This window comes from Equus caballus, chromosome 15 (genome assembly GCF_041296265.1).
Source record: "Equus caballus isolate H_3958 breed thoroughbred chromosome 15, TB-T2T, whole genome shotgun sequence".
NCBI lineage: Eukaryota > Metazoa > Chordata > Mammalia > Perissodactyla > Equidae > Equus > Equus caballus.
The window spans coordinates 75,180,255-75,324,433 of NC_091698.1; the positions used below are offsets into that span (position 1 = coordinate 75,180,255).

Genomic DNA, 144,179 nt, shown 5'->3' on the forward strand with positions numbered 1-144,179 from the left:
TAATACTACAAGGGTGTTGTGAAGATGAAATGAAATGATGTAGAGTACCTGATACATTTACTGGCCTGTACTTAGTAGACACTCAATTTGTGGGAGTTAGAATTATTTTTCATAATCCTTGATTGGGGTAATATCAAGGGAATCAGTTAGAGTCAGGTCAGATTCACACTTAATTAGAATATATGATAGTTAAAGCATGCTAATAAATAGAAACTAAATTTCAGAGCTTTGGGTGTAAAAAAATACATATTCTGCATTCAAAAAGCAATGTATACAGCAGTCATAACATCACCTAGGTCAATGTGATAATACTATTTGAGATTTCTCAGAAGTTTTCATAATATAATCTATCTAGTTCAGATAAGCCTGGGTATATCCACAGGGGCATATAGGCAGGACAATATATAGGGTGATACACACTTGGTAGATTTTGCTGCTCCTGTGGGCTACAGATCAGGCCACAGAATTGTCTAATATAATTTCTAGTAGACTGGAAATACAGGACACAGCACAATGTTCACACCAACTTCAAAGCCACCAGAAGAGCAGTAACAGCATAAAATTGGAGAATATAGAGGCCTGTTTCCTGGGCATGGTTTTCTCCTTTTCCTTTGTGCTTGAACACTTAGGCTCAGATCCATGCTCAGAGAGCTCTGACAAGTGCTTGCATAGGGTACCTAGAACTGGCTCCCTGACCTTTGCCTTCCAGCACATTGACCGGAAGGAATTGCTCCAACCTTCAGTCCCCAGTAAGACAGTATATGTTTCAGCTCCTCAGGTTCCCTGCTCCAAGGTACCCGGACTCAGCCAGCTGAGCAAGGCCAGCTTTTGGTTGGCCTGTTTGCTAACAGAGCACATGCCATGATCAGCTCATTTGTGCTACAAGGTCTGTGGAGAATGAGGGCATGAGGGCTTGAGACTTGTCTTGCTCCTATTTATGTCATGGGCCTACTCATCTTGCATGAGTAGAAATTACTAGTGGCATGCTATTTCTCCAGCATCTCCTAGCCTTTCTTGGTTTTCATACAATAAGGACATTTCTTTTAAGTGTCTCTCAGCTCCTGGGGGGTGGGGCATGTGGGTATTCCCTCTCACAACTTTGTTTATAGAGCTTCTCTTTATTTGCTCTTGGAGAAAGTTCTTCAGGGCCACGATGGTGTAGGAAGGGATGGAGGAATGGGTGTGGCTGGGGGCCTAATAAGTACAACGAAGCAAAGAAGATCAGGAAACCGGGTTTCCAAAATCCTGGGATTTTAGGATCTTATTGATTTGAAATGTGATTTTCATTGCCCAGATTGTACATTGAAGATCAATCCCTTGAAATAGAAGTGGGTCATTCACTGAGGCTGAGTTGTAGCCAAAGAGGGAACCACGTCTTTGGAACTTTCTTAACTTTCCTTTTGGTGCATCCCAGAATTCTGGGCCCAGGGCTGCAACCAACAGTCATTTAGATGTTACATTTAATGAAGCATTTGACTAGGAACTTTAGAGAAGCAATAACCCTAAAGTCAGTTGCAAGGCACTCCAAAATTAGAATGTGTGTTGTTTAGACCTTTGTCCGTAGCATGTGACACTGCTTGCTACTGCCAAAAAGGAACAAAGAAAAAGCAAATTGATTTCCTCTTTTCTTCAAAACAAATAACACACAAACATGGGGTATGAGTTAGTTAGATGGTCTGACCTTTCTATCTGTGCTAGCTCTAACATTGGCTGAGATCAGGAAAATGAAGACCGCTCACATCAGCAAAATGGAAGCGACTATGGGAGTTATCTTCTTACCTAAAAAGAGGGGTGCATATGGAGATTGCGATTAGAAATTATTGAAGTGCAGGCTGGCCCCGTGGCTGAGTGATTGAGTTCGCGCACTCCACTTTGGCGGCTCAGGGTTTCGCCAGTTCGAATCCTGGGCATGAACATAGCACTGCTCATCAAGCCGTGCTGAGGCGGCATCCCACATGCCACAACTAGAGGGACACACAACTAAAAATGCACAACTATGTACAGGGGGCTTTGGGAGAAAAAGGAAAAATTTTTAAAAATCTGAAAAAAAAAGAAAAGAAAAGAAAAAAGAAATTATTGAAGTGTGAGAGAAAAAATAGTTTCTATTGGAAATAATAGGCTTTGGGTGACATCTTGGGTGTGACCCCTACAGAATGCACTCTGCTTTCTCCCCACGTTTCCATTTCTAACACTGATTGGACTGAAACAGATCATGTAGCCAAAATACTCATGTCAAGAGCCCTTCTCCTCTCAGCACTCCTTGGGTATAACAACAGAAATAGTAGGAGCCAGTGTTTATTGAGCACATTCATGAGCTTTATCAATATGTGTTAAGAGCTTAATCAATATTATCCCACTTATTTCTTACTGTAAGTTTTTGTGGTATCTTCATATTTTAGTTTATTTTTACTTTTTTCTTCTTTTCCCCAAAGCCCCGCCATACATAGTTGTGTATTCTAGTTGTAGATCCTTCTGGTTCTGCTATGTGGGACACTGCCTCAACATGGCTTGATGAGTGGTGCTAGATCCACGCCCAGGATCCGAACCAGGGAAACCCTGGGCCACAGAAGTAGAGCATGCAAACTTAACCACTGCCACGGGCCTGGCCCCTATCTTCATATTTTAGATGTGGAAACTGAGACTCAGAGGTTAAGTCATTTGCCCAAGATTTCACAGCTAACAGAAATATAATTGTTTCACTTTCTCTAAGTGTCCTTCTTGTTCACTCTGGCTCGTATCAGCTCTTTTTTTTATTGTTGTTATTTGGTCCTCTGGTCTTTTTATGAGATTTCCACCTTAGCTGCATGTTAATTTCATTGGCATATATACAAATACAAGCGGATCCAGTAGGGTAAATCTACTGGATTGCAAACACTGTGAGAATAGGGAATTTGCCTGTCATGTTCATGGCCACATCCTTTGACACATAGTAGGTGCTTCATATGTATTTATCATATGAACTATTTGTTATTGAATGAATGATATGTCCAAAGAAACTTAAGTCCAGGGATTTGCTTTTGGGTTGAGGTCAGGCTTCTTGAAGTTCTGGGACTGGGTTGGCTGTCCATGGGAGGTGTCCTGTGGGACTTGAGGGCCTGGGCAGGCAGTTCCCCCAAGGCAGCCCTGATGGAACCCCAGATGCAGAATCCATCCAGAATATATGGCTGGGTTCTGAAGACTGCTTGTAAGAATGCACATAATCCCATAAGGTAGCTTAATGTTTCAAGTGATGTATGTCTATCCTTGATATTAGGACCACAATGAAACTTCTCCTGAGGGTCCCCATAAAGAGAGTCTTGCATGATGAAGAAGCAACGACTTCAATAATATCTATGCAGGAGATGCCATGGAGATATTCTGTGGTTCTTTCCTATGGCTACACTTAGTAGAGGTGGATGGTACTTTCTGGAAATTCCATCAGAAGTAATCAGGCACAGCCCATGGATGCCACTAAAGTGGCAGCCCCTCCCCAGCTTTGTCTCTTCTCCCTGGCTGACTCATCATAGGGCTCGCCCTCTGGGAGCACTCGTGCACTCTGGGGAGACTTCATTCATGGGTCATTCTGAAAGTAGCACTAGAAATTTAAATACACACTCTCGTACCCCCTGTGCCTTCTCTGTGACCCATTCCTTATCCTGAAATATGCTGGATGTAAACGACCATTCCACTTGTAGAGAGCCAAAAGGAATGAAAAAGGTCTTATTGCTTTCTAAATAAGATGATGGAAAAATGCAAAACAACGCAGCAACAGCCACCCAGTTTGATGCTGGTGCCCTTTATTTTGATGCAAATTTAAAACAACCACTGCTCACCAAAGACAAAGGGGCAGTGCAGGACCTGGTCCCCCGGAGATGCAAGTTTTCATCCTCTCTGGTGTGCTTTGCTGATGTGGCAGGATTTTGGAAAAGCCACTTATTCAAAACTAACACTTCTAAAATTCTGGAGCCCATGAGGAGTCTTACAATTTTCTTTGGAGAAGTGAAATAAATTTCAGACCTATCATTTTGTTATTTAAAGTCCCCAAATCTAGAGCCAGAATGATTAGGGATGCTGGCAGAGTTGCAGGGAAAAAGCTTTCTCCCAAGGCCTCGTTCTGTTCCAGTGAGCCTGCCAGCTCTGCCTGTCCGTCCAGTGAGAGATTGTGTAATCCCACCCCCCCGCCCTCGCCCTCGGGAGCCTATGAAACCTGCGAGAGCCAGCCACCTACTTTAACCTGGCCCGGCAGGTCCCCCAAACAAAGAACCACTTCATTGTCCTGGAACCGGCTTGGACCAAATTCTGCTGGATTTAAAGCTATAAGCCGCCCAGCTACTGGCACAGGTGGCTCAGAAGTAGCCCTTTTCTCATTTGTGTGAGTCAGGATTTCTGAGCTGCCTTTGGGTTTTACCTTTTTCTTCCCCCTTGTCTATAACAAAGGCGAGGACACAGAAGATATGACTAGTGTTGTATGTCCCCAAAGAGGATAGTTCCAGAAGGTATGGTCTCAGCCTACAGCTCGGGAAATGGAGATTCCAGTAAAGGAAGAGTCCCCGGCCAGGGCAGGTGATGCCACAAGGAACGGACTGCTGCTCCCTGGAGGAAGTGGTGTGGGCAGCTGGGCGGCTCTGATTCACCTTTGAGCAGCAGGACATGGACTGGCCTGCCTCTCAGTTACTCTAAGGGGGGGCAGGAAGGCCCTGTCTTCAGGCGTTTACCTTTTAGATATTCCCACTGTTAGGATTCTGTTTTTGTTGGAAGCTGTTGGGCATTAAAGAGCGCCCTGTGAAAATGCGGTTAGCTTGTGGAGGGTTCTGCCTTAAACCTGACCAGTTTTCTGGTAGCTACAATTCCACACAGGGAGGAAAAGGATCCAGGGGAAGGCCCACCAGGTGGGGCAAGGCCTAGGCTGGAAGAGAGGAAGAAGAGGAGGTTGAAAGAAAAAGAAACATTTTTGTTTCCAGACGTCACTGCCTCCCAGTGCCACTAGCAAGACAAAACAATGTTTTAAAGGTTCCTCTGTGCCACCAATGGGTTTAGACCAATAGCCAGGCTGAGGAAGGAAAGGGAGAGAAGGCAGAGGGGAGGAGAAGAGAAAAGAAGGAAGAAAGGAGAAGATGGTGGGGGGTTGGCCTCAGCGAGTTGGCAGGGGCCCAGTTGCCCCCCAGCTATCGGCCAGTCTGTGGATGGGTTTAAAGGTTCAGGCAGTGTGGTGAAGTGGAAGTGGTGCTGGCTTGGACATCAGAGGTTCTGCTGGAACAGGCTGCATGACCTCTGGGGTTTCTTATCCAGAACAGGAGGGGTTTGGTCGGATGGTCTCAAACGTTGCTTTCCACTGGAACAGTTCTCGCATTGTGAAATGGTACTGATTTTGAAAGCCCCACAAATTCCACCACCAGTAGAGATCCACACCTTGCCCAGAAGACATCCTAATGAGCGCGAGGGAATGGCCGGCCAGCTTAGAGCCCCGTGTCACCCTTGGTTCCCAACACTGAGCCTCATTGTTGGCAGAAAGTTTATAGGAAAAGTGCTGGGAGACTGCAGCTAGTCGTAATTCTTTTCTTTAACCTTGAGATAAGAACGCCTTTGTTTGAGTCTCATGCAAGTCTCAAGTTATGTAACTCACTTTTATTAAAACTCTCCCTGACTGTTTTATATTCAGCCTTTTAGCTGCCCTGGTTTGCGGCTTTAATTGAATAGGTGGCCTTGTATTTATGCTACTTTTTTTGTCTTTCCCTTTCAGATCTTGACAGGATAATCACATCGGTTTGTTTAGTAAACACTGAGGCCAGCTCTACAATCCAGCGGCCTGACGAACGGGACTGCTCTGGGAAAGCTTTGCTCCTCTTGCAGGATGTCAGGAAGAGTTTTCAGGGGAACAAGCCCCAGCCAAGCCAGATCCGCCTCCCCTGCAAACCCAGACCCTTTAGAGAATCAGACAGTTTTGTTCTTGTTTATTGAGCAGCCCCTGGGGACAAGATTCCTTCATCATTTCCTCCTTGGAGTGGTTGTCCCTGATGCCATATCCAAAGTGGCTCCCTTCCCCCATCCTTTTAAAATGGTCTTCACAACACTTACTACTATTGGAAATTATCTTATTATTTTTGTTTATAGTAATTGTGGTGCTCCACCTTGCACTGGAGGGTGAGTTCCCCTGACAAGCAGAGGAGCTGACCAACAGTGCCCACAACCGTGCCTTGCACAAGCATGCAGTCAACAACTACTTACTGAGTACCTAGTACATACTAGGCATTAGGCTTGCTGGGACAAATGCATCTGCAAAAATAAATGAATAAGTAAATGTGTTACATGCTTGGAGGTATGTTGGCAAAACTAGAAGTTTTTTCAAACCTCCTGTTCTCTCCTGCTAAGTACTTGGGAGGTTGCATCCATGGATTTACTCCTTGATGTTGTGCTAGCTACTGGGATAGGGCAAGAGGATGCAGGAGATGAAGAGGACACGTTCTGAAGGAATTCACCGGTCCAGGGTGGGGTGGGTGGCATGGGGAGGACAGACATGTACATGAAAACTCTAATATGTAAGGTTGGTGCCTTAATTGAGTGATGCACAGTGTCGTGGAGCAGTAAGCAAAGGAGGAGGACAAGAAGACTTCAGCTTTATAGAGCGTGAGGTTCAGTGAGAGTCTGACAGGAGAAGGGGGGAAGGGCATTCAAAGCACAGGGAACAGCATGTGCAAAAATATGCAGCTGAGAGGGGATCTATGTGTTGCCAGAAGAGGTACCGTTGGTGGAGTTTTGCACAGATGCTGGAAAGCAGTGGGGGTGGAGAAGGGAGCAGGCTTGGAGAAGCCATGGGGAATGAGGCTGGTAAGGTTAACTGGGGCTCCAGGGCATAGTAAGGAAAAAAGAAGTGAGTAGGGCAGCCCATAGAAATGTCTATCTCTCAGACTTTCTGGGCTGGACAGGAGGACCCAGAGGTAATCAAAGGGAGGCATATTTACAGACCTGTAGGTCCTGACTTTTCGCTAAAGCTCTGAGTCTAGACATTTGCAGTGATATTTAGATACATTCAGGGGTAGGGGCAGATTTGGGGAGATCTTTTAAAGAAAAAGAATACCGAATTTGATTACAAGAATGCTGGGGTGCCTCCCAGGGCCTCGGAAGGGCCTTGTACAAGGAGCTCTGGAGCTTATACTGCATTAGCTCCACAGTGAAGCCACCCCTGGAACCTGTGTGCTGTTGGTCCAAAATATTGCAAGTCAGAAGTAAGGCCTGATTTTATGATTTCATAGCTATTTCCCTGGGAGAAAAGTCTGCTGCCAGTTCTTCCTCTGCTATAAACTAGTCTTAGTCCTCTACCCTCTTTTCTACCTACACCCTTTCCCTAGGTGACCCTGCCCCTAGCATCACCCATGACGTCTTTTGTGGTCTAGGCTCTGCCTGCCTTTCTGGCCACCTCTCTTGCTTCTCCCCCTGCTCCAACAACACTGACTCTCTGTCTGGTCCTCATACTTGTCAAACTCCCTCCCAACTCAGCACTTTTGCACCTGCTGTTCCCTCTGCGTGGAGCATTCTTTCCCCAGAACTTCATTGTCACATTCAAGACACAGCTCAAATGCTACCATCTCAGAGAGGCCTTCCCTGATCACTCAAGCTAAACAAAGCTCCTAGTCACTCTCTATGGCACTGCTTTGCTTTGTTTTCTCCATAGCACTTTTTTTTACTAACCAAAGTCATCTTATTTTTTGTTGGCCTTTTTACTATCTGTAAAGATATCTCCCATCACATAAGCTGCTTGAGCGTGGGGACCCTGTTTATCTTGCTCACTGTGTTATATCCTCAGCACCTGGAGTGGTTCACGCAGACACTCATTTTTAAAAGAACCCAGCAGAGTTTACTCATAGCATTTTTACATAATTATAATGCTTTGTATCTGTATAGCACTTTCTAGTTCCCAAAAAACTTTTACATACATAATCTCACTTCCACCTTAAAACCCAATAAGGTAAGTAGGAGAGGGATTGTTACAACCCCATTTTAAAGATGAGTAAATTGAAATTTACAGGGGCTGGCCCCGTGGCCGAGTGGTTAAGTTTGCGCGCTCTGCTGTGGTGGCCCAGGGTTTCGTCGGTTCAAATCCGGGGCGTGGACATGGCACCGCTCATCAAGTCACACTGAGGCGGCATCCCACATGCCACAACTAGAAGGACCCACAATTAAGAATATACAACTATGTACCGGGGGGCTTTTTGGGGAGAAAAAGGAAAAAAATAAAATCTTTTAAAAAAAATTATTTAAAAAAAAAGAAAGGCAGAAATTTAGAGAGGTGGGATGGTTTTCTAAAATTTTCCAGCTAATAAGTGACAGCACCAGGTCTCCTTCCATCTGGATCAACTCTCTTTCCATTCTGGCTTATATGCCTAAGACTTCTTACTTTTCCTGGCTCCTCAGAGCAACGGAATCATCCACGTAAGGTTTGAGAAAGCGCCTCTCCCCAATCCTCTGAGAGGGAAGGAAAAGGGAGCCTGGCTTCCACATAAATGTCCATGGCAGACAGCCTAACCTTCACCTGTGGGCTCAGCAGAGGATCAGGCTATTATCATATAGTGATGATGAGTAAGTTTGGACAGTACACGTTTCCTACGTGCAGTAGAATTTTATTACCTATCATGAAAACGGTGAGGAATTTGAATTTGAATTTTGATTTAATGTCAAAAGCACCAACTTCTGGGCAGTTTCACATATTTTACCCTTAAAGGCAAATCTATTAGATAGAAAATGAGGCATGAGAGCCAACCTTGCTATTTTTCTTAAAAATTAGAGGTATTGGAAGCAATACTTTTCTAAAATTATCTGGAGAATCAGTGACAGAACAGGGAGTTCATAAACCTGGAATTCTTGGTCCTACTCAAAGCCCATTGAAAGTCAATTTCTACAACTCTTCTGGGCTTCAATTCTCCGTTAATAGAACTATTTAGGAAATGTTGATGCTTTCATAATACTTGAATGTGACTCTTGTATGGACTTTTTTTTTTACTGACAAATTACATAGAATTCGTATGCAACTCACATAAAGTTCAATGGATTTTCACAAAGTGAACACGCTCGTGCAATCAGCTCCCAGACCAAGAAATAGATCATTACCAGCCCCAGAGTCCTCCTCTTGCCCCTCATCCCAATAATTATCCCCCTCCCCCAAAAAAGTTAATCAGTCTGAGTTTGGGTAAGGTAATCTATCACGAATTCGACCACAAGAGATTAGTTTTACCTGCTTTTGAACTTTATACGAATGGAATCATATATGATGTATGTAGTCATCTTTATGTTTCTGGCTTCTTTTGCTCCACAGTATGTTGGTGAGACTCATCCATATTGTTGCATATAATTGTAGTTTGTTTATTCTCACTGCTCTATAGTAGCTTATTGCCTGAATATGCTACATACCTATTCCACTATTGATGGTCATTTGGGTTGTTTCCCGTTTGGGGCTTTGATGAATAGTGCTGCTATGACTATTCTTATATATGTCTTTTGGTGAAAATATACATGGATTTCAGTTGGGCATAAACCAAGGAGCAGGATTGCTGGATCATAGGATATTCATAGATACTGCCAAAGAATTTTCCGAAGTGATTTTACCACTTTATTCTCCCATCACTGAGGTATGAGAGGTCCGATAGCTCCACATTCTTGTCAAAACTTGGCATTATCTACCTTCTCATGTTAGCCATGCTTGTTGTGACTCATGATGGGTTTTAATACATTTAATTTATAATTAATTTGTTATAAGTTAGTGAATATATTTGTAGAATGACACCTAAGGAACCCGAGATTAGATAGAGATTAGGTCAATTTTAATGCTCAGTTGTATTCTTGTCTTGTATTATTCTCTAATTCCTTCATATGTATAGGTTCAGCCCACCCAACATGATGGCAAGCTTGTTGAGGTCAAGGGCTTTGTCATAGGCTTCTTTCATAGTTATTATAGCCCTGAGTACAGTGCTGGGCACAGGGTTGTTGCTCAGTAAATTCCACTTGAATTGGGCTGGACTAAATGATGGAGGCAAACCCACCAAGGTCTATGGAGTATCTCTCTGTTCAACGTTTCCTGCCTCATCACTCTGTTTTCAGGCACTTCCTAGGGTGATGAAAGGACCAGGAGAGAAGAATTCCAGAAAATGTCCAATTCCTTCACCTTCCTCTAGAGCCTACATTCCAAGTGCTAAAACTTTTTAGGTAGAATGAGCCCTTCTATTTTCTTTTTTTTCTAGGCTATAGTTTTTATTTCTTTGCTTCTTTTTTTTTCAAGATTGGCACCTGAGCTAACACCTGTTGCCGATCTTCTTTTTTTTTTCCTCCCCAAGGCCCCGCAGTACATAGTTATATATTCTAGTTGTAGGTCCTTCTGGTTGTTCTATGTGGGATGCCACCTCAGCATGGCCTGATGAATGGTGCCCAGGATCCGAACTGGCGAAACCCTGGGCTGACAGAGCAGAGCATGCAAACTTAATCACTCAGCCCAGGGGCTGGCCCCGAGCCCTTCTATTTTCAACAGGATTTTCCTGAAGTATGTACCTTAGGCCACAGAAAGTGGAACAGACAGAAGACTGTCTTACCCTGGGTTGTCAGGAGAGAGCATTGTTTGTGTCCTTTCATGCTTGAAGGGGTGCTTTGCACTCAAAATGTCTGGTCTTGTTACACTAACCTGATTTCCCTATGGCTGCATCCACTTTGATAGATATTTCTCCAAAGACCACAGTAATCTGTAGGATAGTTAGTTCCCTTTTCTGCTGATTTTTTTTATCTGTCCTAATTTTTAAGAACTATTTCTGTTATCTCATCAGCTAAAGGATCTGTACTCAGTTGCCCGTTTCAACATTCAGCATTGTGTCATGCTATGCACATTTTTGTTCATATTGAATATTGGCTATTTCTGAACTGAGATCCTGAGATGTTAAGTTAGTACATTTTAACAGTTCTGATTTAGTTTGGAATTAGGCACTTACTGAAAATAATTGGTGGAAATATCCATCCCCCACCTTCCCTTTCTTTCAGTTTTAGACTCTGACATTCAGCAAGGAAGATGGGTTTTAATGGGTGTGTTCATGAAGTGGGGATTAAAGAAGGAAGAAAATGTGGACCTTGAGAAACAAGTATAGAGTGCTGACAAAACTGAGCAGTTTCCAGACTCCATTTGGGCCACCTGTTGTCAGGGATATCAGGGTAGAGTGTGTGTGTGTTTGTGCGTGTGTGTTTGTGTGTATGTGTGTAGGGGACGGTAGAAGAAATGAGAAATCCCTGAAAAGAATATTGTGGTGAGATTCCAAAAGCATGTTGTATAGTAGTTGTTTGCAGTCACTAATGGGAACAGACTTGTTCTGCAAGCTGAAATTGTGATCAGCAAGTAATCAGATCTAGTGCTCTGGGGCCTTCCACGACACAGTGATTGTTGCACGCTAGACTGAAATCAGCAGTGGGACGTTTGATTCTCCTCTTTCTCTCCTATTAGGGCTGGCCAGCTTCCCAAGATGTGTGGGGAGAGGGAGGAGGGCTGTGAGTTTCAGAACATTTTCCTCTGGGGATGAGCCTCATGTCTCAGATCTCCTGATAAGAGGTCATATGTCACATACATATATGTCTCTCCCTTCATTTAGGTATTTGCTTTTCAATCTCAGGTTGAACTGGCTCTGACTCTTGGGTTTATTAAATTCAGGTCCATTAGTTAACTCCATGGGTATTTTTGATTAGCCAGGGGCCATAAACTCAAATGCTTGGAGTGGATGGAGCAGGCAGCATAGATATGAAATAGGGTCTGTGGCAAGGTGGAGAATCTATTTCGCTTCCAAAGGGGAATCCATTAGTCAACTTCAGACAATGGTCACGGTGTAGTTAGATTGGCCCAGGTGGTCAGATCTTCTGATTTTTCAAGACAATCCAGAAATCCAGATTTAAAAAAGAATGCCTGTAATGTTCTGATTTTTAAATATTTGTAATTAATTTAAAATGTAAAAAATCACATTTCAAGCCAACTGTGTAAGGTCCAACAAAGCAAATCTGCATGTCTCATTCAGCTCCAAATCCTGGGCCTCTAGGTAAAACCGATTTTCTGGTGGGGAAAAACCCAACTTATTTAAGTCACTTCAAGTTTTAGAGGACTATATTATAAGGATTTGTGTGACAATAAGACAAACAAGATTTTCAACCATGCAACAAGGCCTGATAGAAACATCCAGGTCAAGGGATGAACAGGAGCAGCACATGACAGGTTCCTACTGAGAAGTGGAAGGTCCTTTATCACCAGCCATGGCGTAACTTTGCTTCTTAATTGGAGGCTTGTTTCAACATAAGCTGCCTGCGACCCACATTAATTTCTGGTGTAGAATTCTTAACTGGGTCTCAGGGTTTCCAGGTTGCTCCTAGCCTGTTGTAGAAGGGCCTTCATTACTTCAGTTATGCCCAAATTCTGGGTGGAAGGGGGGTCATTTTCCTCGTGGCAGGTGGATTGTTGGAGCAGAATAAGTGGAACTGGTAGGTCAGGGTGCATTTGGAGGTCATGCCCTGCCTTCTTCTCTGTTACAGACAATACGGGCTGACTGTCCATCAGCCATTCCTCCCTTCTTCCTTGCTAACAATATCTCAACTTTGCAGTTCTCAAGCAACTTATGTGCTTCAGTGAAAGCTGGTCCCAGCCTAAAGCAGAGTGGATCTTGCTTACATCAAACCAGTCGTACAAGTCCATTTTCTTTGTCAGAGATTAGTTTAGTAATTGGCACGTGTAGCAATTCTGAGCAATGAGACTGAGGGAAAGTCTAAGGGAAATTTTCCTCCTGATGAGAAGAGATCCAAGGCAGGAAATATACCCTCTTTTGTCACCTTGTTGCATTTTTATGAAGCACTTATATCTTTGGCAACTAGTTTGCCACTATGGAGGATAAATGTGTGGACAAAAGTCAACCTATAGAGAAAGGAAATGTAGAAAATTGGAACCCCCGACCCCCGACAAACTCAGACGTCTTAGTGATGTCTGAACAGTGAATTAACCAACACTTTGAACTTACTGTTACATGAGATACTGCATTCTTCTTTTTGTTGCTGATGTTCCTGGTTGAGTTTTCTGTTATTTTAAGCCTACAGCATCCTAATATATTATCAATTATTATTCCACTTGGAATATTGAAAGAACCTAGCTTTCCCCTCAGAATTAGACTGTGTCCTCGAAGGATTTACTAGAAGCAGCCTGTCAGTCTTAACATGGCCTTTTACGCTCAAAGAAGAAGCCTCTGCAGGTTACAACTGTCTACGTGTGGAGGAACCTGTTGAAGGCTTGCAGGTGTGATCAGGGTCTCACTGGCAGGAGAAGAGAGCTATCCTGAGCATCGGTGGTAGATCTGTAGCTTGTGCCCAATACCATATCCTTAGGTCAGGCAGTCTTAGATTTTAATCATGTATGCTTATTGAACTGCAAATGATCTAAATTATCAAAAGATCTATGAATTGCGTTTTGGCTGTGACCACTATTTGCAAATCCAGGGCCGACCCCTGAGTCTCAATCTACCAGATCCCCAGGTCACTGTAGATGCCCTGTACTCATCTCTTGGTGTTTCCCCAGCAGCACCTCTCAAGTCTCTCCTCTATGAAAATATTTGCTGCTATTGTCCTTTGCATTTCCCTCCTGTCTTTGTTGTCTGCATCCTTCTCTGCTGTCCAAGAGGAGAGCGCTGGCCAGATTGCTTTAGTGGATGTTGAAGAGGATAGACTAGAACCCAAGATCTTATTCTTCAGTTCCTTGCTGTGGGGCTTGTGAACGCCATCATTTAGAGAGTAGATGCTGATTCCCCAGAATCGTATGGGACTCTAATATATTTATTCTCTTTTTTGAGGGTTCCTGAGTTTTTTGTTGCCAAATTTCTCTTTCCTCCTTTTTGACCCACAATAGGCATTTTCTCACCTTCATAAGTCTATCTTCTTCTTAGTCTCTCTTTCCCATTCTTGACTGCTCACAACTACTCCTTTATCCCATAATATCCCTTTTCCTGTGTTTTCACCAGAGACCTGTTATTTTTCTTCCAACCTCCCCAGAGCATCTGTGTGTGCTCCTGGAATTTTAGTGATTCCCTGGAGCTTTCCTGACTTCATTTTAGGAAATTGCCGTGTAGCAGTCTTCCGCATGTACTGCTTAACCCCTCCCACGGAATGGCTACCAGCTCCTCAGTTCTCACATAAGCATAATGAAAGATATTAAAAACACTCTAGAAATAGTTTTCCTAGTTAAAATATTACACTGAAAGATTTTGTTTTCTTTTATACAACTGTAACTTTTATGGTGAGAAAAAACCTGCTTATCTTGTAAATAACAAGAACACGACCCACTGTCATGGTGAACTTCCCATAGTTTTTCTTTGTTGACTTGAATTTGATAAATTCTATCACTCACCATCAATTCAAGATGAAATAAAAGAAAACATGGATGTATGTGAGGACAGAATCCCAATATGGGTTACAGGGTGCTGTTGGTCATGACCTTCAGATTTAAATATGCTCATGAACTAAAATCTAAAAATGCCATTTTCCAGAGGGACATGCATATTTTTGGCTCTACATACTCAAAATAAGAACAAGAAGAAAATATTTAATCCATGCTGAAATTCCTAAGTATTTTTATTTTTGACATCTGTTACAGGGCAACGATTTTGCGCTACTGAGCTGGGGCCAAAATACAGCTAGCGAGCTCAATATTTCTCCTTCAAGTCCCCTTTGGCTTTGCATCCATTTTTATTACTAATGTGCATCGTTTCGTGCTGGGTTGGTCAAACATCCAGTGCCCTTGGGCAGAGGACAGTTAGCATTAGGTAAGAGTAGAGCCAGAGGTGAGAGGTAGAGGAGAGACAGAGCTTCTGTTCCCTGTCTGTCCTCTTGGAAGGTGCTGGAGACCCCTCGTTAGAGAAGTGAGACCACAAACAGAGGAATTGACTTCATGAGACTTTGAGGCCTTCGCAGCAAGAGATGAGAGGAAGAAACTACAAAGTCTCTATTCACAAGAGACTGGGAATCTTTATGCACAAGCAGAACTGCTTAGAACAAAGCCATGGCAGGGCTGGTTGGAGGCTGATCTCACTGTCTCTGTGTGGAATCTTCTCGGCTGTGCTACTCAGTGGACCAGAGGCTCTAGGAGCATCAGCAGTCTGCATGCTTGGCACAGCTCCTAACTCTCTCCATAGGCGCTGTCAGCACCAGCAAGGATATGGCTCTGTCCTCAAGAGCTCTGAGGGAAGCAGATGCTGATGGGAGGGGGGTGTTGGAGGAGATGGCAAGGCTGGGCAGAGAAATACGTTGAACAGGAATACTTGCTCAAGAAAAAACAAACCAACCAGCCTATAGTGGTAGGCTGGATAGTGGTATGTTGTACTGCCTTTGGTTTTGTGGAAATGAAAGTACATAAAGGTTAAATACATTTTTAAGGGTTCTTATTACAGAGTCAGAATTACAATCTGGAGCTTTACTGCTCCCGTTTCCGAGTTATCCATAGCAAGTGCAGTTATTTCTAAGGATGAATTTCCATGGATTAAAATATGCAACACATGGTTGTGCTGAGAGAGAACATGCCTTTAAGAAGTTCCAGAGGCTTCTGGAATGGAGCAGAGAATGGGTACAAGATAGAAGGTATAGTTGGCTACTGCCAGCATGGCCCAGTGTGGTATCCAGAGTAGTGATGGCTGATGCGTAGTGCTTCTCCAGCAACAGGTGACCCTCCCTGCAAGCAATGTGGGCTCTGGATTTGAGAAGCAGACTACACTTAATACACTGGAGCAGCAATTACTTTATCTTCTGAGAGCTGCCATTGATGACACATCATGACAAGGAAGGAACTTGTGTTGTGGGATAGTCAGGCCAACCCTAAGGAGCTATTGGTATCATACACCCGGAGTTCCTCAGGCTGCTCCAGGAAAACAGAACTTAGTAGTTCCAAGTGTGAACTCCGAGGTCTACCTGTGGGTTCAAAGCCTAGCTCTATTATTTTATAAGCTGGGTGGCCTTGGGCAAATTGTTTAATTTCTCTTGGCTTCAAGCTTCTTGGTTTAAAATGGAGATAGTGATAGATAGAGTTATTGTGAAGCTTAACTGAAAAAGTGTGTACATAATATAAATATATTATCTTATGGTAATAGGAATTACCAGACACACGTAAGTACCTGGTAAATGTTAGATCTTATTATAAGTCTTAGTAGAGGATTCCAAGGATCTTCTCCTGTGACTTGAAAATCTGATTCTGGTATCTTAGGCTCCGTTGTTTCTCTTCCCTCCTAGAACGAGAGCTAAAGGGACAGCGTTGCAGCCAGAGTAGAAAGCTTACTCAAGTGACCACCTGGCAAGGGGAGGGGGCCCGGGATACATGTCTGGATCCCAGGGCTCTTGTGGGGGGCCTCACTGGGTTCTGCTGTGAGGTGGTTTGGCTAGTCTGGTCCCTGGGCACCTTGCACTCATCCATGGAGTCAGAGCTGACCTGCCTTTGCTTTGTTCTTTGGCGTGTCTAGGACCCAGCACTCTTTTTTTGCTGATTCAGGTCACCTTGGTGTGGCATACCTGTCTGAGTCTTGCCTACAACGTCCATCTGATTCCTGGCTTATGTTGAACACTCTGTACTCACAGTGATGACCTGTGGTTCCCAACTGAGTTAACTTCCTAGTCCCAGGGTATATGTGGTGACTTCCAGGCCCCAGCCAACGGAAGCTCAGAAAGGATGACTAAGGCCCATACATCTAATCCCCTGCACTGTTGTTCCTATTCTGCTATGACCATTTCTTGAAGGAGCAAGGTCACTTTGTGGAGCCGGTCCCTCTCAGAGTTCCAGATGGTGGAGAGGGGCACAAACGCTCTCTGCTTTCTGCTTTCACTTCAGTCTAGCTAACATTGACTTCCTGCATCTAAGCCCTAAAGGGGCAGACCAGGACATACATACCCTTTGTCTCTGTATTCCTGTGTCCTCAGACCCAAAGGTGATAGGAACATGTGCAAGGTCAGAAGTAAAAGTGTCCCACAGTGCCCAGCACCAACAGAATGTGTGTGAAGAGTCGAAGGAAAATAGTATTTGAAAACTATGGAGCCAGAAACTAGTCTATGAAAAATTCTTCTAATCCCTAGATGAGTAAAACTGTAAAAAGAGGATTTTGTCCTCATCAACAATGATTAAAAATGGAATTTCTATCCTGTTAAGGATCTATTGCAAAATGCAGCATATACAATTATAAATGCCTCATACATTTTCAATTCAGAGAGTATTTGAGATTAGTCACTGAAAAGAAAACTTGATATGCCCTGAAATCCGAAGCTCCTCCACAAAGGAGACCTGATAGGGATTTTCCCAAATCTGACAACAATCCTGAAAATTTACAAGACATCAACAATACAATGTTATGAAGCTGAAAGAGACTTTTCTAAGCTATCAATAAATAAAAACTTTATTAACTATGCTAGAGTAAAAACTAAATTGTCTTTCTATTTTCTCTTCAGAAAATAATATCCCCATGGGGGCTGGCCCGGTGGCATAGTTGTTGGGTTCACACGCTCTGCTCTGGTGGCCCGGGGTTCGCAGGTTTGGATCCGGGACACAGACCTACACACCACTCATTAAGCCATGCTGCGGTGGTGTCCCACATATGGAATGGAGGACGATTGGCACAGATGTTAGCTCAAAAAAAACCAAAAAAACAAAAAAAAACCCAACCAATGGTCATTAAGAAAAAAAAGAAAATAATATTCCCAAATTGGTATAATACAAAGAGCCAATCAAAAACTATGCAGTCAAAAGAGTCAGAAAAAAAGTATTAGAAAGGTATGCTAAGAAGTTAATCAATAAAAATATAATCTTTCTGTATGTTTGTGGTATGTTAGCATCATAAAATCTCTGATTTCTTTTCTCATTCTAAATACTTTCACATCTAATTTTGATTCGTAATTTCTTTTCTTAAATAAGTCCCCCAAATTTATAGATGCTTTAAGGCCCCACAAATCCTGGATCTGCTCCTGATGGAAGCTGCATGGCCAGTAGTCTCATTTACAGTGGCCTCCAGTGGATATTTGGGCATACCTATGGGAACACATCCTGCAAGTGAATGCCATTTATTGTTTGTATTACTGTCAAATAAAGCAAAACAACCACAAAAAAAATTAAGAGCCACTGCCTCTAGACAGCAGAAGCAAACATGTAACTTTACCAAAGAGTGACAACCACTCTCCTGAATTCAGTGTTTATTATTGCTATGTATTTGTTTACACTTTTACTCCATGTGTATGTTTATGCATTGGTATTATACTATGTGCATGTGTTCTGGTTATCTATTGCTGTATAACAAATTACTCGAAAACATATCTTCAAACAACAATCATTTCATTATGTCTTATGATGGCTCACCTTCTTGGAGGGTGATCAGGACAAGCTTGAAAGATAAATATTTGCCAGGCAGATCAGGTGGCAGTGGCATTACCTGCTGATATCTCAGCTTGAGCAAAGAATTGTTATGGGAACTAGAAAGAAGGAACTCACATTTTGAGCATTACACTTGAAGACTGTCTCCAAGAAAATTGAGGGAGGGGAGAAATGGCGTGGGTCTAGGGGGAAGTGTTTGAGATGAGGTGCAGATTTAACAGCCGAAATATAATAATGAAACTACTCTAGTGTTTGTGAATCCAAGGATTAAATAGGTTACAACAAGGACAACTAATTCTAAGGGCATTGTCAAGGTGGAGTGTTTTGCCTGCCAACTAGCCAGCCAGGTTTTGAGAGTTTAGAATTAAGCTTGGGTGTGAGATAGAAAAACGATTTGGCTGCTCTCCAGTTACAAATAAAATGGTTGTAATAAGGCCAATGTAGATATTGTCTTAATCTTAAAAGAAGCTAAGATATGCAGTTCCTTCTGTGAAGCACAGATTTCCCACTGACTTCAAAGGCATTCCTGAGGGCAGGGGAGTGATGGTGAGGCCTTCAGGTGTGTCTGGATAAGCTCTCTGAGGTCGATGTCATTCACTGCCCTGTTGTCAGAGGAGTTGAAAGCACACAGCAGTGTTTGCTTCAAGCTACAGGCGCATTTTCTGTATCTTGATGGCTACGTTCACTCCCTCCTCATTATTTTTGAAAAAGTGTTATAGAATACAATATAGTTCCTAAAGCGTTCCTGCCAGTGTCCTTTTGTATGCTGATCGTAATTTAAAAACCGGTTTCTATCTACTTTTCAAAATGTACTTAAGCAAGCCCAGTCCACGGATCTGGATTTTTGTTGCTCCCGTGACTAATCTATTTTAGTGACAACAAGATACCTGTGAATTCCACAGAAGTTGATCATTGAAGTAGATGCTCACATTGCATCTGGGAGTGAGCTTGTCATGGTGCTCATGGGTGTCCTTGTCCTGGACTTTGAGTGGTGTTTCCTTCCCCTCCAGCTACCTGAAACAGTCTCCCGGCCATTCAGAAGCTGGTTCTAGCTACACAATGGTCTGTACAAATGGTGCTTATGATTATAGAGTTTTCAGTGCCTAGCCTGAAGACCAGTGTGTTATCTGGAGATACACAGTGAAGGTGATAGACTCTGGAGGCAGACAGAACTGCATTTAAATCTCAGCTCCTCAGTTCACTAGTCATGTGGCCTTGAACAAATTATGTAACCTTTTAGAGCCCCAGTTTCTCTTTCTGTAAAAGGGTAATGATGCCAATAACCCTTGCCTCATAGAGGTATTTTGTAGATTAAAGGAAATGATGAGTAGGTATTAGTGTTATTAATTATGCTCCTGCTCTTCAGTCTCTTCTTAGAATAATCATCATGGCTATCACTTATTGTCATGTGCCATCTTCTGGTCTAAATACTTTACATTATTTGTAATCATCATGACAAAAATGCTGGGAAGAGACCTTTACTTTACAGCAGAGGAACCTGAGGGTCAGAGAGGTTAATTAACTTTTGCAAGGTCATAAAACCCAGTGGCAGAGCTGGGGTCTGAACTCCAAAGTTGGTGCTCCTTTTACTAAGTGACACTGATGCTCACATATCCCATTTCAAGTCATTACCTCTGAGGATGAATATGGTCATTATGGAAGGGTCATTATTTCCCTCTTGCATTCATGAGGGTCAGCTGACCCTTGCTCTAGAGAAAAATGAACACAATATTAAGCAGCAAGCCCAGGGGGAAACCCATCTGCCCACTGTGTTCCATATGGAGCAACTACCTTTCCAAATGCCCACAATTCTCAAAATGAGACAAACGTGGTTGTGTCAGAGGCATGCACCCATGTCCAGGCTCCTACAAATACTAGCCTCAAGGAACCCTTGATGTTCCTTTATTTTTTTTCTTCTCCTCCCCAAAGCCCCCCAGTACATAGTTGTATATTCTAGTTGTAGGTCCTTCTGGCTCTGCTATGTGGGATGACGCCTCAGCATGGCTGGTTGAGCAGTGCCATGTCTGCACCCAGAATCTGAACCAGCAAAACCCTGGGCCACCAAAGTGGAGGGAGTGCACTTAACCGCTCGGCTATGGGCCAGTCCTCTTGTTCTTGATTTGATCTTCTTTAGAGGATATAACCCAATGACCCTGGCTTAACAGCTTTGGATATAAATACAATTTCCCTGCCAATCAATAACCCAGGGCTCCTGGTCTTGTCCACATCTACTCCAGCAGGAACTTTGATTTCCCTGCAAAAACTTTCCTCTCTGGCCCCTTCCTCAAAATGTTTAACCCCAAAGAAAGCCCCAGATGTGGCAAATCAGTTTGTTAGCCATAGTCACCACGCAACTTCTGGGATTAATCAGTGGCCACTTCCCCTGCGAGGAGAGGAGCCTGCAGAGTCCACCAAGAGATGCCAGTGACTGGTTCGAGCTCACTGGTGCTCCAACAACTGCCAGACCCCAGGGCCAATTCCCAGTCTTGTTCTTCTTTTTTGTCAACTGGGCCCCGAAGCAACTCTGCCTGTGCCTGGAACTCCACGTAGTCTCAAGGAAATGGCTCATTCCTCTCCTGTCAGCCATTCTTGTACAAGAAAGCACATAACCTTCACCCAAAAAGCAACAGTTTGCAAATATGGTATGGCTTAAATTATACTTCTAGCAAACCCATCACTGAGAAGATAAGGTCTACAGAGATGCAGTTTGCTCCTAACACAAACTTTTTCTCATTTTAGCCACAGCAGTCTCCACCACCTTTTCTACTGTGGTCACTACTTTACATGTGTTTACCTGTTCCCTATCCTAACCCTGCCCCATCCATCTGATGTCCCCAAAATCAAGGGGCAGTTTCCGCTAGTGGATATCCAAATCCCTACCTCTTAAGGGGAAGAACATTCCTTCTATCTTACACCATTTCCATGAAGGTAAAAAGATTGTAGGGTCAGTTACTGTCAGTTCTTATACTCTTGGTACCCTGTGCTTTCCTTCCACAGAAGTCTCAGAAAGAAAGACTGGGCTCCCTGAGGTATGACAGCAGAAGGTTTTCTTTAGGGATCACTGGCTTTTCTCTTCTTTTAAATAAGCGTTTGACTCATGTTGATTCAGATGGAATAACCACAGACTAGGGTGGGCATGGGTGTGGGGGCCAAGATGCCCAGAACACCAAAAGGAGAAAGGTATATTGAAGGAAAGGAGAGGAAAGGAAAAGAAAGCACATGGGGGAGTAGACTAGATTGACAAGTAGAACTGGATTCCTTGAAATTGAAGGCAAAGAGAGGAAAACCATAAAGGTCTATTACCTACAAGATGTTTTTGATCTTCCGAAAGAATGCCTGCACTAAACAGTGTAGGGTGAAATGACTTCTTAGGTGAACTTTACAGGTTGGTAAGGACTCAGGTAGCTTTCTTTGTTGACTATATCAACTTTAGTTTAGCAAATGGTCTATGCCATCCTGTTTGTAAACTGTTTATTTTTATGTGCCTCGGCAATTTTTTTCTTTTGTGAGAAGATTGGCCCTGAGCTAACCTCTGTGGCAATCTTCCTCTATTTTGTATGTGGGACACTGCAACAGTGCGGCATGATGCGTGATGTGTAAGTCCACACTTGGGATCTGAACCTGCAAACCCCGGGCCGCTGAAGCAGAGCTCGTGAACTTAACCACTAGGCCACTGGGCTGGCCCCACCTTGGCAATTTTTTAGTGAGTAAATGATGGTGTATAAATCTTTATGGAATAATCCTTTTACAGCTTTTTTTCTTTTTTTGTCTTCTTTTTAAAATGCTGTATTCTTCAGGCCAATAATAAAACAGAAAATGTCCTGACAAAGTGAGCTTTCCAAACTGTACGTCCCAAAGACATAAGGAGGATGCAATTAACCAGTTGATGAAGAATCTGCCACTAATATGAAGGAGGAGGGAGGGTAATCATTCTTGGGATTGTGGTGGTAGTTCAGGTCCCAGAACTAGAAGCTTAGTTACCCAAAGAATATTGCCAATAACGTGGAAATGGTTATTCTCTTAGGTTTATGTGACAACTGGAATAAACTCCTGTTTCTGTTTAAATATATTCGGATTGAGTCTGTGGTTTTTCTGTAAATCAGCTTAATTCTTTCTTTCTGACTTTGCAGGGAAATCAGGCAATTTCCAGAGCTCCTGTGAGGAGAAAGGAAAAGGGAGTGAGTAATTACTAGGAGGAGGAGGGGAAATGGGGAGGCAAGTTCTTCAATTCTCCTGTGGTAGAGAGACCTAAAGCATAGTGATGACACTTTCACAACCACACATCTGAACGCATGATTTCATACATCATGGGAGATGATGTATGAAATCAGAATCACCTGGAAAATTTAGACTGTATGGTTGGAGAATATGCTGAGGGTTTTCATTCTAACCCGTGCTAATATTTTCTAAGATTTCTTCCAGGAAGGAAGTCATAGACATTAGAATGTCTAACTTGAATCTTTCCTCCTGAAATCCAGGCCTCCTTTATCACAGAAATTTGTTAAAAATCCAAATGAGTCACTTGCCAAGTAATTTTTAAAAATAATATAGGCGATGTAGCAGCACTACAGAAAATTTGTAAAATTAGAGAATAAATATAACCCCATATCATCCTACCACCTTCCTTTGACGCATCTCCTTCCAGTTTTTTCCATGACCACACATGTTTTTACATGGTTGTACTCTACTTTTTTCCTACTTGACATTATAAAAATTTTCTTCTCTTGCTAAATTGTTACAGATGGTTATTTTTAATAACTGCACAGAAACACATGGAATGTAAGTTTTGATTGATCTTTGATCTAATCAAAGAGATATGATGTTTTGTCCTTTAAAAAAAAGTTTGTTTTTAAAATTAAAAACAAACCAACCAACCCTCATTTTGGAAATAATTTCAGACTTACGGAAAAGTTTCGAGAATAAGAATAAAACATAGATCACCTACAGATTCTTTCTCCAGATTCGCTATTAACATTTTGCCCCATTTGCTTATCATTTGGGTTCTCTCTCTCTCTCTCTCCCTTCTGTTTCTTTCTCTCTCTCTATATATAACATTTTCCTAAACAATTTGAGGGGAAGTTTCATGCTTCCTGGTCCTGTACCCTAAAATGCTCCAGTATGTATTTTATATAAATAAGAACCTGCTCTTACGTAACCATAGTACAGTTATCGACTTCATATAATCTAATACTGATGGGATACTTTTATCTACAGTCCAGACTCCAATTTTGTCAGTTGACTCAGTAGTGTCCTTTATGGCATTTTCCCCTCCAGTACAGGATCCAGTCTAGAACCTGTCTTAGTCATCGTGTCTCTTGAGCCTCCTTTGGTCTAGAACATTTCCACAGCCTTTCTTTGTCTTTTACCACATTGATGTTTCTGAAGACTATGTCTCTCTCCTTTTTTTTTTTAATAGAATGTTTCTTGTTTTAGGTTTGTCTTAGGTTCCCTCTTGGTTAGGTTCATTCCAGACTGAAATACTACATATGTGATGTTGTGTCCCTCTCGGGTCATCACATCTAGAGGCATATGATGTCCATCTGCTTCCTCATTGGTGATGTTAATTAGAATCACCTGGTCAAGGTGTTGTCTGATTTCTACATGGCATGGTTTCTATTTTTCCCTTGCAGTTAATAAGCAAATGTGGGGAGAAACTTTAATACATGCACAGATTCTGCTCTTCATCAAATTTCCCCCCCTAGATTTAACATCCATTGGTGATTCTTGTCTGAACCAATATTTGTTATCATGGTTGCAAATTGATGAATTTCCAAGTCTAGCACTGCCTCCACATTTACCAGTCAACCTTTGGCATTCTACTGTAAACAAGAGTCCTCCCTTCCATCTGTATCTATCTATCTATCTATCTACCTACCTATCTATCATCTATCGATCTATCATCTATTGATCTATTTATCTATCTAATTTATCATTGATATAGACTCATAGTTTCTTTTTTCCCAAAGATCTATAATTTATTATTCTTCTTAATTGTTTTGGTGCTCAAATTGTTCCAGATTTGGCCCGTGGGAGTCCTTCAAGCTGACTTCTGTATCTTTGTGACATACTTTATCATATTGAGTATCTCCTTAATTTCGGCTACAAAAATGATAATTATGGTTCAGCTTATATCCACCTTGCCCCGGCTCTGGAATCAGCCATTTCTCCAAGGATTCCTGCTTTCCTTCAGTAGGGAATGGTATTAGAGACCAAGACTGGGTACTAGGTATGATCATTGCTACCTGGCTGTCTCTGCTTTGGACAGAGCTAGAAAATATATGCACGTGTATACATATAAATGCATCTGGACCTATGCATACACATATACATGCATATTTACACTTGCATATACACACACACACATATTTTAGAAATCTTCCATCCATATCAATGCCTCCAATTTAATCAATCCCGTAGGGTTTGACTTGCCTTCCTCCTTTCCTTATTTGTATGTTCCTTCTTCCCCATTGAGAACCCTGGCCCTCAACAATACTAAGACATTTTCTCATGAGTTCAATTCTATAACACATAGAAAGTAGGCTCAGAATTGCTTTGCTCATACCTTTACTAAAACAAACCTACTAAAAAGAGTTCAAGGCTTGTTTGCTGTTCTCCTCCCACCCTGACCAAGACTGAGAAATATTTATAGTCCCATGCTATGTTTGTTAATTACTTGGATTAGTTGCCTCCCTTTTTTTCCTTCTTCAGTGTGGTCATGTTATTCATTTAAATACTATTATGATTTTCTTTTTTACTATTGGCACCTGAGCTAACATCTGTTACCAATTTTTGCTTCTTCTTCTTCTTCTCCCCAAAGCCCCCAGTACATGGTTGTATATTCTAGTTGTAGGTCATTCTGGTTGTGCTATGTGGGACACTGCCTCAGCATGGCCTGATGAGTGGTGCTGTGTCCGCGCCCAGAATCAGAACCAGCAAAACCCCAGGCCATTGAAGTGGAGCGCGTGAACTTAACCACTCAGCCATGGGGCCGGCCCCTGTTATGATTATTTACTTGGTTTGCTTTCAGTTTTGGTACGCCCTTCCAATCCTTGTTGTTAATTTTATTTTTTGATCTCGTAAACCAAAAGTCAATACTATACAAAAAGGTATACTCAGGGAAGTGTCATTCCATTCTGTATTTCTTCTACATTGTTCCTCCCCAGCTCCCACTCCTTGAAGAGCACTAAATTTGCTGTTTTCTGTTTAACCTATCTGAGTTTCTGTTTTGGACAGATAAGTGGATATATGCACGTTTTCTTAGTTTTCCCTCTCACACAAAAGTCAGCATATTACACATGCTCAGTTCATAGAGATCTTCCTCCTCTTCTTGTATAGCTACAAAGTGCTGCATCATGACTATTATCAGTTTATTTCACCGATCACCTAAGCTTGGATATTTAGATAGTTTCCAAGATTTTGTAACTGTAAATAATGCTGCAGTGAATAACCTTGTGATAATGTATTTTTTTGGTATTATTGGAGTTGCACCTTCAGGGTTAATGCCCAGAAGTGAGATTGACAGGTCGAAGTGTAAATGCAAATGAAGTTTGTTGGATGTTGCCAAATTCCTCTCCATAGGAGTTATATCATTTTGCCATCTCGGTCAGACTGCAGTGTGTGAGAGTTCCTGTTTTCCCCCACATCCTTGCCAACAGAGTGTAATCGTAAGCTTTTGAAGTTTTGCCAACCTGATGGGTGAGAAATGGTGTCTCGGTGTTGTTTTAATTTACATTTCTCTTATTATGAGTGAAACGACATTTTTCTGTATGTTTAAGGTCCATATTTATGACTCTTTTTTGTGGATGAATTTTGCCTACTTACTAATAGGATTTAAAATTTTTTTAAAGTTGTTTAATTGGCAGGAATAGCTTTTAATACAATTTACACCAACTAAAGGCAGAATCCCAAAGTACTGCTGTGGACAAGCTGTGGATTCTGCCCTCCAAGAATTCACAGTCTCTAAACTGAGCACTATCACAGTGGCTATGAGCATATGGACCCAGATCGCCTGCTTTCAAATGCTAGCCCTGCCACTTAGGCAAGTTTTTAACATCTTGGTGCCTCAGTTTCTCCATCTATAAGACGAGAATAGCAATAACATTTACCTTTTAGGATTGTTTTAAGGATTAAATGACTTAACATATGTAAAGTACTTTGAACAGTGCCTGAAACACGGAACAATCCATAAATGGCTATTTTCCAGTCAAGAAAATGGCCTCAGTACATTGTTTGATTCGATCCTATAAGAATCTTGTTGTATAGTTAGTTATAAAAAATGAGGACCTGGAAGTTTAGAAACATTAGGTGAATCAGTGGTAGCATAAGAATTGTAAGCCATTCATTCATGCATTTATTCATTCGTTTATTCCACAGATATTTTTTGAGGCCCTGTTATGTACTAGGCACTGGTCCAGGTATTTGAGATATACCTTGAACAAGACAGATCTTTGTTTCTTGTTGTGGAGAGATCTGCATGGGGTGTGGAAAGAGACAAAAACCAAGGAAACTAATCTTGTCTGCTTTGTCCATTACTTGTCTGTTCAGCACACACCAAAGTCTCAAAATTCATTTGTTACATGAAAGAATGAAGGAATAAATGGCAGAGTAGTGACAGATAAGTCTCGATACATAAGTAGGACCCAAATCATGAAAGGCATTGTCAACTATTCTGAAGAGTTTGGACTTTATCCTGAGCAGGGAAATCACATGAACAGATTTGCATCTAAGAAAACTCAAGCCAGAGGCTGGCTGGAGGACCCACAGGAGAAGGGTGAACAGCAGGGAGGTTGTTACAATAAATCTAGTGGGAGTTGATGGGGCCTGAATCAAGAGGGAGGCTGAGGAAATGGACCGGAGGTGAGCTGCAGAGAGATTTAGAAGTCAGAACTGACTCCACATTGGACTTGCCAGGTGTAGCTGGCAGTTTACTCTTTGATAGCCAAAATACTCATCTTTGCATGTTTCCTCATGCCCAGGACACCTTGCATAAAGCGGACTGTGGGCAGTATTAAATAGACGCGGCATAGGGAGATTATGAAAGGAAATCCATCATCAAGCAAGGCTTATGGCTTGGGGCTTAGGCTGCCCAAGGGCAGTGAACCAAGATGCAGGGAGTTAGGAAGTCCAGGAGGAGCTCCAAATCCCTTTCCATAAAGACAGAAAACAGATGAATAAATAGACAGCCCAACAAAACCCCTCTAGAATGGTGCCCTACAAGCTTCCATGACACCAATGCTTTTCTAGAGATCATGCAGGATGAAAGGCTGTGAATTTTAGACTTGAAACAAGACCTGAACAAGACAGCGATTTGGACACCTGGACACCTGCCTTGACCAGAGAAAAGGAATTTCTAATTGCAGCTCATAATACGGCAAAAATCCAAAAGAATAGGGACCATGTTTCACAGAAGTCTCCACAGGCTGATACTTATTTTTATAAGTGACCTAAACTTTCTACAGGATGTCACTGAATCCCCACAAGAAGGTTTATCACGTCAGGAAAGGTCCCACTACAATTCATTTTCTGATTAGGGTGCTTTCCAGCTTGCCCCTGCAAGGTGCTAGAAGCAGGAGGGTAAGGGAATGCACAGTTAAGAAGATTGGGGGAGGGTCTCATAAGTAGACGGGAGCTGTTGCAATCAACCATAGGATGGTCTCCGGAGGGTAAGCAACATTAGGGACTTGTGCGAGGAAAGATCGAGAGGAAAAGCAGGGCACAAGCAATAGCTTGGTAGGAGGGTAGAGAAGGAGGAGAATAGCTGTGGAGGAGGAAGTGGTGATAAAAAGGCGAGAAGGAAAGGAGAGCGAAAGCAACCTCGCGTGCAGGGCACGAGTCAACGATTATGGAAAAGAGCTGTCAAGAGAAGTGGGTTACTGAATTGGCAAGGAGGGACTTGGTTCTCTGGAGATCCCTTCTGCGTTTACGCAGCACAGCCCAGTGCTAAGGGGGTGTGGTACTGAGCTCAGGGCGGAGGGTTGTGAGACGGTAGCGGTTGGGGATGCGCCCCATTGCTCCCCGAAGAGGAAGGCCAGAAAACCCACGCGGCAGACAGGCAGGCACGCCGGCAGGGCGGAGGCGGAGCGAGAGGGCTGATGGGCGGGGCGGGGGAGGGCGCGGGGAGGACGAGGAGGTGCAGGCTGCGGGCGGCGCTAGGACCCACCGGCGCTCTGCCGGCTCCCGGGAGGTTGATAAAGCGGCGGCGGCGTTTGACGTCAGCGGGGAGTTAATTTTAAATCGGTACAAGATGGCGGAGGGGGACGAGGCAGCGCCGAGGCAGCCGCCGCACCAGGGGTTGCGGCGCCGGCGGCGGACCAGCGACCCAAGCACCGGGGTTAACCACGTCTCGTCCACGACCTTCCTAGGTACGGGCCGGCGGGGCGGAGGCCGCAGGGCCCTGGCGAGGAGAGGGCGCGGGCCGCTTGCGCTCGCGGGCACCGGCCGCAGGCGGCGGGGTCGTCGTCCGCGCCTGGCTCGGCTCTCCCCCTGCCGCCGCGGCCGGCCGCCGGGCCTAGCCCCCGCCGCTCCCGTGCTGCCGCGGCGCGCGGCCTGAAAGGGCGGCCCCGGGGCCCCGGCTCCCGCAGCTGTCGGTGAACAGGCGGCACGCGCGTCTGCGCCCGGTCCGGCCCCCCGCCCGTCGCGTGGCTGCCGCCGCGTCCGCCCCGACCTGAGGGGGCGGCCTTGAGCTGGGGCCGCAGACCCGGGGCGCCCGGAGGTCGGCGGCGGCGCGACTCGGTCCTGGAGAGCTCCGGAGGCGGCAGGGCGACCTGTCACCAGGCGGGCACTCCCTGCCCTCTGTCCCCTCGCGGAAAGGGAGAAAGGGGTAACTTGGGCGTGATGGGCCCCGCGGAGGAGGAGGACGCGGAGCTCGCGGTGGGAGCAGCCACCTCGCTGCCAGGTCGGAAAGCTCTGCAGACACCCTTCCAGGCGGGAGCCGCAGTCCGCAGGCCGGGGCTGTGCGCGAGGGCTCGCGGTGCGGGGCCCCTCGGTCCTCTAGTCCATTCGCCCGGGTTGCGCGTGGTTAGCATGCAAGTCCAGGTTGAGTTGTCAAACTGGAGTTATGAGCCGTTTGCTAGTCACTCCGACGATAGTAAGGCCCGATCAGACTGAAAGTGTCTATGGTGGCAAGTGACCTGATCCCTCGCTCCCCGGTTTTGCTGAATGTAGGCTCTTACTGTACTTGCTCGAAAAGCACCACTGCCCCCTCAAAGACGCGTTTGCGTTGGCGGTGGAGTGTTGTGTGTCCCTTTCACTCATAACACCCCTATTTTTAGGAGTTTAGCATTTGGTCTTTCATTGTGGTGTGAATTGAACGCATGAAATCTTGATTGAAAATTTTGATGGTACTTAAAGGTATAGAGTTTTTCAAAGGCTTCTGAATAGTGAAAGTTTACAGTTAGGTAAGTACAGCCATGCCATAGATAAAAGTTTACGCTAAATACCAAGTTGTGTTTTTCAGATTTCTCTTTCCATAATCTGGTAAAGGTTTTCTGAGACGAAATGTAAAATAATTTGATAAAATATTAATCATGAAGACTCACTTTAATAGAAGAGTTTGTGAAATATGCTTTGTCGTTCATGGTAACCCTTGGACGTGTTGAACATATGTCAGAGGTGATGACAGACTGGAGTTTTGCTAAGGGAAAAAGAGCAGGAAATGAAGCTTATTTTATTATTGTCTGCCAGCCAAAGCACTTGACAGAACTGTTTACATAGAAAAAATACTACCAGAGGAGAGAAGAGAGGTTTTGCTTTAGTCAGCTCTCTTCTTGTTGGAATTCTCAAGTAATTAGTTGTTTTGGAATGCTGATGGATGGATTAATTTAGCTCTTTTGGACCCTAGGGGTGTATGTACTTTTTGATTTATATTTATATTTTAAGGTGACTCTTTTACATTAAGCCTTTTATGTACTTGCCTTATTAGGAGAAGCGTAACTTTTATGACTCAGTCATGGTTGTGAACAAGACTTTTATGCTGTGGCACGTTGAGAAGAGATGCGGTTCTTAAAACTTGGTGAATAGGGCTTACCATTTATTAAATGCTCTGTCTGCTACGCACAGGTTTTTGTCTTTTTTTTTCTTCTGGGGTTAGCCCTTCACTTGATAGCCATTTCCTATCCAATGATTACCTAAAATAGCCGCTCTCTCTGCTAATTTGCTCTGAGTCACTGATTAGTACATTAAAAACCAAATAAACTTGTTAAGATTTGTGTTTAAAGTAAGAACAAACAGACTGAATGAGTAGGGACTCGTCTGTTTTGGCTGTGGAGAAACTAGTCTCCCTCTCCTGTCGAGATGAGTGGAGTTGAAGAGCTGAGTGGGGGTGAGTCAGCTGCCACTCTAGTAGTTTAGTCTTAGTACGATGCTTTGTGTCACCTTTAAGAGAAATGCTTACTCTTTTTAGGAATGTAGGATCTTTATAAAACACTTTTGCATTCTTATATTTTAATGGCTTTGTAGGACGATAAGAATCCGTGCATGTGATTAAATCTATTTAGTAAAGTGTTTTCGGATCCTTTGAAGTTCTTTGGGAAAGAAGGAGCTGCCTTAGAGTAAAGAGGTATTTATTTTAGGGAAAATAAACCATAAGTTATAATAGGATTCTGGCCTTAAATCGAGTGCATATATTTTGGGATTCGTTTTTAGTTTGCAACTGTTTTAACTTTGCGATAAAGTTTTTGAATATTCACGAGTGAAAGTGACTTTCTTGAAATTGTTAGACCTTTTCCAAAATTGTGTCTTTTCCATCCGTCTGATATTAAGCAGCTGCTAAGAGCGCCTGGAAGACTGTCACTAGTTTGATGCTGTAGTTCAAGACATATATATATTATTTTTTCCAAGACATATTTTTAAAATCGCGAGACTTAGCAGCAAGATGCATTTTACAAAATTGTTTATGCTCAATTGGAAGACCTATTTGATACACACTATTGTAACCAAAGCCGTTTGGCAGGTTCTCAAACTCAAGAGCCAGAAGTGTAAAGGATGGGAATAGAAGTTCAACTTTTTTGTAATGGTGATTTACAGCCCTACCGGAGGAGGTTTTCTCCAGAGTGGGTGCAGGAAAACAGCTTTCTTTTTTTTTCCTTTTTAAAAGTGGAATGGTATTCTGATTGCATAGCCATTTTGGGTTTTCAGAGTCCAGGTGTGTTATTTATTTTCTTGGGCATTATTTAGCTTAAGAAAGATAGATGTGAACGTAGAATAACCGAACTTGATCCTCCAGTGAATTCATTCTTAGGTTTGTTCCTTCTATCCTTTACTCTTCCTCACCACCCATGATACAGAAGAATGGTCGAGGGTTTCCTCTATAGCTTTAAAAATGGGTAGCCAGAAAAAACACCAACCTGAAAATATGATGGCAATAGGATAATACTTGACACTTTATAAAGCACTTTAAATATCTTGCTTTGATTTTATTTCTTAAAACCTTCCTGTGAGGGAATTAAGTTATTCCCATTGGAGGGAGTGATTGTGACTTGTCTAGAGGCACAGAAACTGCAGAGAGGCACTCTTACTGCTCCTTACCAGACTTGGAGGAGGGTAGGGGTCTTTCTTCATTGAAAATTATCACATATAATTAGAGATGACTGGGTAAAACTTTGTGGAATGAATAAAGTCTGAAATCATACTAATGAGAAGATGGACCAGTTAAAAAGTAAAGATGGGGCAAGTCAGCGAGTGGGAAATTTTAAAGTAGTAAGGGAAGAGGTAGATATTGTAGAAAGAACTAGGAGAATTAATGAAGTAGAACAATTTTGCTTGTTATGGACATTGAGAAGCATAAAGTGTTCAGAAGTGCAAAGCCAAGATAACTATTTTACAGATGATTTTTCAAATTATTGGTAAACATATCTCTTTGTGTTTACATGTACATCTATTTGCTAAACTTTTTTTTCTTCTTTTAAAGATTTTATTTTTCCTTTTTCTCCCAAAGCCCCCTGGTATATAGTTGTGTATTTTTAGTGGTGGGTCCTTCTAGTTGTGGCATGTGGGAGGCCCCCTCAGCGTGGCTTGATGAGCTGTGCCATGTCCGTGTCTAGGATTCGAACTGGCGAGACCCTGGGCCACAGAAGCGGAGCGTGCGAACTTAACCACTCGGCCACGGGGCCAGTCCCCTATTTGCTAAACTTTTGTAGATTTTGTAAAAATGGGTATATTTAAGTAGCCACTCTGACTACTTACTCTGGGGCAAACAGCTATAAGGTAGTTGGTTTTATGGGCAGACGATATTTATTAGAAACAACTGTTAAGTCATGAAAGACTAATTTATGCATTCTCTATTTTCCCAGGGAGATAGTAGGCATTTCTGACTGACTTTGGGTTTAGCCTTCTGGCCAGTACAAGTAGAATCTAGGGGATTCTTTTGCTAAGTACCAGCTTAATAAAAATTATTCATACAACTTGTATTTCTATGATTGGCATCAAAATAACGGGTAACTCTTAATAACTTGGTGAAACGTGTAACTGATGAAGATGCTTATCTAGGATCTCTAGTACATTTCATCTTTTTATCGCATGATACTTTGATTATGGGGGCAGTGTTTCTTTAATCATAGAGAAGCAAGATAGTGTAGTGGAAAAAGAACGAGAAATCAAAAGCTAAGTGACTTCTCTTAAACTCTGAGCCTGAAGCCCCTCACATACAGTAGTGATAATAATCCCATAACAGGGCTCTTGTGGGAAACAGATGATAGGGTACAAACGTTCTGTAAATTGTAAAACTGTGTTTAAGACACAGTAATATACATGTAAGAATATGTCAGTTTGACTGCTTGTACTAGTAGACATATATTTGCAATCAGGAAGTCTCTTCTAATGTTTTTTCCTGTAATGTGGACAAAGGTTTAGTTTGGGCAAGGGTGGTGAGTAGATTTTTAACTTTATCTGTAAAATGCTCGTAATGTGTTCATGATTTAAGTTGTGAGTACTAAATGTGATAAAAGTGCTTAAGGCAGTTGCAAACATTCTGTTGATGGTAGTTATTACTATAGTGTGTGGTTATTTAAGATGAGTCTTTGAACTAAGATTTATTATTTTTTTTTTTTGAGGAAGATTAGCCCTGAGCTAACATCAGCTGCCAATCCTCCTCTTTTTGCTGAGGAAGACTGGCCCTGAGCTAACATCCGTGCCCATCTTCCTCCACTTTATATGTGGGATGCCTGCCACACCATGGCTTGACAAGCGGTGCTATGTCTGCACCCATGATCCAAAGCGGTGAACCCTGGGCTGCCGAAGTGGAACATGCGAACTTAACTGCTGTGCCACCGAGCTGGCCCTAAGATTAATTTTTAACATAAGTCTCTTGAAAGCTTTCATTCAGTTTTTATAAGGTAAAATATGTTCATGCTTCTCAGCTATCTTCATTTTAATAAACTCGTATTTTAGAGAATCAGTCGTGGCAAAATCATCTTCTGAAATTATTTTCATTACAGGATTCAATATGGATTAATTTCTTAGTTAAGGCCATGGCAGTTTACAAGTAGGGTGCATTGGCTTTTCAAACAGTAGATGTGCAAAATCTCACTTGGGTCTCTTATGCACAAGAATGCCTACGGGGCCAGCCTGGTGGCGTCGTGGTTGGGTTCATGTGCTGGGCTTAGCGGCCCCAGGGTTCATGGTGTTTGGGTCCTGGGTGTGGACCTACACACCACTCATCAAGCCATGCTGTGATGGCATCTCACATACAAAAAATAGAGGAAGATTGGCATGGATGTTAGCTTAGGGCCAAACTTCCTCACCAACAATAGGGAAAAAAAATGCCTAAAAAACGATTGACTTGAAACCATACTAATTGTGAATCCCATAAAAAGCTTTTTTCTCCCTTAATGTAATCATTTATGGGCCACCGAAGTGGAATGTGTGAACTTAACCACTGCGCCACCGGGCCGGCCCCAAGGAACTCTTTAAAGGAGGTGAAATTAGCGCATTAAACAAGCTGCTCTTTTCATATTTGAATAAATGGGTTTATGAGCTATTAGAAGTTGGATTAAGTTCACTTTTATCAGAATACGAGGAGGAGTTGATTTTGAATAAGTCGGAGAGATTTTGACATGAAAATGGCGAGATTCATAGATTTTTTTGAAGACAGTTATTAATCACATCTTCAGAAATCACTCTTTTGTTTTCATCAGCACTTTAATTTTTAAAAAGATATGACAATACGAACTGGCTATCTGAAGTTTTTGTTTAGAATTGAGAGGCTTTTTACCGCAGGAAAATGGCAGTGCACTTGGATATTGTTTCTCAAAAAATTCTGAAGTAGGCTAGAAGTTCTCAGGAAGGTTGAGCAATGTGCCTGATGCCAAATGTCTTACAACTCGATATTAAGGTAGAAATTTACTGTCTTTAAGTTATGGCTAAACTTGTGATTGAACAGAGCTTGTCATCACAGCTCTTAACCTAATACGAGTGATATGGTAATTCATAGTTTGTCATAAAAGTTTTAATTTTTTTAAATTTCAAAAGCAATAAATCTTTGTAGATGCTTTGGAAAATACAAATGAAATAAAAAAGAAGAAAGTAAAAATCATACCAATAGTGGTAACCACTGTGAACATTTTAATATACATCTTTTAATACATATCCTTTTTTTTTTTTTTAAAGATTTTGTTTTTTCCTTTTTCTCCCCAAAGCCCCCTGGTACATAGTTGTATATTCTTAGTTGTGGGTTCTTCTAGTTTTGGCATGTGGGACGCTGCCTCAGCGTGGTTTGATGAGCAGTGCCATGTCCGCGCCCAGGATTCAAACTAATGAAACACTGGGCCGCCTGCGGCGGAGCCCGCGAACTTAACCACTCGGCCACGGGGCCAGCCCCCCATACATATCCTTTTTTAAATGCATAATTTAATTTTTCCTAAATTAAGAGCTTAGTGTAATTTTATAATTTCCTTTTTCATTTCATATTGTATTTCACTATGTGATTAAATAATCTCTACAAATGATTTTTAAATTGACATCGTAGTACTATTTAACTAACCCTCCTTTTGGATATGTGGTTATTTCTTGTGAGTAATGCTGGCCAACTGTCTTTTTAGATAAATCTTGACCTTCAGGATAAGGTCTCAAATTTCTGGGTCAAACGACTCCTACATTTTCAAGACTGAAGACACACAGCCAATCTGTTCAGGAAGATTGTATCCATTTATTCTGTCTCTGTAAGGTTAGGTTTGTGTTAGTTTACAAATACCTTTGTTCACAAGTGGATGTTGTTATTTAAAAAATAAATGCCAACGCTTAGGTGAAAATGGAGATCTTACTGTTTCATTTGCATTTCTTTGATTACAGTTGATGTTGAAATTTTGGTGCAGTAACTGAGTGTGATGACCATCTCTCAGTGTTTCTTACTGTTTTGTAAAAGCTGTTTTGCATACTAAACATTTTTTCATATTCGCTTTTTAATTTGTGGGGTTTTTTTAGAATAGTATGTTTTAAAAAAACATTTAAAATGGTTCCATGTGAGTGTTTTTCTTAAATAAACTGGCAACTTTTCAACTTAACTTAGTGCTAGTTTCTCCTGAATCTTTAGGTACACTAGTGGAATATTCTTTTTGGTTTTTTTTGCTGTTTGAAATTGTTCGTGAGACTTTGGTCATTTATTCCTGTCTCTTTCTAATGCCAGAGTGTGGGCATCTGCTTCAGTGCACTGAAACTCCAAGAAGCTCCAAGCCTAGGAGCTGGGTTCACATCCCTACCACCACCAAGCTTCAGCTTCCTGAACTAAAAAAAAACCTACTTTAGAAGCTTAAGGTTAAAAGATAATGTGTTAAAAACACTTGGCTTATACTGAGTGTACAAAGAAAGTTATCGTTCTCTTCAGGGCGAAGGAGAACCTAAAGGGGCTGGGATTAGTTTTCTTTCAGGAGTAAAGAGGTGGAGTAGGGTAGGCAGAGAGAGGACCATACTTAGAAAAAGAACTAGCTTTTTCCCTTGATATTATCCATTGTCATTTTGAGCATCTCCCTTATAAAGGGCTTTTCAGTTGCTTGTAATGAATACCTACACAAAAAAGTGTAGAACAGATCCCTGTTCTAAGCTTTCATGTAGATGGGAGATCAGATAGACTCTCTGCATATTTGTGAGTGAAATTTATCATTAAGTTTATAATTTCAGAAGTAGAAATTGCTTTGTACTGTCCTTGAGGAAGACTTCATGGAGGAGGATGGTCTTTGTCAGGCCTTGAGGAATGGGTGGGTCTTAGAGAGCAGAGTGAAGGATATACCACTTCGTTGGAGATAAAAAGATAGGCAGTATGTGGATGAGCTTTTTACAAAGTAGTTTAAGCACTTGTCCCTGCTTTCCAAGAATTTTTCTAAAAGGGGTGCTTAAAAGGTATTTTAAAAGCAATTAGATAGTGACAACTGAAAGATCAAATGGTGTTAGAGCATGTTTAATAAAAAAGGATTATGGGAGGCTGGCCTAATGGTGTAGTGGTTAAGTTTGTGCACTCTGTTTCGGCGCCCAGGGTTCGCAGGTTGGGATCTTGGGCATGAATCTACATGGTTCATCAAGCCATGCTGAGGTGGTGTCCCACGTACAAGATAAAGGAAGATTGGCACAGATGTTGACTCAGGGACAATCTTCCTCAAGCAAAAAAGAGGATGATTGGCAACAGATGTTAGCTCCAGGCCAGTCTTCCTCACCAAAAAAAAAAAGGGGGGGGGTTGGAATATGGGCTCTTTTTCTGTAGCCAAGTAGAGCAAAGAATTGATTTAAATAACTGGATAATTCCTGGAAAAACCATCTGAATAACCCCAAATATGACTTCTTAAAAACTTTGGAGATGTGTCTCCCTTTCCCCTATTTTTGAGCATGTGTATTATCTAGCACAAGGAATCTTGATGTATACTCTAAAATTGCCAAACTAGAGAAAGGATGAAAGGAGAGTAGAGTGAGAACCTCTGACTTATTGTCTCTTTTGTCTTTTCAAATTAGTCACATTTTATCTAACTGGAAGGATGTTTATTTGTCTGTTTTTGGCGCTATTCCCTTCTTTTTACGGCTGCTGTCTTAGTAGGAATTTTGCCTGTATTGAGCTAAGTTTGAGTGTATACTTTTTTAAAACTGCTACTATAACGAGTCATCTAAGGTAAAGAGTTGTGGCAACATGGAACTTAATGTCTTATTGCCAGAGTCTCGGTAGATTTGTATTTGAGATTTGTCATGAAAACCCTATTCTAAATTTAAGCTTGGGTCCCTGTGTGTGTGTTTTTTTTAAATGACTCCTTTGCTAACTGGCTATCTCAAATTCCAGTAGCTCTTCTATAGGTTTAATATCTTTTAGCCTTCTTTTAGCTTTAATTGTTGGGCCAAAAAGGGAATGAAACCTACTCTGGTTTTGATGGATTCCTGATTCCTGTGTTACAAAATCTTGGAGTCACTGTACCAAAAATACCTTCAGAAATGGAAATTTAGGGGCCAGCCCCAGTGGCCTAGTGGTTAAGTTCAGCATGCCCTGCTTTGACAGCCCCAGTTCAGTTCCCACACCACAAGTCTATCAGTGGCTGTGCTGTGGTGGCAGCTCACATACAAAATAGAAGATTGACAACAGATGTTAGCTCAGGGTGAATCTTGCTCAGCAAAAAAAAAAAATAAAGGAACAAAGAGGAAAGTTGAAATTTAGCTCATTGTCACTTTATAAAGACTTAAAAGAGAATATTTTTTATAAGAAATATGGCATAGTTTAGTGTTATTGGTTGCCTAAACCAAAGAAGGGTGTTAAAGAACTAGCTAGCTCTTGCATGCATTGCTTTTCAGTTTTGCTGTTACCTCCAGACTTTAGGTTTCTCATCTTAGGCTCTTCCAGTTGCCTTATATCTGATTTCCCTGTTTTTAGGCTCTCATTACACTTCCTACTCACTCATCACTTTCAGTTTATCTCTGCAACACAGCTTTGATCCTATCACTCTTTTGCTTCAAAATCGTTTGTGACTCTCCTTAGGATAATGCCCAGATTCTTAGCCTAACTTTTAGTTAGCCTTGATGTGATTTTCAGGGCTCAGAGAGATGCAGCCTTCTCCAGGTGTCTTCATTGATAACCCTAGTTTGAAAAATCCAGTATAGCACTTTCTTTATACTGTGTTCTTGTACTTGTTTGTGTTAGAACCTTGAGAGTAAGGACTATTAGCAAATTGTACTTCTCTAGTATCTAGCGTAGTGTCTTGCTCTCTACTAGCTTGAAGTAGGTAGGGTGGGGGACCTTCCTCAGTTATTCATGACACATTCTGTAGATGTCCTGAACATTGTTGGAGTCAGTGAATATGAAACAAGAGATGCACATTTATTTACATATAAATATATGTGCATATCTTACCAAAGATGCATTTTTATTGCATCTTATATTTTATTTTATTGCATCTTATATTTTAAAAGTCTGTAGTTTGCTCTTCTAGAAAGTTTATGCAGAAAAACAGTTGCTTCCCAAATGCTGGGGGACTGTGTAGATGACTTGCTGAGTGCTGTATAGATGATTAAGTTTTGATGGAAATTTTTGGAAAAAGTAAAAGGAAAAATAGCTGTATGCCATGATTTGTTATAAAGATGAGGAAACCCCTCTGCTTTTTTAAAAAGCAATTTGTATCCTTGGTAACTTTCTCTCACCTTTCTAGAAATCTTGAGCACATAAGAATTCAGCTCTAAGTTTATTCAACAAACATGCTTATTTGGTATAGTTGGAAGATGATGGATTTGACAGTTACAAAGGCCTAGGTGTGCATCCTGATTTGATTACTTATGAAATGTGTGTCCTTGCAGATTGCTTAATCTGAGCCTCCGTGTCCTCCTTTATACAGTCAGGGAAGCTCATAGCTACCCCACACAGTGATTTTTGAGGATTAGAGATATTGTATAGTATTAACATAGACACTGTAAATAAGTGTTTTTCCCTCTTCTATAGTAAAAGGTAGAACACTTAAAATTACTTCAAACAGTAAATTATTTCCAGGAATGAGAAGTTACCAGTAATGTTTTCACCTTGTCTTCCAGATAGCCACCATTGTGAGTTCTCTTCTCAAATGTCTCATTAGAAAAGCCCTGCCTGACCGTTCTTTTTTCTCTTTCTTTTGTGAGGAAGGTTGGCCCTGAGCTAACGTCTGTGCCAATCTTCCTCTATTTTATGTGGGATGCCACCACAGTGTGGCAGTGTGGCTTGACGAGCAGTGCTAGCTCTGCGTCTGGGCTCCACACCTGTGAACCCTGGGCTGCTGAAGCAGAGTGTGCAAACTTAACCACTGTGCCACCGGGCTGGCCCCCAAGAAACCCTGCCTGACTGTTGTTTTATAAAATGGCAACCCCTGCTTCCATTTCCCTTAAGCTGCTTTATTTTTCTCCATAGCACTTAACACCAGCTGATGTCATGTGTTTTCTATTTCCTCACCTTTAGGATGTAATAAACTCCTAAAGGTGGGATTTTTTGTTGTTGTCGTTTAATTTGTTCACTACTGAATCTGCTGTTCTTAGAACCTTGTTGTAGGTGTTCGGTGAATATTTATTGAAGGAATAAAGGATTAAGCGCCCTCACTTCTACTCCTTTCACTTTCTGCATTAGAATAACCTTGGTAGTTGTTAGTGGGGTGCTTGTTTCAAATGTAGATTCCTGGACCTCATACCTGATTAGCTGAGTCCACTCTGGAGGTGAAGTCCAAGAATATGTATTCCAAACAAGCCACTCAAGTGGTTCTTAAGCTTTAGTGGGCATGAGACTCACTGTTTTATGGTGTGGCTGTGGCTAATTAAATATTGACAGTATAACTCAGTTGTAGACCCATGTATAATTAAATGACAGATGGAGTGACCATTCTGTAGCAGAGTTTTTTTTCTATTGATCTGTCAAGGAAGAGTTATGTGTGTCTGTAGGTTTGATTATTTTGGTTACTCTAGTTTTTGTCCAAAAACCCAGTTTAGTCCAGAACTTTTAGGATCTAGAAGTCTCAAATACTAGATGTTTATCAGTCTACCTCTCAAACAAGATCAAACCCTTTTTACTCACATATAATCTGTACTTGTCATTTTTTACTCATAAGAATAGATGAGCTGATATCAGGGATTTATTTTAAGCAATAAGCATCATTCAAGTATATGGACTGATTTGAGTCTCCTTTCTGTGGGTATACCACTGGGGAACAATGATTGATCTTTATAAGAATTCCCCTGTAACACTGAAAGGCAGTTTGGTATAGAAGAAGCAGCACGGGATACGGGCTTAATATAAACACCTAGGTAGAAATCTTGATGCTTATACTACTTTTTACCTGTAGAATCTTGAAGAATTTTTTTTTTTTAAAACTTCTTTAAATGTCCACATTTCCTCTCTCGGAAATAGGGATAATTGCTAAGTCACTCGTTTGTTGAGAGGATTCCTATCACAGTGCCTGGCATAAAGTCATAGAGTCATTCAATCAATATAAATTCCTTTCCTTGTGGAAGTAAATTCTGAAGCAACTTAAAATGCTTCAGTAAAAACAATTGTAACATATTTGGAACTTACAAAAAGAATAGAGAAAAATATAATGGTTGCCCAAGTGTCCATTTCATAGATCTGATACATAATATTTGCCATGTTTGTTTTGAATCCTTTTTTTTTAGGACATAGAATGTTACTGTACAGTCGAAGGTTCACCCAGTGTCTTTCTCTTCCTGTCATCTTTCCTCCACAGTTATATACCTGTCTTACAGTTGGTGAAATGTTTCCTGTTTTTTTTTGTTAAAGACTTTATTTTTCTTTTTCTCCCCAAATTCCCCTGGTACATAGTTGTGTATTTTTAGTTGTGGGTCCTTCTAGTTGTGTCATGTGGGACGCCACCTCAGCATGGCCTGATGAGTGGTACCATGTCTGCGCCCAGGATTCGAACTGGTAAAACCCCAGGCCGCCAAAGCAGAGTGTGCGAACTTAACCATTTGGCCAGCAGCTGGCCCCATCCTGGTTTTTTAATCATCCTATAATATATATGTATGTTTTTCATAAACAATATGTAGTATTGTGCTGTATTTAAAAATTTTTAGTAAGTGGCTCAAACCATGTATTTGTGGCTTGATTTTGTTTTTTTAATTTGACATTAATTTTTAGGTTTATCCATGTGTACAAATTTAGGTCTTATTCATTAATTTCAGTTCTCTATTTCATGGTTTATTTATCCATGGATATTTAGATTGTTCTAAGTTTTTTTGCTGTTATAAACAGTACCTCAGTGAACAAGGAACCTTCTCTCTCTCTTCCTGTGTATATGTGTAAGAATTCCTGTAGCATATAAACAAATTACCTAAAAATTAGATTAAAAAATTTCTGTATTGTGTACTCTAATTTTTAAAAATTTGGACCACTGACCAAAAGTATATCCCCCTGCCCCCCAAAAAAGTGCTTAAGAGCAGATACAAGACCTTTGGGGTGACTTGGGTGAGATTTTCTGCAAGCCTTCTGTTTAGAAGAAAATAGAGAAGAACCTCAGTGAGGACTCTAAGTTGCAGAACCTAAACAGAATTTTTCTGAATTTCTGTCTTGTTGCTTAGAGTCCCCTGAGCCGTTATTTATTCTAGCATCTCTTAACGAGCCAACAAAGTTGTTTTCATAAACTGCAACCTCATGTAAAATATCTAATTTAAATTAACTCCAATTGAATGTTTTTTCTTAGAGTACACTTACATTCAAGTTTGTCTTTTAAGAACTGGTTAATATTTGACGATAAGCTTTGGGAAAAATAATTTGTAATCTATTTTACAGTTTTCATATATTTAGATAAATGCATGAAAGTATTTTTATGCCTCAGTATTCTTTAAATGGGAACAGAAAAAATTCTATGACATCAGTGCTGGTTACTATGGAAACAGTAGATTTAAAGTGGAAAATAACATGTGAATCTTACAGGAAAACAACGTTTTGTTTATTCTTGATTTGATAGTAATGAAGGAAGGAGATGAAGTACATTTTATACTCTTCAAAAGCATTTTTAAAGCTTGGTGGTTGAGGATGGTCTTTTTGACCAAAGGGGCAAAGCTAATGGGGGAAAGTATCTGATATCTGACATCGTTGGCTCCTCTTCTGGTGTCTTTAAAGTTTCTTTTTTTGAAATTTGCATTGTAGTTCCAGTTTTCTATAAGAGAAATTTAACTTTATGTAAGTTCTTAATAACGTTATTTCATAGGAGCAAATAGTTAAAACCTTTTCTTTTAGTACCTGATTGGCTAATAGCTGCTTCTCTACTTCAAAAAAGTATTTTATTGAAGTCCAAGTTCATGTGTCTGTCAGTATTCTTATTCCGGGCTGCATCTCTCTGGGGCTGGGGAGGGAAGCCCAGCATTGCTATAAAGCTCACCCAGGTGACTGATGACGACTCTAGACCAATAATTCTCAACCCTGGCTGTATATCATGTCAACATATTAAAGTATTTTCTACATTTATATTTTTAAAGTAGGGAGGTCTATATACGCTGCCTCTTTCCACTTTATACAGAATCCTCAGTAGCGAGGCTGGACTGGTTAGTTGTATCAGAGTATTAGCAGTCTCCCAGGAAGAATGGAGGATTCTAGTTTAGCTGTAAGACTATTTTCATTCTGTGAAAACTTGAACATCACTAGAAACTACATGAAATAAAATGAACGATATATACATGCTAAACACCTGTAGAATCGTATGATCCTTGGTACTCCATTATGTTCCGAGGGCCAAAGTGTTTGTATCACAGTTGAAGTTAGTTAGAAATGTGAAGTTTCAGGTTCCACCCCAGATTTACTGAATCACAATATGCATTTTAACAAGATCCCCAGGTGATTCATATACCTGTTAAAAATTTGAGAAGCACTGCTATAGAGAACATAACACTAAATTAATGAGAAGACTTGGCCCACTTCTTCCGCCAAACAGTGGTCTGGTCATGTGTTTTCCTTACTTTTAAAATGAGTGAATATGGCTGCATAATCTCTAAAGCCCCTGTGAGTGATATAATAGATTTAATTTTAAGTATTGAGGCTAATTTTTAAGCATATGTACTAGAACTTGAATGTCCTCATGTGTCTTGAAGTATGTATGCATATTCCATTGATGCTTAAATCACTTGCAGGAGTAAAAAAAAAATGCCTCCTCCCGAATATAAAAAGGTGTCTCTTGAGTTCTATAAGAAAAAAGTATTAGTAACTTCATAATACCTTTTTATTTTTTAACCAAAATATCTTGGCATGATGAGATAGTGGATTCACAGGAATTCATTCACAAAGAAGTAAATTTGTCACCATTGGAGACACTCAAAATTATGTTTTTCAGGTCCTAAATTCAGGTCAAGAGAAAATATTTTGAATTAAGTTTGAGCAGTGTCAGAATTGATGGACAGCCCCAGTTTTTCAGCACATTGGACCTTCATGGACAATTATCTTTGAAGGGGACAATACTAATTAGAAAATTTTAATTTTTGAAAATGATTAATAAGTTGATTGCATCACTTTGTCTCATTTAATAAGTGAAAGTGCTAAGGGAAATAGGCTGAATTTGATTTTTTCAAAATCTGCCTTACTGAAATAATTCACATAAAATTCATTTATTTTTGAGTGGTTTGATGGGTTTTGACGAAAGTATAGTTTTGTAAGCACCACTATTACAATAATGATATAGAACATTTTCATCATTTCACTAAGTTCTCTTCTACCCCTTTATAGTTGTCTTAGCTTGGGCTGCTATGACAAATTACCATATTCTGGGTGACTTGAACAGCAGACACTTATTTGTCAGTTATGTAGACTGGGAAGTCCAAGATAAAGGTGCCAGCAGATGTGATGTCTGGTGAGAGCCGGCTTTCTGGTTTGTGGATGGCTGTCTTCTTGCTGTAGCCTCACAGGTGGAGAGAGAGAGTTTCTCTCAAGTCTCTTATTAATCCCATACAGGAGAGCTCCACCCTCAGGATCTAATTATCCCCCAAAGGCCCCACCTCCAAATACCATCACATTGGGGGTTAAGGCTTCAACATACGAATTTGGGGGAACACACAAACATTCAGTCCATAGCAGTAGTTAATTTTCTTCCTTTACTGTCTGCACCTGGCAACCACTGATCTCCTTTGTGTTACTGTAGTTTTTCTAGAATATCATATAAATGGAATTATACAGTGCAGTATTTCGTGTGTGGCTTCTTTCACTAAATTTAGTGCTTTTTAGATGTGTCTGTGTTGTGTATTTCAGTAATTCTTTTCATTGCCATGTAGTAGTCCATTGTATGGATTTAACACAGTTTATTCATTTTCCAGTAAGTGAACATTTGGGTGGTTTCCAGTTTATAACTGCTATGAATAAGCTATGAATATTTGCATTCATCTTTTTTTTGTCATGTTTTTATTTCTCTTTTAACTACCTAGGAGTGTGATTGCTAGTTGTATGTTGAGGTTATGTTTAACTTTATATAAAGGTATTGCCAAAAAAGTTTTTCAAAGTGGTTGTATTATTTTACACTCTCACCAGAAATATTTGTGAGTGCCAGTTGCTCCCCACCAATTCTTTTGTCAGTCTTGTAAATTTTAGCTCTTCTGGTGAGTGTGTAGTGGTACCTCATTGTGGTCTTACTTTATATTTCCCTAACATCTAATGGTGTTGAGTATATTTTCATGTGCTTATTGACCATTCATCTATCCTCTTTTGAAGTGTTTGTTAAAATCTCTTGCCCATTTTACAATGGAATTGTTTTTATTGAGTTGTAAGAGTTCTTTATATATTTTGAATTTTGATTAAGGATTTTTGTGTCTGTTTGTGAGGGATGTTGGTTGGTAGTTTTGTTTTCTTGTAATGTCTTCATCTAGATTTGGTATTAGGATAATAATACTGGCTGCATGAAGTGAGCTGGGAAATATTCCCTTCTCTCTTTTTCTGTAAGAGTCTTAGAATTGGTTTAATTTCCTCCTTAAATGTTTGGTAGAATTCACCAGTGAAGCCATCTGGGCCTAAAGTTTTCTTTGTTGAGTGTTTAATGGGTTTGATTTTGAACTTGATTCTTTTGCGTTTTTCCTACTAAAGAGTGAGTACCTTCTTTTAGTTAACCAACTGAAGATGAGTTTCTTAGGGTAGAGTTCTTGCTTCCAGATTTTAGGAGGCAAGAATTGATGTGTGTTTAGAACTATATTTCTGGGGAAGTGAGTTGAGGGGAATGGTGGGGTAGGTGCAGAATTTTGCAGTCATTTCACATTGTTTTGTATATTTTGAAACATTTTTTTTTGATCCCCCATGGCACCCTCCTGCCCCTCCCAAGCACTAAAATGCTGTGGAAGTAGAAGAAAGGTTGAGAAGCAGTGTTCTAGAATATTTGAGAGATGTTCTCTTGTTTCTAATAGCACTAGCCTGTTTCTCTGTCTTTTGTACTTAGATCTGCTTCATCTCCTAATAAAGCCTTTGTTAGCCTCACTACTTACAAAGAACACTTTCTATTATGGAAATTTTCAAATATGTACAGAAGTGAAGAGATCAACTTGAGGAACCCAAGTATACATGTCTCCTAGATTCAACCATTATCAGCATGATGGCCACTTTGTTTATGTATTCTCCCATAGCCAGCCTCCCCACCAGATTATTTTGAAGCACATAGCAGATTGTATGAATGTTTTATGTCTTTAAAAGATTGAAGATTTTTAAAAACATAGCTATGGTACCATTATCACACTAGAAAAATAATTCCTTAATATCAGATATTGAGAGTTCATATTTCTCTGATTGTTTCAGGTTTTTTATAGTTGATTTGCTTGAGCAAGGCCCACACATTGCATTTGGTTGATATGCCTCTTAGGTCTGTTTTCTGTAGGTTCCCCCTTTTTCTCCTTTGCTTTTGCAATTTATTTGTCCTAGCTTGCTTGTCCAGTGGAATTTCTCATTTTCAGGAGGTTTCTGACTCCCATCTCTGTGGTGGTAGTGAACTCTCCTGTAGTTCCTTCCCCAAAGTTAGATGTAGAGGCTCGATCAGATTCATGTTTTTAAAAAATTTTCCCCAGAAGTACATCATTGGTGGTGTCTTGTGCCTTCTGATGCATTACGTCAGGGGCCACAAAATATCTGATTGTCTCTTCGTAATGTTAAGATTGATTCTGGGGCTTAAGGGTTGATCTGTCCATTGTAATCTACCCCATCAGCATTTCACCCAGTAGTTTTAGTAGTCCACTGTGCATTGCTGCCTTTTTGAACTCCCCATTTCTAGGGAGTGAAGACTAACTGGATTCTATTTGTGCAGGACCTTAGACCTTACTGCTTAATTGGTTCCTGGGTAAATTGTCTTAAGTCAGATCATTAGTTCCTGTAAGTTTACATTATTTCTCATTGGGATTCTGTTTTAGGAAATCTGTTTCATTCTATATCATACCAGCCATGCTTTATTTCTAGTGACATTTTTTTTTACTTTTTAAAAATTTGACATTTGGTGATTTACCTTTTTTTTGAGATCATAGTTAAAGCAAAAAAGTTCAGACTTTGAAGAAACTTGACCAGAAGTAGAGAGCAGAGTACATATTTGTGTTCAGCACAACTCCAGATTTTTAGCTGGATTATTAACCTCAGCTGATTTAGCCATCCTTAGTTTTGAAACTCGTCTTTAGTTTTGAGTTGGTTATACAGTTGAATTTTGATCCTTATTGTGGAAATCTTAATAAAGGTCATGAAAACAGTGTAGGGTTATTGAAAGTAAAGCCATTTCAATTTGAGGCTTTCCCCATTTGTGCTTATAGAGAGGCAGCGATGGAGCCTTACCAATTTTCCTGTCTGTAGTCTGCATTTATAGCCAGTTCCAGCTTTTTACTCCCATTCAGTTGAGAGAACCACATTGTTCTTATGGGGGAAACACAGTTTCCTTTATAATGTTACGTTGAAAATCGCATTCTTCTCCGAGTGTTCTGTAAGAAGTAAATCATAGATATACAGTATTATATAAACAAATATATAGTAACTACAAACCTTTTTGGTTAGTATTCAGCGTTAAATGATGTAGTGTATACAAGGTACCCCAGTGTACTCTTAAACATGCAAGCAGTACGGAAATTTTTTGGATTGAAAAACTATCTGCAAAATACTGTTTAAGCATTTAATAATTTGCTACTGTAGGCTTAAAGGAACTTCTGGGTTGTACTTTACACTTTGTTTTCTTAAAGCTATTTAGATTATTAGTAGATAGTTCATACAAGAGAAGACAAATATACATAGAAAAATGGTCAGCCTCAGTCAAGGATATACATATTAAAGCAATGTGGACAGTGTGCTAAAGAACTGAACTTAGAATTTTATTTTAGTTAATTTATATTTGAAAAACTGAAGTAGTTTTGTCATGTATGCAAACATGAATGGAAAAAGATCTTTTGGTATTTGATTCAGTTATTGGAAAATTTTAATTATGTTTGGAACAGTTTGTAAATTTTGTGAAATCTAAGTGATCATGTATTTTTGATAAACTTTTAGTGTCTGAATTGAAATGTGCTGTAAGTGTAAAATACACAGTGGATTTCAAAGACAATGTGAAAGGAGAATGTAAATATCTTAATTTTAAAATATTGATTATTAGTCGAAATGGCAATATGTTGGATATATTGCGTTAAATAAAATATTAAAATTATTTATTTTTACTTTTTAATGTGATTACAGAAAACTTAAAATTACACATGTGGCTTGTGTATCTTGTGGACAGAACTGTCTATTCTGTATTCGTATTGGTAATTTTTTGTTTCCTTATATCAGTTACTCAGAGAGGGTTGTTAAAATCTTTAAGTATGATTCTGAATTTGTCTGTTTTTCCCTTTAGTTCTCTGAACTTTTAATCTCTTATTTAGAGTTGTTACATCTCTCTGATGATTACCCATTTATATCTGGTAATACTTCTAATCTTGATGTCTACTTTGATGCTAGATCAGCTTTCCTATGATTATTTGCATGGTATATCTTTTTTCCTACCTTTTACTTTCAACCTATCTCTGTTTTTCTATTAAAAGGACAGCTACTATATACACTACATACAGTATATCTACTATGTACTTCTGATGAGTAGTTATTTGTATTCTCTCTCCCCACCCCCCAACCACTTCTTTAAAGATTTTCTCTTTATCTTTGGTTTTTAGCAGTCTGACTAATGTGGTTTTCTTTGTATTTACCCTAGTTGAGGTTTGCTGAGCTTCTTGGATCTGTAAGTCTCTGTCATCAAATTTGGTAACATTTTGACTATTATATCTTCAAATATTTTTTCAACTCCATCCTCACTTTGTTCTCCTTCTGGTAGTCTAACTACACGTTGGCTGTTGCTCCACAGGTCCCTGAGACTCTGTTAGTGTTTCTTCATTATTTTTTCTCTTTGTTGTTCTGATTAGAGAATTTTGGTCTGTCTGCAAGTTCACTGACCCTTTGTTCTGCTATTTCCAGTCTATTGTTAAGTCCATCCTATGAATATTTCATTTTAATTATTGTACTTTTCAGTTCTGGAATTTTCATTTTTTTTTTAATAGTCTGTTTCTTGGCTGAGACTCCCTGTCTATTCACTTATTAAACCTTATTTTTTTTTTTTAAAGATTTTATTTTTTTCCTTTTTCTCCCCAAAGCCCCCCAGTACATAGTTGTATATTCTTCGTTGTGGGTCCTCCTAGTTGTGGCATGTGGGACGCTGCCTCAGCGTGGTTTGATGAGCAGTGCCATGTCCGCGCCCAGGATTCGAACCAACGAAACACTGGGCCGCCTGCAGCGGAGTGCGTGAACTTAACCACTCGGCCACGGGGCCAGCCCCATTATTAAACCTTATTTTTAAGTCTCTGAACATATTTACAATATCTTCTTAAAAGCTTTTATCCATTAAGTCTAACATCTGGGCCATTGCAGGATTGATTTCTATTAATTGCTTTTGTTTCGTGACTGTGGGCCACATTTCCCTCTTTCTTTGTATGTCAAATGATTTCTGATCATATAATTTATGTTGTATGTTTTGCATGGTAGAGATTCTGGATTCTGTTAAATTGTTTTTCTTGTGGCGAGCAGTTCAATTACTAGTTGGTCTTGACCTTTTGTAGGCTTGGCTTTATACTTTTTTAGTGTGGATCTCTGGAAAGCTTAGAGGAAACATTCCTGACTTGGTGGGACTAAATGTCCAAACTGTTTCCATTGTAGATATTTTTAAATCTTAGTATTAGGCTTTGTTTGGGTAGATCTTCAGTAGATCTTACTCCAGAACATGATCTTTAATTCTAAGATGTGGCCTTTCTGTTGTCTTAGTTTGATGCCCTAGGTGTTCATAAGATCTCTCCACCACGGCTGGCCCAGAATGCCCAAGTGTCCTAATGCTGTTTGACTTCTGGTGTTCTCTACCTCATTCAACCCTGTAGTAGCTATTTTCTGGTAAGCTTTGCATAGTGTTGTGTTCCCTTGCACCCGTGTTGCTCTTGGCCAAAGACTTCTGGGCTCCACCTCTGCATGGCTTCTTTTTCTCTGTTTCCTGCCTCACAGGTTCCCGCTGCTTTCGCAGTCCTGAACTCAGATCTTTGCTTGTGCTTTGGTTCCCCATGCTGTGTTTAGGAAATTGTTCCTAGGCAGAGAGTGGAGGTGAGTGGGAGGTGGGAGGCAGGTGATCATGGGACTCACTTGTGAGTTTTCTTCTCTCAGAGATTACTGTCTTCTGCCTGTTCAATGCTTGAGAAAAGATGCCTCATGTATTTTGTCTAGTTTTACATTTTGTGGCAGAGGGCCAGTCTGGTACCAGTTACTCTAATGACTGGAAGAGGGTGTCCCAAATGTTGTTTCGTTTTTGTTTTTCCTAAGTGAACCTATGTTTTTAAAGACAAATCAAAACAGAATTGAGGATGATTTGTAGTATTTTGTGATTTGCATTTTTCCTGCTTATTTTATCCTGATACTTTTAATATCCTTAATTTCTTAAGTAGATGTGTGTGTTGTTAAGCTGCATAGTATGTCAACATGTGGTTAAAATGACTATTAGGCTACTTTCCAATTTTGAGACACTCAACATTAGTTTTCACTACCATAAATGACACTGGTAAATAAACTTGTATATCTTTGTTAGCATCTTTGTTTATTTATTTATTTTTTTCCATTTCTCCCCAAAGCCCCAGTACATAGTTGTATATCCTAATTGTAGGTCATCCTAGTTCTTTTACGTGGGATACTGCCACAGTGTGGCTTGATGAGTGGTGTGTAGGTATGAACCGGTGAACCCCAGGCTGCCAAAGGGGAGTCTCGCAAATTTAACCACTCGGCCACGGGGCTGGTCCCCAGTGTTTATTTTCTTATAATAAATTCCTAGAAATAAGTTTACCATGGGATAACCTCTTTAAGGCTTTTAAAAATATGTGCTCGGATAAACTTTTGAATACTTAGATACTGTTTTCATTTGGTTGTAGAGTATAAATGTTGAGGTTCAAGTACCAGATACCAAAGTACATTATTTTGTACAAATAATAAATAGTATAATGTACAAAGTACATTATTTTGCTTTTGTAGAATAGCTAATTTTTGTAAATAGATTGAGTAGACTGAATGCAGGCTACTTTCCATAAAAATTTGTTTCATGTTTTTATTTGGAATGTGAATAATAATTTTTATTGCTTTGGAAAAGTGAACTACTCTTTACTTGGTTCTCTTTCTACAAGTTTAGTTTGAATCTAACGTTAGTAACATTTTATTGTAATGCAGATTTGTGGCACCTGTTTATTGTCTTAGCTTATAATGATGCTTGAAATTTGCAGATGGATCTAGGTCAGTCCTGACATGTAAATTTTGCTTTTGGAATACATGCTGAATGTATGAATTTGGCAAATTTAAGATAAAGTATGATTAAACAGCAATCAAAAAGACAGGTCTTTTAAAACTTTTGCTAGGCTTTTATTTTTTAGAGCAGGTTTAGGTTCACAGCAAAATTGAGCAGAAAGTATAGTCATCCCTCAGTAACCAAGTGGGGTTGATTCCAGGACCCCTGAGGATACCAAAATCTGCAGATGCTCAAGTGTGTTATAGAAAATGGCATAGTATTTGCAAATAACCTACACACATCCTCCCATATACTTTAAATCATCTCAAGATTACTTATAATACCTAATACAATGTAAATGCTATGTAAATAGTTGTTATACTGTATTATTTAGGGAATAATGACAAGAAAAGAAAACCTGTACATGTTCGGTATCTTATGGAGGGCCGGCTGTACAGAGTTCCTGTATAACCCGTATCCTCTCACACCCATAGCCTACCCCAGAATCAGTATTCCACATCAGTGTGTCATATTTGTTAGAATTAATGAACCTTCATTGACACATCATTATCATTGAAAATTCATTGTTTACATGACGGTTCACTTTTGGAGTTGTATATTTTATGGGTTTTGACAAATATGTAATGACATGTATATACCATTATAGCATCATAGGGAATAGTTTCACCGCCTTAAAAGTCCTCTCTGCTCCACCTGGTCATCTCTCCTTCCCCCCTTAACCTCTGGCAACTACTGATCTTTTTAACTAAGACAGGTATCTTTTTGTAGGCCTTGTGGCAAATAGGTTAAGTACACCTAGTGTTAGGGTATGGAGAAATTTTTGAGGAACAGTTGATCATCTGTAGTTGTCTTTCAGCTTTGACTTTGAAAGATCCATTTGGGGGCTGGAGTGGGGGAGAACTAACTTGAAACAGTGAATGAGGAAAATCTGTTGGGATGGCTGAAATCTAGTTTCCCAGTAATTTCTTGGCATTGAAGAATGGAAATAAAATCACTATTTTCTACATAGGGTTTAACTCCAGTTTAAAATCTTGGAGTAGTACTAAATTTAAAAAGACCTCCAATTGTGCGTAATCACTGAATGTTATATTTGCAGGTATTCTAATGAAATTTACATATAATTGTCTTTTATTGGGTCGCCTATACCAGTATTTGGTGAACGAAGTACTTTATCTGTAGTTAGTCCAAATTTGGTAGAGAAATCATGATGGGGGTAGTAGACTTAGGTGAATCGTGTTGTTGTGGGCCATTGTACCTTTGAAACATATTTCCTATACTTTGGAAGTCTGTAGACTAGAAATGGTGACAAATATGTAGACACAGGCTGCCTGTATATCTGAGGTACATATCTTTATCCATGCTAATGAGAAAAAACTGGCCACATGGTAACTATAGTCAGCTAATCTAGGTGAGATTTCAAGTTAACAAAGATTTCCTGCCAAGTGGTTTGTTTGTTTTTGTTATTTACCAACTAATGCTTTCTTTATAACGGTAAACAAGACTGTTGGTCTTAACAAAATCAACAATGTCCAAATTTGGTCACTGTGATATTTTAGCACTTACTAATTTTGAATTCTTTCTAATTAAAGTGTATTACTTGGTGGGGCTTCATACTTTTAATAGTAACTTTGTGATAAATATACTACTCTTGAGTTGCTAGAAGTATTTCCCCAAAATAATTACATGATTGTCAAATTTGCTTATAAAATAGATAGGGGCAGGTATAAAACTCCTGAGTAAAATCTGTACATTTTTCATTCAGGAAATATTTATTAAGCACCTGCTAGGTGCCAAGCAGTGTTCTAGGTGCTGGGAGATAGAGTGGTCAACAGGATGATTGGGATCCTTATTTTTGTGGTGGATACATTCTGTGGAGGGGGAGATATAAAGTACTCACGCAAACAAATGAAAAGAGGTTATTTTAGATATTGAAAAGGGCTATGAAAAAAACCTGTCTCGTTAAAGTGATGAGGAGGGGCCTGTAATTTGGACTGTGAGTGGTTGAGGAAGGCCACAATGAGGAGATAACATCTGAGCTGAGACCTAGATGATGGAGAAGTAAGCCATGTGAATTTCTAGGGACAGAGCATTCTAGACAGGGGAGAACACAGGACAAAGATTCTAATGGGGGGAACGGGTTTGGCCTGTTCAGGGAACAGCAAGAGAGCCAGATTGCAGGGGCCAGATCACATGACTTCAGAGGCCCTCGTAAGGAACTTGGAATTTTCATTTTTTTCCCCTCTATATTTTTGGTTACAGTGGGAAACTGATTAAGGGTTTTAAGCAGAGGATTGGCAATCTAGGAGGGGAGACATATAATAAATACATAAATATTCAAATGATGGGTGGATTAAGATTGGGGGAGTATAGAAGGACTATTTGGTTAGAAGCCTTAGGGAAGATATTCCTGAGGAAATGACATTTAAACTGAGACTTACGGAATAAGTATGAATTGATTAGGGGAACAACGTGGGAAAGAGTAGTCCAGGCAGAGGAATATCATGAGTCAAATATGAGTCTAAAAAGAGTTTAATAGCATAAGAACCTGAAAAAAGGCTAGCTTGTCTATTTTAGTTTACAAAGGGGAGAGTAGCACCAAATGGGATAGGAGAGATTTGACAGTACGGGATCTGGTAAAACAATATGTGGGATTTTATTTGTTAATTCTCTGTAATAATGATTTTTAGAAGGAGAGAGACTTAATCACATTTATATTTAACTACATTACTTAGTTGCTACTCTGTGGAGATTGGATTGAATTGGAGTGGGGGGGGCAAGAAGGGAGACCCATTAGGTACCACTCTAAGTGAGATAAGATGGTGATGATGGGAACAGGGATGGTATCATTTGAAATTTTGAATGAAGACAAATTTAAAAACTCGGTTGTTGATTAGATTTAGGGGTAAGGAAAAGGAGAGATGAATCAAGGACAGCCCCCAGATTTGTGCCTGAACAAATGGGTGGATAATGATGTCATTACATAGCTACACTGGTCAATTGAACTTCAGTGTAGAGTTGTAGCCTTTCAAGGTGTAAATAAAAGCTTCTCCTGTGGGATTGAGTGTTTAAAAATTACTGTTGCCTTAATAACAAGCACCTATAGTGCTTACTATGTACCATGCATATTTCAGCTCATTTAATCCTGGTGACAACTCTGGGGTAGGTACTGTGATTATCCACGTTACTGATGAGAAAGAAGGCACAGAGAAGTTAAGTGACATGCACCTAGGCGGTTTTGCTCCCTAGTTCTTGGTCTTAACTACTAATTAAGCTTGGAAGCTTTTAATCACACAATTTGCATACTGTTTTGTCATTTATCTGGCCCACTAAGTATACATTAAATTGGAATTTAACTGTGTTGACCTTTCCTGGAAAATTTACTTTTCGTGCATTCAGATAGCATGTCTGGCTATATCTGTATATCATTGAAGCAGGCAATGATACTGCCTTTTTAAATTAAATATTGATTGCTTTTACTTTCAAAGATTCTCTTTTGATATTGCTTGCTCTTTGTGTTGTATTGTCAGTGTTTGCAGCATATTTTGAAATTGTGTTGTTGATTTTCCTGTGTACAGTTAAAGGTGCCTTGTGATGTGGAGGTAAAGGCTCTAATAGTCTTTGCAAATCAAGTAGGCTAGATGTTTCTCTGTGTAAAGACATTAAAAATCCATTAATATAGGTATATAATCTTTGCTCTGAGAATAGTGGTTATGTGGATAAGGTATTGTCTCACTGTTGACTAATAATGCACCGTTCTTTAGCGGACTATCTCCTAGGAGAGGAGGAAGTGTCATTGCATTGAGTATGGTAGATACTGTATGTCTCCTTAGATTGGAAACTGACACTTAGTACACAGGCTCAAGGGGAGAGTTTCCTAAAAATGTTGATGTGAGAGAGGATAATGTCCCCAGGAGTAACTTCTTGCTACTTGGGATCAAGCAGTTGATCAAGCCAAACAAGGTAGATACCCTCTGAAACTTAACTATTATGTTTTTGTTTTTGAAGAACAGAAACCTAAACCTTAGACATTTATCTCTGTTGTTACATGTTCTATAGTTATTTCTTTGCTGTTAAGCCTCCTCTGCAAAGATTGCCTTCTTTTGGTGTGCTGGATGAACAAAGGGAGAGCTATGTAAACTCTCCCTTTGTTTTGGGGGGCTGCGTAATTTTGAAGTGGTGGCTGTGTTGTTTAGTGAAGAAGAGCCCTAGAGGCAGATGAAACTCAGTTATGCCTCTGCACCTCACTGACCGTTCTTCTTGTCTTCCACTAAAACATTAATTCTGTGTTTTGCTTTAATAAGGGAAGCTTGTACTATTAGGTTACTCTTACTAAATTAGGGATTTGTTTGCTTTATCATGAGTGTCATTTTTGGAAACTTCTTAGGACCTTAGCCTTTTAAGTTTCAGAATGAAAAATAATGTTTACAATTCATATATATGTTTTAATCTTTGTAACTTGGAGTAATTTCCAAGGTGATTCCTACAGGGAAAATCGAAATCTGAATTATTAGGTGAAATTTATTGCCCTCCTTCAAATCTAGCTTCTAGCTTCTGTGTGCATATGTAGCAAAAATTGTTTATAAAATAATGCAGTGCTCAAGAACAACTACTGCTTACATTTAGCTCTTATGACCTAATTGAGATAGAGGCCATACTTAGTATTGTTGCTTTTCTGTATATATAGTGAGAAATGTTACCAGTATTCTTGGTCCTGTTATAGAGGGAGTGAGAAATCCAAATGTACCTGAACATCACTTTTTCTAACTATTTTCAAATGACCTATAATAGGGGGAAGTTATTTGGAATTTGCTTTAGTTGTGATCCTTTAGGAAAAGTTTGTAATGCATGAATTAACCTGTTTCTTTTTTTTTAATTCTAGGTGAGAATTATGAAGATGATGACCTAGTAAACTCTGATGAGGTTATGAAGAAACCATGTCCAGTACAGATTGTTCTTGCACATGAAGATGACCATAATTTTGAGCTTGATGAAGAAGCTTTGGAGCAGATATTGCTACAGGAGCACATACGAGATCTTAACATAGTAGTGGTATCCGTGGCAGGAGCTTTTCGTAAAGGGAAATCATTTCTGCTGGACTTCATGCTTAGATATATGTATAACAAGGTGAATAGTGTCTTTTAAATTGAACCCAGTTAAAAACAAAAGCTAGCAACCAATCAACCTTGCTTAGAAAGACAAAAAACAGTAAGAACTATATCTTTAATATTACAAAAATACAGTTCTTGATAAGACCTCTCAGTTAAGATGGTTTGTGTGAGCTCTTGATTCTTATTCATATCCTTAATTCCCTTTTGTGTATAGTGTATATTGATGTATATGATTGAGCATCTATGTTCCAGGCATTGTAGCCCCTACCCAGGATGTCTGAATCTCTGAAGTACTGTTCATCTCTGCCTTTTTGCTGTTTCCTACACCTTCCCCTTCTTGATCACCTTTACAACAACGGGTGAAGTAGGCTTAAGAAACTTTTGTAAAAGTACACCTATGCTCCTCAAATAAGTCACCTTCAGATTATTACTTTTTAAGATCAAGTCCAGTTCCTTAGAGTGGCTTCCATGATCTCTGAGCCACATCTCTTGCCTCTGTGTGTCAGGTATACTATAGTTTTTGCGTTTCCTTGAGTGTGTCGTGTTATTTCTCATATGTTGCTATACCCTTGGCTAATCTTTTTATAGGAGGCCACCTCTGGTTTTTGAGACTATGTTGTATCCTCTTCCCAACTTTCATAGCACAGGTCATGTGTTTCGTTGATACTATTTGAGTTTTTCCTTATTTTTCCTGGCTGGTTTAACCTCTGTCAGGAGTGGGCCTCATCTTGATTACCATGTCTCCCAAGCCTAGCACAATAACTGGCCCATGGTAAGCACTTATTTTCTATTTGATCAATGATTCTCCCTCTCTCTACCCATTTCACTTTTTGATGTTACTAGACAATTGTTACTTCCCTCCCCTTCCCTGACTTTGACTTTCTCCCCTGAAAAAAAGCAAAAAAAAAGCAAAAAAATTTCACTTGAATCAGAATGTTTTTCTAACAGTTGAAGATTGGACTGAGGGAATGAGAGTTTGATAGGGACCAAGAAGGACTGGAAATTTGGAGTGGAACATTTAGGGGGAAGGCCTTTGCAGGGGGCTTTTGACATTCAGAAGCCACATGAAGATGGTGGCAGTAACACTTTGACAGCATTTTGTCGTTGTCTAAGCACCAGTCAAGGTGCTTACCCTTTACGAGTTCTATATAATCTGTAACTGGGTATGCATCTTGAGATGAGTAATAAGGTAAACATTCTCAGTTGATGTTTCTAGGAAGCTTGTCAGTAAATTCTTTTCCTAGGTATCTCGTTAGGCATGTTCAAGTATGCCTGAGTATCAAGAATGTAGTTCATATAAAAGAACACTATTTTACAGTGTACTACAGAGAAAGATATAGTATTTTAAAGTTTTTCCATTTAGACTTTATTATTTCCCAGAGTTTTACATCTGAAATAGAAAAATGTATAAATAGTGGCATATTCTTTTAAAAAGAAACTATACATTTAAAGATGATAAACAATTCCTGTACTTTGAGTTTCTAACTCCTTAAGTTAGCTTGTGTATATCGTATCTGTGTGTGTCTGAGCTGTTCACTGCAGCTGTATTTGATTCCAATTAGGTCACAGACAGTAGAATGTTAGAAGGGAAAAGAAGCTTAGATCTCTGGTCAAGCAATGACGGATAAGTTTCACCTCAGGTGCTATTTCTGATTCCATCTCTGATCAATTAGTAGTAGCTGTTGGCGGGGGCGGGGGGGGGGGTAGGGAGGGAGTAGCAGCCCACACATGTGTCATGTGTTTACAGTCTCTGAACTAATAGAATTCCCCCTTTCCTGGGGGAGACACTGAAGCCTCTGAAAGGTTATGAGGCCTTGAGTGAATACACACCTGCTTGTTGGCTTGTAAGCTGAAATATCTTTTTAAATTTTCATTTGTAAGGTTTCCATGTAGAATTCCTGATATAAATAATCTTATTCTGTTAATTGAAAATTGCATTAAACAGTGTCTAATTTTTGGGATAACATGCCTCTACTTATACTGATTTAGTGGTGGGTCATGTTTTTTCTAGGAGATGAAAGTAAGGGAGACATAACAATGGGATAGTTTTGGATTTAATTCATTATATGCCTGCAAAGGTGGGATGCTAGCTGAAGAAGGTAGGAGACAAGCATTGGCTTATACTGACTTTATATGTCTTCTGTATTGACCTGAGTCACTTTTTGTAAGGGTGCAGTTCACTAAAGGAACTAAAGGTAAATATTTTACTTTATGATTTAAGAATAGATGAGTGTTATCATTTTGAGTAGTTAGTAAAGGAATCATACATAACACAAGGCTGAATGTAAGCTCTTTATATTGGCTAAAAACAAAAACTTTAGTAACTAAGTCCTTAAAACTAAGAATATTCTGAGGTTTTTACCAAACATTTCCAAATTATAAGGGAAATTCTGACTTTTAGGTCTCACTTTCTTGTGAAGTAAATAGCTTCTTGTACAGTTTGTTTTTTGAGCTATACTGCTTGTATTATGAAAAGTTAGGCTGTTTTTACTTGACGTATAGGAGGAAAGTTTAAATTAGTTTTTTGTAAACTTGAGAGGTAAACTAAAAGTTCCTCTAGGATAAATTTCCTCATGTCAGAATTAATCAGTTATTATAGTTAAGCTTTTACCATGAAATGTGTAACATGAGAGTGTTACTAGAATTGCTGATTTATTGAATTCGTAATACAGGAAACATTTTGAACTTAGAAGGGTATCACATATGACATTCACTGTGAATGTCATATATGAGGAATATCACAGAAATTCAAGTATTGTTGATATACCTAATAATTTGTAAGTAAAATGTGTATTACTTGTAAAAGTAACTCTCAAAGTTACGGAATAAAATAGTTAAAATAATTTACATGGAACTATTAGGTCTATTATATCAGTATTTTAAAAAAAATCACCATATTATTTCATGTGCAAAAGTAGGGAGTTACACAAGAGGAGATTAAAATCTGTAATGAGAGACGGAATTGGTGATGGTGGTGGGAGGGAGGTTGACTTTTCGAAATTTTTGTGTATACTACTCGAGAGTACTCTTTCCCTTTCAAATGCTGATTTGGTTGTTTAGGAGTGAAGTTTGGGTAAATGTGTTTTATCTTTTTAAAAATTTTTCTTCTTTTTTTTTGAAGTATAATTTACATAAAGAAAAGTGTGCACAAATCTTAAGTGTATATAGCTTGATGAAATTTTACATATGTATACACCCATATTACCACTACGTAGGTGAAGATATAGAACCCTCACTTTGTTTTCTCTCTCTCAGTTAATATCCACCCCCCAAAAGGTAACCACTATTCTGAACTCTCTCACCACAGACTAGTTTTGCCTGTTTTTGAACTTGACATGAATGAAATCATACCATAGGGGTTTGTATTTGGTTTATTTCATTAAGGTATCTGTGAAATGTACCCATGTTTTTGCATGTAGTGATAGTTCGTTATTTTTGTTACTTTAGTATTCCACTATATGATTATACCACATTTTATTTATCCATTTAACTGTCAATGGATATTTGCTTTGATTTACAAGTTTTAGTAAGCTGATTTTTGTGAATCACATGCTTCCAAAGTGAAGTAAATTACTCCCGTGTCAATAGAAATTGTTAGAAATATGCTGATCAAATTGTCATGTAAAAGTAATTTCACTTCTAAGAATCAGTTTAGGAAGGTCAAAACTTAATTTTGATAGAGTTAAATTATATAATGTATGTAAAACTTAATACTTGGGATATATTAAACACTAAGTAGTGGAGATAACTGTTACTGAACCCTTCTAGATAAGGATTCTTACTTCCGTGCAGAGTTGCTTCCATTTTTATATCATTTCCTGTTTTTTTCTCGTTTTATCTGTACCCCAACTCATTTCTCACTTTATATATTTTCTGAAGTATGTTGATATATCATTTCATTTGTAAATATTTCAGTATGTATCTCTTGGACATTACAGTAATATTGTTATCATACATAAAAATCAATTAATTCCTTAAGTTATGTAATATTTTATAAGTGATCACTTTTCCAGTTGCCTCAGATGCTTTACTTTTTAAGTTTGTTTGAATCAAGATCCAACCAATTGAGGTCCACATTGTGATTGGTTGTCTTTAAAGTGTTTTAACTCTTTGTAGGTTTCCCTCCATCTCTTTTTCTTGGCAGTTTGTTTGTTCTTGAAGAAACTGACTGTTGGTCTTATAGTTTCCTAATTGGGGTTTGCTGATTTATATCCTGTTGGTGTAGTTTTAGATGTTCCTTTGTCCTATGAATTTCCTGTAAATTGTCAGTTGAATCTAGAGACTTGATCAGACTCAGGTTCGACTTTTGGCAAGACCACTTCATAGGTGGTGTATTCTTCCATGAGCAGGCACATATATCTTTTAAGGTAACAGTTTTTGAATCTTTACTGAGTTCTAGGTACTCTGATTACTAAACATTTAACAGATTATCTACTCAATATTCACAATAACCCTAGACAGAAATATTAGTATTTCAACTTGGTAATTGAAGAAATGAGGCCCAAAGTAAGTGGCAAGGCTGAGATTCTGGACCAGGCAATTTGATGCCAAAGCCTTTATTCTCAAGACTGCTATGTAAAATGATGTTTGGTCCTTTTTCATAACTACACTGAATTATTCTTTTGTAAATGTGCATTTTTCAGTCTTTACTTCAAAAGTTGAAATAGACTGACAAGAGTACATGCAAGGTAACTTTTCTTGCTGCCCACTGATATCTATGCTTAATGAGTAAAGAGTTTTGACTCCAATTTTTAACTTATTGCTGAAGCATTTTAAGGGTAACTATATATAGTTTTTATTCTTTACTATTTAAAGAGCTGCTCCCAGAACTGCTTCCAGAGATAAGGGGTAAGAACTGTCTTTAAGGATCATATGTGCTGCTACATATAATTTGCCAGAAGCATACATGTCTCAGAATAAACTGTATGGGATGCTGAACTCGATCTCACCTTTTTCTCTAAGCCTAATAGTGTCTGAGATGTAAGACTTGTGGGAAATGTGTGGAATCCATGAAGAATAACTTGGTTTGTTTCATGTTCTTTTCCAGGAAAGAATTGTATTTAGAGGAAGAACAATATTTTTAAAAGTTTCTTCCTAGGTTCATTTTATTGTTTATTGTTTTTCTGGTATAACTTACGTACAATAAAGTGCATAAATTTTAGTATAACCAGTGAATTTTTATGTACTTATGCTTTTCTAACCACTGCCACTCAGATCAAGAAAGAGACTAGCATTCCAGAAGGCTCTCTCATTCCCCCTCCCGGTTATTACTATCTCCAGCTCTCAGGGTCCACCACTATTCTGACTTATATCACCATAGATTAGTTTTGCCTACATTTGAAATTCACATAAATGTAATCGTAAAGTATGCACTCTTGTGTCTGTTTTTTCCCCCCACTAAACATTGTCTAAAATGTTTATCCATGTTGTTATCATGTTGTATCGATAATTGTTATTTTTTATTGCTGAGTGGTATTTCATTGGATGAAGATATCACAATTTTTACCCCTTCTTTTGTTGATAGACATATGGGTTGTTTGTAATTTTTGTCTATTATGAATAAAGATACCATGAACATTCTTGTACAAGTCTTGGTGACGTAAGCACTTATTTCTGTTGAGTTTATACTCAGGAGTAGAAATGCTGGGTCAGAGAGTAAATACCTATTGAACTTTAGTAAGGGACTGCCAAATTTTTTTTCCAAAGTGGTTTTACTAATTTACACCTCCACCAGCAATGTAAGAGGCTTATAGTTACTTTTCGTCTTATAAACAGTACTGTTAGTCTTTTTAGTTTTAGCCATTCTGATAAGTTTGCATTTTGTTATTTTAAGTCATCATATGCTATACAGGTTCATATGCTCATAAAACTGTTGCCAGATTTAATGTAGAAGTTTAGCTTATTCATTTAATTATTACTTTAACTGAATTTGCTTTTGAATACTTCACTTATTACAAGTGAAACACTGTATGTAACTTTTGTAACAAGCTGATGAAATTTTAAATTTTATGTTGTTACTATTTTTGCCTGTGCAAGAAGGAGGCAAAATTTGATTCGAATTTTAAGCGTCAATAAGGAAAATAAAAATCGGTGGACTTATTTTTTCCCCTGAATATAAGCTAAGGGGTTGGATATAGAAGTGATGTGGACTGTGGACTACTTTCTTTCCATTGGCACATTGGATTTTTTTCCCCCCTAGATTTTGATTTCTGAATTGAAACTAATTTTCTGTTCTTTCATATGTAGGTTTAAAATTAGTGTGAGTAATTTCCTTTAGAAAAACTTCACCAAATTTTGCCAAAGCTAGAGGAATCAGAAACAGATGAGATGGAGGAGTCTACAATATATTGTTCAGAGTCCTTATTGTGTTGTCGTAGGAGAGACTTTCTTGGTTGCATTCGTGTATATTCCCTGAAAATGTTCTGTCATTTGTAGCCTTTGAAATAGCTTTCCAGTTTTCAGCCGCAATGTATGTACTGCCTATTTTGTAATATCATTAAAATTATGCTACCTGTGTCATCACATATTTTGATTTTGGACTTGAGAGAACATAAATTATTTGTTCCAGAAGATCTTTTCCCGTTCTGGAATCTTTGTTTCCTGTAAGTTAAAATTACTATTTCTAAAGTAATTGGTTTTATTTAGGTCATTTATTGAGGAATATCTTAAGTAATGTACTGTTAGGCATAGGCACTGACAATTACCAGTTTTAAGACATTTAGGGAGTTTAACAGTCTTGTATAATTTAGGTTCCTTTTATATTAACATTAACTGTTTTGAGAGGAGAAATTTTCTTTTAAGTAATTATCCTCATCTCTTCTTCCCCTATTGCCCCACAACAATTTTGCTATTCAACTCGTGACTTTTAGTTCAGGATTTCTTTGTTCTCACTCTTTGAAACTTTTTTAAAAAATAACTAATGGGATGCATTTTCTATAGATGCTTTGGAGAATGTTCACTGTAATTCTTTCATCAAGGAGCAAGTTTATGGGACCGGCCTGGTGACATAGTGGTTAAGTTCGTGCTCTTCGCTTTGGTGGCCTGGGGTTTGCATGTTCGGATTCCAGGTGTGGACCTACACACCACTCATCAAGTTATGCTGTGGCTGCATCCTACGTACAAGATGGAGGAAGATTGGCACGGATGTTAGCTCAGCGAGAATCTTCCTCACACAAAAAAAAGCTTGCATGGGATTTATGCCACGTAGCAGTAGTATATAGACATTTAACAGAATCTCCAGTAGACTATTCATTTTTCTCCTAAACTTCTGTAATATTATATGGGGTGGATTTTGTATGACTGGGAGTCTTGGTTAAGTTTGTATACTGAGTGTATTTGATTTTTTGTTTTTCTTTTGACAGTTCTATTGAGATATAATTCACATATCATAGAATTCATCCACTTAAAGTGCATAGTTCTATGGCTTTTAGTATATTCACAGTTGCATAACCATTACCACAATCAATTTTAGAGCATTTTATCACCTCAAAATGAAAAAAATGAACCTCTGTATCCTTTAGCTACCATCTCCCTGTCTCCCCAGGGCCTGCTGCCAAACCCCCCCCCCCCCCCCGCAAGGAACCACTAATCTATTTTCTGTCTCTATAGATTTGCCTCTTCTGGACATACATATAAATGAAATCATCTAATATGTTGTCTTTTGTGACTGGCTTCTTTCACTTAGAGTCATGTTTTAAAGATTCATTTATGTTGTAGCATTATTGGTACTTCATTCCTTTTTAAGACTGAATAATATTCTATTGTATAGATATACCACATTTTATTTATCCATTCATCAGTTAATGGACATTTGGGTTGTTTCCACCTTTTGGCTTATGAATAATACTATACTCATATGAATAAATATTAATATATAATATATCTACTAATTATATGTAATAATACATTAATATATAATAATGAATAGTAATTGTATGAGGTAAGGGTCCAGTTTCATTCTTTTGTATATGCCTCTCCATTTGTCCCAGCACCATCTGTTGGAAAGACTCTTCTTTCCCTGTTGAATGGTCTTGGCACCCTTGTTGAAAATTAGTTTATCATAGACATATGAATTTATTTCTGGACTTTCACTTCTATTTTGTTGATCTATATATCTAATGTGAGTACCAGGCTGTCTTGATTACTGTTGCTTTTTAGTAAGTTTTCAAATCAGGAAATGAGAGTCTTCGTACTTTGTTCTTTTTCAAGATTGTTTGTCTATTCTAGGTCCCTTGCAATTCTCTATAAATTTAGACTTGTCAATTTCTGTGGGAGGTGAGCTGGAATTCTGTTGCTGATTGGGTTGAATCTGAAAGATCAGTTTGGGGAATTGCCATCTTAATATGAAGTGTTCCTACCCATGAACATGGGATGTTTTTCCATTTATTTAGAGCTTTTTAAATTTCTTTCAAAAATGTTTTGTAGTTTTCAGAGTATATTTTACACTTCTTTTGTTAAATTTATTCCCTTTTTTGATGCTATTATAAATGATATTTTCCTAATTTCATTTTCAGATTGTTCATTGCAAGTTTACAGAAATACGATTGATTTTTGGATATTGATCTTGTATCCTACAGCCTTGCTTAACTCATTTATTAGTTCCAATAGCTTTTTAGTGGATTCTTTAGAGTTTTCTGTATACAAGATCATGTCATCTGTAAACACAGGCTTACCTTATTTTCTTGCATTTTGCAGATAATTGCATTTTTTTTAACAAATTGGAGATTTGTGGCAACCCTGCATTGAGCAAGTCTGTCGGCACTATTTTTCCAGCAGCATTTGCTCACTTTGTGTCTCTGTGTCACATTTTGGTAATTCTCACGGTATTTCAGACTTTTTCATTATTATATTTGTTATGGTGATCTGTGATCAGTGATCTTTGATGTTACTAATGTAATTGTTTTAGGGTGCCACAAACTGCGCCCATATAAGACAATGAACTTAATAAGTGTTGTGTGTGTTCTGACTGCTCCACTGATCCGTCATTCCCCGTCTCTCTCCCTCGCTTTGGGCCTCCGTACTCCCTGAGACACAACAATATTGAAATTAGGCTAATTAATAACCCTACAATTGCTTCTAAGTGTTCAGGTGAAAGGAAGAGCCTCGCGTCTCTCACTTTAAGTCAAAAGCTAGAAATGATTAAGCTTAGTGAGGAAGCCATATCAGAAAGCCCAGATAGGCTGAAAGCTAGGCCTCTTGTGTCAAAAGTTAGCCAAGTTGTGAATGCAAAGGAAAAGTTCTTGAAGGAAATGAAAAGCGATACTCCAGTGAACACACAAATGATAAGAAAGCAAGACATCCTTATTGCTGAGATGAAGGAAGTTTTAGTGGTCTGGATAGAAGATCAAACAAGTCACAGCATTCCCTTAAGCCAAAGCCTGATCTAGAGCAACGCCCTAACTCTCTTCAATTCTATGAAGGTTGAAAGAGGTGAGGAAGCTGCAGAAGAAAAGTTTGAAGCTAGCAGAGGTTGGTTCACAAAGTTTAAGGAAAGAAGTCATCTCCATAAGTTCAAAGTGTGAGGTGAAGCAGCAAGTGCTGATGTAGAAGCTGCAGCAAGTTATCCAGAAGATCTAGCTCAGATAATTAATGAAAGTAGCTACGCTAAACAACAGATTTTCAGTGTAGACGAAACAGCCTCATATTGTAAGAAGATGCCATCTAGGACTTTAATAGCTGGAGAGGAAAAGTCAGTGCCTGGCTTCAAAGGACAGGCTGACTTGTTAGGGACTAATGCAGCTGATGACTTTTAAGTTGAAGCCAGCGCTCATTTACCATTCCAAAAATCCTAAGACTCTTAAGAATTATGCTAAATCTACTCTGCCTGTGCTCTATAGATGGAACAACAAAGCCTAGATGACAGCACATCTGTTTATAACATGGTTTACTGAATATTTTAAGCCTACTGTTGAGACCTAGTGTTCAGAGAGAAAGATTCCTTTCAAAACATTACTGCTCGTTGACAATATACCTGGTCACCCAAGAGCTCTGATGGAGACATTCAACGAGATGAACATTGCTTTCATTCCTGCTAACTCAGCATCCATTCTGCAGCCCATGGATCAAGGAGTAATTTCAACTTTCAAGTCTTAATATTTAAGAAATATATTTTGTAAGGCTATAGCTGCCATAATAGTGATTCTTCTGATGGACCTGAGCAAAGTAAATTGAAAACCTTCTGAAAGGATTCGCCATTCTAAATGCCATTAAAAACATTTGTGATTCTTGAGACGAGGTCAAAATATCAACATTAACAGGAGTTTGGTAGAAGTTGATCCCAACCCACATGGATGACTTTGAGGGGTTCAAGACTTCAGTGGAGGAAATAACTGCCATGTGGTGGAAATAGCAAGAGAGCTAGAATTAGAAGTGGAGCCTGAAGATGTGACTGAATTGCTGCGATCTCATGATAAAACTTTAATGGATGAGTTGATCTTATGGATGAGCAAACAAAGTGGTTTCTTGAGATAGAATCTACTCCTGGTGAAGATGCTGTGAAGATTGTTGAAATGATAACAAAGGACTTAGAATATTAATAAACTTAGTTGATAAAGCAGTGGCAGGGTGTTGAGAGGATTGACACCAATTTTGAGAGAAGTTCTACTGTGGGTAAAATGTTTTCAAACAGCGGTCGCATGCTTCAGAGAAATTGTTTGTGAAAGGAAGAGGCAATTGATGTATCAAACTTCATTGTTGTCTTATTTTAAGAACTTGCTACAGCTACCCCAAGCTTCAGCAGCCATGATCAGTCAGAAGCCATCAACATTGAGGCAAGACCCTTCACCAGCAAGAAGATTACGACTCCTGAAGGCTTGGTTGATGGTTAGCAATTTTTAGCAATAAAGTATTTTCTAATTAAGGTATGTATGTTGTTTTTTAGACATAATGCTGTTGTTCACATAATAGACTGCATTATAGTATAAACATAACTTTTATATGCACTGGGAAGCCAAGCAACTTGTATGACTTGCTTTATTGTGATATTTGCTTTATTGCAGTGGTCTGGAACCGAATCTGCATATCTGTGAGACGTGCCTGTGGAAATAGTTTTACTGCTTTTCCAATATGAATACCTTTTATCTCTTTCTTGGCTAATTGTTGTGGCTAGAACCTCCAGTACAATATTAAGTGCAAGTGATAAAAGTGGACATCCTTATCTTTTTCCTAATCTTTAGGGAGAAAGCATCTAGGTTCTCACCACTATGTATGATATTAGCTATAGGAGTTTTTGTAGGTTTTCTTTTTTTTAATCAAGTTCAGGAAATTCCTCTCTATTCCTAGTCTGCTTCTTGGAGTTTTATTTTTGATCGTGAATGGACATTAGATTTTGTCAAATGCTTTTTCTCTATCTGTTGATATCATGTGACTTGTTTAGCCTGTTGATGTGATGGATTACATTATTAATTTTTTGAATCTTGAGTCTACCTTGCATCCTTGGAATAAATCCCACTTAAGTTGTGGTATATAATTCTTTGTATACATTGTTGGATTCAATTTGCCAGTATTTTGTTGAGTATTTTTCCATCTATATTCATGAGACGTATGGGTCTCTAGTGTTTCTTTCTTGTAATGTCTTTATCTGGTTTTGGTATTAGGATACTGCTGGTCTCATAGAATGAGTTTTGAAGTCTTCTGCTGTTTTCTGGAAGAGCTTATAAAGAACTGGTATCATTTCTTACTCAAATGTTTGGTAGAATTAACCAATGAAACTCTCTGGGCTTGGTTCATTCTTTTTCAGAATGTTATTAATTATTGATTAAATTTCTTTAGTAGATATAGGCTTAGGCTTATTCAGATAATCTATTTTTTTTCTTGTGTGAGTTTGGTAGTTTGTGCCTTTCAAAGAATTGGTCCATTCCAACTAGCAAAATTGTGAGCATGGAGTTGTTCTTAATATTCCCTTATCATCTTTTTATTGTCCATGGAATTATTAGTTTTGACTCCTCTTTGATTTCTATATTTTTTATTTGTCTTTTCTCTCTCTCAAATTTTATTGGTCTTTTCAAAGGGCCACCTTTTTGTTTCATTGATTTTTTTTTCCCTTATTGATAGCCTGTTTTCTTGTTTTCACTTTTATTTGTTTCTAATTTTATTCTGCTTGCTTTAGTTATATTACTCTTCTAGTTTCCTAAGGTGGAAGTTTAGACCGTTAGTTTTAGATCTTCTTCCCTAATGTGTGCACCCGATGCTATAAATTCTCTAAGCACTGCTTTTGCTGCATTTCACACATTTTCATAAGTTGTATTTTTGTTTTCCTTTAGTTCAAAATATTTTTTAAAATCTATTGAGGCTTCTTTTACCCATGTGTTATTTAGAAATGTGTTCTTTAAGTGCTACTATTTTGGGATTTTGCAACTATGTTTCTATTATTGGTTTCTAGTTTAATTCCGCTGTGGTCTGAGAGCATAATTTGTATAATCTATTCCTTTAAATTTCTTTTAAGGCCCAGAATGTAGTCTGTTTTGGTGAATGTACTGTGTGAGTTTGAGAGGAATGTGTGTTCTGCCGTTATTGGATGTAGTTTTCTGTAATGTCAGTTAGATCCGTTTGATTGTGGGTACTATTCACTTTGTCTATATCCTTACTGATTTTCTGTCTTCTGGATCTGTTAATTACTGGTGGAGGGGTATTGAAATCTCCAAGTATAATAGTGGATATGTCTGTTTCTCCTTGCAGTTCAGTTTTTACCTCACATATTTTGATACTTTGTTGTTAGGTGCATACACATTAAAGATTGTTAAGTTTTCTTGGAGAATTGACTCCTTTATCGTTATTTAATACCGTTCTTCATCCTGATAACTTTCTTGTTCTGAAGTCTGCTGTGTCTGAAATTATTATAGCTGCTCCAGCTTTTGTTGTATCTTCCTCCATTCCTTTACTTTTAACCTGTCTCTGTCTTTATATTTAAACTGGGTTTTTGTAGACAAAAAATAGTTGGGACTGTTTTTTAATCTACTGTTAGTCTGTCTTTAAATTGGTTTATTTAGATCATGCACATCTAAAGTGATTATTGATACAGTTGGATTAATATCTCATGTTTGTAACTATTTTCTGTTTGTTGTACTTGTTCCTTGTTTCTTTTTTTAAACTATTACTTTCTGCCTTCTCTAGCTTTAATTGAGCATTTTATATGATTGCATTTTATATCCTTTCTTAGTATATCTATTATACTTAAGAAAAATTCTTTTAGTGGTTGCCTGGAGTTTACAATATAGATTTACAACTAATCTAAGTCCACTTCAGAATAGTATTATGTGTTGATGGGTAGTGCAGGTACCTTATCACAGAGTATTTCCAATGCCTCACTCCTGTCCCTTGTAACATTGCTGTCGTTCCTTTCCTTTATCTATATATCATAATCACCCAATACATTGTTGCTATTAGTACTTTGAATACACAGATGTCTGTTAGATCAATTTAAGAATAAGAAGAATAAAAGCTTGTACCTTCTAGTCCTTCTCTGACAGTCTTTCTATATATATGTCTGAGTTTCTGAACTATATTATTTCCTTTTTCTCTGAACGTCTTTTAACATTTCGTGCAAGGCAAGTGTGCTGGTGACAACTTCCCTCAGTTTTTGTTTGAGGAAGTCTTTATTTCTCCTTCATTTTTTTTAAGGATAACTTCACTGGATACAGAATTCTAGGTTGGTGGCCTTTTTCTTTCAGCACTTTGAATATTTCACTGTACTCTGTGTGGTTTCTGATGAGAAGTCCGAAGTAGTTGTTATCCTTGTTCCTTTATAGGTAAAGTATTTTTTTGTCTTTGGCTTCTTTCAGGATTTCTTTTTTGTGTTTGTTATTTTGCAGTGAGAATGTGATGTGTCTGGTGTAGGTTTTTTAGTATTTATCCTGTCTGTGTTCTCTGACCTTCTTAGATCTTTTGTTTGGTATCTGTCATTAATTTCAGTAAATTCTCTGATTATTGATTCTTATGTTTCTTTTTCTCTTCTCTTTCAGATTTTTCTATTACTCCTTTATTATGCCTTTTGTAATTGTCCCACAGTTCTTAGATGGTCTGTTACATTAGTTTTATTTTTTTTCTCTGTGCATTTCAGGTTGGGAAGTTTCTATTGACATGTCCTTAAGTTCATTGACTCTTTTCTTGGCCATGTCCAGTCTGTGGATAAGTGCATCAAACACATTCTTTGTTTTGAGGAAGATTATCCCCGAGCTAACATCTGCCGCCAATCCTCCTCTTTTTGCTGAAGAAAATTGGCCCAGAGCTAACATCTGTGCCCATCTTCCTCTACTTTTTATGTGGGACGCCTGCCACAGTATGGCTTGATAAGTGGTGGGTAGGTCCATGCTCAGGATCCAAACTGGCGAAACCCAGGCCGTCAAAGCAGGGCATGTGAACTTAACCGCTGTGCTACCAGGTTGGCTCCTCAAACACCTTCTTTATTTCTATTACAGTGTTTTTGATATCTAGCATTTTCTTTTGATTCTTCAGAGTTTCTGTCTCTCTGCTTATGTTACCTGTTTTTGCATGTAGTCTACTTTTTCCATTAGAGCCCTTAACATATTAATCCTAGTTATTTAAAATTTACTGTCATATATTCCAAAATCTATATCTTATCTGAGTCTGGTTCTGTTGCTTGCTTTGTCTTGTCAGTCTGTTTTTTCTTTCCTTTTGGCATGGCTTGTAACTTTTCTGTTGAAAGTTGTTGAAAGCCAGACATAAACTATCAGGTAATAGGAACTGAAGATTTAGGCTTTTAGTGTGAAGTTTTATGTTAATCTAGTTAGGAGATGAACTGTGTTTAATGCTTTTTGTAGCTGTAGGTCCAGGAGACTTCTGTTTCTTCTTCCTCCTGCATTGTCCTTGGGTTTCCCTAAGAACTCCTTAAATAGAATCTGTGTCTTGCAGTTTTCTCAGTTGTAATCCACTGTCATCATATTGGAGCCCTATTGATGTGGTGGTAAATTGTGGGGGAGGGGAAACATTATATTGTTTTATGGATAACTCTCAGTTTTTAAGTGGGCCTGAGTCTCTAGGCTATGACTTTCAGAAGTGTTTCTTAGCTTTTTTTTTTTCTCTCCTTATGTGAGACAGAAAGGCTAGGGGATCTCCAGTGGGCAAATTGCCCTTTTCTAGTGTCAGATAAAGCTCTGGTAAGGTAGTTTGCCTTGGAGGGTAGGCCTTTGTTATGGAGACTGCTCTGGGTGTGTGTAATTCAAAGTGGGTACTTTCTCCTGAGTGTATTTAAAAGTGGTTACTGTTCCCCTCCACCTGCCACAGTCCTGAGGGAAGTTTTCTCCTATCTTTTTTAAAAAAATTATTTTATTGAGGTCATATTAGCTTATAACACGGTGTACATTATTATATTTCAGTTTCTGTGTTTCACTCATATGTGGAAGATAAACACATAGATAAGGAAAACAGATTGATGATTACCAGAGAAGAAGGGAGTTGAAGGAGGGCAAAGGGAGTAAAGGGGCACATGTGTATGGTGATGGATAAAAACTAGTTTTCTCATATCTTTACCCTAAGAACCTCAGGGAACTGAGGAAAGTGGGGGCCTGCTAAGACAGCCTGCAGGAGTTCCCAGCTCTCAAGGTAGTCCACTCTCGTTGCCAGCAGTTGGTCTAGATGACCATTCCTCCCAGTTGCTCCAGCAGTTTCTGCTCCTGGTAAACTGACCTCAGCCTGTGATTGTTTATATTCACCTGTCCCTCCAGATTTCTGGGTGATGGTTTGCCCTGTGACCTCAATTCTCTGATTGAAGAAAGAAAAGTCTAGTGATTTTCAGTTTGTTCAGCTTTTTTCTTCTTGTGAAGATAGTTGTGGTGACTTATTAGCTTTTTACATGGGAGAGCTGAAACTGGAAGTCCAGTGGAAGACTGTAAAGTGAGATCTCCATGTCACACCTCAGTTTAATAACTAGAGGTGTTTCCCCTTTTCTGTTCCGGTAGCAGTCAAGTACATGTTTTTAAAAAAATTCTGGTTAAAAAATGCATAACAAAATTTACCACCTTAACCATTTCTAAGTGTGCGGTTTAGTGGCATTAAGTACATTCGTATTACTATGAAATCATCACTACCTACCCATCTCCAGAACTTTTTCATCTTCCCAAACTGAAGCTTTGTACCCGTTAAACTCCCCATTCTCCCTCTTTCCCCAGTGTCTGGTAACCACGATTCTACTTTCTGTCTCTATGAGTTTGACTACTCTAGGTACCTCATATAAGTAGAATCATAAAATATTTGTTATTTTGTGTCTGGCATATTTCAGTTAGCATAATGTTTAGAAGGTCAAGGACACTTTTTAACCAGAACATTTTATTAAAAAGAGTATTCTCTTCTGTGTGCCTAAGTTGATAGAATTGTCCTTTGTCTGAGCTTGTGACTTGAGTCAGTCATAATGTCATCTGTTTGTCCAGCTGCAAGAGGATGGGGTCAGACGTGGGGTTGTTAAGATGTTAGTTTTAAACTGTTTTAAGAGTCTAATGTTTCTTAATTTGTTCCAGGACTTGCAGTGTATTCTTACATATTCAAATGAAAAGACTAAATTATGCTTGTTGGTCAGAATGTGTATACTACTCATTTTAGCTAGTAATTTGGGTGTTGAGTGTTAATAACCTACCTCCTGAATTAAGCACGCATTTTATACAGGTTAAGATTTTCTTTCATCTATGGTGTTTTTGTGGGGAATGCCTTGCAGCTAGGAAGGATCTCTTCTTTTATTGTAGTGTTTCTTGGATCTTTAATTTCATCCTTTCCGTCTCTTTTCCTTGTTGCTGTAATGAGTTGTTAAGGCTTCTGGATGGGCTCTTATTCTTCCAGCCTGCTTGTTGTTGGAGTCAGTAGGCCTGCAAACAGGGAGCTGTGTGTGCTGTGATACGATGGACCACCAACTCTGTGTTTAAAGTTTACCTAGCTAGTGTTTCACTTTGTTGCTAGGAAATGTTATCTTTCCTGTGGTAGAATAAGAATGTGTTTATTATTATTTAGAGTAGGTAGGAGTTCTTCACTGTTGATCACTATATTATATTGGTAAGTCTTTTTGGCAAGGGCTTATGTTTATTCACTAGTATTTGACTACATTTAAAGCTCAGATGTTTTCAGATTTCCTTTTGCAAATGACATTTATTCTTTAAGATCTTCTCTTTTCCTTTTTATTTTACTGGAGGAATAAGATTGTTTTTGGAATTTTGAATTTGAAGGCTTTTTTTGGTCCCCACAGTTGTAAATGGTAGCAGCTTACTGTTTTTTAAGTTCTTAGGTTTGCTTTTAGTAACTTATGATAGCAAATAGTATTTGTTATCAGTGAGGCTGCTTCTAGAACTCACTAGAATGCTCCTTGAGGGCAGGAACGTTTGTTCTTGTTCACTGCTGTAGGCCCAGAACCTAGAACAATGGCTGCCACCTGGTTAAGGGTTCTGTAAATACTTGTTGAATGAATGTGTTTTATGAAAGTTATCAGTATTTAGTATGTTAGAGAAATAGCAGACTTCTTAACTTCAAGTTTTAAAATATCAAAATTTACTAGTTTTGATTAGTTAGGTTCTCTAATTTATGTTTTCTTTCATCATTTTATTGACTAATCAATTTACTATTTCTTAAACGTTTCCATTACAGGCTAAACTAAGAAGAGATGATATATAATCAGTAGATTTTTTTTTTTAATGAGACTAAATTTTTTTTTAAAGTTTCTTTTGGAGAGGGTAAAGTTAACAAACATGTTAGGCTATGATTTCAGTCATCCATAATTTAAAAAATTTATTTTTACTGTCTTGTCCCTGTTATTGTATTGTTTCTAGGAATAATATAAAGGATCATATTTCTTCTGTATCTCTTAGCCATGCTCAAAAGGGAGCACGTTGTCTAGGCGTACTGTTAATTGTAATCTCTGCAAAGGGTGCCTCCTGAAGCACAAATCCATAGTATATAGTGTGAATGGAGTTGTGTCCTGTGGCAGCCTTGTGACCGACAGAGAGATGAGGGTCCTCAAGTTGAAGATTGAAAAGTGAAGAAGAGAGTCCAAGAGAATTTCGTAATCATAGGACTGGTAACCCACTGGGAACGGCAGTTATGTTGAAGAATAGTAATTATAGATGGTTTGAAGTTTAAGGGTGATCTTCACATTAGATGATGGTCGGGACAACACTTTTTTCTCACCTTATATCTACTTTTCATAAATTGCTTTATCCCTCATTGAGCCTACCTTAAACATGTTTTCTCTACCCTTAGTTTGGACTTTGTTGTCTGTCTTTTACTATATATATTTCTCCAAGCCTATTAGAAGTATTTCTGAAACAAAGGAATTTTTCCTCTGGGTACTTTGAGTAAAGGGTATGTGGGCTTTAAGTATACTAAAGTATAGGGATCTGATATCTGTCAAAGTTACTCATTTATTGTGTTCCAGATTTAATTTTCTAGATAAATTACCTTGTGTTGTGGTATATTAACTTTTATGTTATTTCATAATATTTCATTTTAGCAGTTTAGCCCTGTGATTTTAGTTATAACATTTTATTATGGAAAATTTTAAACATACCCCAAAATAGAGTGTTATAATGAACCCCAGTGTACCTAGCAATATTGTGCTTGTCTTGCTTCATTTGTTTTCTTCCCTGTCTTTTTGTTCTTTTTTGGCTGGAATATTTAAAAGCAAATGCCAGCATATCCTTTCATCATAAATACTTGAGTATTTAACAGAGGACTCTATTATTATTATTATTTTTTAACACAACCACAATACCGTTATCATACCAAACAATCATCTTTACCCCAATTTAACACCATCTAATATAATACCCATTCTGGGTTCAGATGTCCTTTTGATTTCGAAAAAGACTTTTTTTTTGGTTTGCTTTTTACAGTTGGATTGTTTGAATCAGGTTCCAGACAAGTGTCGTAGTTATTTTTAAAGTTGATATTTTTTAAAGAGAAAATTAAGACAGTATGAAAATATTTTAGTATAAGCTATTCTAAGAAAGCAGTGCTGTTTTGACAGCCATTCTGTCTGAAGCTTAGTTTTGCTTATCTGTAAAGGAGATGTCAAAATAGCTGGTATGTATATTTTACGATTTTTTTAAATTATGGGAAATTTCTCCAAAATGGAGAATAGTGAATGTGACCCTACTTATCTAGAAACCTGGAGAGTGAAAATGTGAGCAGATCTGAGAAGGTTTGGAGGAGATCACACTCTAAGACAAGGCACCTCAGACGGGATTTGGGACTGCTTTGTAACTACTTGTGTAATGTTACAGTGTATTTTATCTCGCTGGACTTACCTTCCTCATCTGTAAAATAAGGAACGGTGATTTCTTACATTCTTTTTTAGTTCTTAATTTTTTGTGTTTTATTTTACATTTATGCTTGACTTTAACAGGATTCTCAAAGTTGGATTGGTGGAAACAATGAACCATTGACTGGCTTTACATGGCGAGGTGGTTGCGAAAGAGAAACAACAGGCATACAAGTCTGGAATGAAGTATTTGTGATCGACAGACCTAATGGAACAAAAGTAAAATTCTGTTTATGCTTTTTTTACTATTTTTTTCTCCCATATTCTTTCTTGAGCTATTTTCTGATATAAAAGAGCAAAACAACACAAAACTGTTAAGTCTGATAACTTTAACATATATGGATTATTATGTCAAAATATGTGAGGTATTTAACTTAGAATACTTTTCTTGGCTTAATTACTGATTTTGACATTTATCATTTTATATTTCATTTTTATAGTCACTATTAGTGAGTATTTTACTTAGTATTTTAAACTTTTAAATTCCTAGGTGGCTGTGCTGCTAATGGATACCCAGGGTGCCTTTGATAGCCAGTCAACTATCAAAGACTGTGCAACAGTGTTTGCTCTGAGCACTATGACTAGCTCTGTCCAGGTGAGACACGAGATGCTGTGGTATGATCAGTTCAGATAATCCTAATAACTTTTCAAAATGCCTTTGATTGAAGAAAAAAAGGATTAAAATTAGAAAGAGTTATTTACATTTCTTATTAGTAGTTTACATTTCCATGCTTGCTGTTCTGCGTCACAATGTGAAATTTCATACTTTGAGTGGTTACCAAGGCAGCAGTAAACCAATAGCCAGTCCCTTTGGTTTTTCGTCATAGCATCTCTGCTTTTTCTTTTAAGGAAAAGATGATATTGCATGTTATCCTTACTTGATTTCAGTCATATAGCTGCAGATAAAGTAAGATGTAGGGTATATCTTTATTTTTTTGGCTAAACCAACCAACCAGCCAAAGAAACCAAGTAATTAAACTTAATTTTGTATTTGCTTTGTAGGACAACTAGTACTCGATTGTTTGAACTAATGGAGGCAGAGGCATGAGAATTAATTCATATTTAATTTAGGAAACTTAAGTGATGTTATATAATAAACTGAGGACTTTTACCACTTGTTGCATTTGAAAAGGAATAAAATCCATTTTGTTTTTCATTTATCCTATACCCTAATTGTGTTTGGTGTTCTATCAAGTTCAAGTCTCTTCAAGCTAGGCCATCTCTTTTCTGTCATCTATGGTTGATACTTCTCTGGCTGAAAGATGAATTATTGAAGTATAGTGGTTAGGCCCAGCTGGTGAAGATGTATCAAGAAGTATATTCGCAAATGTTAAAAAAAAGTATGTGCTCCTCCTGAGATAAGAAATGTTTCTTATCGATAATAGATCATAGGTGATACTGTCACAGTGTCTTGGAATTTTTGTAATGGTTTCTGATAACATCTGGAACATTTGACCAGTCTCCCTTAAGTTCCCATTTCTTTCTTTCCTCAATGTGAAGTATCCAGCTGTGAGAGTAGAAAAAAGTTTTGCATATTATTATGAGGAGTACTTTTCAGCATGGCTTCTGTTTATTTTAGGGCTGGAGATATCTATCACTACCAATTAAATGATGGTATTGGGGACCCTCGAAGTCTCTCTTTTCCATTTTGTCTACCTCTTTTTCTCTGATCTTGCAAGGTGGCACAACTGCCATTCTTTTGAGACAAGCAGAGCCACATTTTTGTATTTATATTATCACATTATAGCCCTTCAGATTAGCTGGCTCTATGGCTTACCTTAAATTATAATGAGGGAATTTTCTGTCCTAAAACTTGTGCCTTGGTGTTCTCTTGTTTATTTATTCAACTTTATGGCAATAGGAGGCCTGGTTTTGGACAGCCACTTAAGCTACTTTCTTATCTGTAAAACGAGGATTTTACCCATCTTGCCTATCTCATGAGGAATTGTGTGCAGTCACAAATGAGATCTGAATGAGATGATACATAAGAAAGTGTTCTGTAAACAATAATCAAGAATATTAAAATTATTTTTTGTTATTCCTTTCTTCCTGATCTTTGAGGCTAGGTTTTTCCTCTTCCTTACATAAGCTTCCTGGCTAATAGATCAATGACAGATTGATCCTCTTGTCATTTAGTCTTTCAACAAATAATTATTGAGCATGTGTTAAGTACAGTGCAGTATAATACGTACTAATGATCTAAGATAAACAAATCCTGTTCTGTCTTTGCTGTTTGCAACCTGCCCTTGACAATGAAAGGATCTAGACCTATTTGCTAAATGCCAAGGCTCATGTGGGTATGAATAGGTTGATCATGCTTTCAGTTTTTAAGGTTAAATCTAGAGTTTAATCACCTCAGTCATTTTAAGTTCCCTTTTTGGAATTAGCTGAGAATATAATTTTAGGTTTGCTGACCTATATTGGCTGTTTATATTTTTGACCTCCAAGTGGTTGTCAGCTAGATTATTACTTATTTGCTATTTGAACAAATTGTTCTATCTTTGGAGTAACCTTATTTTGTTTTTTTAAAAAATTGTTTTATTGAAGTCATATTGGCTTATGACACTGTGTAAATTTCAGGTGTACATTATTATATATCAGTTTCTGTATAGACTGCATTGTGTTTGTCACCAATCATCTAGTTTTTATCTGTCACCTTACATATATGCCACTTCACCCCTTTTGCCTTCCTCGGAACTCCTTCTGCTCTGATAACCACTAATCTTTTCTCCTTATCCGTGTGTTTATTTATGTTCTACATATAGGTGAAATCATATGGTGTTTGTCTTTCTCTGTCTGGCTTATTAGCATAATACTCCTAAGGTCCATCTATGTTGTCGCAAATGTCACGATTTTGTCTTTTTTTATGGCTGAGTAGTATATATATACCACATCATCTTATCCATTTATCCATTGATGGGCACTTGCTTCCACATCTTGGCTATTGTGAATACTGTGATGAACATAGGGATGCATCAATCTCTTTGAATTGTTGATTTCATGTTCTTTGGGTAAATACCCAGTAGTGGGATAGCTGGATCATATGGTATTTATACTTTTAATTTTTTGAGAAATCTCCATACTGTTTTCAATAGTGTGTGCACCAGTTTGCATTCCCACCAGCAGTGTGTGAGGGTTCCCTTTTCTCCACATCCTCTCCAACGTTTGTTATTTTTTGTCTTATTAATTATAGCCTTTCTGACAGTTGTAAAGTAAAATCTCATTGTAGTTTTGATTTGCATTTCTCTAATAATTAGTGATGTTGAACATCTTTTCATATGCCTGTTGGCCATTTTTATATCTTCTTTGAAAAAAAGTCTATTCATATCCTCTGCCCATTTTTTGATTGGATTGTTTGTTTTCTAGTTGTTGAATTGTATGAGTTCTTTATATGTTTTGGTTTTTAACCCCTTGTCAGATATATGATTGGCAAATATTTTCTCCCAGTTGGTGGATTTTCTTTTCATTTTGTTCGTAGTTTCCTTTGCCTTGCAGAAGCTTTTTAGTCTAATGTTGTCCCTTTTGTTTCCGTTGCCTTAGTAGACATGGTGTTTGAAAAGATACTGCTAAGACCAATGTCAAAGAGTATACTATCTATGTTTTCTTCTAGGAGTTTTATGGTTTCAAATCTTACATTCATCTTTAATCCATTTTGAGTTAATTTTTGTGTATGGTGTAAGATAATGGTCTACTTTCATTCTTTTGCACATGACTGTCCAGTTTTCCCAACATCACTTATTGAAGAGACTTTCCTTTCTACACTGTATGGTCTTGGCTCCTTTATCAAAGATTAGCTGTCCATAGATGTGTGGTTTTATTTCTGGGCTTTCAGTCTGTTCTGTTGATTTGTCTGTCTGTTTTTCTGCCAGTCCCATGCTGTTTTGATTACTGTAGCTTTGTAGTATATTGGTGTAATCCTATCTTCTTAGACAAAAGTTATTTCTTATAACCTTTGTCACAGAGGTGACATCTGTGGATACCTACTTTTCTCCTGTGGTGGCCTAGGTCACCTTTTAAAGACCTGACTCAGAAGGACTGGACCTAGTGAGTCTTTTCTCCCAGTTCCCTTCTTTGAGAGTACTTAGATCTTCCATTATCAGCTCTGGTCTAAGTGCATTCAAAAGCTGCCTAAAAAATTCTTGATAGGGCATGAGTGCCACCTACTGTTATTTTTTTTAACTACTACAGGCTTATAAAATTTTCATGTTAAGTTGTTTATACTGATAAGTTTATTTAAGTAAAAAGAGAACCATATTAGGGTCGATGATATTAGAGGTGTCTGCCAAATAACCATAAGCAAATATTATGATTTATGGTATTATGATTGTGCCAGGGAGGAATTTATCTTTGTAGAACTATGCCCCTCACATTCCTTGACTTAGAAAAATAATTGTGGAAACAATCTTCACCTTTTTTTAAAAAAGAGATCATAACATTAAAGAAACTTTGAGAAGGAGAAAAAGAAACCACATGATACACTTTTTTTTTTATGTCTTCTACTTTCTAGGCCCCATATGCATATACTCATGATTTTTACATGGTTCACCACCACTGCTTCTGCCTTAATGTTTTATCCTGACTGTTAGGAAAAAAGAGAAACTCCTTTCCGTATGCCACTAGATAAGATAGTGGCTAAGTGATTTCATTTGTGCTGAGGTATAAAATAGCCTTCATTTCCACAAGTAAAGTTATTACACAGCTGAGTATTCAAAATAAAACACTAATAAAAACAAAATTTTGTTTTAACAGGTATATAATTTGTCTCAGAATATTCAAGAAGATGATCTTCAACACTTGCAAGTACGTATGTCTCGAAGAATGTATTCCAAAGTATTAAAAATTTAATTCCCACTTTATTGTGACTTTACACCTAGAAGCCTATAATATTGTAAGAAGATTGAATATTATATGATTTTTAAACTGTCGTAGGACTTCTTTACTAAAAGAATTTAATATATATCCAGTCTGTTAGGAAATTAAATGTTTGGCTTTCAAATGATTTTAAAGGCTCTGATATCTAGTGGTCTGATATATATAGAACAGCTTTACAAATATCTCAGTTTCTTTGGGGGCATTATTTTAAATAACTTGATTTGATAGTTATTTACAGAGTACGGCAGACTGGCAATGGAAGAAATCTACCAGAAACCATTTCAGGTAAGTAAGTATTTTATCATTTTTTAAAATTTACCTATGAAAAGCTGTCAATCCACCTCATCTCGTAACTCTGAAGACATGAATATATTACAGCAAACTCATTTTTAACAACAGATTCAGTGGAGTTTAAACTAATTTATAGTCTTCACCAACTTATCAGTAGTAGGTTGTTGGGATAGGAAATAGAACAAATGAATATAGATTGATTAATAGTTTTACTTAGATTAAGAGGCTAATATTGTTTGTCTTAATTAGATATTATTTAATTCCAAAGCTTAAGACAGTCATGAAAATGTCTTAAACGTGTTTCTATACCACAAGATATTGTAGGTTTGTTTTTTGTGGTGTTTTACAGGTTGAGGTTGGTCTTGTTATTCTTTGTTTTGGTTTCATATAGAAAAATTCCAGAATTTATTATATCCCTCACCCTCCTGCACCTCTTCTATCCCCATGGTTTTTTTTTTCCTTTTAAATGCCAGGTACAGAATATTAAGTCAGAAATTAACCCAGGTGGAGTTATTTGAGAAGCATATGCTCTGCTTGCTTCTGTGGAGTCCTATCAATTTCAGATAGTTTCTTTTTTGAAGTAAGTGTAATTTATAAGTTGACATTAGTACAGTTTCGTCAGTTGTGTTATAGTAGGTGAGAATGACTCCACCCTGTTTGCTTGTCAGTGTGTGGAATCCTTCCAGTGTGACGGCATTGCTGGTTATTCTCAGTGTCAGTGGGTTTACATTGATTCTGCCTCAGTCTTGTCTGGCTCGAGTGATCACTTTTATGAAATATTTGGGCAGGTTATGGCTTCATTTTGTGTATATGAATGAAATGTACTCTACTTGGTGTACATCAGTTTTTCTGAACTGGGGCATTTTTTCCACCTAGGGGACATTTGCCAACGTGTGGAGACATTTTTGGTTGTCACATTTTTGCAGGGGAGATTAATGCTGTTGACATCTAGTGCCTAAAGGCGAGAAATGCTGTTCAACATCCTGCAATGCACAGGACAGTCACATACCACTAAGGATTACCTGGCCCCAGATGTTAACAATGCTGAGGTTGAGAAACCTAAGCATATACAAATAAAAAATTCTTTGAAAAGAATTAGTTGGTCTAGAATTAGGTTAGTTGATCTTCTTGTTATATAACCTTGACTTAAAATTATCATCTATATGCCCTGATATGCCTTTTGTTCGTTTTTTAAAATACTGTGTTACTGCCTGTCGTGACTCTTTATACGCAGTGAGGTTCTCAATTGAAGGCAATTGCTCGGTATAGGGTCTGGGAGTGTTGTTGGTTTAGGTAGGCTCTTGATGTAATTATGAGCAGTATTAACCATTTGGTTACTATAACTTTTGATAAAGATTGTTTAGGGGAGTAAGGGAGGCTTCAGTTGTTACAGTGATTTTTTGTAAAATTTTGTAAGAAATGATTTCTAACTTTTTTCTGTCTGTAGACATTAATGTTTTTAATTCGAGATTGGAGTTATCCTTATGAACATTCATATGGTTTGGAAGGTGGAAAACAATTCCTTGAAAAGAGGTTGCAGGTAAGCTCCTATTTCTTAGAGAGGAAAGCGTAAGCACCACGCCAGGTGAAGGAGTGGGCTGCCTGCACTGCTGCTTAGACTACAGTCTCCAAATGTCGTGGAGTAAATTGAGTATCCCATGTTACCCAGATGACTCCATCCTTTATGGATGAAAGTAAATTGGTAACACCCTGCCAGAGGGCAGTGCCCTCAAATACAAATTAAGGAACAAATATTTGTCTCTAGAATCAACTGTCCCCTCAGTAAATCAATATTCAAAGGACAAAAGTTTGAAGGAGACTAACTTTTTGATCTACTTAGATTGCATGCCTATCTCTTTCTGGCCCAGCTGAGCTTCTGAACATTTGGGGCAGGCTGGATAATACGTGTATGGATTGAACACAGATGATGTGAGACCCTCTCTCCAAAGAATACTCTCTCATAATTGTTGTTAGTGCCATTGAGTCAATTCCAACTCCTAGTGACCCTGTACACAAAGCAGAACCCTGCCCAGTCTTTTCATGCCATCCTTTCACTTTCTGGTGCTGTATCAGACTATGCGCTGCTGCTGTTCGTAGAGTTTTCAGGGCACCTTCTTTGGAAATGGGTGGCCAGGTCTTTCTTCCTAGTCTGTCTTAGTGTGAAAGCTCTGCTGAAATCTGTCCACCGTGCTGATACACCCTGCTAGTATTTGAAATACTCGTAGCATAGCTGTCAGCATCACAGCGACATGCAGCCACCACAGTATGACAACCAATAGATGGGTGGTATGGTTCCCTGACCAGGAAATGAACCTAGGCTTCACTGGTGAGAGAGCCCAATCTGAACCACCAGACCACCAGAGCTGGCTATTATCTCACAGTGACAGCATGTAGAGCTGGAAAAGGGATCTTAAACATCATCTAGTTCAGCCTTCCTTTTATATATATATATATATTTAATATATATATCTATATAAATATATATGTAATATATTTAGTTATATATTATATATAAATGTATAATTAATATATAAATATAATGTATTTACTATATATATAAAAATATATATATCATATATATAATGAAACTGGAACCCAGAAAAGTCTCTTGCCTTTGGTTACTTAACTAATTATTAACTGGAGCTAGGACCCAAACATCCAGACTCCTGGCCCATGCAATATGCCACACCAAGTCTTTCCTGGAAAAGTACTTCACCAACATGATCCTTTATTCCTAAAGGGACCCTCCCACAGAAGTGTTTGGGAAACCCTCAGGTCAGATACTAGCCATCTACTTATATACACAAAAGATACGTAAAAGTCCCTTTATTCCTAAGTAGGAGGATTCTCTTCTTTGGTCGGTGAAATTTTGTTTGCCTGTGGGATGATGTATTTAGTTTCTCAACCATGTTCAAAAACTTGGGGTACAATATAATTTTCTTATTTCTAACATGAGAGTAAAATCAATTCCTCATTCTTGGATCATTTGAAAGTCATTTCCAGACCCTACTGTCAGAGATAATTTCAGTCATCAGAATTTTCTCTGGTTTGTTTAGAAGAAATTAACACAAAGCACATTAGGCATACTAAGTAAACTCAATTATGTACTTCAAAGAAAAGAAGGTTTTTTTTAATGTCTTGTTGAAGTGATACAGAAAGGCGCTCAAATCATAAGTGTGCAGCTTGATGAATTTGTACAAATTGAGAAAGCCATGTAACCAGCACCCAGAAGCACCCACCTCCATCCGCTAACCCCCCATACCCTCCGCTACTATCCTGACCTCTGATAGGCTTTGTTTGTTTTTGGACTTTTTAATGAAAGAAGTCATGTACAGTATGCATTCTTTTGTGTCTAGCTTCTTTTCCTCAATTGTATATTTCTGAGATTAATCCATATTGTTGCATGTAGTTTAGTTCATTTATTCTCATTCCTATGCAGTATTCCACTGTATAACTAGATAACAATTTTTCCATTCTACTCTTGATGGAGATTTAGGTAGTTTCCTAAATCTGATTGCTGATTACAAATGGTGCATGTTTTTTTCAAATGGCTTTTGAGAAGAGTCTTTGGGGGAGAGTATATGAGTTATATTGGGATAAGTAGTCATTAAAAATCTAAGTTTAAGATTTTTGTCCAGAAAGTACATAGTAATCTCTTTTCTCAAAACACTGGTAACTAGCATAAATCATCAGTAATCATTTGTGCTGAAATCCTAACAAATTTCTGAGGTTGTTTGGACTGCACTGGAGCTTCTCACCTTAGCTGTTACTTTGCTCAGGGGCTGACCTTTTTATTTGTATGCAAATTAGTACTTTGTTTTTTTCTTTGCCATTATAAATACTTTAAAGGGAACTTCATTTACTGGTTTGTAAATCACAACCACAACTAGTTATTCTGGTGTCAGATATTATGATTAATTAGTATTTGTGTGTTTTCGGATCCTTGGCAGCTAACATGGGAAAAAACATCTTTTCTGGTTTAAGACAAAGTGGGGTTTTACCAAAGTGGTCAGAAATGAATTTTTAGTAAAAAATTTTACATTGTCAAAAAACACCCATCTGGAGTAGCATCTGAGTTAAGTGTGCATACGTGTGATTATTTGTGGGTTTTCTTTAAAAACTTTTTTTTCTCCTGTTTGCACCTTCATCCTGTCTCCTTCTGCCCTCAGGTAAAACAAAATCAACATGAAGAGTTACAGAATGTAAGGAAGCATATTCACAATTGTTTCTCAAATCTCGGTTGCTTCCTTTTGCCACATCCTGGTCTTAAAGTTGCAACTAATCCTAGTTTTGATGGGAGATTGAAAGGTGGGAATTCTCATTCTTGCTAAAATCAGAACTTATTTTTTAGAGGCTGAATGGTTTTTTAAATACACCGTTCCTTAAATTGTCTTATACTGGAGGACATTTTGATGCATTGTTAATGATGTGATTGTAATGCTCTGTGTGGTCTTTCTAGCTTTCCACTGGTTTGTTGCAAACACCTAGCATGTTGATTAACATATGTGGTCTGTTGCTCAATGTATTAGGTCTGTTGTCCTAAAAATTCTGAAGACTGGGAACATTTCAGTTTTTCGTCTGATGGCAGTCTGCTAAAAAGCTTTACTAATATATTGTATTGATGTAATCAAATTTAAGTTTCTCTGTTTCAGGGGTGATAGTATAATTTTTTTGTATGTTGTAGAATTATTTTGAGCATGATGGCAAAAGGCTTGCGGATTGATGAAACTTTTATAGTATGGCTGGAAAAACAAAATCTAGTATTAAAATTTAATACAATTTCATGAATTGTTTGCCTTTTGAAAGGGATAGTTTAGTTAATACTTAATGTGGAATTTATTTTGGTACTTCACAATTTGTTTTATTTATTATTTTAACTGAAAGAGTCATTGGGGGATGAGGGAAATGGACTAGTAGAGTGGGGGGTGGATTGTGTTTTTCCCTAGGGGATATGACGTGTTTGGATGAGTTTTTTAAAATGAATCTACTTAGGTAATAGGTACCGTGTATTCTTATTTCATGAAACAGAATTTTATGAACTCTTAGCAATGGGGACTTCTTTACCTTTTTTTTTTTTTTTGACTAATACGTTCACTAATTTTATGTCCACTAGATATTGGTGAAGATTTTAAACGAGAGCTTCGAAATCTAGTTCCATTACTTCTTGCCCCTGAAAATTTGGTAGAAAAAGAGATAAGTGGATCTAAGGTCACTTGTAGAGATCTTGTAGAATACTTTAAGGTAGGAAAACTCTTACATTAAATGATTTTGTCTAAGTTAGAAATATAGCTGACTTAGAACTCATCTGTATGTACAAGAAATTTCTTACCTTTATTTTAAAATAAAATGTATTTTTCTGCCTTGAATTGGGTGAATCAATATATAAGGATATTTAAGATTCTAGCAGACAACTTGTATTTTCTAGACAGTAGTTTTATTTATTTACAGAATTATTCTACTTTTTCTCTGGCTCTGATATGGAGAGAAGAATCATTGACGATATTATTGTAATACCATCACTTGTGAATGATAACATTGGGAGTGTAATTCTGCATCTTGAGTTCTCACAGAAACCTTCTCTCAGAGTTCTGAGGACTTGATAAGAGCTGAAAGTATCAAAACTAGTTTCTGAGTTCAAGTAAATTATTCATAGATTTTTTTTCCCTCTGTTCTTCTCTAGTTTTTATCGCTTGCTTGCCAGAGCAAGACCATTGTAGAGGGTTGTATTTATTCGTAGTAGTTATAGAGATGTGGAAGGGAAAATATGTTTAACTAAGAGTGTATTTTTTTGTCATTTAATGGACACTTGATAACTTTCATACTACCTTTGTTTAGTTATAAATTAATTTAGAGTCAGTAGAAAGTTGAGATGAAAGATTCCTATATGGACTTACTGAAAATTCCCATCTTTCCTTCTTACTTTTAAATTGAAAATTAGGTGATATTTTTTCTTGAACTGAATTTCAGCTAGTCAAAGTAAAATACTGAGTTAAAATGTTTTCTAACATTTATTTGAAACATTGGCAGGGGGGAATTAATGGATTTCTTTTCATAAAGTGGATGGCATTTTATATATAACTTTTAAATATGAGATACAACTTTTATGGAAGATGGAATTATATTTAGAAACATTTCTCTAGGGTATTATTTAGCAACATACACATTTAATAATGTTGAGAATAAGGTTAACTTAGTTGAACTGAGAGTATATGACTTAAAACCTAGACTTTCCTTTTAATAGTGTGAATTGTTATATTTAATGATTTTTCTTTCTTTGGGTATGTAGAGCCAAATTGCATAAGCTACCTATATAATGAGTCTTTGTATTTTTAGGCTTACATTAAAATTTATCAAGGAGAAGAACTTCCACATCCAAAGTCCATGCTTCAGGTAGTGTGTGCATTGTACCCATATTTATTTATGAAGGAGAAAAAAATCTTTGCTTTAGCGATACATGCTGGAAATGGAGTGGTGCTTCTTTATGTGCAAATAAATTTTACATGTTTAAGGCAATATATGTCATGGGTCCTGAAGTTTTTATATTTATATCATTTTTTTTCTAACTACAGATAGCAGACCTTGCACACATATAGGCCACCAGAAATGAATCCTTAGTACCTTCTTTTCAGTTGCTTGAAAAGTGTAGGAAAATTTCTGTTGCAGAAGATAGCTTAATATGGCCCTCTCTGAACCAAGCTTCTTCTGAGTCTGACAATGAATGTTGGTTGAAATAAGGCTTATTTTTCTCTTGGTATTAATGGTTTAGAGCTTCTACTAGTGAATTTAGGTTTTTCTTTTTTCTTTTTTTTAATAAGTGTTCTTTTGGGACAATGTTATTTAACCTAGTTCATATTGTTTAAGATTTGCTCCTTTGGGCAGTTTCTCAGTCTGATAGTGGATTAAACAGTGTTTTCTCATGAAACTCATGCAGTAAGCAGTTCTGTGTATTTAAGAAAGAGAACCATATGTGTAATTCTTGATTCTTTACGTCTGGAGATTTGACACATTTTAGGGTGTATCTATTTAATTCTCTGTAATTTCCTGAAAATATGTGGTGTTTTCTACAAACCCATTTTAACAAACCTAAGCAAAACAACATTAGGCAGGGATTCCTATTAGAAGCAATTACTATATCCTTTATACTGGTGTTTCCTTCCATTAGAAGGGAAAACTGAAAGTTGATAATATTTTCTCTGGTTCATTTTCAGACTTGTTCATTGTACATAACTTACTGTGTTAATCAGAATTTACAGAGTCATCAGGTATTTTTTGCATAAAATTGGCACATTTTATTTTACTTTTTAGGCAACAGCTGAAGCTAATAATCTTGCTGCAGTAGCAGGAGCAAGAGAGATCTATTGCAAAAGTATGGAACAGGTCTGTAACTGAAATTTAAATTTGACACTAGAATGAGAGAGAAGATTTTTATATTTAAAATAATTGAACTTATTTGTGCTCCTTATGCATTGTCATGTTACGTCATTCCCTAATTCCCCTTTATTGTCTCTGCTAGAAATAAACTAAGAAAATAATTCACATAGTTAAAGATACAGGTGGTAAGTTATTACATAAACTGTACTGAAATATTTTCTGACATATGATTCAGAGTGCTGTTATTAGTAGCTTCTGATGTAAGTAACATTACCTTAAGGCCAGTAGCAATTTCTATGCCAAGCTTGCTAGATTGAACATTAAAGTACCTTTTTTATGTGTATCTGTTACCCGCTCTCTTGCCAGCAGTCTTTTGTACCCTTATGGTAGGTCAAGTGAGGTCAGGTACAGATTGCAGTAAAATATTTTTTGTCTTCATTGGTATTAGTCATGTTTGAAAAATTTATTTTGCCTGAGTCAGTTAAACATATAAGAAATAAGTAGGTTATGATTGTGTGAGGTGTTATGAACAAGTTTCAAACTGAACCGTGTAGGTGGTTTGACTTTTTGAGACTGAAAGCTATGAGCAAGGAACTTCTTTCAAGAGTGACTTACTTCTAGCATGTAATCTGTCCTGCTGTAATCCTGCCTCTACAGGTATGTGGCGGGGACAAGCCTTACATTGCACCCTCAGATCTGGAGCGAAAACACCTGGATCTCAAGGAAGTGGCGATTAAACAGTTCCGTTCAGTAAAAAAAATGGGTGGAGATGAATTCTGCCGTCGTTATCAGGACCAGCTTGAGGCTGAAATTGAAGAAACCTATGCAAATTTTATAAAGCACAATGATGGCAAAAACATCTTCTATGCTGCTCGCACCCCTGCCACACTGTTTGCAGTTATGTTTGCTATGTATATAATCTCAGGACTGACTGGCTTTATTGGCCTAAACTCTATAGCCGTCTTGTGTAACCTTGTCATGGGGTTAGCACTGACGTCTCTTTGTACTTGGGCGTATGTTAAATACTCTGGGGAGTTCAGAGAAATTGGAACAATGATTGATCAGATTGCTGAAACACTATGGGAACAGGTTGGTATCTATCTTTCTATTTTTTGGTTTTTCAATGACTAATCTCCTCCCTATCATCCTTGTTCCCCCAGCCCCCCTATATTTGCATACCTGCTTTCCCTTTATATGAGGAATATCAAAAGGATGTTTTCTGTGTTGTTTGGATGTATAATCTTTATTTAAAGTATGAACTGAAGAGTTCTTATTTTCTTTAAAGTCATGATTATAGTGTACTTTAGTTGGCTTAAATCTGTAATATCCTTTGGATAGAGTCTTAGTCGTAAGCATGATTATACCAGGCAGTGGGCAGGGCCAGAATCTCTGAAGATTTTTTTCTTTGAGAGAAAAGAAAATATAATCAATGAAAGAGTTACAAAGGTAAGGAAAATAAGTTCGGAAGTGCAGTGCTTTAGGAAAGCAAAAGAAGTTTCTTACTAATATTGGCAAGAAGCAATGCATGCTTATATTCCAGGAAAAATATTGAATTGTGTTCAGGTCTACGTTGCCTTCCATGAAGATAGTGGCTATTTACTGATGTACTACAAGGAACGATCCTATAGCTATTTCTTATACCAAAGAAACTGTGTTTGACCTCTGTGCTATGGAAACACTAGTGAACAAAGCAAAGTTCCACAAACAGAACCAGCTTCTCTTAATCATAATCATTTACCTCACCCAGAATCCAAACCATAATGTTACGTCAGACCAGAATTCAAAGTCGGGCCTGACAAGTATCTTCTAAGGGAAGCCATGTTGTGTATCAGCCAACTGTGTGCTGGAATTGCCTGTGTTCGGAAAATACCCATTTAAGAATGTTGTCATTAAAATGATCGTCGGGAAGTACTTGAGCATCATGTCAAGAACCAGAATGAGAGCTACAGTAATTACTGATGGACAGTATAATGGCATTTTCAGATAGCCTTTCTGGGCTGATGAAGTATTGGGCTTATTTGAAGATGCTAGGATATGTAGGTCCGTGTTGGTTTGGGCTTTAAATTCAAAGACTGAAGAAGTAAAGCATTTTTTGAAGAAAGTTGATTGGATATTGACTTTTCTTGTAATAATGTCCTTATTATTTTATAAAGTGACCCACTATATTAATTTGGAGCTTGTATTTATTTTTTAAACAAATGCTCTATTTATTCAGATCTGATTTGGAAGCTTCTGTTTGGATATTTGTTAAATTTAAATTTTTATCTCTTAAAAAATCTCACTGTTCATATGCCTTTGGTATCTTCTAGTAGAAGATGGATTGATTAAAAGTTGGTACCACTTCACTTTTTAAGAATAAACTTTTGGACCATTACTAATCTTCTACAACATGAATTTCAATAGTTGTACAATGTCTTTTGAAAATCAGTCATCTCCTGTATACACTGATTCTAGGATTTTAGAGGTACCATTATTACAAAACAATTAAATCGAAAAGTCTAAAGTATGTAAAATTATTTTCAGCATGTTGAGGTAAGGTGATCAGTAGTGAGAGAAGATCTGTGCTGCGTCAACATTGTCTAAATTGTCTTGCATTTCTCTTTTTTTTGCTTCAGAGGAGTCCCAGGAAGGTGAGAAACCTACAAAGTCTCAAATTCTTGTAGTCTTAAACGCTTTAACTTCAAGGCACTCTGAGTCATTCTCCTAACGAATCACTCCATGTTTTAGGTGTTTTCCAAACTGTTTGAAGTTACTAGACGTCGAATGGTTCATCGTGCTCTTTCATCAGCACAGCGACAGAGACTGTCATCCAACAATAACAAGAAGAAAAATTAGACAGTATTTTTAACTTTTTTCTCTATCTGAAGTGTTCACACTTATACATGTAGGACAATAAGCAGGACCGTCTGGGCCGGTCTGCATAAATGCTGTATACATACCAGATTTGATGCTGCATATAGGGTATGGAATTGCACATCCATCTCATAGGAATTGTAAATGGTTTGAGTAGGAGGAAAGTAATTTTTGTTGCATTATAAAATGTCTAACTGCATTATTTGTAGGATCATAACTTTTTTTGGGAGAAGCATCTTTTTGTTTCCCACATTCCTGGTTATTTTCTTCATTGCTTTGAATTGAATTTTTATATCTATTTTTATATGTAACTCTTTTTTTACCTCATGTTTTTATTTGTTTTGCACATTTCTCATATCACAGGTATTGAAGCCCCTGGGTGATAATTTGATGGAGGAAAACATAAGGCAGTCTGTAACAAACTCTATCAAAGCAGGCCTGACTGACCAGGTGTCTCATCATGCCAGATTAAAGACAGACTGACAGTTCATCTCCTCATGGACTCCACTCTCCCTTTTTTTCATGCTTGCTGTACAATGAGAACTCAAATAAAGAAAAAATAAACCAAAGTTTACAATCAACTGTAGAAGTAGTTTAGTATAACTGGCTTCACAGATGGCTGCCACAGAGTGTGAAAATTGTTCGTTGGTTTTAAGCATTCTGTTCATGGCTCCTAAGACATGGAGATTGGCTGAGGAGCATTAGTTTATCATGCACAGTTGTGCCATGTTTAATTCTTCTTTTTCGTTTTTACTTAATCTAATGTTAGTGAAATTTGTCTTATGTAAAAGGATATTTCAGGGAAATATTTTAAGAAATGTATTTAGAGTCTCTTCAACATAGTGTCCCATTGAAATTTTAATTTTTAGAGAAGTTAATGAATCACTGTATCAAGAATCAGATTGAAATGACAATGAAGCCTTTATTGAGCCACTACATTAAAAGTATATATTGCTTTACTGCCTTCAATACCAGTATTACATAAATGCATGTATCAGAAACTTCACAGAAATTACATGACAACTCTCGTAGCTAAGAAAGTGATTCTGAGGTGTACATTTGTCTTGCCTTTTTAAATTTATAAATCTGCCCTAAAAGGAGATGCATATCTGGGAAACTGAGCTGTTTTTATGCAGTTTAGCCTTCATGTACATAAAATATGCCATTAATTTTATTGGGGGAGAAATTCCATCCAAAAATGTTGCCTACAGCTATGAGTTAAGAGTGTCTGTACAGTGTGTAGCTTTTATTTTCTAAAATCACAGATAGGGCATGTATATGAATTATAAATATATAAATACAATTTTGTATTAAAAGTTTTGTAGTTTATGGCAAAATCTGGTTCTGTGGTAGGCTAATAAGTACAGTCCCTGTGAAGGAATGTTTGTGGCTCATGTCAGTGTGTGAATGCATAGACAATTTGAAGTTTTTGATATATTTGTGATATTTATCTTCCTTGAGCACTGCAATCTCACCCCCCAAGGGAATTCAATGGGAATGTTTATCGTGACTTTGTCTTCTGTTGCATTTTAAAGTTATTTCCTGTAATTTATTTTCAGTACATAATTAAAAATTTGTTGTATATATAAAATGAAACTTGTGATTCTTTTTTAAGGAATTCAAGTATGTATTCCATTGCATAAACCATATTTCTTTATACCGAGAAGAGCATGAGCAGGAAACACGCAAGTGAGAACTCTAAGCTCTTGTACCTTGAAGCTAAGCTGGCAAAAGGTTATTTTTCTGTGCCTGTCTCTTTTAGGGAAAACTCGTGATCATCGTAGGCATAGCTGGGGATTTATTAATTTCTTTTCTCTCTCTCTCTCTTTTTTGTGGTATATGTAAAGCTAACATTTTTGCAGTACTTTTGTAGCTTTCTTTATGAACACCTATTAAAGCACCTAGGTTAGTTTTTGAGTGAAGAAAATTCAGATGTTGAGTTGCATGTCTGAAAGCTCTAAATTTACTTTGGTTGATATATCTCCTCCCCTCCATCTTTCAAATCCTGTTTTTATATGGATTGTGTTTGTTTCCATCTGTGTTAAATTGTTACCAGCTCATCTGTTCTCAAACTAAAGAATCCACCTGAAAAATGTCTCTGTTTCTTCTCCATCTTGTTTCATGAATGCTGTGGACTGTTTTTATGAATGAAAAAATAAAACGTTTGTTGTAAAATAGTAGTTCTTCTGAAATTAAAGACACATAGCTTATTTTTTGTTTTTAAGTAAAGAGTTGTGAAATGTAGACCATTGGATTTCCTAGTATTTCTTGTTAGAAAGTGTGAGTTTTCCCCAAAGAATATATAATTCTATAAAAGATCCCAAGAAAGCATTTTGGTTTCAGCAGGAAGACTGAGCATTGTTAAGCAAGAAGCAATAAAAGGGATTAAAGACAAACTCAAAACTGTTGACTGAAATAACTTTGGTGTTGACATATTTTCTGTGGTATAGATCTTTTGAAATCTATAGTAGAAGGTAGGTTTTTTTTAAAGACAGACTTAGTGATGAATGAGTTATCTTACTAATTAAGACACAATTTGCTTTTGTGTAAGGGACAATCATTTGTGACCCTTCTATTGAGTGTGCTGTATATTTCATGAAGATAGCTATTCCTCCTTGCTTCACTGAGCATATTCTATTTGTAGAATTGAATAGCAGTATTTAACTTTTGAGGGTTATTTTTTCCGAGAACTCTGAGCTGGGCTTGCTTTAGTTTTTTTTTCCTGCTTTTTCTCCCCAAATCCCCCCAGTACATAGGTGTATATTTTAGTTGTGGGTCCATCTAGTTGTGGCATGTGGGATGCCGCCTCATCATGGCCTAATGAGCAGTGCCATGTCCACACCCAGGATTCGAACCAGCGAAACCCTGGGCCGCCGAATTAGAGGAACAGGAGTTATGCTGTCCACCAGGAAGGGTGTTTTGAGGAGTTATCTGAGTCCTCCATAGTAAATAGCAAGGTTGGACATATCTAGATCAGTGCATGTCAGACTTTTGGTCTCAGGTCCCCTTTATACTCTTAAAAACTGAGGACCCTAAGTGGTCTATCAGTATTTACCTTATTAGAAGTTAAAACAAAATGTTTAAATATTAATTTAAAAATAAGCCCATTATATGTTAATATTTTTATGAAAAATAATTTCAGATATAAATACTTTGAGGAAAGGTATTGATTTACACTTTTGCAAACTGAACGCTTAATTGGCTTATCAGAAGACAGCTGGATTCTCATCAGCTTCTGCCTTCATATGTTGCAGTATGTTGTTTTGGTTGAAATATATGAAGAAAATCTGGCCTGACACAGTTATGTAGTTGGAAAGAGAGGACCTTACAGGATTCCAGAAGTGTCTTGCGAACCCCCAAGTGTCCTTGGATGACACTTTGAGAACCACCGCCCTAGATTAAGAAATGTCCTTGGCAGGCATGTTAAACAGTGCCCCAGTATGACTTTGAAAGGACATTCTGTAGCGGCTTTTGCTTTATTTCCAAGTTTGGGGTATTTTTCTTAATACTGCACTTCAAAGCCCATGTCATGCTCCTGTCACCAGTAACTGATTGGGTCAGACAAACCAAATTCTACTTGTAACAGTGGGAATTGGGACTGTATTATAAACCCCTTTCTTTAAAATAAGCAATTCCCCGAAACGAGCAAAGAAATCTTTTTTCCTTCAATATAGAATGTGTGCAAGAAATTTTAAAAGTATAAAAAGTCACCTTTGATACTTTGAATTTGTCAAAGATAAATGCTATCTTTTTCTTCCCCTTCTAGTCTCTTATCTGTGTTAGTGTATAAAAGTAAGTATATATTTGAGTTTGGTACCTTGCTATATATAATGTTTTTTAACCTGCCTTTACTTAATGCATCATGAGCCTTTTTTCATGACAGTACGTCATATTCTAATTTTTTTAATGACTGCATTTTATTCTGTTATAATTTAGTTCCATATTGTTGCATATTTGACTTTCCATTTTTGGTGTGTTAATACAGCAGTGGAGAACCTTGCGCCTACATCACTGTGCACATCTCTGGTAATAACCAGGAGATAGGATAAACTAGAAGGAGAATCACTGTCCTCTAAAAGTCTGGTACCAATTTACACCTTCTACAGCAGTGCTCGTAGGACTAACCCATTAGGCCTTGCAACTCCTTTCACCCATTCACCATCAGAAAACTAAGCCATTTATCTCCATACTGCTTCGAATATCACTTAATCCAGTTGTTCTCAACTCTGCCTGTGTATCAGGATCACGGCACCCTGGCCCGACTCGAGATTCTGGGTCAGGGGGGTCTGGCCTAGGCCTCAGTATTCTAAAAGTTCCCCAGGTGATTCTATTGTGCAGCTAGGACTGAGAACCACTACCTACTCTAGCCCCATCTTCAACCCTTGCCTGCCCTCCTATCCCTCCCTCTGTGGTCTCTATAACCCAGGTTATCAGCAAATTTGCTTAAAAGCTTTCTCTCTTTGTGTCTTTTCGCTCCATTTCTTGGCTTAACTGAAACCTGGGTTTCTCTTTCACTCCCCAAGTAGAATGTCTCCCCTGTACTCCCCACAATGCTGGTTTCCTTCCATACCCTGTGTTCTTTAGGTCCTAAAGGAAGGATAGATGTCTTCGTGTTCCATTGCTGATTTCATATCTTTTTTCTATTAAACAACAACAAGCAAAAAAACCAGCTTCTTTAGAGTCGTCAGACTTCCACTCAGCGCCCCATCTTACTGTGGACAATCTGCTGAGCTCCCTGCCACTCCCCCCTTTCACTGATAACCGTAGCATGTGGTTTACAGTCTTCTCGCTCCTTCTGTGGTCATTTTTGGCAACATTAACTGACATAAACCCATCCTATACCTTGATATTTTTCAGCTCCAATGATATTTTCTTCCACTCCATCTCTACTCACTCATAGGTCATACCCCTCTACCATATAACTATGTTACCTCCCTAATCTAGATTTTCCACAGCTATCTTTCCCATCCTTTCTGCTCATGTACTCCACTATTCCTTTTCAAGCAATTCTCTAATCTCATCAAAACCTCATCCTTTGTCCCTGCTACTTTTCATCCATGTCCCCTCATCTCACTTCTTTCTTACTCAGCTTAGATGCAGTGGGCCAGCGCTACAACCATTCCTTTATACATATCCTTGGCCCCTTTGTGGTACCCACTGGCAAAACTTCAACTCTGTTTATAAACCTAACTCAGATTACCTGCACCTATACTCTAGCACTGAATGTTGTTGGAGAAAATAACGGAATCTAGCTGACTAAAGTGTCTTAAATTGCATTACCACAAATCTGAAATAGGTACTCAGCCCTGCCAAACAACTCTACCACACTTCTCTGGTAAATGGAGGGGCTGTTTCACACCTTCTTGCTCATCAGATTATTAAAATCCTTTGCCTTCTCTAGTTCTACCCTGATAACGTTACCTTATATCTCATAGAGAAACATGCATGCAATAAGACAAAAATTATTTTATCTTGCCACCATTGTTTCATGAGTGCAACTCCAAGTATACCTACATGATTCCGCATTCTTCTCAGTTGCAATGGATAGTGTCCCTATTGATATTCAAGGTCTGCTCTTCCAGGTGTGCTCTGGAATCCAACTTCTTGAAGACTGATCCTGCAAATACCCTTTTTCTCTGCATCCCTCTGCGTCATTTAATTCTCTTCTACCGGATCGTTTGTTTTGGCTTACAGACATTCCTTAATACCATCTTCAAACAAAAACCTTCCCATGGCCTGTCCATTCCCTTCCAGCTACAGATCTATTTCTTCCTTTCACAGCAAAAATTTCAGAAAGTTTTATACGTACACACAGTGCCTCTATTTTCTCACCTGAACTGCCTGTGGTCTGGCTTGTCTCCACCACTTTATGGAAACAGTTATTAGGGTCAAAAGAGACCTCTATCTTCAAAACAAAATGTCAATCTAATATCTCCCTCAGTCTCTCTACAGCGTTTGATATTGTTGACCACACTCACTGAAACACTTAGGATTTTTTCTCTCACCTCAGTGGTCCCTCTCTCCCACTCAGTGTCCTTTGTTGGATCCCATAAACACCATCTTTTAATGGTGACACTGGTGGCTATTAAAAGTCTATCTCCCACCTGGACATGTGTGTCTATGCGATATCTCCATTTGTATGTCTGTTTCAAACATATGCCAGGACAGAACTACTGATTCTCACCCAGCCCCAATTCAGTACTCTCACTCACAATCTTTGTCTGTCTCAGTAGAAAATCCAGGAGTTATCTTCATATCTGCTCTTTCTGTCATACCTACACTCAACCCATCACTAAGCCCATTGGTTCTATTTCAAAACATATCCTAAATCTGACTCCTTCTCACTAGCTCCCCTGCTACAGTTCTAGTCATACACTGTCATCTCTCTTCACACCAAACTGGTCTGCTTTCTCTTCTACAGTCTGTTCTCCCCAAAGTGGCCAGAACACTCTTACTCTAAAGAATAAGTCAGATCATACGCCTTTGTTGCTTCAAATTCTCCAGTGATTTCCCCTTGCCACCAGAATAAAACTCAGACTCCTTACCAGGGCCCTTGCATATCTCTGTGATCTCATCTTCCATTTCTCTCATCCACTATGCTCAAGCCACACTGACCCTGCCCTTAAACACACTGAGCCTGTCTCAGGATTTCCATGCCCATCGTTTATGCTGCTAGGAACATTCTCTCACCAGATCTTTCTTCTCATCACCCAGCTCTCATCTCAAATGCTACCTCTGCACAGAGAGCTCTCCTAACCACCCTCGTTAAAGCAGCTCTCACTTTTACCCAGTGGTTCTATTGCATTACCCTACTTTAGCATTTTCTTATCAGTACCTGTTATTTGTTTACATATTATTGTATATTTTCCTGTATGTTAATTTCTAAAGGGCTCTTAATTTCTAAAGGATTCTCTGCTCATTCTTGTGTTTCTAGCTCTTTGAATAGTGCCTGGTAGAATCAGAACACGACACTATTAACCACCTGAATTGTCAGAACTGTAGCACTTCTTTTAAACGTACATTTAAGTGGTTTTCTAGAGCTATTGGATGAAGTAATTGCACTTGTCTCTGCCACAGCACATAGACATGTAAATGTTCCCATGTCTTAAACTTGAAGGGGCCTTGAGAAGTAAATGAATAAGTTTAATTAATATTGAAAAGAACAGTCTTACCTCAACTATACTTAACTAAAAATATTTGGCAGATATCCTCCAATTTTAATAAGATTCATACATTAAGTGAAACTCTCCCAAATCTTTTAAGGACAATATAGGTAAAGTAGTGGAGAGGAGTGGGTGAAACAGAAGCTTGAGGGAGGAGAAAGAAATTAAGGAAGCAGAACTCAGGTAAGCTTCCATTGGTTTGCCTCCAGTGGTATTTCTTCCGGAAGTTGACTCTTGGGTGTCTATAAATAGCGGTAAAGTTGAGTAAATGTCAGGATCTCATCTATGCGCTGTTTATAGTGTCAATGTGTGTGGACCGTGGACTGTATTTTTCCTGATTGAGGAGATGTGGTGCCAAATATAGATCAAATTAAGACTTAATGAAAAGGTCCTTAATGGGATGTTTAAAGACATGGTTATGAAGATTTTCAAATGTGAAAGTAGAGAAAATAGTATAATGAACTGCCATATACTCATCACCCAACTTAAATAATTATTAGTACATAGCCAATCTGGTTTTATCCTACACTCCCATTCCTTGCGCCCCCCCCACTTGATTATTTTAAAGGAAATCTCAGATATTTTGTTATTTGAATCATAAATGCATCAGTGTGTATCCCTAACATTAGGGTTCTTATTTTTAGCAACCACAATACTCTTATCACACATAAAAGAATAAAATATTACTCAATATCAAATAGCCAGTTAGAATTCAAATTTCCCCGGTTGTCTCATAACTATCTTCATATAGCCAAAGTCCCTGACCATCCACTACAAGACGTTGAACTTGTTATTTGCGGGCATTGCCCCTGTTGTGTGGCACAACTCTAGACATCACGGATTTCCTCAAAAATGAAGGGTGATCCATTTACTTTACCTCTTAATCCTTTAAGAATGGCAAGTCTAAAATGAGTCACTCTAGGTTTTATCATTCAAGGTATTTTGAGTATCAACAAATGAAAGAACACTCCTTATACCTTCCCTTTCTTCCCACCCTGAAAAGAAAATTGCATTTCATAATTAATAGCTTTTTATTCTTCATATAGTTGTAATTATAGACGTAGGAACCTGAGGAAACATCATGCTATTGGCTTGGTAACTTCCTGCTTTGATCTCACTTCCTGCCCTGGCAGAATTTTGCAAGGTGAATCCAGAAAGTGAACTTGAAAGAGCCAAGAAAGAAGGCTGTAGTCGTTGTCGTCATAGTAGTAGAACAGTTGAAGAAGCAATATTCATCCATTCATTTGATAATTTCTTTACCCCACAAACATGTATTGGGTACCATATGTCAGACCCAGGTATAGGCATGAGGGAAACATCAGTGAACAAGAAACAAAAACGTCAGCCTTTGTAGAGAAGTCAGACAATAATAAATGTAATGAAGTCAATTGTATGGTTTGTTAGAATGTGACAAGTGCTATAGAAAAGAAATGGATCAGGTTGAGGAGTGCACGGGGTGGGGAGGCTTACTGTTTTTATGTGGGATGGTGAGGGTGGGCTTCATTAAGAAGATGACCTTTGAGCAAACACTTGGAGGAGATGAGGGAAGGAGCCATGCAGATATTTTGGGGAAGAATATTCCAGAGAAAAGGAACAGGTAGTGCTAAGGCCTGAGGAGTGAGTGTGAGTATCATGTGAAAGGGATGGTAAGGAGGCAAGTGTGCCTGAGGTCAGCGACGAGGTTAGGGGCCAGGGCACGTGGGTCTTGCAGGCTGTCCAAAGGAGTTTTTAGTAGAAGGAAAACTGGGAACTGTTAGAGCATTTTGAGAAGAGCGGTAGGAACTGACTTACAAATTGACTGGATCATTTTGGCTGTTGTGATGAGAATAGATTTACCAGGGTGGGCAGGCTAGAAAAAGAAAGATAATTTAGGAGGTGATTGAAATAACCCAGGTGAGAGATGACGATGCTGGCTCAGATGGTAAGAAATAGATTTTGGATATATTTTGAGGAAATAATAAGCCATGAAATGAGCATTTCCCAGATGTACGGCACTTTGTATTATTTCTAGTCTTTATAACAGTGCTTGAAAGTTTTCAAAGATGATGCGGCTGAGGCTGAGGGAGGGAAGACAAATTGCCCGTAGGCACGTAACTATTACATTTTCCTATACTAATCGGACTTCTTAGTTTTAACAACAGAATCCTCTCTAGCTGATTTAAGTAGCATGGGATTCACAAAAGCTATGAGAAATTTGCAGAATTTCTGGAGAAGCTATGCTGAGCTTCTAGGAACACTCCCGGAACCACAGCGCAGCCGTGACGTAGAGACACTGCTGTGGGCTGTGCGAGAAGCCACCATCGCCACTGACTTCGTAACCGGGCTGCCTTTGCTGCTCTGGCCCTGCAAATATAGCTGCCCTGGACCTTGTCTGTTTTCTCCAAAAATTCACTTCCAAAACCAAATCTCGCAGGTATATATCTGATGGGTAGAATCTACTACACCTGTTGTGTTAATTTCAAAATTTCAAGGTACTTAAAGTTATTATTCTATATGAGGGCAGTGGGACTTATACTTGGGGAATTATCAAAGTGAGGAGAGGGTGTTTGAAAGATTTGGGGCAGGGACAAATGTTCTCTCCAGTTCGCCTGGCTGCTAACACCAACATACATCCTTCTCCCATCCTTCAATCTCCAACCTGCATAACACAATGCAACTCTCCCCTATACAAAATATGCTACTCTCTCCTCAAAAGGCGAAGCCCCAAATCTCAATTTATTATATTCAGCTCTAAATCCAGGGTTTTATTTGATGGCCCTTCTTCTAATTTAAACACAACACCATCTTAATACCCTGCAAACTATGGATGAATTGTGAGATGCATCAGTAGAGACTATACAGTATAGTTGGGGGAGGGAGGGGGGAAGAAAAAGAGAATTAGCATGTGTACTTACATAACTCACCAGGGAAGGAGAAAAATAAGACTTGTTCCACGTTCCCTTTGCCCTGAGCCACAACTTCGGCTGGCTTTACCTGATGGAGTGATGCAAACCTTTATTCCTGAGGGATTTGAGTGCTTGGTGGCCCCCTACTTCTTTAGGGTTGCTCTAGTCCTCTGCTAATTTTCACCATTAAACAGAGAAGTACAAGGAGGATCCCTTAGTTTCCGAACATTCCTGCCTGCCTGTGTGGTGTAGCACCAGTCCTACCTTCCCTTAATACCCAGGATCAATTCCCTCACTGAAATGGCAGACACTCCCGCGCCCCTTGTTTTCTTTGCTTGCTTAGTGGTATGGTGTAAGGACCGTGAAATGGCCAAGGGCCAGTCTCAACTGGTAGAAACGTTCCCTTGGTGGAAACGTTTCCCTTTTGGACATTTTCTAAATGACATCCATTGGCAATTATATTCCCTTTAGAATTGTTTTGCATGTATTTATTTTTTGACTCCTCAGCGAATCCTAGCTTCTCCAGGATAGGCACATAGATATCTCAAATGTTGAAATATTAGCCCTAATGTGATTTCTTTTGTATCCAATAAATCCACCCCCAACTAAATATGACTCCTATTTTTCCTATCCTTCCCTTCACTAATCCTTGAGAGATATATGGATAATCACAGGGGAGCTGGTGGCAGCAGCATCTCTGGAGAAAGAGATGAAAGATAACACAGATCTCTCAACTAGTTCTGCCACCTTAGAGATGATCATATGGTTTATTAACCTCATGGCTTTTAGATCCTAAGCTCTCAAAGATGTATTTCTTGGCAGTAACATTTAGAAAGTCTACCTTCATCTTTAAGTCTGAAAATTCCGACTTTGTTCTTTTGTTTAGCCCAGTGGAGTTATTAGAGGACATCAGGCATGCTCGATTGCCACCAATTTATTTCAAACACTTATGAACAGAGAATTGCAAAACATTTCCCCTGTTTTTTTCTTGAGTCTGTACACTCTTGGTATTATGCCTATGCAAACAGAGTATGTAAGCACATCTTCCTTACCTGTATGTTCACTCATTCGGCACATGGTTTTTGAGTACCTGCTATATTCCAACTATGCGACGTGCTGAGGACACAGTGGTGAACCACAGGTGCAGTCTCTTTTGCTGTAGCCTTTGGATTCTAGCAAGGATGCTAATACATGCCAAGTTTGGCTCTATCTCCTGCTGCCAAATTAGGAAGTCCTGTCATTTACCTAGAATTCAGCAGGGGGCAGATGAAGTCCATCTTTCAAAATTTTTTGCGGGCACCTAGCATTCCAGCTGTAGCAGATTGGAATCGTTACTTCAGCTTTTGAAGGAAACTGGAATCTGGTTTTGCATTTTGCTCATTGCTTATCTGATTTCAGGTCCTTCTGGTACCAAATCAGGAAAAAAAACAAACCACAGATAAGTTTTATCTTTCAGAGGAAATATTTTTCTGGAATAGTTGTGAGGGAAGCTTGTTAAGTAAAGGAATTCTACTCTGAATGCTTTCAAAAATAAAGACCAGTCAATGGAGTTAATATTATTTTAGTTTAATATTCTCTATAAATCTGAATTTTCATTGAGGTGTTTGCTTAAACTGAGCTGTAGCTGCATTTTTATTGTTGCCGAGAGGATGAGTGAAGAGACCGTCATCCTCATGAGCCAATCGTGCTCCTGTTCCAGCACAGGAGCCCCTCCTGCATCCTCAGCCTTTGAGAATGAATAACAGGAAATTTTAGAAATGTGGAGAAAGCAAATGCATGCGTGTCTGTAGTGTGTGTGTGTTTCACATATCATTATGGCCACAAGAATGGTGTCAGGGTGGCAGGAGAGAGGAAAGGACTAGGGATGTGGCATGTTGCATTTTGGGCAAAGACCTCAAGAGAACATTCTAATTTTGGACTTTTTTTCCTGCTTTTTCTCCCCAAATCCCCCCAGTACATAGTTGTATATTTTAGTTGTGGGTCTTTCTAGTTGTGGCTTGTGGGACGCCGCCTCAACGTGGCCTGACGAGTGGTGACATGTCCGCGCCCAGGATCTGAACTGGCAAAACCCCGGGCCGCTGAAGTGGAGCGCAAGAACCTACCACTCAGCCACGGAGCCGGCCCCTAATGTGGGGCTTTTTAATGCTATGTTAGATTTGCTGGGTGCTTTAAAGCAATCAATATTCATTTGAGGTACGAAGCTAGATGTTGGAATTTCCTTTGAAAAGGAAGATCTGAGTTAGAGAAGGCAGTCACCTGAGCAGACACCTTTTGTAGCCAGAACCTTACTGGATTTTTTGTTAATCTACGATCTCCCTGGCTCTCCCGTTCTGTTCCTCTCTATGGGACAGACACAGGAAAGTTGCACCAATTCTCTCTGGCTAATCCTTCCTAGGGAGCTAGGGGGTGAGAAGACATGGAAGAGGAGGGGGCTAAGTTAACTTCTAGTGAAGCTGAGAGCTAGTCACAGCTGCTTATTCTGTGAAATTATTGATCTTCTCCACTCTAGAGAGTAGGATCTGTGGGACAGGGTCATGTTCATCTTGCTCACCATGGACTTTATTGTGCCCATAACATTTTTCATATACCAATGCTTTAGGAGCACAAATAGTAGTCTTGCCATTGACCTCATTAAAAAAAGACTAAAGAGATTAGGAAACATGGATATCCCAGGGATGAGTTGCTTGGAAATTGTGTGTCCATGTGTGTGTGTGTGTGTGTGTGTGTGTGTGGTTTCCAATCGTCTGTTCCTGTTCTACCTATGATGAATATGATGAAATGCAGAGGTAATAAGTAGGAACAGCAAGAACTCTGAAATGCCTTCCAACTTACCATGCAATATTGTAAATTCTTTGAATGTGAGGGGCCTACCCTGCCCCATCCATCCAACTGACGGATTCTAAAATGTTCCTAAAGGGAAGTCATCCATATTTTGTTGGAACACTCGCCAAATCTTGAGGCAGCTATTCCATTACTAGAAACCTCTTGTTTATTTTTCTTTCTTTCTTTTTTTTTTTTTTTTTGTGTGTGGGGGGCAGATGTTGAAAAAATATAGAAAAAGACAGGAAATAATGTGATGACATACATATACCCACTGCCTAAGAATTAAAAAGTACTAATGTTTTGTCCTTTTTGCCTCAGTTATCTGTTGTTGGGAGATAATTCTCCACGGCTCTCTCACCTTTCTGTACATCTGTGAGTGAACTACTGGCTGCTCCTTGTTCTGGACGATCTTTTAAAGGATATTTGTATAGTAAACTGTGGAGGATAGAGAGAGTGGTTCCCTTCAGAGTAAAGGGCAGGTTTCTTACAACCTTGGAGATAGAGAGTGTGTCTCGCTCTGGAGCAAAGAGCAGGTATGCTTAATGCCTGTTATAAATAATCAGGTTCCGTAAATTTAGGGCTCCTCTCCTGTAATCCAATCACTGCATGTCCGGGCGTCCTCTGGTCCCCTTCACATTGCCCTGTGGGAATTGGGTTAGGAAATTTGCACAAAGATGCTGATCTCTTACTTGCGGCTACTGCTGTGAGTAATAAACTGTCTTTTGTCTCTGATCCGGGAGTTTTGTGCCAGCAGTCATGAAATTGCAGCAGGTTATTATTTAAATTATCCTAGGCCATAGGAAAAAGGTGGAAATAGCTCCCAAGTAACATTAACATTAAAACTTGATAAAAGTAAAAAAAGAAAAGTAGACAATTTTATTTATGAATGTAGAAGCAAAAATACTAAACAAAAATTAGTGAGCAGAATCCAGTTTAAAGTTATAAAAAGGATGAAAAGAAGTTAAGTCAAGTTTATTTCAGGTATGTAAAGATAGTTTAAAATTTGGAAATTTATCAAAAAAATTTACTATGTTAGATTAAAAGAAAAAAACTATATTATTACAGTAGATGTTAAAAGGCATTTGATAAAATCTAGCAACAATTACTGATAAAAACTGCATATAACATAGGGATAGAATATGACTTTTTAAACATAGTAATTATATAAAACTGTGAAATTGTGAAGCCATTTTAAAATCAGGAACAAATAATGTTCACTTCTATTACCATTATTTAGTAGTTTTGGAAGTTTTAAATAATGCAACAGGACAATAAAATATGTAAAATGTCGGAGAAAAACCAAATAATTTATCACTTTTTTTCCAGAAATATACATATATGTTCAGAATTAAGTGACTTTAAGAACCTACGAGAATGAACAGGAGAGTTTGGTAAGAAGCTGAATATGATAAATATAAAAAAGTCAATAGCTTTTTTCTAAATGAGTATATCCAATTAGAAATAAAAATAAATCCCATTTTTGATAGAAACAAAAACTACAAAATACTTACAAGTGAATCCAATGAGATGGGTAAAAGACATACATGAAAAAAAACGCTATAAAATTGTGGTAAAGGACATAGGGCAAGATGGAAAAAATGGAGAAACATACCATGTGTCTGCAATATCATATTTAATTTACCATCAATCCTTATTAATAGTCCACATTAATAAACAAATTTAATAAAATTTAATTGGAATAAAAATGATTATTTTGGTGGGTGGAAGGAAGTAGGCGAAAAGATGTTAATGTTTCTATGGGAGAATAAGTACCTGAGAAGAGTTAAGAAGAATGATTTGCTTTATCAGGTAGTAAAACTTAAAGCTGCAAGATTTAGATGGTAGGGAGATGGCGCTGGAATAAATCAGTGGAGAGGAGAGTCAGAAGTAAGTACACACAATGAACATGGAAACATAATGAAGATGACATTTTCAATTCAATGGGAAAAGGATTCTTTCTTTCTTTTTTCTTTTTTCGTTTTTTTTTTTTTTTTTTTTGAGGAAGATTAGCCCTGAGCTAACTACTGCCAATCCTCCTCTTTTTTGCTGAGGAAGACTGGCCCTGAGCTAACATCCATGCCCATCTTTCTCTACTTTTACGTGGGACGCCTACCACAGCATGGCTTTTGCCAGGTGGTGCCATGTCCGCACCCAGGATCTGAACTGGTGAACCCCGGGCCGCCGAGAAGCAGAATGTGCGCACTTAACTGCTACACCAGTGGGCCGGCCCCGAAAAGGATTCTTTAAAAAATAGATTGTACTGGCATACATGGGTATCCATTAAGACAAAAATAAAGATAGACCTCTAATTCACACCTCATTTGAAAATAAATTCCAGATGGATTAAAGATATGAATCTAAAAGTGACATTAGAAAAAAAGGTAATATTAATATAAGTTTGGAATTTACATGTTTTCCCTCATTTCTGCCCCAAGACCTTCACATAAAACTAGATGGTCGGAAGTGGGGACTCGACAACCAGCCACAGTTTTTCTTTTCTTCCTAAGGTCCTGGGGAAACCAGTTACAGAGAGGCTGTATGTGCCACAGAAAGATCAGCAACTTGAGACACACCGACATGGACCAGAATCTCAGACTGGCTCCATATGAGCTGTGGGACTTTGGGGAAGCTATTTAATTTCTTTAAACTTCCATTTTCTCTTCCGTGAAATGAGTATAGTCATAACTTTCGGAGGTCATGCCAATTCACTGCCGTCTTGTAAAAGGGCCTGGCTCTGTGCTGACACACGTTCAGTACTCAAGAAATGCTTATTTCCTTCTATCATTTTCAACTTCCTAGGATTTGAAAAAGAATAAGGTTTTGGATGTTTGTGGAGGCTGTCATTATAATCACTCTCTGTGATTAAGAATAAAACCAATACAGAGATGCCTATTTCAATTCTCTTGGTTCAGCCTTCTTCCAGAAATCTGAGAACTTTTAATACTGGCAAACTAAACGGATGATCCTGCCTCTTACAGAAGAAAATCAATAAATATTAGTTCCTCTGAGGCAGACCAATTACAGGAACCACAAGTTCCACAGCGTTTCAAATCTTATGACAAACACCATCCGAGTTACCTACAGTTTCTGGTTGAGGAATCTTTTCTTACCAGGATCCCAGTGGCAGGCCCAAAGTCGGCTATGTCTCCTTTTCCTGCACTTGTCGCTTTGCTCCTATGACTGGTTTATACTTTCGCTTATTGTGAGCTTGGCCATCTCCTGGTTTGGTGGGTTCACAGCCCTTTGGAGCCAGCCAATCTCCACAGAGGGTCCTGGGAGGCCTCTTGGTTGGGCCACTTGCTGGTGGCTCTCAGCTCCAACAAGAACATGCCAGGCTGAAGCTTGATTTCTTTGGAACTTTTTTTGGCTTATGGCTCAGCCTCCTCTGCTCAACTGAGAGAAGCATCTTTGAGTCTCCACAGGGAGGTACCACCCCCATCATCAACTTTGGGATTCCGGGTCTGTCCTGGGACTCAGGAGAGCCCTCCGACCTATCCCTGCCTCAGGGAGGTACTGGTGCCTCAGTCGTTAAGCGTGTCCTTTTCTTTCTCCCCATAGGTAAGTTCATACCTGTTAATGAGATGGCCTTGTTTGCCCAGTGTCTAAATGAAAGATTATTTGAGTATAAGTAACACCTATTTCACCCCCCACCCCACCCCAAGCTCAAGCAAAGAGGAATTTATTAAACAATGTCAAGGGAAAATCTCTTGGACACCCAAGCACAAGACATGAAGTGCAGCCAGACTGGAAATGCAACTGGACTGTTGGGAACTGAGACTACCCTCTCCGACTCTAAGGCCCAGAGGATATCTCTCACCTCTCTTTCTCCATCTCTTCTCTCTCTGCTGGCTTCTGGTGCCTGTCATGGACCAATACGGCTGTACCAGTCATGGCTCTGCATAACGTTTCAGTGCAGTCACCTACCTTCATCTCATGATTTATTATCTCTGTGACAGTTCAAAGCCTGGAGGAGTCTGATTGGCAGCTTGTCAGCCAATATATTGACAGATGTAAGTCAGGTGTCAAACTCTGGTCCAATCGACTTTGGCCAGAAGGCAGGTAATAGGCATTGGCTGTCAGCCAGAACAGGCTGTCCGAGAGGAGGGCTGGTTAGATGAGCTACCCAGAAACTAGCCAGGTACTATCCCTGGCTTTCCACGTTTAGATAAAGCCTAGGAGTTTAGGAAGTGTTTCTACATACACTATATTATTTTCTTGCTTGCTTGATTCAACAAGCATCTCTTGACATGCCCTATACCAAGTCCTGGAGTGAGTATCACAGTAGTAAGCCCCATGTTCCAATATAGGTATGTTGTCCTCAAGGCAATTCTCTTAGGAGCAGGGGTCAGGGTTAACACAGAAGCAGAGAATGTGATGGAAGTGCACTGATGGAGAAGGTTGGACTGCTATGGATGGACATATAGAGAAGGATATAATTTGGGCTTAGGAGTGAAGGGAACAAGTCAGGAAGCTGATTCTGTGGCTTTACATATCATCTTTACACATCACAGAAATCAGGAGATTGGCAAGGCGGGAAAAATGCCACCAGATTTGATAGCTGAGATAACTCAGGCCCAGAGGGGCTAGGTGATTTACCTGAAACCACACAGCTCTGGAATCAAGACCGAATCCAGATCCTCTGACTTCTGGTCCAGGGCTCACTCCTTTTACCTGAGGTGCCCCCGCTCCAGGTGTGCTCTTGTGATGCATTGGGTAGACTCCTCACAGTAGGGATTGTTTGGAGACTTGGCTTGCTCACCACCTCAAACTTGGTGTGGTCACATTCTACAGATCCTAAAGCCTCCAAGGCTGGAGTGATGGGAAAGGGATCAGGCAGAGGAGGAGCTGGGGAACCTGTCATCACTTCACCTGGGGTCGGGAGGTTGGGGCTCAGAATTCTAGCTCACGTGACAGGGGGTGTCTGAGTTACAGGTAGCAGGGGTGGGGGTGTAGAGGGGAAATCAGACAGACTCTCATGTGCCTCTAGCAGGCCCATAGTTAGGGCAGACACAAAAGATGTGGAAGATGCTGTCTCTGCTTGCAGGTTTTTTTCTGAGGTGGAGATGGCAGTGCTGGAAGTCCCTGCCCAGAGGAGGCCCAGCTGTGCAGACGCTACTGGATGGCTGTGTCCTGGGAGGTGACAGGGCCATCCTTGGGTGGTGATATGAAGTTGGCCTGGGGAAGGGTCTTGGGAGGAAGTCAGGGCAGGTGGACAGTTCACCATCCTTTCCCTTCACCCTTCTATGTCCCTTAGAGTTGGCTTCCCTCTTGACCAACACCCGCCTTTCTGCTGCCAAATAAGCGGTGAGGACTGTTTCATGTGACAACAGTCACAGAGAATCACAGGCAGTTTTCAGAATGTGCATTCATGCCCTTTCCTGTCATTAGAAAAAATGCAGTTTCCTTGAGATTTGACTCACTGCTTTTCTTGTCCTTGCCTTCTCTGGAAGCATGGGCCTTCTGGGTCCATTTCTGTTGTGATAAAAATATGATAGAAATGTAGAAAACGCCTCTTTACTGTAAGAATATCAACACTGTGGACATGATGGTCAATGGCAGCTGATGCCAGGGAGGCCATAAGACCAAAGAGGAGGTGTCCCATGGAGGGCCACCGCTTCTCAAGGCCACCCCTGACTGCCAGGGAAGCCTGCAGCCACCAGCTCTTTCTATTTTTTAAAAGAGGCTGGAAATCTGAATTGAAAATCTCCAGCACAAATTGGCACAAAATTTCTTAAAAATACAGATAGAACAAACAAAACATGGTTTGGTTTGAAGGCAGATCAGTTTGTAACATCTGAGCTACCTGCCTGTTCTCTCAAAAAGGCCCTCCCACGCACTTCATGTCGGGTATTCTTCCTCAAAACGCGTACATAACTTTAGTCTGTTGTGAGACATTAGACAACCCAAACTGAGGGACAGTCTACAAAATATCAGACCAGTACTCTTCAAAACTATCAAGTTGATGATAACGAAAGACTGAAAAACTGTCATAAATCAGAGGAGATTAGGGAGACCTGATGACTAGATGTAACGTGGGATACTGGAATGTTAGTAGAAAAATTGGTGAAATCTGAATAATGTCTGGAGTTTAGTTGCTGGTATTGTACCAATGTTAATTTCTTAATTTTGACAAATGCAGCATGGTAATGAAAGACGTTGCCATTGGTGGAAACTGAGTGAAGGGCATGTGGTAACTCTCTGTGCTATATTTGCAACTTTTCTATAAATCTACAATTATTCCAAAATAAAAAGTTTATTAAAAAGAAAAAGTCCCTTGTAAGCCTGAGATAACCTTTGGTTGTTATGATTCTGAAAACAAAGCCAGGTTTCCAGTGTCAAAACAAATGCTGTCCCCTTGGTCTTCTTTCTTCCAACCTGTGAAGCATGCTTAGCACAGTTTAGAGCTCTCTGGTCATTTTCCTTTAGATCAAACGGTACCAAAGACCCTAACATGGGCCTGCAGGTGAGCCCAGAGGCATGCAGGTGGTTGTGCAACTTTACAAAATGGTGTCTCTCTTCTTATTAGTAAGAGAAGGTCTATTTAATGGCCACACACTGCTGCCCTCCCACTTGAACTGTCCTACAGCAGCCAGAGTCAGAACGTGAAATTCATACGTAGAGTTTTAGGTGCACTCTGAGGACCGACACTTTGCCTAAGGCTACGACCTGTGAGGCAGGCTGTGCGGTTGGATCATTTAATACATGGCTTCCGGCTTTGTGTAGTAGGAACCAAAAAGACACCCCCCGCCTCCCTTTCTAAGAAAACATTCCCAGCATCAGGAAAATTGGAGAGGCAGAGAGGGCTGAAGTGAGCTATCAGAGTGAGGAAGGGGCCAGCATGGGAGTGAGAACCTTTACGAATATTTTCATCTCTCTGGAGGAGTTACGTTTCTCCAAATTTGTGGTCCCTCCAGCTCCACAGGAATTGTATCACTCTGCAGTATTCCCAGGCAATTATTCCTCCTTGCAAAACTAAGCTTCCTCTTTCAGGACCCAATCAAGTGACCACAAATCAAAGATAGCTTGGACTCATTCCACTAATAGCATGGAAAGCCATTAGCTGAAGTTGTTTGAAAAGGGAAGTGGCTCAGATGTCTCTGGTCTCACAAGAAAAGCTTCTGTAATGTCAGATTATGGTTACCAAATGGCTTAGTGGGTGGAGGCATCACATTTCTCATAATGAGAGGTTATTTATTGCACCACTGAACCAACACACTCTCCCTTGCTCACTTGCACAAGATAAGATGAAGAGTCCTTTCAAGTTGAATTAAGTTTAAAAGGAAAAGCAACACACATGGTCCCAGCTAATGCTCGGGTTTAGCTCTAGTGGTATGGGGGGGAGTGTAGATGGCTCCCTCTGTGGGTGGTCTGAGGGGCTCTGCAAGGCTCTTCTTGCCCCAGTCTCTAACACTTGAAGGTGAATGCACAGGGATCATCCTTGTTGATTAAGGCACTGTTTCCAAGAGAGTCTGTCAAAATGTTAAGAACCTGCACTGTTCACCATCTTTAACAGGAGCCTCTCTTTCTTTGGGGAACTACTTCTCCCAGTCCCCTTTCCTTTTGGTTCTGAGGGGCTGTCAATCCCAGAACTCTGTGCTCTTGGCCATGGGGTAGGCATGTGTCCATCCCGTGGGCTACAGTGATTGGTTCAGGGATGGGCACATGACAGAATCCGGACCAATCAGAGAGCTTTCCTAGGATTGTTCTAAGAAGAGCTGGTGGTGAAGGCATTTTCACTCAGGGAGGTTGGAGGCATGGATGAGAATTTCGGGTTCCAGAGACTAAGTTTTTAGTCACACAGAGAAAACCCATCTCCACTGAAGACAATAAAGCCAAGTGGAGGTAGGGAGAGAGGGGAGACAGAAAGAGAGGAGTCCTCATGTCACTGAGGCCCAATTCTGGGTACTGAGAGCCCAGATATGTGTGTGGATGCTCCAGGATCCTTCCAATAAAGCCCCACTTTAATTAAGCTTCTTTGTATCGGGCTTCTACCACTTGCAAAAAGAATATTCTGACTAACGCACTCATCAACATGCCTACCTTCTATGACTTTCCATAAGCACCATTCCTGAACAGGCAAGAGCAGGCCACCTGCTGGCCTGGCTCTGGTGGCGTTAGAGTCCCTGAGGGCACGCTGCAGCTGGGCTCCGGGATGTCAGGTGCCTCTGCTGGCGGGAAAGGAAGGGAGCTGAGGAGGAGCGTGAAAGCAGAAGTGGGGGCTGTTCTTTCTGGGTTTTCATCGGGTTTGCTCATTGGGTTTTCTGGTAAGGTTCTTCTGAAGAAAAGGCCCTGCGCTAAAACTGTTTTACATTCACTCACTTAGAAGATCTTCAGCTGCCTTTTCAGGTCTGATGTTCTGTATTATTCCGCTCTCTTAGTCACCTGGCCTTGGCATGTGCTGCCTTAGAGGCCTAAGAGCTTGCTGTGTTCCCGGGAAGGGCAGGCTCAGGCCAAGAGTGTGGAGGAAGGAGGGAGGTGGTCCCGTGGGTGGAAACAGGACTGAGCTCCCACCAAGGTCCTCCCAGCGGCCTCCATTCCTTCTCCAGCCTTCCGTAGGCCCCTGCTGAGATAAGCCTGGAATAAGTCAGCCCTGTTGAGTTTCCGCCTCAGCTGGCCATTCTCCTTCTTTGATGCTCCATCCCAGTCAGAAGGGTATGTGTGGGCGTGCAGGGTGGTCTGCAATTCTTGACTCCTGGAATGAACCGGCGGGAAGGTGGCCGTTCGCCAAGCCCAGGTGCTGTGAGGCCTGAGAGCCTGACATCCTGCTGTGGAGGGGGCGGCGAGAGGACAGAGGGGAAGCACGTGGGGGTCGAGAATAATAAACTCCTTCATGGCTCTACAGGCTCTCGGAGTCTGATTTTCAATTATAAATAATCCCAGGATTTGTTCAAAGCCAACAACAGCCCCTAGTGCCCCACAGCTGGGCAGAGCGGCCCACGTGACGTTTTAGATCTCAAGAGTGTGACAGCCTCCCTTATGGCCTCTGTAGTGATGGAGAAGTGGTTCTGAGAACACAACCAGGAGACATTTATCCAACCGAAATCCAAGTTACCACCACATGTATTTACTGAGTGTTCGCGCAGGTGTGGTAGCAGAGAATGCTGGGCTGGCAGTGGAGAGTTTGAATTTATCCGGCCCATCGTTACTGAACACCTAGGGTGTGCCATATTACCGTTCCTGCACTCGGCAGTGGGTGGAAGGGGAGGCGTAGAAAAATAAGTCATAGTTCCTGAGTTCCAGTTCAGTGGGGAAGCAAACACGAGAGTAAACTAACGTGCTGAAATACAGGCCGTGCTCAGACGCTCTAAGCTGGTCCTCACAGCGGTGCAGGAGGCCGGGAGGGACCGTTGCATTTGAACTGGTTCTTGTAAGAGCAGGAGAACTGGGCTGGAGGTGAATTCTGAGTCCTGGCAAGAAAGCTCAGGAAGCAAGTGAAAATCCGAGTCCGGTACATGGGAGCTGGTGGAAAGAAAAAATCTGACCAAAGCAAGGGGTGAGATCTGTGCAGGGCCGGGGGTCAGGAGGTGGAGCCTGGAGCCGCCCCCACAGCAGGGAAGCCAGAGTCTGTGGTCGTTTTTTGTAAAACCTGTGGCTGGTGGTGGCTGGGAAGGACGTTCCCCGAGAAAGCTTGAGCAGCCTGAAAGCTGGGAGAGAGTGTAGTGGGCCCCAGGGGGTGAGGCCCTTTTCCTCTACTGCGCAGCCAGGGCCGCAGTCCACTGCAGCACTCCAGGGCGAGCTGCGGCCTGTGCCAGAATGTCTTGATCAGAAAAAAAACACTTTTCAGGCAACATGAAGAAGTCCCAGAAAACATACTATTCAAAGAAAATATCCTTCTAGGGTTTTAGTCTCGGTGGAGGGAGGGCAGGGTGGAGTTCAAAATCCTGTTTCCACCCTGAGGAATGAAATGATACATGATGTCCTTTCAGACATCGCTTTGCTGTGTTTTGGGAATTCTTTGGGCTCTAGGGCTGTAGGGAGGGTAAAATTCTCTCACTGTAATTTGAGAAAAAGTGTCCATTTTCTTCTTATTCCCTGAAGATGTGAAAATAAAAGTGTGTGTGTGTGTGTGTGTGTGTGGTGCTGGCTGGAATATCAGATGACAAAATCTGATAAAAGACTCTTATTATATGTATTATTCAATCAGTTGTCTTGAGAAGAAATTGTTAAATTTTTCAAAATCAACATTTGCAAGCCTCACGGCAAGGATTTTACCAGAGTGGTAGGAAAAGACATCTCCCTAACTCAGTTCCCCAGCTCATTTCTCCCTTCCATACTGCGTTCACAGGAAGGAAGAAACTTGTCTAAGGGAGGAAGATTCAGGACAGTGCATTGGGACTCTCCGTCCTCCCCTAAACCCCATCTCTAATAATTCACTTCCCAAACCTTTAAAGGCTCTGTGGACTTACTAGAAGCCAAATGTTCCCAAGAATAGAACTCATGTCCGTTGAAAGTCCCCAGGCGCCCAGGGCTGGCAGGATGCAGTTGGTGGTGTAGGATCTTGTCTGGCTGTTGAACGTGTGGGAGTGATGCCTAGCGGGGGAATCCAGGGTGGTGGGAATGGGGCCAAAACATGCAGCAGCTGCGAAGAATGCTGGGGCCTTGGCTCCACTGCCCTTGTACTCTGGAGACGAGGCTGGCTGTGGCAACACCAGGGTCATCATGGCAGAGGGTGGGCACTAGAGAACCTGGATGGGACAGGTCGGAAAGGTGTGGGTCCCTGTGGATTTAGCGTGATTCAGCGAAAGCTCAGTTCACCACTCAAGGTCTGAAGAAGGAGGAAGTTCCTCTCATCCTACCGTTCCTTTTTAATTTCCTAAATTAGACGTCACTTCACCTCTCTGGGCCTCACCTTCATTGTCCGATGAAGAGATTGAACTAGACGATCTCTAAGGTCTTTTCAGCACTAACCTCCTGTTTGGGATGGCTGCCTAACTTGTCAGGCCCAGTGCAATGTGAAAGTGCAAAGCCCTTGTTCAAAAATCTGGAAAAAAGTGCTGCTAAAGGTCCTAAAAATATGAAGCTTTTTCCTGTCTCCTCTGTTCTCTCTTGACTTGTCACAATGTTTTTTATTTGCTATTTAATGTTGTTCTAAGTAAAGAAAATTAAAAATTTAATATTATTACCATGACTTTTACCATTCATCTTTATACTGTGCAACACCAGTTTTAAATTATTAAATATAAGAGCGTTTAAATTATATGCACAATCACTGAAATTAAACAGTTCATATTTTGTAGCTTGCACATGTATATGTTTATTTTGTTTTTATCAGGATAGTAGAAACAGTGCACAAAACTAACTCAAGTGTTTTCACTTTACTTCTCAACATGCACACATTCTACCCACGCTCTCTGCCTTGACTTACTGCTGAGGAAGGAGGACTGAAAGGAAAAGGAACTGGGTACCCTATCTTTCCTTCTTTCCACGTCACCTTTTCAGCATAAGTGGGTGACTAATACAGGAAAGTAACATGAGTAAGAAAGCAAAAATCTGATATAGGAAAATATCACTTGTTTCTGTAAAAAGTAATAAAAAAGGAACCATCACAGATTCTTGTAATATGCAAAGATGTCACAAGAAGAAAGAAGGAAAGGAATAGGAAAAACGCATATCAAATGATGTACAATCTCCAGAGAAATGTTGCCGTCTAGCTGATAAAACTATGACATTAAAACAACATTGAGATACCACTACTTGCCTGTTAGAATGGCCAAAATCCAAAACACTGATAACATCAAATGCTGGGGAGGATACGGAGCAACAGGAACTCTCATTCATTGCTGTTGGGAATGCAAAATGGTACCACCACTTTGGAAGACAGTTTGGCCATTTCTTACAAAGCTAAACATACTTTTATCATATGATCCAGCAATTGGGTGCCTTGGTATTTGCCCAAATGAGCTGAACGCTTTTGTCCACACAAAAACCTGCAGACAAGTGTTAATAGAATCTTTATTTATAATGGCCAGAACTTGGAAGCAATCAAGATGTCTTTCTGTTGTTGAATGGTTAAATAAACTGTGGTACATCCAAACAATGAAATACATTATTCAGTGCTAAAAAGAAATGGACTACTCAGCTATGAGGAATATTAAATGCATATTATTGCAAAGTAAAGGAAGCCAATCTAAAAAGCCTACATACTGTATGATTCCAAGTTATGACCTTCTGAAGACAGTAAAAAGATCAGGGTTGCCTGGGGTTAGGCGGGAGGGAGGGCTGAATAGGCAGAGCACAGAGGATTTTTGGGGCAGTGAAACGACTCTGGATGATATTATAATGTAGATACAGGTCATCATACATTTGTCAAAACCCATGGAATGTACAACACCAAGATGTACCCTAATGTAAACTATGGACTTTGAGTGATAATGATATGTCCATATAGGTTCAGCAATTGTGACAAATGTACCACTCTGGTGTGGGATGTTGATAGTGGGGGAGGTTATGCCTGTGTAGGGCCAGGGAGTATATGGGAATTCTCTGTATTTTCCACTCAATTTTGCTATGACCTAAAACTTCTCTAAAAAATAAAGTTTACTTTAATAAATTATGACAAAACATTTTGGAATTAATTTAAAAATAATGAAATCAAGAGCCCAAGCAAGATACAAAAGATCAAGGGAGACATGTTGCAATAACAAAAGTTGCTGAAATGTAAACAGGTATAATATAAATTACCAAATAAGATTCAAGGAAAGATAGAATATCTATATAGATCAATTGTGTTAGAAGAAATAGAGAAGACTGGCAAACATATGTCATCTCCAAGAAGCACAGAGTCCAGGATGTAAAAAATCAAATTATGGGCCGGCCTGGTGGTGCAGCAGTTAAGTGCACACATTCTGCTTTGGCGGCCCAGGGTTCGCAGGTTCAGATCCCGGATGAGGACATGGCACCGCTTGTCAAGCCATGCTGTGGTAGGCATCCCACATATAAAGTAGAGGAAGATGGGCACGGATGTTAGCTCAGGGCCAGTCTTCCTCAGCCAAAAGAGGAGGATTGGCGGCAGATGTTAGCTCAGGGCTAATCTTCCTCAAAACAAAACAAAACAAAACAAAAAACCCCGAAATACCCTATGATTGAAATTATGGCTATATTGGAAGGAACATGAAGGAAAACAGACACTGCTGAATATAGACTAGAGGATATAAATGAAAAATCTGAGCAAAATCAAAAGGAAGTAAAGGGCTTCAAAAGTTGAGAGGTACTTCCGGTCTGTGTAACCTAGAACATAGTCTTCCTTTTACCTTCTGTACAATGAATTTTGTCCTTCTGTGATTGGATGTATGGATTTTTAAAAAATAGTCATATTATCTATAGTATCATCTCAAGCATAAAGTACATAAAGACATGTTTATTTTTAAAAGATCAAACTTTTAAAAAATAAAAAAAATTTTTAAACAAAAAATTAGGTAATATATACTATTTTAAGTTTGAGAATTAAAAAGAAAAGTTGAGAGAAAGTGATGGAATTGGAAGATGGGCAAGGACATCCAACTTACGCATAACTGAAGGACCAAGAGACAAATCATCAAATTAATGAAACAGAAGAGGGATTTATTGACATAATTCAATAAAGCTTTCCTTAAATGGATGACTGTACTTAATAGAAAGGTACACTGGGTCCCAGAGAAAATTAACTGAAATGGTCCACATGGAGACAGAGCTTAATAAACATTCTGTACTTCAAAGAGATATAACGACCCTTTGAATATTGTCTGAAGTTTATAATTGTAACCTGTGATTTCTTTCTGTTCAGCATTTTGCCATTCTTTTTTAACTTTCCTGAATATTTAAAAATTTTAGTTATGTTCTTATTTATGTTATAGAATTGGATTTTGTTTGGTTTTGTGATATAGTCTAAAAGTCTTTTTAAAATTGATACAAGAAATGTCTATTATATTATTTTATTATTTTTTTAAGTTGCTCTTGTAAATATTTTCCTACGGGAAGTCTCTGTTGCATTTGATCATCCAGGCAATAAGATCAAATCACCTATAAGGAATAAATCAGGCTGACCTTAGGTCAGCAACATTCAGTGCTACAAAACGGTGGAACAGTAGCTCCAAAATCCTCCTAAAGAGAAAATGTGGTCTATGGATTTTATATCCAGCCAATCTTTCCTTCAGTTAAGGGCAATTTACTGCTTGGAACATGCAAGACTCAGGGAAAATAGTTTCCACGAGCCCTTCTTGAGGAATCTACTAGACAAAAAGTATCCAACTAGAAGAAGGCTAAAAACACTGTGATAAAAATACTGGTGATGAGCATTGAATGACTCTATTGAACAACAGAACCTAGACTTAAGCAACTATGGAAATTAGAATGACGTAACAGAATGCAAATATTATTTTCCCTGATGATATAAATCTTATATAACTGACAAAAGTTGGAATTTAAGGGAGAAAGAAGGTGAGAAGTTAGATAAGTGCTTATTTCTTCCTAACTGGTAAGTTGAAATAGGGATTGGTCAATTATGGCGAACAGGCCAAATCCAGCCACCACCGGATTTTGCAAATAAAGTTTTATTGGAACACAGCCATGTCTATTCCTTTACAGATTGTCTCTGGCTGCTTTCATGCGACAGTGGCGGTTAAGTAGTTGTGACAGAGAACATCTGAACTGCAAAGTCTGAAATATTGACCATCTGATCCTTTACAAAATAAGTTTGCTGATTCTTGGGTTAAAAGATACCGTTTAAAGCTAGCAAATCAAGTAATAAAAGTAAAAATGTATGTAACAATTCTAAAGTAAACACTGAAAAAGTGATCAGGAGTGGAGAATAGGGACAAAATAGAATAATTATTGTTATTGATCACAGTAGAGAATTGATAGACTCTATAGATATAGAGTCATAAAGTGTTAAATAAAGTTGGATTTATAAAAGTAACCTCTAGAACAAAAATACGTATGTTCTTAATTATCAGAAGAAACAGATACACTCACACAGACACAGCAAAGAGTCTATACAGTAAAATATTTACAAAAGCAATAAAAAGATCATAAAATAACATGACATTTATTTCTTGTATCATTTAGAGAAAAAGACTTTTAGATATATCATAAGGCAGAATCCAATTTTATGCCATATATAAGAACATAACTAAAATTAAAAAATTCAGGAGGGTTGAATATAAAAGAATGGCAAAATGCCAAACAAAAAGAAATCAGAGGTAATGATTATTAACTACAGAGAAGGCTGAATCCAGGCCAGAAAGCATTAAATAAGATAAAAAGGAATACATTATAATGTCAAAGAGTGAAATTCACTATATACACATAAACTTTGAATATTCTAAGCACCAAATAGCATAGCATCAACTTTTTCAAGCAAAAATATGGAAGATGTAAGGATAAATAGGAAAAAAATATTAATAATAGGCTATTTTAACTTATATATGCAGGTTTATGAAAGATCAAGGGGATAATAAAAAATAAGGTTATGGAAGATCTAAACAACCTAACTAATAAAGTTGATCTAAATGATATACATAATGAGATCACACTAAATGCGTTGTTTCCACAATCTGCTTTTTTCACTTAATGTCTTAGAGATCTTTCCTTATTATTATATATAGTTTTATCTCAAAAATGAATTGCTTATAAAAAAAATTTGTGATTTTTTTTTTGTGCTGAGGAAGATTAGCCCCCATCTAACATCTGTGCCAGTCTTCCTCTATTTTATATGTGGGTCACCACCACAGCACAGCTGATGGTGGTGCAGTTCTGTACCAGGGATCCGAACCTGCGAACCTGGCCTGCCCAACAGGAACGGGCAGAACTTAACCACTATGCCACGGGTCAGCTCCTAAAGTACTCTTTTGAAAGGTTACAGATGGTATTTACAAAGAGTTTTGGAACCTAAACAAATTAGTAACTTTATATCCCTTTTGACAAGTCACTGCCTACTCAGGGTTTTTTTTTGTTGTTTTTTAAAGCATGTTGAGTTTCCTTTTGGGGAGTTATATTTCATGGCACCAGTTGAGGCAACTGCTGTCATCTCTGCAATGCACAATATCTCGTCTGATTCACAAGGCAGGATGGGATTGAGCGAACTCTCAGCGCTGAGGCAGGAAGATGAATCTGACAGTAGGGATTGGCCCCACTGGGAGCGGAATGAATGCTATGTGGCAACAGCAGGTTGAGAACGTCGCTGGGGAGAAAAACGTTAACAACAGAGGCACTGGCAGCTATTCCCCTATTCATGACCCCAGGCCTATACCCGCTCCTTCCTAAGGACATGGAGACGCATGCGTGTAGCTTAGAAGACTCATCTGGGTCTTTGACATGATAGCGTTTCAGTTAAACGAGGCTATTTTTGGAGTTGCCGCTTAACTGGAGAGTTACTTCTTTGTGAGAATCTTGCATTGCCAGATTCTTCTGCTTTCCTTTGACTTCCTGTCTACAAACACTTCCTGTACCTACGCCACCTATATCTGTTCCTAATACAGCAAGGCAAAGCAAACAGCCCATGCCGTCACGCTAAAGGACTCCCAGAGGCAGCAACTCTTATACCCACTCTCTCTGCCCTCTGACCTCTCCTCTCATCAGAATTCAACACTTCCCCTTCCCCTGTAATTCCCTATCACACTCCTAGCTCTCCCTTAGGCTATGAAAAAAGAACTTTTAGGAGCAAGGGTCGTTGTTACCCTGGCTCATTAGCAATGCTGCTAAAATCAATGCTGCTAAAATGCACTCAGTGCTTGTCTTCTCCAGCCAGCACTGTGGGGCTCCGTGCAGATAAAGGTTTCCTGAGGAGGCCCAAAGGTGAGAATGCTCCAATGCCCAGCCTCTTTCCCTGTGTCAGTTCAATGATGCAAAGAATCCTTTCGTTGGGAGGGTGAGACGCTCTGGCCCAACACCTTGTCTGATCTGAAGCCAGCAATTTGTCTAAACACATCCCCTGTGTCAGCTTTGTAATGCACACGCCGGTGCTGAGGCACTGCAGGTGCAGTGGGAGGATCTGGCCTAGGAAGTGAGTTAAGAAAGTCCAGCGCACGCATCACTCCGACAGTGGTACTCCACGGGAGCGCTACTGCCCCCTAGGGGACAATTTGAGAAATTTAGGAGTATTTTTATTTTCACAATGATTGGGGGTGCTCCTGGCATTTCGTGGGTGGGATCAGGGATGTTGGTCATCCTGCCACACACAGTACCATCCTGCACGTCAAAAACACTATTCCACATCCCACACAACTTTCTAATGTCTCACCACAAATTCAAGTAGTTAAGAAACCCTTTACGTGCTTGAACCTAGATGTGAACTCCATTTTACATAGAAATACAAATAATTTTTTACACAGCGATGAAATATATTGAGTTTCCCAGGAATGCAAGTAAATGGACTGTTTTTTCAAGTAATAGTATCCTCACTTTTTGCTTATTTGATTTAGGTGCAATTTGAGAACTACAAAATTTTGCTTTTCATTTAAATTTTTTCTCCCTCAGCACAGATCCTTTAGGAATAAGTCTGTGTAGTAGAAATATTTAATATACAACACATGTTGAAATCTTGGACATATATTTATAAGGCAGAATTTATGAAAGACCAATGATTAGTTTGAGACCACATGTCTCAAATGTTGGCTGCTTACACCTGAATTTTTCAAACAGGAGAGCTACAGATTGATCCCAAATTCTCTAGAAAATGCTTCAAATTTGTGTTTCTGTTATGATGACAATTTAAAAGAAATTAAACAAACGTATTCTGGATTACCCAGATGACCACCTTCTGATGATTACTGCCACTAATTTCGCTCCTAGGTTTGTAGTTTTGTTTAGGATTATCTTGGGAACAATAGCACTAATTTAATTTTTGTTAGCTAACGATAAAATAACAGAAGAGAACTTAAGCTTCAGGTATTGGCAAAATGCATTTATCTGAAATACGTATTTCTTTAAAAAAATACACAGACGAGATCTTACTCTTGGTCTAAATCTAATTGCGAGTCGTGTATGGACGTGGAAGAAGTAAGATGGTGGATGTTATGTGGGTACCCTTGGTTTAGATTTTGCCCTCCTTAGAGTAACCGTATTCCAGAACAACTGGGAACTGCACATTATTGGAGCCCAAGGTTGAATGGTTCCTTGGTGGGGTTGTCTCAGACACACACAGCCCTCATCTCTCCTTGTGTTTCCTCTTCCTCTTCTATTGGCTTGAAAGCAAAGCTCTCTCAAGAAAGCCAATGCAGCCCTTTGCTATGAGGTCCAGGCACACCTTTTCCTGACCTCAAGCTCTGGCTAACATAGTTAGAAACTCAGTTGGTAGAAAGGCTCACTATTAATATAGTAATGCTGTTTAAGAAAGGTAAACCATGCCACCAGGTCACAGAGTGGACACAGATGTTTCAAATTTAAAAAAGGCTTCTCACTGCCTGTGTAGTATTTTCCAAATATTTTCCATGTATTCAAGGCCCTATAGGGTGTGTCCTGTATTAATTGGGGTGCAGGCAGAAAAAATTTTTGATTCTGGAGTTTTCACAAGAACACAAAATACCACGACTTATATGACATAAAGTTTATTCCTTTCTCATATGTCTAGAGGTGAGTTTCTAGGTGGGGAGAGCAGCTTTGCCATCCTCCACTTATGCATTCCGTATCTGGATCCAAGGCAGCTGCTCTAGTTGTCACCATTTCCATCCAGAAGGAAGGGGAAAATGGGAAGTCCCAGGTAGAGGGCTCCATCGTTAGGACGTTAGGACAGTGCTTTAGCAGCACATCGTTTCAGCTCACGCACCATCGGTTCAGACCTAGTCACATGACCACACCTAGCTGCAAGAGAGGCTGGCAACTGTAGTCTCTAGCTGGGTAGCTGTGTACTGGGATAAAATTGGGGTCTTCTTACTAAAAGGAAGAAAGGCAAATGAATACTAGGGGACAATTAGCAGTCCTTACTTTTAGCCCACATCTCTCTTCTCCTTTCCTACATTCCAGCCATGCAAAATATGTTACTCACATATGTGCTTTGTTTCCTGGCCCTAGGCCTTTGTGCCCCCATCTTCCTTTGTGTAGGGCACCTTTTTCCTCCTCCATTTGTAAACATAGAGCCAGAGAGAGAGAGAGAGAACTGAGAATTGGAGAAGATTTCGTGGAGGAAGTGGCATGTTACCTGTGCCTTGAAGGATGAGTATTTTGACAAGTGGAAGAGGAAAAATGCGTCCCAGACAAAGGGAAGGGTGAGCACAAAGACCTTGCACCAGGAAACAGGGCACGTATTGGGGTAATCAATGGTACCATCCATGGTATACCTTCTATTACTTTATTTGTAAGTTTGTGAATTTGATTTATTTTTTCTGTGAATATGTCTTATTTGTGAATATGTTTTATTTTTCATGATAATTTGGAAGCATCTTGGAGCAAGGTCAAGACTTGCTATTTCGAGTTTGAATTCTGGCTCTGCCACATAGAAGCTATGTGACCTTGGCCAAATTCTTAAACCTTGCTAAATGTGGCTGTTTTTCTTTGGTAAAAATGGATGAATAACATTACCTGCCTGAAGATTAAGTCAGATACTTCATCTGGAGGGCTTCGCAACATGCATGGCATGCAGTCAGTGTTCCATAAATATGAACTAGTGCTGTGTGCTGTTATTGTCTTTTGTTTCCATCATTTTCCAGTGTTACCAGAATCTCTCATATTCTTCCTGCAGGTCAGCACTAAATAAAGAATTATTTTCTTGAAATAAGGTATTTATGGCACATTTATTATTAGTCTTAGGGTAAAACGATAATACCTAACATTTGCCCAGCTATTGGAGTCATCTGTGCCTCACCACAATCTTATGAGGTAGGTATTGCTGTTCCCATTTTCAAATGGGATGAAGCATGGGGAGGTCAGTGACTTGCTCAAGGTCATGCAGGTGGTCTCAGGAAGGTCTGACTGGAGCACAGCTCGTTGGAATCCTCCAGAGAGTTTAATGCTCTTTCCATTTTCCACCCTGATAGCTGGTACTTCTGAAAAAATAAAAGATTATAAAGGCTATGTTATTTTTGTGAATTGTAAGGGAGTTTTCCTGCAGAATTACGAATGAAACAGATTAAAGCAGTTTAAGAGGAGTTGGCTGTTTTGTATTCTTCAAAGGCCAAGGAGCCAAGCATGAATGGGGACGGACCAAGGGGCTGGACTGGTTTCTCAGTGAGCCTCCTCCAGTCTAGGAAACGCTGCCTCTTCCCGCTGGCCACTTGTGCTGCTGGGTCCACCAAGGGCAACTTCCTCTTGCACACAACAGGTGTTCTGTAAATGTTTGGGTGACATTTCCTGTGAAATCAGGGCTTAAAGGTGGATCACTGGGATCAGTGATACGAAAAACCAGGTGCAGAAGGTGAAGCCCAAATATGCTGGAAATTAAAAACTCAAATTAACAAAACATGAGTATATGCAAAACCTATAAATCAGGCCTTATCCACCCAAGTAAAACTGGCTTCAAAGCCAGAGAGCTCACACATCCTGAAGGCCCAGTAGAGGGAGTGTAAATTAGCAAGTGGCGCTGATCTGCAGTGGGAGGACATTAGCCAAGCCAAGAACTGTGGCGGAATCTGCTGATCCTCAGAGCAGACACCCAGTGAGCTCAGGTGAGAATAAAGCATTTCCTGTCATCTCTCCACAGCCCCTTCTATCTGTAATAAGTAAGGCAGCCTGGGTCAAGGATGGCGACCAGCTGAGGAGGCCACAACTGCTCTTGGCATTACTCTAATGTGGGAGACCAGGCCCAGGCTTCTAATAAAATGAGCAGTACCCTCTCTATGAACCTTTGGGAAGGACCTGCACAAACCAGAAATTACAACTAAGCACCTGGTCTTAGTACAACCTGCAGGAAGGTGGTGCTTCTTCACGAGAGAGAATTGCTTTGTCTTCGGCAGACACGTGGTGGCCAGCCTGGCTCAAGTCATCGTTTAGCACTCCCAGCAGCCAGCAGGCAGCTCAGTGCAGAAGCAGCCTATTATCTTGCTTAATTATACGGCAGTCTCCAGTAACCCCAAGTAGAACACACCCAGAAATATAGTTATTGAGAAAGGTATAGGATTTGGTAAAGAAAACAAGAGACTTTATTGAGGGCTATAAAAGATTTGAGTAAAGGAGGAGATATATTATGTTTTTAGATGGTAAGACTTGAAATTTTGGGTCTGTTGACACAATGCACTCCAGAAAGTGTTGAGGTGAAATCAGAGATCTTGGCTAGTGTCAACTGCAGCCAGGAGACCTCGGGCACACTGAGAAACCATAGGCCTGGCATCACTCAGAGGAGGCCGGTTCCACAGCTCTGCTTTAAGAGACTGTTCTTCCAGACAGGAGCTGGAGAAGGAGCCTGGCTGTAAATTCTCCACAAACACAGACCTGGCTCAGCCTCCTGGTGATAGGGAAGGTCTGGAAAAACCAAGGGAGGAAGAATAATGACACCTGGAAGGACTTTCTCATAGAGAATTAGGGACAGGGGAAACCTGAGGTTCGGGGAAGCCATCAGTGAACTAAGATGGAAACCACTTGCCTTGCCAGGAACTTACTAACACGACATGGGATCAGCCAGCCTGTTACGCAGATATAATGAAAGAGAAAGTGCTTCCACTGTTCATTCCACAGCCAAACCACAGATCCTGGCAACTCCTCGCCTCTGAGGCAACAAAGACACATTCATAGGATTTGGCTCCTTTCTCTTGAATCTGACACCTTAAGCTAAGAAGTCAGTCACGCAAGGCTGGCCTGCTGGGACCAGCTGGAAAATATATCCACGGCTACTGCAGCAATCTCTGCCCTCCCCCCTTGCAATATCTCCTCCCCTGTGCCCACACATATGAGTTCTGGGAATGCCCGTTAATGACATGATGGATAGTTTTTTCTGTTTTGCTTCCAGGAAACTTTTTTTGGTTTGAAGCTATTGAACCAGGAGAAAGAGAAGTCCTTTCTACCACTTTGGAGACACTTTGTGGACAATTCATGGAGACTTCCATAATATACAGTTAACAAAGATATTTCGAAGACCAACAAATTGTCAGGCCTTGTACCGGGTCTCAAAGATGCAGAGATAAAGAAGATTGGAGATTTCTTTTCTCTTTATTATCCACCAGACTGAAGAGCATGGCTTGGGGACTTTGTTCAAGAGAAGTGTCAAAGGACCTGGATTCGGCTCCCGGCTCTGCCAGGTGATCACAGAACAGTCGCCTGTGCTCTCTGAGCCTGAATATCCTCAGCTGCAAGATGGACCTAGATGACCTCGCTGCCCTATCCATCTCTAACATTGGATGTTGGCGAGTCTGTGAGCACAGGCAGAATCATGAGTAACTGGAAGAATCTTGTTTCTGTGTTCTCGGAAAGCCTGGCCACCTGAATTTTCCTTTTATTATTATGATGTAATAGTTGATATATGCAAAAGAATGTGAGTGTCACACAGGTAGGTGATGGAGCATAATAACAACAGGAGGACCCATGAGCCTTACTTAGAGGAGAACACGGCCAATACCATTGCTTCAGCTGGTGGGCTCCTCTCCTATAACAGGTCCTACAGACCCCTGGAAGTAACCAGCATTCTGAATCTTATTTCTATAAACCCCTGGTTTTAAAGAATAAGCAAGGTAGCACATGTGTATACAACATCAAACCATGTATTATTTAATTTTGCTTGCTCTATAAAAATGGTAGTAGACTACATGCAGTCTTCTTTTCACTTGCTTTTTTCATTGTTTTATGTTTCTAAGATTTGTCCATGTGGCCTGTAGTTCATTATTTTCTCTATCGTGTATGACATTTTATTGTGGCATGAATAGTTATTTATTCATTCTCTGGCCACTTTGGACAGAGTTCTTTCCAGGCGTAATTGTTTCCGGTTGTCTGTTATTATTTCCGGTTGTTTGTTATTACTTCCAGTTGTTATTACAATGTTGCTATGAATGTTCCTATCCATAAATGCTATGCAGGAGCTCCTCTGGGGTTAATATTTAGAATCACATGACTCTCTGGCACATGTGCAAGAGTTTCTCTAGGGTAGAATTGCTAGGCTATAAAGTATGTGAACATTCAACTTATTTTTTCCAAAGTGGTTGTACCAATTTAGACTCCTACCAACGGTGTATAAAAATTCCAGCTGACTCACACCCTCCCCCAGGCTTTGCCAGTGTCAGATTTGCTAATTTCTGCCCATCCAGTGGGTGAAAAGTGGTATCTCACTGGGTGTCGTATTTAGTGTCTCTCCAATTACTAATGAGGTTGAGAATGCTTTCATGTATTTATGGGCCACTCATGTTTCCTATTCTGTGAACTGCCTCATCCTATCTTTTGCCCATTTTTCTACTGGGCCTGTTAGTTTTGTATTTATTCATTTATTTATCGGACTTTGAAGATTAAAAAATCATAAGTCTTCTTTATGTATGTTTTATAGGTTACACATACTGCAAATATCTTCTCCTGGTTTGTGGCTTTTCTGATCATTTCCATCATGGGATCTATCGTTAAACAGAAGTTCTTAATTTGAATATAGCCAAATTTATTATTTTTTTCTTTCATAGTTTGTAATTTTTTAAAAAAATCATCACCACCCTGTGGTCCTAAAGATATTATCCTACATTGTCTTCAAAAGTTTTAGAGTTTTGCTTTTTATATCTAAGTCTTAAATCCACCAGGACTTGATTTTTCCATATGGTGCAAAGCAGGATCTAAGTACAGGGGTTCTTTTCCCCCTATGAAGATAACCAATTGGCCCCACACCATTTATTGAAGAATTCATTGTTTCCTCAGTGATCTGCAATGCTTTCTCTGTCATATCTCAAGGACCCAGGCCCTTCCCCTTTTCTCTCTGCCTCTGTTTCTGGGTTCTCTAGTCTATTCCACTGGGTAATTTGTTTATATCTGTGCTAGGACCACACTGTCTTCATTACTACAGCTTTGTAGTAAATGTTGATATTCCTTCTCAGGAGTGCCTTGTTTATTCTTACGTATTTGCTCCTCTCTATAAATTTGAGAATTGTTGGTCAAGTTCCTCAACAATTCTATTTCGCTTTTTATTGGAATTGGATCCAATCTTTAGGTCAGTTTGGGGAGACGTGACCTTTGCATAATACTTCCAAAAGATTATATTATGCTCCTTGAACAGCTGGTGGTCTAGTGGGGAAGACAGACAGAGACACATCATTAAAATAACGTGTGGTAAATACTACATAAACGTGAAACTCTGAGGAGGAGTTAGGGATAGTGTTTCAGAGAATGTAACGTGTGAAGATTCTCAACAAACACAGATTCTGTAGTCTCTCCTCGGATGTAAAAAGTCTGTCTACCCCATTTTGTCAGATCCCCTCAAGAGATAACCCACCAAAGCTACCCTTATTAGGGCTTGGGCTAGACTTCCTGTGATGGTTGTACAGCTGGATCAGTCTGCCCTGGACTTAAATCCAAACCAGAGTGCTCCATCCATTCTTTTCTCTGTGTCCAGACATGGACATCAGCACATGGCATCTCTTCCAGTGCTACATTTACTCCACACCCTAAGTGTTTTGGTTACCTTAGTAGGTCTGATTTGTCTTTCACAGGTAGACATACTTAGGGTCTCTTCACCGTCTTTTTATGAAGCCAATGTACCAATTTTACAAATTCAACTTTTGATAGCTTTGCCTCCAAGGTTTTATTCAATTCCGAACCAAATTTTCCTGGTCATACTTCAACCATCAATCAGTACAGAACACTCAGTGCCTGTCATGGTACTAGACACTTTTAGGGGATTTGGAATCAGGTAGACCTAGGTTCAAGTCTTGGCTCTGCCTTATCAGCTGGGTGACATTGGGCCAACCATTTAACCTTTCATAATCAGAAAGGATGATAATTTTGGGCTCCAGATCGTATATATAAGGATCTTGCACATATAATCTTTTAAGCAAAGGAAGAACAAAAAATAAACCCATTAGTTTCAAAAACGAGAACATAGAAGATAACAATAGAAGAAGACAATTAGAACAAGAAGATAACTTGCTTCTGGGATAATTTTTTCCTTGGAGGAGCATATGAACTAGTGGGAGCTAAGCCACTCGCAGAGGACAGGTGCTGACAGAAAAGCACATGCTGATGTAGTCCAAGAAACACCTTGACACTCCACTTTGATCCAGAAAGGATGTTAGGTGTCATGTAAAACTAGGTAAATTAGAAGCAACAAAAAAGTAGAGCAAATTCAAGGGTGGGGATGTACAGTGAAGGTAAGCAGGAGGAAGCACAGAAAATGCACCCCAGAGAGTCCGTTCCACACACTCGCTTTAAAGCGGCTGCAAATTTGATGCCAGGCTTTCCAGTGGCCACCACCAACAGTCACAATGACAACTATAGATAACTACGGGGAATGCCAAATACGGGAGAATGGTGAGCATGGAGAGGGTCTGGATGGGGAAGTCTCCTTGAAAATGATGAGGTTTGAGCCAAGTTTTGAAGGATGCTGGAGCTCTGTATTCCAGAGGGAGCTGCTGAAGCAAAAGATATAGGAGAAGAGTTAAGAGGTTGTCGTGGGGTACAGGGATCCATTTGGATAGTCTCAAGGTAGGGCAGACGACTGAGGTCTTTAATACCAGTCTTTCGATTTCACACAAAAGGCAGCCCTGACTCTCCCCGAGGAGAAAATGACCTGATGAGAGTGGTATTTGGAGGAAATTATCCTGGCACCACACAACTGCAATTTTCCCCTTTGCAAATTATAGTTCATCGTGAGCAGTTGGGAAAACGCTGTCACGCATATCTCTCCTGATGTGGCTCACATCTGGCTCTGCCATTGGCAATACAGAATATTTAGAAAATCTGTGCAGCATTAGTGTCTAATAACCTCTGCTTTAGACACAGTGAAGCAAACCACAAACTTAGACATCACACATATGCCTCCAGAGTAATCTTGTCCAGGTTCCTTGTGTGACTTAGGAAATCCCTCCTCGTAGCTGCATCTAGTAGTCTGGACAATGGCAGGAGTGTTGAAAATTAGGGAGGTTGAAATTAATCTTAGAAATAAGAGTAAACTTAGTGACTTTCAGTTTCAGTTTGCTTTCCTTGCATGTATGAAGTTTTGAGAGTTTAAAATGGCTCTTGACTGAAAAGCATTATGCAAAAAATACTTATAGGTCAATCAACAGGGTTTTTTTTTTTTTAAGGAATGTTATAATTTTGTAGCACATGGACATCACGATCAGTTCAAATATTTGAATTTCAAATTTAGGCTTGAATTTTGGCTGAACAGACTTTTCCTTTGTTGTATTTTGAGGGGCCGACAAGCTCCTTCAGCCCCTAGAAGAAATGAGGCTAATAGCTCCTTAGTTGTTCAATGACAGAAGCCCAGAGAAGGTAAGAACACCAAGTGACGCAGGGGCTAAGCATTCAGGAGCAGGGAAATATTTGAGGGAACATGTACTTTCGCAGTCCAAGAAGTACTCCTTTTTTAGAAGACTGTAGGCAAGCTCTTCTTGACCCCGGTTACTCATAATCCATGTGCAATCCATCCTCTGGGACAGCTGTTAGTAGGCTACGTGGGGAAAGTATGTTCTTGCTAAACTTTTGATGGAGAAGAGGAAAGAGCAAGGCTTTATTGCTTTGACAGTCATGCATTCACTTCATATAATCCAAGTGGCTGTGTTCTTTGGAGACCATTCCTGGCCGACTCTTGTGAAGCAAGCTGAATTTGTTGGAAGGGGGATGGTAAGATGAGCCACAGACCTATCTTCCTTGATTTGTCCCTAACTCTCAGCTGGAAAGAGAATTTCATTTGCAAGTGGCAGAAGCCCTGGGAGAGAGAGAGTCTTTGTGAGAAGATCCAGATTTTGAATTCTTCCATGCCTATGTGGACTGTTCAAATTGGGATGCTCACTGTAGGAAAGTGAAAGTAAAATCTAGAAGAGACACAGAAAATGTAGAGTTTTGTGATGTCATTTTTTCTTAACGAAATTCATTCATTCGCTTACTTAAATATTTATTGAGACCCTTCTATGTGCTAGCTGTGCACTTGCTGCTAGAGAGATTAGTGGATATACTGACAGACAAGATAAACCATGGCCCAGGAATCATTGATATGACACATAGCAGAGTAACATTTCTCAAAGTGTATACCACATGACGACACCAACTCCATGAAATTCTCTTGACCCCACCAAAACAAACAAACAAAGGAGAGAGGGGAACTTTTTTCTCAAACAAATTTGGGAAACACTGCATACTCTGTTTTGGAGACACATATTGTATCATAGAATAATAAAGGCTTTGATATGTTCTGCTGTAAATAATTGTGCTATTCTTTGTGCGATCTAGCATTTATCAAAAGCATTTAACCATGGAAATCCACATACTAATATCTTGGGGACTAGTTTTCTGTGAAACACTCTTTGGAAAACGCTGGCGGAGGGAACTTGGTAGAAATTACACGTGTCAGTTTCTTGCTAAACTTTGGATGGAGATCTCAGGATCACAAAGCTTGCTATGGTTAGTGGCTGTCAAGTGTTGTTGCCACTGAGCAAAATCCACCCTGGAACCACTGGGGCAACCAAGAACATGGCCACACAGGGCACGGGGTTCTCTTACTGTGCACTTTCCCTGCAAGAAATGACCTTGTCCCAGCCACCTGCCTGCCCTGCTCCAGTTCATATACTTTCACAATCCCAGCTCCAAATTCACCTTCACCAAGGAGCATTCTCTGAAGTCGCATCTTTAGAATAAAGGAAGAATTACTTTTATTATTTTATTTTCTTATTACAACAGCAAAGCATGCCTGTCACAGAAACACTATAAAATGATTTGTGGTTAGTGCCCTCGAGTCCATTTTGACTTCTAGAGACCCTGTGTACCGCAGAGTGAAACCCTGCCCAGTGACCTTGCTGGTATTTGAAAATACTGGTGGCATAGCTTTCAGCATCACACCAACATGTGGCTGCCACAGTATGACAACTGACAGACAGGTGGTACGATGGGTGAGGTGGTTCCCTGACTAAGAAGCAAACCTGGGCCTTAACATTGAGAATGCCAATCTTAACCACTAGACCACCAGGGCTAGAAATGACATGAACCAGTAAAAGGAAATAAAACCCATCCAGAAATAGCTACTGTTAATGTCTTAGTGACCATCTTCTCAGACTTCTCCACATGGCCCATAAATAACTATGTATCAAAAACGGGATCATTTGACTTCATCAGTTAGTACTATACTGTGGCAGTTCTGTCTTGTTTTCATGACACTTGCAGTGCCTCCCATAGAGAGTGACACTCTGTAAGTACTCAATGAATATTTGATGAATGAATGGCCAATTCTAAGTTCTCTTCTAGCTTTATACCTATTTGATCTTTATCACTCTTTTACTCTGTGAATCTTTCATGTGGCCTCAATTTAACCTGTATTGGTTTTTTAAAAATTAATAAACTTTATTTTTTAGAAGAGTTTTAGATTTACAGAAAAATTGAGCTAACAGCACAGAGAGGACCCGTATGTAATCCCTCCACACCAACAGTTTCCCTATTATTAACATCTTGTGTTAGTATGGAACATTTGGTACTGTCAGTTTTTTTGCTTTATTTTGTTTATTAACCATTCTGATAGGTGTGCAGTGGTGTCTCATTGTTGTTTTAATTTTCAACTCCTTGATGACATAAGATGTCATCTTTTCATATGCCTTTTTAAAGTTTGTATATCTTATTTAGTGAGCTATCCAGATCTTTTGCCTATTTTTCAATTGAGTCGTTCATTTCTTGTTGTTGAGTTTTAACAGTTCTTTGTATATCCAGTGATAATTTCACTGGATGCAGAATTCCAGGTTGCTAATTTTTCCTTTCACGCTTTAGTATTTCACTCCACTCTCTTCTTGCTTGCATGGTTTCTGAAGAGAAATCCAATGTAATTCTCATCTTTCTTTCTCTACAAGTCAGGTGTTCTTTTTTCTTCTTTCAAAATTTTCTTTCTCTTTTGTTTTCTGTAGTTTGATATGTCAAGGTAGAGGTTTTTGGGTATTTATGCTGCTTAGTGTTTTCTGAGCTTCTCTAGATCTGTGGTTTGGTGTCTGTCATTAATTTGGGGAAATTTTCAGCCATTATTACTTCAAATATATCTTCTGTTCCTTTCTCTCTCTCTTCTCCTTCTAGTATTTCCATTTCACCTTTGTGCTACCTTTTGTAATTGTTCCACAGTTCTTTTGATTTTAAAAATCATTCTTTCTTTTTGCATTTCTTTTTGGGAGGTTTCTCTTGACATCTTCAAGCTCACTGATTTTTTTTAGAGTTTCCATTCTCTGTTTACATTACCCATCTGTTCTTCCATGTTGTCTAATTTTCTTTTAGAGCCCTTAACATATTAATCGTGGTTATTTTAAACTCCCCACTTGATAATTCCAAAAACTATGTTATGCCTGAGTCTAGATCTTATGCTTTCTTTGTCTCTTCAGGCTATGTTTTTTCAGGATGTCTTTTACTTTTTTGTGGAAAGCCCAATATGATGCGTCAGGTAAAGAAAGCGAGGTGATTAGGCTTTTAGCATGAGGTTTTATGTTAATATGCCTGGGAGCTGTGCCATGTTTAACGTCTTCTGTAGCTGTCGGTACCACCAGCTTCATTTTTCTTTAGTTCCCTTATTTTTTCCCTCTCCTATGTTCTTTATGTCTCCCTAAACACTTCTTAAATAGAATCTGTGTCTTGTAGCTCTCTCAGCTGTATGCCTTTGTTATTAGACTGGAGCCCTGATGGTGTGGTGGTTGTGCGTGGGGAGGGGAGGTACTCTGTAATCTTAAGATTAAATCTCAGTTTTTTAGTGAACCTGAGTCCTTGGCCTGTGACCTTCAGAAACATTCCTTAGGTTTTTCCCTCTCTTCATGTGAGACAAGAAGATGAGAGCGGGGGTTAGGGTTGACTAATTTCCCTTCTAGGTTAGATAAGGCTCTGGTAAAGTGATTTTCCTTAGAGAACAGGCCTTTGTTATGGAGAATGCCCTGGGCATATTTCAAAATGGTTATTCCCTCCCCAGTATATTTCAAAATAGTTACTTTTCCCCTCAGTATTTAAAAATGGTTACTTTTCTCCTCTCTCTGCTGGAAACAAGGGTGGGGGGGGGAGGGGTTGGAGGGGGTTCCCTCCAGTCATCACTTTGAGAGTCTGGTACGAATCCTTGAGGTAAAAACCATGAAAGTGTGGGTCCCCTTACACCCCCAAAAAACCCAGGCCTCCAGAGATTTTTAGATCTCAAGTAGTCCATGACGTGGGGTCGGTGAGCCAAGGAGTCAAAAGAAAGATTTCTTGGACTCTCAAGATCTGGCAGTAGTGCTCTTTTATTTAGAGAATAGTGTGGAATAGCATGGGGACAGGACCCATGGGCAGGCAGAGCCACTGCTGCTGCCCCGAGTTGAGGGTTAGGGCTAATTTTATAAGGCATGGCTATGTGAGTCATCTCTTTACAAGACAAAGGAAAGAACATGAAAAAAAAGTTAAAATGGTATCAGTGCAGGTGGGGTCTGGTCATTGGGTGATCCCATGACTTTTAGACAAGAATCAAATAGGATTAAGTAAAGGTTAGAAAGGTTAGAAGCCACCACCCTAAACCAGTTACATGAGATTGCCAGACAGCAACCAACTTAAGTTCTTGCCTCTGGCATTAAGAGTTTCTCGAGATAAGGCCATCCCCCTTCTTCCTGGCACAGAGAGGGAGGCATCTTTACAGATAGAGGTTTCCCTTAGAAATTTAAATGTTTCCAAACAAAGGGGCAAGCAAATTCCACTCCTCGGAGCCTGCCTCTCATCTGTAGTTTTAAAATTAACCAGCCTAAAAATCCTCATCAGTCCACACTCAGCCTCCATCAGTTCTTCAAAATTACCATTGAGGTGTTCCTACTAGTTACTGGCTCTGGTGGCTTCTGCTTTAGGGAAACTGATCTCAGCTTTGATTTTCCATATGCATCTCTCTCTCCAGATTTCAGGATGGTGGTTTGCCCTGTGATTTCAGTTCTCTGATGTTTCCAAGAGAAATTGTTGATTTTCCCTTTGCTTAGCTTTTTTTCTTATTGCGAAGACAGGAGTGATGATTTCCAAGCTCTTTCAGTGTCAGAACTTAAACGAGGAGTCCTCTATTGATTTTTACTTGATTCCTTCGGGGGCTCTGTCTGTTGCAGAGACATTGTTCTAGATCTGATGGGGACACAGGCAGAGCAATCCCAGCCTCTATCCTCTGGGACCATCTGAGGACATTTTCATGGTGTACACTTTATCTTTCAAACTGGGACAAGGTTCCCCACTCCTGGTCTGTGTGTTTAGATTCTGGCTTCCTTAGGCAAGCTTTTCTCAAACAAGTCCATAGATCTTCATTCTCGAGCATTCAAGAGTTCTCTAAGAAAATTTTTAAATTTTATGTTTGCATTTTAATTATAACATAAAATTTAGGATAATTTAAGGATATTCTAGCTAGTGGTTGGCAAATTATGCCCCATGGACTAAATCTGGCCCACTACCTGTTTATTTGTAAAACAAATTGTGTTGAAACACAGCCATGCTCATGTGTCTATGTGATGTTGATGGCTGCTTTCGTTCTACAGTGATGGAGTGGAAAATGGCAGAGAAGGTATATGGCCCACAAAGCCTAAAATATTTACTATCTGGCACTCTACAGAAAAGGTTTACTACCTTTGCTCTAGAAGATCTTCAGATGATTATAATTGCATGATTTCAGTGTCAGTGTTTATATTTGTGATCATGAGATCAAATGAAGATTTCGAATATAGGTTTCTTGGAAGTTTGAAAGTAGAAAGGTAGAGAGTGAATTGAGTAATTACATGGGAAATTTGAGAAAAAAATCATACATCCTGCAAAAGAACCCACCCGGAAGCAGACAGAACCATATTCCCGTTAAGGGCCCACACAGAGTGGGTATCCTGTCTGTGTAGGTACTGACCGGCTGCAGCTCTAAAACAGCTGTAGTGGTCATGGCAGTAAAAAGTTTTTCTATGTCTAATTTCTCTCCCAGAAATAAGGAAATTACATACCCATTTCATGCTGCTTCCAATAATATCACAATGAGAATCTATTTTCAACTGAAGATAATCATCTTTACATAATTAGCAGGTGACACCTTACTAAAATCAGCATTGGAGAATTGCCTGCTGGCAGAGTTTTAGTTAAGTATGAGATGTAAAGAGGCTAAACCATCAAACAAAGCTGTGCCTTACTCACATCATTTGCGTACATTATACTTATGTGTGCTTCGGGTAGAAATTCCAGACTGCTTCTCTCAGGAGTCCCTCTACTTTGTAGGCCCATGAATTCCTGGGTGTCATGCGTGCTCCTGTCTTGGGGCCTTGGCGGACATCTGGATGGGCTCTACTAACCCCCCCATCACCCCAACCAAGAGCCTGTCCTCGAGTCATTCTCTGCTCTACACTCTCCCTTTTGTCCTGTTGAGATTCTTCTTGGTGTCCTCTCTTGCCTGAGAACTTCTACTAACAATGTCTACTAACATTAACCTTCTTGAGGGAAAAAGTTCAGGTCTTGGTGGTCAATTTCTTCCTTAGAAGCATCTTGAGCCCCATTAACATTTCCCATCTCCTTCCCCCAGATTTCTGTACCAAGCAGTGGGTGTTGGGAACAGCAATCTTTGTTAAGCCACAAAAATGTCCTGTTACATTCTTCACCCAGGACAATAGACATTCCCAGTAGTCCATTGGGTGTGATGGATGACCCTGGGTAGGACCCTGAGTATTGGCTGAAGTTAGAGGTAGTGCAAATATTCTGCTGACCCCTGTTGTATGAACAGAAACCGGGAGAAGCCAGTCATGCAGTTCTGATCCTTCTGTGGGCTATAAGGATACCTAATGTACAATTTAGTTAGATGCAATTTGAAGCCATTTTTAAAAAGGGAATAAAGTGCTCTAAGGCAATGTTCATTTCTGGGATTTTTTTTTGGTTACAGCTTTATTGAGATAAAATTCACATACCTTACAATTCACCCACTTAAATTATACAATTCAACAGTTTTCATGTATTCACAGAGTTGTACAATCATCACCACAATCAATTTTAAAACGTTTCATCCAGTCAAAAAGAAATCCCATACCCACTAGCTATCACCCTCCAGTCTCCCCATTCCCCTCAGACCTAAGCTAATCTGCATTTGTCTCTATATATTTGCCTCTTCTGGACAGTTGATATACATGGAATCATATACCATGTGGTTTTTCTTTTTTGTGACTGATCTCTTTCACTCAGCATATTGTTTTCAAGGTTTATGCATGCTGTAGTGTGTATCAGTACTTCATTCCTTTTTATGGCCAAATAAAATTCCCTTGTATGAATATACTATATTTTGTTTATCCATTCATCAGTCGATGGACATTTGGGTTGTTTCCACCTTTTGGCTATTATGAATAACACTGCTATGAACATTTGTGTACAAGTTTTTGTGTAGACATGTTTTCATTTCTCTTGGGTATATACCTAAGAGCAGAATTTCTGGGTCAAATGGAAAGTCTATGTTGAAGTTTTTGTTTTCCAAAGCAGTTCCCACCAGCAGTGTAAGAGGGGTGAATTTTTTCCACATCCTCATCAACACATTTTATTATTTGGCTTTTTGATTACGGCCCTCCTAGTGAGTGTGAGTGGTATATCACTGCAGGTTTGATTTGCATTTTTCTAGTGACTAATGATGTTGAGCATCTTTTCATGTGCTTATTGGCCACTTGTATATGATACTACTTTGGAGAAATATCCTCTTTTTTGCCCATTTTGAAATGGGTTATTTGTCTTTGTTATTATTGAGTTGTAAGATGTCTTTATATATTCTAGATGCAAGTTCTTTACAGATACACGATTTGCAAATATTTTCTCCCATTCTGTGGGCTGTCTTCACTTTTTACTTGGTGTTCTTTGAAGCACGAAAGTTTTAAATTTTGTTGACGTCCAACTTGTCTATTTTTTTCTTTTGTTGCTGCTGCCATTGGTGTCATATCTAAGAACCCACTGCTAAACACAAGAAGACATATTTTCAGGCCTTTAATCCATTTTTTTTTTAAGATTTTATTTTATTTTATTTTTTTCCTTTTTCTCCCCAAAGCCCCCCGGTATATAGTTGTATATTCTTCGTTGTGGGTCCTTCTAGTTGTGGCATGTGGGACGCTGCCTCAGCCTGGTTTGATGAGCAGTGCCATGTCTGCACCCAGGATTCGAACCAACGAAACACTGGGCCGCCTGCAGTGGAGCACGTGAACTTAACCACTCAGCCACGGGGCCAGCCCCGCCTTTAATCCATTTTGAGTTAATTTTTGTATATGGTGTGAAGTAAGAGTCCAACTTCATTCTTTTGCATCTGGCTATCCGGTTGTCCCAGCACCATTTGTTAAAAAGACTATTTTTTCCCACTGAATGGTCTTGGTACCCTTGTTGAAAATCAATTGACCATAGATACATGGGTTTACTTCTGGACTCTCAATTCCATTTTCATTGATCAATATGTGTATCCTTCCCCAGTAACAGACTGTGCTGGTTACTGTTGATTATGAGTTTTAAAAACAGTATGTGTCAGTTCTCCAAATTTGTTCTTCTCTTTCAAGATTGTTTTGGTCATTCTGGGTCCCTTGAGTTTCCATCTGAATTTTAGTATTTGGCTTGTCGATTTGCACAAATAAGCCAGCTGGGATTCTGATAGAGATTGCATTCAATCTGTAGATCATTTTGGGGAATATTGCCATATTAAAAATATTAAGTCTTCAAGTCCATAAACATGGATGTTTTCTCGTTGGTTTAGATCTTTAAATTCTCTCAACGACATTTTGTAGTTTTCGGAATTTAAGTTCCCCGGCTGCGCATGCAACATGCATGGGACACATCAGGGTGGTAGTTCCTTAACCACATGGCTTTTCCTCCCACATTGCATAGAGAGCACAGACATAACCTAATCCCAATTTTCTTCTCTACATTGCACAGAGGAGGTGCTCATACAGATTTGTTGAATAAATAAACTAAGGAGCAAATGAACTCCTCACTTCGCTTCCTATGTCCTTGAAATAAGAGCAGCAGCAGGATGCTTTTCAGTTCATTAACAATCGTGTTGCACAAAGCAGACGCTGGCTCGTAACAGATGTGCTGCCACTGCAATGTGCTGCTTCTGGAGTCCTTCATTTTGACAGAAAAACGAGTCCTCATTTACATCGACAGTCTTTCCCTGGAAGCAGCCACTCTACAAGAGTCTCCAGATAAGGAGGAGAGGTTTCCCCCAAATCCCAGGCTTTTATTATCCCACGTGATTCCTTGCCAATAGTCCTGCCTGCCGATCAGGGCTGGGATAGCACAGAGAAGGTCCCAGGATGCCGTGACACACAGACCCGCAGATGTGTAATCAGCTCAAACTGCGAAGACTCTCAGGAAATGTGTGTGGGGTTTGCAGGGTCAGCCAGAGGCACAACCAGAGCTTTTGTCTTCAGTCTGCTGCCAAACCTTCATTCCTCGGGCCAGTCCACCCTGATCATCGGTTCTCCAGGCACCTGCCCCTGACTGCCAGACCTCAGCCCCCTAGGCCATTCTCACCCTACCTGAACTCTCCTCCCTGTGCAGGGCCCCCAGAGAGGATTTGCCCTGTCTCCTTCTAAACATTCAAAACCAATTAAACAAATGGAACAGATTTTAATAAATTATTGAGTGTCTTTGTAATAAAGGATAAGGGAAAAAAATGTATTCTTCTTCCAGCCAGCTGAGAAGTTGGTTCCTGGTCCCTCATCGCTGAACAAGCAGTAGCTGGGGTGAGCCCTGTGGATGATCGGGAGCTAGATCTTAGAGAAGACAGGGCGATGGGGATGGGGCAGGAAGCACCTCCTCGGGTGCCGACCCCAGCCCGGTACCTGTGAGAGCCTAGGCAAGTTAAGGTGAATTAGCGAAGTTAATTAGCCTCCTGCGCCACCTGTTCCTCATCCTTAGAACAGGGAAATACCTATCTCACGCAGCCTTCCATTAGGATTATGTGAACTAACGTACGGACAGTACTAGCACATGGTCAACCCTCAGTGATGATTCGTTTCCTTTCCCTTCATGGAGGTGTTGAGGATGACACAGATACTGTAACTCAGATTCAGGCGCAGGCAGAAACGAGCACCGATATTTACGGAGTTCCCAGCAAGTGCAGGAGCCCAGGTCTGGTGGAGGATGCAGACAAGTGTGGCAGTTAGAGCCAGGGTAACAGGGACCATAATAAGAGTAAGGTCAGGTGCTGGTGAGCTCTCAGGAGAGGCACCTATGCTTGAGGCTACAGGGAGGGAATGTTCCGGGAGGCGGTTCCCTATAAGCCTAGGTCAGAGGATTAATAGGAATTACCTGGGAAAAGTGTAACAGACAGAGGAGACAGTAAGAGTAAAGACCTGGATGTGAGAAATCCTTACACATTAGTGGACTATTGGTAATAAAAATAACACTAATAGCAAAATTGGTTGTGGACCTGCTATGTCCTAAGCACTCTGTGAAATGCTGTATGTACATTGTTTCATTAATTCTCATAACTCTTTGAACAATGTATTATTAGTTTTACAGCTGAGGAAACAGACCCAGAGTGATAGAGGGGTCTGTGTAAGATCACAGAGCTGGCGGGTGGTGGGAGAGGATTTGATCAAGACTCGTCGGGTACCAGAACCAGCGCTCGCTCCTAACCACTGCACAGAGCTGCCCTCAGTAATTGGGTGTGACTGAGAAAGTCAGTTTCTGTACATATTGGGTGGTCATTGCTCTAGGCAAGCCTGTTAAGTCAACATTTAGACGAACAGAACAGATCCGTCTGGCCACTCTTGCTTTTCTCCCTCTGCCCTTCTCCCTACTTGGCCGCTTTGCAGATGCCCCTTAGGTCAGTGCAAATCACTCCCATGATTGACTAAACAACAACTTTCAAGGACACTTCCCGTTAAAGGTGTGCTGGGGGTAGGGGCTGGCTGAGCACCGCACAGATCCAGGGAGCTCCAAGCACACAGAAGACCATGTGAATGGCACCCTCCAGGGATCTGAAGAGTGGCAGCCTTGTGAAATTCAGATGATCTGATATGCTAGGATTTATTGAGAAAGTGAGTTATTGGCTGGGTTTTGGAGATCATCTGTCTTTCAGAGAGTTTTGTAGAAATATCTTTCTTGCAGCAGAGTTTGGCCCCAATTCAAGGCATAGTAACGGAGTTAGGAGAATATGGGGTGGAGAAACGCTGGGAGAGCTAGATAGTTGTCATAATTTAAGTAAAAATATTTTCAAGTCTTCAAAGATAAAGTACACTTGACGGACGTATAAAACATATTGGGCCCTCACGTACCCTTTCTTTGGAAAAAAGGATTTCTCTGCTAAAATTCATGGCCCTTAGACCCATGGCTCTCAAGTTGCAAAGACAGTGAACAGAACACTTCCCTCCACCTCAGCCCTCAAAGTGCTGCTGTATCTTTAGAAAAATGTCTACATTTCAAACAAAAGGTAACAACTCAGGCTGCCAAGATCTTGTTGCTTTGGTGTTCATTCTTTGGGGAGGACTGTACCCACAAAGTATCTATTTACAACCCTAATTGCCAATGACCAAGTGAAAAATATTACCCTTGGCCTAAATATATTTTGTTGCTACAAAACAATACAGCTAGAGTGTTTATGAAATTATGAAATTATAATTATTAGAAAACACTTGTCATTTAATACTAATATTGTACAAGATGTCCTTGTCCCCAGAAATGCTCCCATCCTCAACCGGGACCGTCTTTAGAAGTAAAAATTGTTTTCCAACAAAATCTAGGTTTGTTCTTAATTTGTCTTAACAAGGAATGACATACGTTTACCAGACAAAGGGGTTCCATTTTTCTTTCGCTGTGTTTAATCTGCACAGACAGAAAGCTATAAATATCATAAGTGGTTGTTGCCGGCTGGCCTCAGAGAGGCCCCGTTCGTTAAGGACCATGGTTCGCTGGTTTCTTGCGAGTCTTCCAAGGGCCAAGAGGCTGCTTGCCCATCATCACTATGAGGCCTGGCAAACAAAAGCTTGGGGCCCAGGAGCCTGTGTTGAAGGATGATGTGACCTTTGACCTCCACTAGCAAGGTCTGCAGGGAAAGAAACAAAGTCAGGCTCCAGTAACGTTTAATGACAGATCTTGTTAGGGTTAAAAAAACAGCTCTGGCGTCCAGCTGGGACTTTATCTGGGGAAGTGCTCAGAGAGCTTTCAGTGACAGCCACTGGGCTCCATGCACAGCTGTACCACGTGCCTGCCAAGCGGTCTTTCTGAGCGTGCTCCTGCTGAGGACCCCCACTCCGTGTCAGTCTGAGTCAATAGGAAGAGTCATTCATTCTTTTCCCTCTTGCCACCACCATTTCTCACCCCTCCGGATGCAATGGCGAGGTTCTGACAGCAGCAAGGCTTTGATCCTGGTTTTTCTTTTATAAAAATAATCATCAAGAAAGCAATGTGAGATTAGTGCTCTTATGAAATAGACCCCCGAGCGCTCTCTAGCCACTTCTCCATGTGAAGTTACAGCAAGGAGACAGCTGTTTATAAGCCAGGAAGCGGGCTCTCACCAGAACCCAGCCATGCTGGCACTGTGATCTTGGACTTCCAGTCTCCAGAACTGTGAGAAGTAAATTTCTGTTGTTTACCAGCCACTCAACCTATGGTAGTTTTTGTTACAGCAGCCTGAGCTGACTAAGACAATGCTTTCTGTAAATGTCAAGAACTTTTAGCTCGGTGTGATTGATGTTTAACTTACAGGTTGAACAGAGTGAGAGGAAGATCTAGGATGTAGCTCTCCACTGAAATAGTCAAACAAATTTCAGATTGAGAAAATCATGCCATAAACAGAAGGCCTTCCTTACCTTCACTTCTGAATAACTCCCAGCTGGCATCACATATGTCTTTGCCAAATCTGAATAGATACCAATGACTCATTGTATTCATGCAAAAAAAAAAAAAAAAAAAGCACACGGTATGCTCTTGGCATCTCTAGATTTAGCTGCATGGTTCTCATTAATCTTTTGGCAATTTGACATTTTACAGACGTGCAGATTTGAGCAGCCCAGGACCTGGCATCTGCTGCGCCCGAAGCAGCACCTGGCCCTTGATTTGTCCTCAGGGGCGGTGACTCTGGGGAAATAAGGATGGCACTGTGGAAATGAACATAAAGGGAGGGGTAAAACTCCAGTAGAAGTTGAAAATATGGTGAGGCGAACTGAGGATGTGTCTGGGGGACATGTGATTCTAGAGGACGTGTGATGTGGGACAAAACCTGTATGAGCATGTCCATTTTCTGGTATTTGGGGATTCCTGAAGGTTTGGGCATATTATTCTCAAATATCAAGAGTCTGCTATAAAAAAGAGTGTGACATGTAAAAAACACTTTTTTATTTTAAGACAGTTATAGATTCATATGTACTTGTGAGATATGATGTTGAGAGATCCCTTGTGCCCTTTACCCAATTTCTCCCAAAGGTAACATCTTGAAAATTATAATGCAGTCCTATAAACAGGATATTGACATTGATATGGGCACGATACAGAAGATTCCCATCACAAGGATCCCTCATGTTGCCCTTTTATAACCACACTCACCTCCTTCTCACCCTTACCTCTTCCTTAATCCCTGGCAACCATTAATTTGTTCTCCAATTCCGTTAAATATTTTCTCTACGTTCATTTAGAACCTTATCAGATAGTGTTATAATTTTTCTTCAAATACTCAACATAATCTAGAATACTCAAAAGGAGAAGGAAAGCCTATTGTATTCACCCTCATTTTTTTTAAAGACTTTATTTTTCCTTTTTCTCCCCAAAGCCCCCTGGTACATAGTTGTATATTTTTAGTTGTAGGTCCTTCCAGCTGCGGCATGTGGGACGCCACCCCAGCATGGCTTGATGAGCAGTGCCATGTCTGTGTCCAGGATCCCAACTGGCGAAACCCTGGGCCCCCGAAGTGGAGCGCACAAACTTAATCACTCGGCCATGGGGCTGGCCCCAATTTACCCTCATTTTTACTCTCTGAGTTCTTTCTGCCTTCCTGTTATTCCAAGTTTCCTTCTTTTTCACTTCCCTTCTGGAAACTTCCTTTATCCATTCATTAGTGTAGATCTTCTGGCAACAAATCTTAGTTTTGCTTCATCTGAGACTATTGTAATTTTCCCCGCATTCTTGAAGGGCATTCTCACTGGATGTGATATTCTGAGTCAACAATTCTTTTCTTTCAACACCTGAAAAATATTGTGATACTTTCTTCTGGCCTCCATGGTTTCTGAAGAGAAATGTGCTATGAGTCTGTTTTCCACCTACAGATATAGCGTCATTTTTCTCTGGCTGCTTTTAAGTTTTTTGTCTTCATTTTTCAGAATTAGGTTTACGTCTTTTGCCAAATCATATGAATTTCACCCAATGAGCTGACAATTAATGGTGCTACTGGAAAAGAAACTGTAGACAGAACTTTGAGTTGGCCTTCTGTGGACTATTGTTTAGGGTTCTTCCTCCTCTCCCTTCTTGCGATGGGTTTTATTGGGGAGGCTTCTTAATCTGAGAAACAGGAACTCCCCCCAGGCATTATTTATATAAGATAGTGATGGTCGCTGTA

General features: G+C 39.4%; 1 protein-coding gene across 15 annotated transcripts; it reads left to right on the plus strand.

Annotated features, from left to right (window-relative positions):
• Positions 1-28,411: 28,411 nt before the first annotated feature.
• Positions 28,412-92,395, plus strand: ATL2 (atlastin GTPase 2). 15 transcript variants are annotated; one of them, XM_023619212.2, is made up of 14 exons: positions 28,486-28,722; positions 55,937-56,181; positions 75,502-75,636; positions 75,908-76,012; positions 80,167-80,217; positions 80,518-80,574; positions 82,028-82,120; positions 84,750-84,888; positions 85,694-85,821; positions 86,914-86,970; positions 87,886-87,957; positions 88,609-89,040; positions 90,567-90,581; positions 90,679-92,395. In XM_023619212.2, the coding sequence occupies exons 1-14, from the start codon at positions 28,605-28,607 to the stop codon at positions 90,784-90,786; spliced, it is 1,755 nt and encodes a 584-aa protein (XP_023474980.1). In that variant the 5' UTR covers positions 28,486-28,604; the 3' UTR covers positions 90,787-92,395. The 15 variants fall into 15 exon arrangements, with proteins under 15 accessions (XP_023474981.1, XP_070092529.1, XP_023474980.1 ...); XM_070236419.1 differs by having other exon boundaries at positions 91,168-92,395; XM_070236421.1 differs by lacking the exon at positions 28,486-28,722 and adding an exon at positions 28,871-29,255 and having other exon boundaries at positions 91,168-92,395.
• Positions 92,396-144,179: the final 51,784 nt, after the last annotated feature.

What these genes read in the sequence shown, in the direction of transcription:
- ATL2 (XM_070236419.1), top strand. Translation starts at nt 28,605, where the DNA reads ATGGCGGAGGGGGACGAGGCAGCGCCGAGGCAGCCGCCGCACCAGGGG. An exon ending in TTTTGATGGGAGATTGAAAG is followed by an intron (nt 84,889 to 85,693) that starts GTGGGAATTCTC and finishes TATGTCCACTAG; the next exon opens with ATATTGGTGAAGATTTTAAA. An exon ending in ATCTTGTAGAATACTTTAAG is followed by an intron (nt 85,822 to 86,913) that starts GTAGGAAAACTC and finishes TTGTATTTTTAG; the next exon opens with GCTTACATTAAAATTTATCA.